This window comes from Peromyscus californicus, unplaced genomic scaffold (assembly GCF_007827085.1).
Source record: "Peromyscus californicus insignis strain IS unplaced genomic scaffold, ASM782708v3 Scaffold_18__1_contigs__length_77618521, whole genome shotgun sequence".
Classification (NCBI taxonomy): Eukaryota; Metazoa; Chordata; class Mammalia; order Rodentia; family Cricetidae; genus Peromyscus; species Peromyscus californicus.
Genome location: NW_026294480.1, coordinates 68,609,241 through 68,753,419, shown reverse-complemented (window position 1 = coordinate 68,753,419; position 144,179 = coordinate 68,609,241). Strand labels below are relative to the sequence as shown.

The window sequence follows — 144,179 nt, the reverse complement described above, 5'->3', positions numbered from 1 at the left end:
TTCAGGGGGGGAAAAAAACCTGAAGAAAAAGAAGTCCCATGACTTTAAAAGAATAGGTCCTCTTTGCAAAAAAAAAAAAATAAGCAATACATGAAAGCACAAAAGATACAAGAATCAACACACTCAGAGAGAGCTCCTGCAAAAATCCTGAAGCCCTGCAGTTTCCTGTTCCCTCCTCCACTCCTTTCAGGGAGTGATGATCCAGGTAAGCCCTAGAAGGGACCTCCTAGGAGCTGGCCTGGTTTAAGAAGTCCTCTGTATAAGAGTGAATAAAACAGAGTTCTGTTTTCACAGAGCTTTAGACATGGTAACAAAATATACAAAAAGCAAACAAATGTTATATGTCCGACAAGAGAAGTACAACAAATAAACTGACTAAAATACTGGAATACAGGAGATGGACTTGGGTGGGAGCAGCACTGGAGGTCTCTGTCCCCCTTCCCAGTGTGGCCACAGCAAATAAATCTCTCTTTTGTGCTTTTCACTATGAATTTGATTCTTTAAATTAGCATATTGAGGATGGACGGCCGAACCTGACTTGTTGGGGCCACAGACTGTGAAATCTTAAGTCCAGAAACAATCTTTTGACCATGAAGGGACAAAAGGCAGTTTGAGGTACTTGCCAACTATAGCAAAGTAGTCAGCATATGAGAGGAACTGGCAACTTTATTTCTATATTTCTTTATTAGGAAACCAATTTTGTGCTAAAATTTTGTGTCCTTATTGAAATTTGTGTGTGTGAATGTGTTTGTGATTTTTAAACTATTATGAGCAATTGGTTCTGAGCCTGTTTTTATTTAGCTAGCTAAAATACAAAGATTTAGATGCAATTTTAATTTGAAACAAAAAGGTACTGGGTTTACTGTACTTTATCTCAGGTAGACTTGTCTAAAATACCAAATGAGATGTTCATTTTAAGCTTACTTCTTAATGATTCAGGTCTGATGCTCTCAAATGTTAGTTTTACAAACTGAGGCTGAGGAAAAATTTGATCACAGACTTTAAGAGAGATAACTTGAATATAGTTTAAAATATTTTATTGAACACTGTTTTAGACACTATTCTATTGCGGTGAAGAGACACCATGACCACAGCTAAAAGATAAACCATTTAACTGGAGCATGCTTACAGTTTCAGAGATTTAGTCCATTTTTTCACAGCAGGGAGGGAGCATGGTGACACATAGCCAGATGTGGTGCTGGAGAAGGAGCTGAGAGTTCTACAGCTGGAACCATGGGCAACAGGCACCGTTAGACCTGGTGTGGGCTTTTGAAACCTCAAAGCTCATCCCCCCAGTGACACAGTTCCTCTAGTAAAGCCACACCCACTCCAACAAGACCACACCCCCTAATCCTTCTCAAGTAGTGCCACTCCGTGATGATTAAACATTCAAATATATGAGCCTATAGGGACTATTCTTATTATACAAACCACCACAAATGCTCAGAAATTTTTAGAATTGCTTTTGCTAAGCAAACCTGAAATTTTGTAAAATTAAAAGATTAATTTTAGGCAGGGCAGTGGTGGCACACACCTTTAATCTCAGTGATAGAAATTCCTACCATGCCCCCACAGTCGGGCATGGACACTTAGTCATCTTCGCCTAGTCATTTCCGGGTCATATGTCATGCATGACCCATGCCCCATGGTTATGCGGTCACGTAGCCATGCGGACGTGACTAAGTGATCTCTGCCCATGGGCTTGTGTGCGCAGGGGCGTCCTGGCCTTTATAAGGCGGCACCGTGTTCCCCTGTCCCTTTCTTGCACGTATCTTTCCACAGGCCTGATCACATCTACCCCTTTCTCTTTGTCTTGATAAAACTCTTGTTAGTGGATTCTGTCCTGTATCATGACTTCTCCTTTGGGTCAAGAGCGCCACAAAACAACCAACATCTGGTGCCGTGGCCCAACAAGCACTTCCGGGTGCTTTGCGCTTGTAAACCGGGGAGTCTGCTCTGTCCCAGATAGCCCACTGTCCATTTGCCTGGCCTCAGGATCCTGCACACACCACTGTCTGCTTCAGTTGGTGAGTCCCCCACTTTTCAGGGATCTGTGGGAATGATCTTGAGCGTCTGGCATCCCTCTAGTATTCTTGAAACTGGGGGAACCCCTGACCATGGTCTTTACTGGCTACGGTCGGCCTTATCGCAGGCTTGGATTTCTAGTCATCTCCCACATCTGCAGTTTGAGATATTCCTCCCAGTCAGACCCCGACCTTCAAGTGCGTCCTCAGGCTGTGTAAGGCCGACACATATTTCTGGCTTGACAAAGCAGAAAATGCTGTCTGGATTTCCGGGGTCTCCTTGCCTTCACAGGCCTTAGGCCCCTGCCCTATGGAATAAGAGTTTTATCAAGACAAAGAGAAAGGGATAGATGTGATCAGGCCTGTGGAAAGACATGTGCAAGAAAGAGAGCAGGAATTATAAGGTGCCGCCTTATAAAGGCCAGGACGCACCTGCGCACACAAGCCCATGCGCAGAGATCACTCGGTCACGTCCGCATGACTACGTGACCATGTAACCATGGGGCATGGGTCACACATGACGTATGACCCGGAAATGACTGGACGAAGATGACTAAGTGTCCCGCTGGGCATGCACGACCATGCCCAACCATGGGGGCATGGTGGGAATTTCTATCACTCAGCACTTGGGGGGCAGAAGCAGACAGATCTCTGTGAGTTGGAGGCCACCCTGGTCTGCAGAGTGAGCTCCAGCACAGCCAAGGCCACATACAGAAATCCTGTCTCAAAAAAAAAAAAAAAAAAAAAAAAAAGATGAATTTTAGGATTGACCTGTATGTTGGGACATTTTTGCCTTGGTCCATTTAAAATGTACAAACATTTTGTCAGTGTTGAGATGGTCTAATTTTTGCTTTGGAATAGTTGCTAAGAGATACATTGTTGTTGTTAACTTTATTATTTACAGTGGCTGCCCCTCAGGCACCAACTCTTTCAAAGCTACTAAGGGAACTTATCTATATCTCCTCAGGATTCAGCAGTTTAGGAATTCTGCTCACTCAGAGAGGCTGAGTAGCTAGTAGCTAATCTTCTCGCTTTGCTGGTGTCTTCCAAAACACCCAGCATCCTTCTCAGTCCCCACTTAAAAAACCCTTGCCACACATGGTTCCTCCTTACCACTTCCTGTCAGCTACTTGCTGACTCAGCCTCCTGCTCACAGGCTAATTTTATTTAATCAAACACATCTTTGAATTGTTAGCAAAAGCAGTAGAAAAAAATGCAACACACTTTAAAATAATAATCCCTAGCACATTGTCTTATAAATATATTATAAAATTATATATTCTAATATAGAAATATGTTGTGGGAAATCAGAGTTCCCTCTTACGGGTTCATAGTCTTGATAATATGGGAATTTGGAAACATGACTCAGAAGAAAGTTTGAGGACCTCTTAGTTTGAGAAAAGGGTAAAGTAGGTAAGCTTAGAAATGGAGGTTTGCATAAAGCTGCATGGAGGATGGGTCTTCAGGGACTGAGGAAAAACACCCAGCATCAGAGTTGGCATGTGTGGGATGTGCTAAGTATCATGCACCATGGGGAAAGGAACTTATGTGTGTAGGACATACATACATATAAATTAGCTAACCTGCCAGTGTCAATGTTCCACAACTCCCCTGTTCTTGGTAAACCTTTTGTTTATACAAAGGCCCTCCTCATTCCAGAACTTTACTCTTTCCTTCATTTCCTTTGCACTAATTCTTTTAAAATTAGCCAACTAAGGACTGCGAGGTCCAATGAGGAAAAGGAACACTCATCACTTGTGTTAGCTGTGAACTTCTGCCCAGGTGCTTGCTGGCCTAGTCTGGTTTCTCATGTGCCCTTTTGCAAACAGTAATTGCTTTCACTCGGCTAATTTCACTTTTTGTGTTCCTTTGTATAAACATCAAGAGTTTTCTTCCTTTATATTCTTTATTTCTAACAGATATTTTATGGCTTTATTGTTGTTTGTTTTTGAGTTAAGGGTCAGAAAAGGCAAGCAAGCTTAACAATAAAGATCTGTGGATAACTGCATTGAGAGAGGAGACAATGGTATGTAATGTTATAATCTTCGGGAAGATTTAATCTTCAGCCAGCACAAGAGACAGAACTCAGATTCTATTCTTTTGAGCAGGAAGTTGTCTCTGTTTCAGATCAACAAGATGGGGCTGCTTGTGCCAGTATTTCTAAAAGTTACTAAAAGCCAAGAAATTATTCAGAAATGTTTCCTATGTATGGGATGCTGAGTGCATTCCGACTTTGATTCCTACTTGTAGTCTGCTTATGATATTTGTCTAAGACCAGGCATATTTCACTTCCAGATTGAGGTATTCAGCAGAGTGAGGAAATGTCGCCAGCCTGCCTGGTGGAATGAATATTTTTTTGTTTTGTTTTGTTTTTCGAGACAGGGTTTCTCTGTGTAGTTTTTGGTGCCTGTCCTGGAGCTCGCTCTGTAGACCCAGCTGGCCTCGAACTCACAGAGATCCACCTAGCTCTGCCTCCCGAGTGCTGGGATTAAAGGCATGTGCCACCGCTGCCCGGCGGAATGAATATATTCCAAGGAGACACTTCTGCTCTTCTCTTTAGCTATAAGACTATGGAAAGAATGGTCCCAAGAAGTCAGAACCTCCTCCAGCATCTCCTGCTGGAAGAAGAAATGGCTGAAGTCCTGGGACAGCCAGAGAAGAAGCCTGGCCCTGGAGAAAGATCTAGCACTCACTAGACATCCTTGCAGGGGACTGAGCTAAGACACCAGTGGGCAGGGACCACACCTTGTTACCGTCGGGGGTTCTTAGGTTGGGTAGGTTTTCAGCACTAAAGAATTAAAAAGCAAGAAATGCTGCAGTCATAGTACTCAGCCGAGTTCTATGGAAAAGAAAAGTAAACACACAGCACACCCCCAGACTCCCCTGAGAGGAGGAGATCTGAAGCCGGTCCATTCCTCCCTGCAGGGTCCAGGTTTGGGAGGGGGTAAACCTGCTTTTTCTCCTTCCAGACTGGTTAGTTCCGACTGCCGTAGGGGACTGTGATGGAGAGTGGAAGAAGAGTCTGCTCGTGAATTCTTTGTTCTAAAGGAGAAAGAGCCCAGAAGTCTAACAGCTTTTTGTACGTTGGAGAAAAACAGATTTGTCTGCCCATGGTTCTATGGTGATTTGCCTATGAGGAAACTGGCTAACTCCTATGATCCCTTGGGAACGGCTTAGTTATGCATATCACTAACTTATTACTAAATCCCTGTCCCGATATCAAGAACTTGAAGATGGACTTGAGGGGAGGGTGCACTGGATCTCTTTTTGTCTATTCTCAATATGTCCACATTGAATAAATCTTGTTTTCCTGATTTTCACTAGGAGATTGGGGGTAGAGGGATGGGGGAGGGGGTAGCACTGCAGGAGATTGGGGGTGGAGGGATGGGGGAGGGGGTAGCACTGCAGTGTAAAGTTGGTTCCACGTACCCGTCAGAGAAACTTTCTGTGATGAGGTAACGTTTTAACAGACACCTGAAGGAAGCGTGTTATTGTGAAAACATTTCAGATACAGTGAACACAGAGTAAGGCCCCTGAGACTTGAGTGTGCTTGGCGGCAAGAGAACACTGAGGAACCAGTGGCTGAAGTCATATCAGCAGCCTGCCGTGGTGACAGCCCAGCAGAGGATGATGGGTCAGGTGCAGCAAGTACTTGGAGTTTTGTTCTAAATGTGATGAAATGGTACCAGGGTGTTTTGATATATTTGACTTACTTTTTGAAAAGGATTACTCCTGCTGTTAAGTGGCAAATAGAGAATATATACCCGGGAGGAAGGGCAGAGGCACAGGATGGAAGCAGGAAGTTGGAGACAGGCATATTCCAAAAGATGGCAGTGGATTCCTCCAGAGGAGTGGCCATGGAGGTTGGATAGGAAACAAAACAAAAAGAGGCAAACAAAAGACTGTAAATATGTCAAGATAATGAATAGTTACTTGAATTTGAAATAAATGATTTAAGAAATCAATGTTTATTTTAGTCGTGAAAATATTCTTCTGTTTTCTTCTAAAAGCCTCCTTGTTTAGTCTTCACATTTAGGACTTTGATACATTTTCAATTAATTTTGTTTATAATGAGAGGAAATAGGCATAAACCAAAACTCAACAACTGGAAGATAAAATTTTCAGCAGAAAATGATGCCAGGTAGCGGTGGAAAAGAGGCTCAGAGAAGATTGCGTTGGAAAGGACAGGCTAGGGTGCCACTAACTCTAGTCTTCGAAAGAGAACACGTACAAAATGGGCAATAAAACAAGCCTTTATGTGCAGAATAGAACAAGATGTATAATACCTAAGCTAATGCAGCAAGGAAGAAAGCTACCTGACTGATTCAATCAAGAGCAAAAAAAGAGAAATTAATGAATGATAGGGTAAGATATCAGGAAGAAATCACTTCACAATCCATATAAGTAAATTAAAACCTGCTGATAAAATAAGGCCTTTGTCTAGTTTGGGCTTTTAGAAAATCCTGCTAAACAAGGCCTGGTGGCTATAACCCAGCACTCAAGAATCGAAAGCTGGAGGACCACCCTAAGTTCCAGGCCCACATGGTTTACATAATCTGTTCTAGACCAACCTTCACTACAGTGTGAGACTATCTCAGAAACAAAATTGCACACACACCACTAGGCTAGCCATGGGGCCTATAATCTCAGCACTCTGGAGGCTCTGTGAGGCAGGAGGATTACTGAGAGTGTGAGGTCAGCCTAGGTTACACAGGAAGTTCCAGATTAGCCTACACTATACATGCAGACTATCTCAAACAAACAAAAATCCTGCCATATGCTTTTCAAAGGAGGGGAGGAAAATGGAGTTTTTAAATTATATTGGAACACGGTATCAGAACCATAAGAAACCGATCAGCAAAATTACTTTAAAGGGGTGTTTTGTTAAAAATCAAAGAATATAGGCTGTGGGATAAAGGTTTAGTATTAAGCTGAGCTACTTTGCGTACTGGGACACCACACCTGTGGCTGTACTGGGACACCACACCTGTGGTTGTTTCTGAGAGAAAGAAACAGAGGCTATAGCGTGGGGTGAGTGTAATTGACTTGTGCTCTTTATGACATGAGTTTATGCCCTTTGACCTCAGTTTATTAACTCATTTGTTTCTGGATTGTCCTATTGAATATGTCTTTTACTCAAGTAATTAGTGTGTTTAAAAAAGCATTTGGGGAGGTGATCACACTTAAATAATTAAGATTTGTAAACCAATATGCAATTCAGTGGAGAAAGGGTGACCTTTAGAACAAATGGTTCCATATTAGATATCAATATGGAAAAAATAAACAATGCCTCTTTCCTCTCATTATATACAAAATTAATTAAAATTGTGTCAAAGTGTTAAATGTGAAGGACAAACAAGGAAACTTCTAGAAGAAAACAGAGTATGTTCATGACTTAAAAGAAACAATGATTTCTTAATGCAAAGTATGATGAGTTCTCAGCCCACCTTCATTAGAGTGTGATATCTAGTCCAAAAAACAAGCAAAAAATGCACACACATAACTAGGCTGGGCATGAGGTTCACACCTGCAGTCTCAGCATCCTGGGGACTCTGAAAGAAAAGACAAAGAGCTGGATACAATACACTTCATTAAAACTAACTTTCGTTCATGGAAAGACACCATGAAGAGAGTAAGAAGGCAGTAACAGAGACGAAAAATATGAAACAGTTATTGATAAAGCAGTAACATTAAAACCATATAAAGCTCCAGGAGAGGCGCAAAGCTACACAGAGAAACCCTGTCTCGAAAAACCAAAAAAAAAAAAAAACCATATAAAGCATTTCTATCAAAGGACAGGAGAAAGACTGTTTTTAAAAATAAATAAAACTTGAGTAAAGCCTTCATAATGCAGCTCTAGAAATGGCCAACAAATATTAAAAATAAACATTAATCAGGGAAATGCAAATGAAAGCCATGCCTTAGCTTCTTTTCCTGTTACTGTGGTACAATATCCTGATTCAGTAGGCTAAGAGAGAAGGGGTTCTCTTTAGCTCGGTGTTCAGGGTGTCATCCACTACGGTGAGGAAGTCAAGACAGCAGGAGCTGGTATCTTCAGCTAAGTTGTAGAGAGCAATGAATGCATGCTGCTTAGCTTCCTTCTCCACTTAATCATCCAGGACTCCCTGCCCAGGGCATGGTCCTGCTCACAATTAAAATGAGCTATCCTATACTAACATAATCAAGGTAGTTCCTCACAATATCAGAGACTAGCATTAATCTAGACAATCCCTCATAGGTGTGCCCACAGGCTAGCCTGCTGTGTGCTTCTAAATTATGTGAAACTGACAATGAACACTGATGATTATATTACTATACACCAAGATTATCAAAACTGGACATTACTATACTCAAACTTGCTGTTAGAAGCTGGGTGTGGTGTGTAGCTCAAATTCTAATAGATCTTAATAATAAAAACCCAGAGTCAGATATCGGGATAAATGCTGAAAGATCAGAGAAGTAAAGAGACTAGAGAGACTTTATACCTCTATCCAATCCTCAGACCAAAATGGGGAGATCCTGTCTCCACCCGTCTTATATTCCTGTCTCTACCTCCCTAGTGCTGGGATTAAAGGCGTGAACCTCCCAAGTAGTGGGATCAAAGGCATGAGATCCCAAGTGCTGGGATTAAAAGTGTGTGCCACCACTGCCGGCCTTTGTAGTTAACCAGTGGCTAGCTCCACCCTCTGATCTTCAGGCAAGCTTTATTTGTTGGAACACCAACAAAATATCACCACAGTAGTGGTGTACACCTGTAGTTCCAGCACTGAGGGGGCTAGCACAAGGAGTCCAAGTCTCTCCTGGGCTACATAGAAAGTTCCAGACCAACATATCTACATAGTTAGATCTTGTCTCCAAAAGCCAAAATGAACAACAACAACAACAACAAAGTCGCTGGTAGGATATAAATTGACACAATCTGTGTTCCTACCATGTCCATCTCTCCTTCGTATACAAGCATATTCCAGGCCTGCACACAAACCTCTTCTCAGGAGATAGCTTTTATTTTTAATCATAATTTAAAAATTTTAAAGTACATTTATTTGTATGTGCATGTTTCTATGTATATGTATATCTATGTATGTATACCAGTTTGTGTGTATATGGTGGGGGGTAGTGTGCACTTGTATACATGCCACAGGGTGTATGTAGGTATGGGAATTTTTTTCAGAGTTAGCTCTCTCCTTCCATTTTATGGGGCCTGGAAATTGACTTCAGGGCATCAGTCTTAGTAGCAAGTACCTTTACCAGCTCTATATTTTTTTTCCTTTCTCGTGCAACTGTCAAATATCAAGTATATAGTGACAAGTTAAAGACTAAATCTACACCAACCTTCTTCTTTGTCTATTCATCTTGTCTTAACTTGGCTCTTTGTTGTAAGACGAAGTGTATTCTCAACTATTCATGGAAAGAGCCTCATCCACTGTGTTGGTGAGTGAGTTTCTAGAAGAGAGCATGTGTGGAGATTTAGTTAAAGGCAGGAAACAAAAAAATCCCCTACCCTCGGGGGCTTGGTATATCATTCCATAAAGATGTAATCAAATTAGTGTGATTATGGAAACAGATAGGAGGCACCTGACCATCCCTGGGTCATTTGGCAGGAGTTGGGCATAGTTAACAGAGTTCTTTGTAAGAACAGAACTTTCTTAAGACAGGCCACAGTTCCTCCATCTTGTCCTAGCTGTAGCGGAAGTCTGACTGAGAGATGACCCTGGCTGATGTGAGGGAGAGTCCCTTAGAAAATTACTAACCCTGTTCCAGGGACTTGAGGTCCAGATGCCCCAGCTAACTGCCCTTTTTGCTTCTATTAAATTGCCTGCTTGATCTATTTACCCCTACAACTGCCAACCAGGCTATGGTTTTTGCTTTTAAAAGCTCCCCGCCCAAAGCAGTTCAGCTGCCCTGTGAGAACTGTTTCTCTCCAACCTGTCACTGGCCACTTACTGAAGACTCTCAAATTCAGACTCCCATTTTTTCAAGGGGTCTTTGCCCCATGACAGTGTTAATATTAATTTCATAATAATTTTTAGTGTATATAATGTTTGATGTTTTTCCCTCTTCAAATTATTTGAATTATTGATACCAAGGCAGTCAATGGCTTGAGTACCTGTCAGATTCATTCTTATGTCCTGCTTGCTGCCTCAAAGGGAGAGTTACTAGCTAAACAGCCCCTTAGCAAACAATGGGTCTGCCTCCCAGATAGTCCAGCTGTTTCAAAAGGCAAAAGATGTATATGGTCTGAATAGAAACCCAGGTCTAGTCCCACTGTTTTAAATGCTTCACTAACACACCAAAGAACACTTTACTCCAGCTTCTAGGACAACTCCGGCTGAAGCTACAACTCCCAACCCAAAGGTCTTTCTTGCTCTTACCTCTTTAGACAATCTTCCTTGGCCTCAGAAGACAACACTCCAAGTCGAGCCTCAGTCAACTCTATAGGACCACTGCTTACTCTGCAGGTATTCTTGCTTAAGCACAAGGCGAGGCGCACTTCCCTTGGTGGCTCGGCAATTACAGTGTAAGGCTAATGAGTGGCTGCCTGGTAAGGCTTGTAATGAGTGGAACTGGGAGACCGACTATAATTGATGAAAATTACAAAGACTAAATCTACTTGTCACACATATGTGCCATGACATATCGTTCTGGTTTTGTAACTGGGTTTCCTAAGTTGGGTTTCTACTGCTGTGATGAAACACTATGACCAAGGCAACTTGGGGGGAACGGGTTTATGTGGCTTCAAGTCACTGTTCATCACTGAAGAAAGTCAGGACAGAAACTCAAACAGGGCAGGGACCTGGAGGCGGGAGCTGATTTGGGGGCCACGGAGGAGTACAGCTTGCTGGCTTGCTCCACATGGCTTGCTCAGACTGCTTTCTTATAGAGCTGAGGACCATCAGTCCAGGGATGGCACCACCCACAATGAGCTGGGCCCTCCCGCATTGATCACTAATTAAGAAATTAGTGCCCTACACCCTGATCTTATGGAGGCATTTTCTCAACTGGGGGGGTCCCTCCATTGAGATGACTCTAGCTTGTGTCAAGCTGCCATAAAACTACCCAGCACGTTAGACTCTTTGGCTCACTTTTCATGTCAGTTGGGACACTAGCCTGTCTAGTCTGGGGCTGTCCAGTAGTGTGGTAATATTAGAGCTTCTCTAAACAGTCTTCTCCAGGGGCGGCAGTGGCGCACGCCTTTTATCCCAGTCCTCGGGAGGCAGGGGCAGGCGGATCTCTGTGAGTTCGAGGCCAGCCTGGACTACAGAGTGAGTTCTAGGACAGGCACCAAGGCTGCACAGAGAAATCTAGTCTGGAAAAACAACAACAAACCAGTCTTCTCTTGTTACATTGTCACCTTAATCATGGGTAGAGTGGGCTGAGCGGTAAAGAGAAGCAGTGGAGGTAGCGCAGCATCCTGGTCACAAAGGGGCCGCAGCATCCTGGTCACAAAAGGGCCACAGCTGCAGTCCTGGCCGTGGCCGTAGCACTGGCAACAAGTGGCAGAGGTGGCAGAAGCAGCAACTGGGGCCTAGAGACCGTGGGATGCAGAGGAGGTAAAGTTGAAATAGGATGGAGGATGTACAGAAGTGAGGGAAGGCAGAGAGCTGCGGAGCAGACCATGGAAGGCTGTAGAGCCAAGGATGAGAGACCATGGACCCTGGCCACAGGAGTTCCAGGGACCTCGGAAGTCCTAAGGGCTGAGGATGCTGATACTAAAGCTAAAGAGAAGTGAGTAGCCACTAAAGAGCTGAAGTCCCACTAATTGGAGGTGTAGCACAGCTGAGATTAATTGCGCTGTGACACTAGCTGCTGTTACAAGGTCCTGGCATCCAACACCCAAGAGCTGTACCACTAGCTAGTAAGACCTCTGTTACTGCTAGCTGCTGTTAGCCCGGGATAAGCTCACTGCTGAGTGCCAGGCCGCTGACACCAAATGCCCACAGCAATAGGCAGCTAACTTGAGTGCCTACCGTCATAAGCCTCTGGTATTCCAGACGTAGGGATATACCCCTCTGAGTGTATCAGCCTAGTTCACAAGCCTTTGGCACTCAAAGTCACAAAACTGCCGGCATTTGAAAAGCTCCTCCTTGCCTATCAAGCCCTCTGCTTGATAACGACAGCAGGAATAAAATTCACCACTCAAATATTTAAGAAAGTGAAGTTGCTCCAACAGTCTTGGCTTGAAAAGAAATGATGGTGCAATTTTATCTGAGTTTCCCTGTTGGCTTATGCGCTGTCAAAGCAAGCACAATGCTTATTATTTCTTTTATTCTATGTTATTACATTCTTTTTTCTATTATAAATCTCAAGGAAGAAAATTTAAAATCCACTTTCTTTCCCTTTTTCGCCTCACAGTCATTACACAGAGGAAACATCTCTCCAGCCAGAGCTCTCCTCCAGCCTCTCATCAAATGGAGCCTGCTCCTCTGACCTTTCCTCACCACAGCTCATCTAGGCTCAGATCAGAACTTCAGAAGCTAAAGTCACCTCTTGGTCTCAGAGTTTCCAAAATTCACTTTCAAGAAGACCATTTGATAGAGAACTTACTGTTTAATCAGAATTATCTCCTAAAATCTTTGAAATTGTTTTTTATAATGAATTTCTAATAGAATTTTACAGTTGGACAAGCTGGTAGAATGGTCTTTGGATTTTCAGGTTAGTTTTCCCCCCTGTAACCTTTACTCTGCCCCCTATAGCTACAACACATGAATCTGTCTCAATAAAGATGATTCTGCTTTCAGTGACTACAAGTACAGCTGTCTGATCTGCCCTCAGTCCCAAGTAACTTTGATCTATTTTCTTTCAGAGACATCTCCTGCTAAAAAAGCCATGATCTAGCAAAAAGTTGAAAAAGCTTCCTTCTCTTTTACCCAAACTAAAAAGAGCTAAGTTTCGAGGGCTGGGTAGTCTCAGTTATCTCCAGAAAGTAAAGGTTGTTTTTCTTGATTGGGGGAGGGGGGCAGAGGGGCAGAAGAGACCACATCAGCAGCAGCTCAACTGGCAACCTACAGTCTATAGCCCCTTGTCATGGACATGTCTGTGTGTGGGAACAGAATATGATAAAATGCCAGCACTTACAACTCTGGAAGAGGCTACCTCCTTCTCAACGAATAGTTCCGCTGTCCAATAAGAAAGAAACAACAGCTTTAACATTGTAATGTCAGTATCTGAGTGTGGAAAGTCTATAGTCCAAAGAGACCAATAGCATTTTATATGATTTTAATAGGTTGTCATTATTGAGTCTTAAATCAAGATTAATGAAGGAGCCTCACAATTAAGTAACCAGTCTACAAAAACTATATAGAAAGTGGACTCAGCTATTTCTGGTGACTATTATAAAAAAAAAAAAAAGGAAAAGTATAGAAGTTTTTGAGACTTGCGTTAAATATAACCCCTGATCTCTTGATGCTTTATATAAATAGCAAAATACCAAGAAACACCAACAACATGGTGTTAACAGCAGTATCCTTATACCTAAGTCAACCAGAACAGCTCGGAAAAGATTTCCAGGCCACTACTGTGTCTATTTGTTTTTGGCACAGTTTCTTGTTTACATAGACACTTGAAATTCTGTATTTACAAAAAGACAACGAAGTTAGTTATTCAAGGAACAGGTGATTATGGCCTAAAGAATATGCAAGTCAAAATGACCAAGTATATTATTAATACTAATGATTGCAGTCACCATATACAGTAGCTACTTTGTTAGGCATTATTTTAAGATGTATATTAACTCATTTAAGAATTTTAAAACTTGCTGGGTGGTGGTGGTGGTGGTGGTTGTTGCTGCAGTGCATGCCTTAATCTCAACACTCAGAAGGCAAAGGCAGATGGATCTCTGTGAGTTTCGGGTCAGCCTAGTCTACAGAGCTAGTTTTAGGACAGTCAAGGCTACACAGAGAAACTGTGTCTTGAAAAAGAAAAGAAAAAAGAATTTTAAAACTCAGCAAGGTAATTATTTTCAATTCACAGAGAACAACTCTAATGGAACAATGCATTAAAACCATCCTTAATATTACAGAGTTAGGAAGTGACATAATTTGAACTGTGGTAGTCTAGTTCTGAAGAATTCATAGTCAAATGAGATCATTAAATTAGGCAATCAGTTATTCATTTTTTCATGAAATACTTACTATTCCCCAGTACTGTGGTAGGCTCTAGGTAATACATAAGTGAATAATAGCGGATATGGTGCCTGTTCTCATAGAAGGTTGGATCTATCTATAAGGGAACCTTAGTATTAATTAAATAATGTAAATAATATCACAAACAAAAGTAAACTTTCAATGTAACTGGTGTACAAAGGACAAAAAAATGATGCTATGGAAACCAAAAAGAAATATTAGCCAAATATTGGTAAGAATGTGAAAATTCCATTAACTATGAAGGGTGTAGAGCCTTCATAGTAGAGTAGAAAAAGAGGAAAAGAAAGGGATTTCAAGCACATACAATCATCATTGGTTGGCTGAGCATAGTGGCATGTGCCTGTGGTTCCAACTACTCCAGAGGCTAATATAGGAAGAGTATAGGAGCTTGAGATCAGCCTGTGAAACATGGAGAGACCACGTCTCAAAATGAAATAAAGCATCCGTGATGGTCAGAGAAAACAAGAATACTAATCATTGAAGGAAGGTTAGTGAGGGGTAGAATCACAGAGAGCAAGATGAAGAAGATTGGAAGACAAGAGTGGAAAGGCTGGGACCCAGCAGAGGTTATATAGGACATGTTTTGTCTTCATAACTTCTACTTAATGAACTCTTCCAAGCATTTAAAGATTTTTAAATGGTCGAAGAGCAGTGGTGGAATTATATATGTGTTTTTAAAGGATCATTATAACTTTAATGGTTATGATGAAATGGAAAAGAGCCAATAGATATAAATTAATTAGAAGTTTATTGTAATAGTCCAGGTGAGATATGATTATATTAGAGTGAGGATGGTAATAAAGACAAGTGCATAGAATCAAACTGTTACAAGCAGAAAAAATCAACTTGAAACTCAAAATGATAGAAGACAATTTGGTCAGATATAACTCTTTGCTTTTTCAGATAGATAAAAGTAGTATCGAGATAGGTGGAAGGGTAGCTATAAGGAAAACAAATTCTTCATAGAAAGACACTGGTGGTGAATATTTTTATATTTTGAGAATTCCAAAAATGAGTACAGTGTATTTTCATCATTTCTACCCTTCCCTCACCCTTTGTCAAATCCTCCCATGTCCCCTTTCAAATTCAAGACCTCTTCTTCTAATACATACATATATATTTGAATACACACACACACACACACACACACACACACACACACACACACACACACACACACACACATATATATATATATATATATATATATATATATATATATATATATATATATGCTTTATACATATTCTCCTTCACTTAGTCATTGACTGCTTAGAGTTCTTCGACTCCGGGTGGGCTTTGTGAACCTTCCCCTATCCATGGTGGTATGTCAGCTGCTGTGGCAGTCACAATACATTTGAGAGCTCATAGGTGAAACAGTCCTAAAGTATCCAGAAGATGGTATCTCGCAATTGTCCTCCTAGTCCTTGGCCTTTACACTCTTTCCACCTTCTCTTCCTCAATGTTCCCTGAGCCTTCGATGTGTTGTAGATGTCCCATTTGGGATGACCACTCACTTATTTGCTATAATAAGAAGATGCTTGACAAGGGGCACTTGTGTATGAATACAAGGGTGAATGTACAGCTGGCAGTTGGAAACTACAGGTTCTGTAACAGCTCTGTCCACAGGTTCTTGGCTAGGTTCACAGTACCAGGTATTAGTTTTCTCCTATTGAGCGGACCTTGAGTCCAATCAGATAGGTGTTGGTTACCTCCAAGATATTTGTGCAACGAGTCTAGTAATAGAGATATCTTGCTGGCCTGGTCATTATTGTAATACATGGGATTTGCAGCTGGGTGAGACTATTGATAACTTTTCTCCCTCAATAGCTTACATAGCACCTAATTACATGATGAAAGCTAGCTTTCAGGGAGAACACTTCCAGATCAGAAGTAGGTTAATTTCTCCAAATCCTGTGACCAAAGTGTGTGCTGTCTTTGGTATATTTTTGTTGTTATTTTTGACAAAGTTTTTCCATGTGGTCTGGAATGATCTTGAACTCTTGATCTTTGGGCCTCAGCTTCCTAAGTATTAGGGTTATAGACATACACTATCACACTGAGCTATGCAAAGACATTTTATACATAAATACTTATTAACAATGAGATATATACCACTTCATATAATCTCCTCTATAAGCTAATTTAAATTCCAGAACTCTGTCCTTTTATGTTGGTAATGTAATATTCATCTATTTCTCTGTAGCAAATTACCCTAAAACTTACTGATGTAAAGCAATATTAAGTATTTTTTACCCCAGTTTCTGTAGTTCAGGAATTTGAGAACAAGTTGGCTTCATAGATTTGTTTTAGGGATCTGTCTTGATTTAAGATGGTATTACCAGATGGCATGAGCTACCTCCACTTTGGCTCATTCCTATGATTAGTCAAGTTAGCCTAGAATAATGGTGGATGTCTTTAGCTCCTACCCATGTGGAACTGTTCACAACTTCAACAGCTTCACAAAATGGAACTCTTTCCTTCTAGAACAGATAATCTACATAATATGAAATCTGCTATGTCTTTTAAGACTTAGGCCCAGAAGTAACTATTATGCCAATATCTTATGGATTATATAGGTCTGCTTGATTTGCTCTGAGAGAGTACTGTGCAAAGGGACACACACTAAGGATTACCGGTGTTGGGTTGCAAAGAGTGTACCTCAAAAATCATGTGTGGAAATATGGGTCCTTTAGGAAGTAATTGGGTTATGAGGACTCTGCAAACCTTTTAATCCATTCAAGAATTAGTGGAGAAATCAATTAAATTATGAGAGTGGTTTTGATTTGAAAAAACCAACAGACAAACAAACCTGAGTTCTGTCGGTAAGGCTTCTGGCCATATGATGCTTTCTGCTGTGTCAAAATGCTGCAACAAGGCCCCCATCGAAAGCTGGCGTCAGGCTTTTGGACTTTCTAGCATACAGAACCATAAGTGAATTAAAGCTCTATTTTTTTTAATACCTTATCTGGTCCCCAGTATTCTGTTACAGCAACAGAAAGCAGTATAACAGAGTCAATGAAGGCCAATTTGAAGGCTGGCCTTCACACATATGCATAGTTGTTTTATTGCTGCAGATGCATAGTTTGAGGTAGGCCTTAGGGACCAGCGTATACTTAAATCGGTAGCTGGAAAGAAGGTGTTTTAGTGCTCAACTTTTGGGTTCCTTTTTTTCTTATCATTTATTAGGTTTTTATTGTTTGACAGTTTCAAACATTTATATAATGAATTTTAGTCCTTTTCACAGTCCACCCCCTCTGATTCTCCTCTCTCATGCAGGTGGAAAGAACATAAGAGCAAGAAGATAGGAAGATGTACAGGAAAAACGTATCTTTTGGACATGAAATAGCTGTTGTACTCCTGAACTCAGTGCAGCTGTAGCGATCTGTAATGAGACCTGCACATGCTTTGGTCCATCAACATTTCTTCAAAGATGAGGCCCCCCTTCCTTGGGGCCAATTGGGGAAAGGAAGTATCATTTTCCTAGGTCCAGTAAATAACTTCCCACCCATGCTAGGACCAAAAAATTAATAAAGCTCAGAGGGCCATGCACAAAAAAGAAAAACTGGAAGTAGGTTAGGACTTGCTGTTAAGAAAGGATCAATTCTTAAGGATACAGTAGGGTGCTTGCTAGATTTGTATGCTTTGCAAAGGTGAAACGTGGGAAATAAATTAGTTATTCACTATACTTTGAATAACATTAACTTTACCAATTAAACTTTTGCTAAATATGTTAAATAGAAAATTATGATTCCTATGACCATGCACTTGTCATAGCTTTCTCTGGAATATTTCTGTATTAGTTAATCACGTTTGCTGTGATGAAACACCATGATCAAAAGCAACTTGGGGAGAAAAGTGTTTGTTTTACTTACACTTTCACATCACTGTTCATCATCAAAGGAAGTCAGGACAGGAACTGAAACTCTCCAGGAATCCTGAGTCAAGAACTGATCCAGGAGCCATTTAGTGTTGCTGCTTACTAGCAGGATCCCCCTGGCTTGCTCAGCCTGCATTCTTGTAAGACTCAGGACCACCAGCCCAGGGATGGCACCACTCACAATGGGCTTGACCCTCCCCCATCAATCACTAATTAAGAAAATTACCTACTGGCTTGCCTGCAGCCTGATATTATGGAGGAAATTTCTCAGTTGTGGTTTCTGCCTCTCAGATGCATGTGTCAAGCTGACATAAAACTGGGCAGCAAGGTGTCCTTTTCACTAAATATCAGTTAACCATGCCCAAGAAAATGAATTTTAAATTTTGGAGAGCAATGGCACTTTGTGATGTAGTCTAATTAACATATACATATGTATCAATACATGTCTTCACATTGTATATCCTCAGTTATTAAGAGTAAATTGCAGACATCTTAGGTCATCTGTGATTTAGATAGTGCAACTATGAAAAAAAAGCTATTCTGGTCAAGGACTGCCACCAAATGGGGTTACTTATACTGGACAGAGTAATCTTTATTGATAATTACTCAATACCACATCCTTAGTCATCAGGGAAAGGCAAGTCAAAACAACTCTGAGATACCATCTTACACCTGTCAGAATGGCTAAGATCAAAAACACTGAAGACAGCTTATGTTGGAGAGGATGTGGAGCAAGGGGAACACTCCTACACTTTTGGTGGGAGTGCAAACTTATACAGCCACTTTGGAAATCAGTATGGCAGTTTCTCAGAAAATTGGGAATCAATCTTCCTCAAGACCAAGCTCTACCACTCTTGGGCATATACCCAAGGAATGCTCAATCATACCACAAGGACAGATGCTCAACTGTGTTCATAGCAGCATTATTCATAATAGCCAGAACACAACATCCCTCAACCGAAGAATGGATAAAGAAAATGTGGGTCATATATACAATGGAGTACTGCTCAGCCGTAAATAAACAATGACATTGTGAAATTCACAGGCAAATGGATGGAACTAGAAAATATCATCCTGAGTGAGGTAACCCAGACTCAGAAGGACAATCATGGTATGTACTCACTCATAAGTGGATACTAGATGTAAAGCAAAGTATAGCCAGACTACAACCCACAGCTCCAGAGAAGTTAGCAAACAAGGAGGATCCTAAGAGGGATGCATGGATCACCCTGGGAAGGGGAAATATATGAGATTTCCGTGACTAAACTGGGGGTGGGGGGCAATGGAGGGTTTGAGATGGAGGATGAAAACATAAGAGAATGGGATGGTTGAGCTGGAACAGGGGTGGAGTGGGAGAGTAATGAAAGAGATACCATGATAGAGGGAGAGATCATGGGGATAGAGAGAAACCTGGTGCTAGGGAAGTTCCCAGGAATCCACAAGGATGACCCCACCTTAGACTACTAGCAATAGTGGAGAAGGTGCCTGAACTGGCTTACCCCAGTAATCAAATCATTGAATACCCTGTCATCATAGAGCCTTTCTCCTGTAACTGATGGAAGCAGATGCAGAGATCCACAGCCAAACACTAGGCCAAGCTCCAGGAGTCCAGTCGAAGAGAGAGAAGAGGAATTCTATGAGCAAAGGGCATCAAGATCATTACAGGGAAACCTACAGAGACAACCAAACCAAACTAGTGGGAACTTATGAAATTTAGACCAATACCTGTGGAGCCTCCATGGGACTGGACTAGGTCCTCTGCATAGCAAAACAGTTGTGTAGCTTAATCTGCTTTAGGGGTCCCCTGGCAGTAGGATCAGAATCTATCCCTGGTGCATGAGCTAGCTTTTTGGAGTCCATTACCTGTGGTGGGACACCTCACACAGCCTTGAGGCAGGGGGAGGGGCTTGGACCTTCATCTACTGAATGTACCAGGCTTTGCTGACTCCCCATGCATGGGAGGCCTTACCTTCTTGTAACAGAGAATGGGGCATGGGTTGGGGGGAGGCCATAAGGGTAGGAGGAGAGAAGAGGGGGTTTTGTGATTGGTATATAAAATGAATAAAAAATTTTCTTAATTAAAAAAGAAGAAAATTACTGAGTACAGGTTTTTAAAAAAAAAAGCATTTCTAGTATTGGGGCATGTTTTGGGGGAAAAACCATTTATACTTAAAATTTTCAGATCAAGGCATATTTAGATTACATAGTATTATTTTGAAAATTGCATGAGCTAATAATTTGAAAGCACTCAAGACACAAAGTACATGGCAGAAAGCAATGTTATTAGTACATTTGGGGGATGGTGGTAGTGGTGGAGATCATCATCCAGACAGACACATGTCTCTTCATGATTATCAGTTGTATCTGAGACTGGGATATACTGCAATCCTTACTTAGGTCCAAAAGATAAATTTGCTTAACTGCTGGGAATGTTTTGACTCACAGTTCTCAAAATGTTAATTCCAAAGAGGCATTGCCCTCAGTTTCAGTCAAGGTTCTATCCACTTCCTCAGGGTAGCCTTTATTCAGTGTCTGGCCCTGATAGTTATGCCAAGTTCCAACACCCTGTCTCAAGTTGGGACACCTTTGAAAGGTTATGTTAGGTTCAGAGCCACCCATAAAGTTGGAGTGAGCTTTACTATAACTGCCTCAACTCTTCCTTCTGTTCACTGTGTTAACTCCAAGAACATGATCTCAGAAGTTTTTCTGTGTGTACCTTTCAACCTTAGATTCTATTTCCCAGGAAACAGGATAAGATGTCCATGTTATTAGGAAATTAGAAAACTGTTTAAACCAATGTCTCTATTTTTATTGATTAGCAATTACTATACCAAGGTATAAGTTATAAAAATGGTATAGATAATAAAAAGTTTTGCAGCATTCTTCATTTTGATTAGAAAATTTAATGCTAGAGGCTAATGACACAAATTGTTGATTGAGCTGTTTTGCATATTAAGTACTTTTTGGAAAAGGTGATGATTTACATATAACTAAAGCATGTTCATCTGAACTGTAGAAGCACAAAATGCCATGAAAGCTTTTAACTCACAAGACAATTAGATATGAGAACATATTTGAACAAGTAAATTAGGTAAATTTTCCCCAGAGATTTCCTTGAAAAGATTGTTGTAAACTTAAAACACTATAAGCTGAGCTTTGCTAGGATTCACTTCCATATTTTATTATTCACTCCTTTATGGAAAAAAAAGGGGGATAAAACTATCCTGCATCACAACCATTTCTCATACCCTTTGTCTTAGGGTTTCTATTGCTGCAATGAAACCCCATGACCAAAAAGCAAGTTGGGGAGGAAAGGGTTTATTTGGCTTATACTTCTAGATCATAGTCCTTCACTGGAGGAAGTCAGGAAGGAACTCAGGCAGGGCTGGAACCTGGAGGCAGGAGCTGATGCAGAAGCCACAGAAAGCTGCTGCTTACTGGCTTGCTCAACCTACTTTCTTATAGACCAACAGCCCAGGGACGAGACTGTCCACAATGGGCTGGGCCCTCCCCCACTGATTACTAATTGAGAAAATGCCTTACAGCTGGAGCTCTCAAAGGCATTTTTTTCAACTAAGGCTCCTTCTTCTCTGATGACTGTAGCTTGTGTCAAATTGATACAAACCAGCCAGTATACTCTTATTCTTATGTCTATCATGTTTTTCAAAAACTCTTTTATATTTATTTATTATATGTGTAGAGATTTGTGTGAACGTGTGTGTGTGTGTGTGTGTGTGTGTGTGTGTGTGTGATGGTATGCATGTGGAGGTCAGAGGACAACTGCTCTTGGAAGACATTTCTCTCTTTCTACCAAGTGGAACTGAGGATTGAACTCAGGTCACCAGGTTGGGCAGCATGTGCCTTTACCCACTGAGCCATCTCACAAGCCTTAACACACTAACACAGTCTTTCTGTGTAGCCTAAACTAATCTAGAATTCACTATATAGCCCAGGTAGGTCTCAAACTCACAATATCCCTGCCTCATTTCTAAATGCTGGGACTATAGATATGCACTTGTATCATACTCTTTAGTAAGAAAAATAGTATCAGTACAAAGTATTCTGTATTGTGGATACTTCATAGTGTGAAAAAGTTCAAACGTTAAATAAACATCTGCTATGGTTTGGTTTTTGGAATGTCCTCCAAGGCTCATGTGTTAGAGACTTGATGCTCTTGGGAATTGATGGATTTTTAGAAAATGGGATTTAGTGAAAGAACATTAAGTCATTGGTGACATGTCCTTGAAGGGGTATTGGGATCAGGTCCTTTTTTTTTTTTTCTATTTAATTTTTGAGACAAGGCTTCATTATGTATTCTCAACTGGCCTGGAAGTCTCTGCATCCTCCAAGTTGGCCTTGAGTTCACAGAGTTCCACCTCCCTCCCTCTCCAGAGTACAGTGATTAAGGTATTCACTATCATGCTCAGCTATATTTTCATGGTTTCCTTTACTTTTGATATAAGTATGTTATAAGCCTGTCATCTCCTCTTCCCATTTCCCCCTTCAAACTCTCCCATCTATTTCTCCTTGTTCTCTTTCAAATTCACGGCCCCCTTTTCCTCTCGTTCTTTCTTTTTAAATTGTTTTGTCTTCAACACATCCCAATCGCATTTTCTCCTCCTTCCACTCCTCCCATTCCCCCAACACTCCATCTCTCTTCTTCCCAGATCCACTCTTCCTTCATTCTCCTTCAGAAGAGAGTAGGCCTCCCAGGAATATCCACCCAACACAGTATAACAAGATACAGTAAGACTAGGCACAAACCCTCATATGAAGGCTGGGTGAGGCCACCCCGTAGGAGGAAAAGGGTCCTAAGAGCAGACAAAAAAGTCAAAGACACCCCCACTCCCACTGTTAGGGGTCCCACAAAAACACTAAACTATGAACTATATTATATGTGCAGAGGACCTAGCACAGACCCATGAAGGCTCTGTGATTGCTGCTTCAGAGTCTGTGAGCTGTTACGAGCCATACTTACTTTATGTTGATGGACTGTGTCTGTTCTCCTGATATCTTTGACCCATCTGGCTCCTACATTTCTTTCTCCCCCTCTTCCGGGGCCCCAAGCTCGAGTGGGAAAGACCTGATGGAGATCCCCAATTTGGGCTGTCTTTGTGACTAATGTTTAGCTGTGGGTGTCTACATGTGCTCCATTAGCTGTTGCTGGTAGCCTCTTTGATGACGATTGGGCTAGGCACAAATCTTTGTGTAGCTAGAGATTTCCTGCCTGGCCCACAGTCAGGATAAATCTCTGCCACCCGCCAGTCCCACAGCCACTCAAACCCGACCAGGTAAACACAGAGACTTATATTGCTTACAAACTGTATGGCCGTGGCAGGCTTCTTGCTAACTGTTCTTACAGCTTAAATTAATCCATTTCTATTAATCTATACCTTGCCACGTGGCTTGTGGCTTACCGGTACTTTACATCTTCCTTGTCCTGATGGCGGCTGGCAGTGTCTCCCTCACCCAGCTTCCTGTTCTCTCAATTCTCCTCTCTGTTAGTCCCGCCTATACTTCCTGCCTGGCCACTGCCAATCAGTGATTTATTCATTGACCAATCAGCAACACATTTGACATACAGACCATCCCACAGCATCTTTGAGTATATAAAGATATCATTAAGAATCATTTTATTGATTTTTTCTATCATAGGTCTCTGTAATATCCAGCCTAAGAATCTTGGTCATCCAGGCAGTGTTGGCTTGTATGATTTTCAGTAACCTTGTCTGTAAAATGGGTATATTTCCAAGGAACCTCTGGGCATTGTGAAAACGCAGAGACATTAGATGGCAAAGTATCACACACACTGTAGGTGCTCACTAAATATCTATTTTATGTCCTTCCTTGTTTTCTTTCCTCCTTTTTGTTCCCAAGATGCTGTATCTTACCTGCACATTCAAGTCTGTTACAAATAACCTCTTTGTTCTTTTTTTAAATTTTTTTATTTATTCTTTGTGTCTTTCACATCATGCATCTTGATCCCATTTATTTCCTGTCCTTATATATCCATGCTCTGTCCCTGCTACATCTTCCCACAACATAATAAAATAAAAGTTAAGAGGAAAAATCTTGTCATGGAAGCTGTAATATAACACAGTGAGTCACGCAGCATGTCCTTTTGTCCAAATATCTTTACTTGTGTTCATTGCTAAGAGTCATTGGTCTGATTGGAGGCCTCTGGTTTCTTCTACTCTATTGATACTGGTCCCTCACTGGGACTCCTCTTAAATATCCTGTTGTTGTCATGTGTCATGGAGATCCTGCAGCTTTGGGTCTGCAGGACCAGCCCCTTCATGTGGTACAGCAGATCACAGATGTGGTGGATGTTGGGGTGGGCCAACTCATAATCCTGGTTCTGGGCCTGGGTAGTTGCAGAGTTGGTCAGCCCACCATCCTCATCACCAGGATGAGCTCTCCAGCATTGTCCAGGCAGCAATGAGCAAGGGGCAGGGCCGGTTCTCCTGCTTTCATGCTCTCAGGGTCAGCTTTCCTACACTTATGCCATCAGGGCCAGCTCTACTGTGTTGTCCAAAAGAGGTGCAGGGGTCACTTTCCCAAGTGTTGCAGCTTGTGAGAGGCAAGGACAGCTCTCCAGCTCTTATGACCTCAGGGCCAGCTCTCCCACCTGCCACAGGTGGTGAGGGGCACGGGTTGGGGAGGCACCTCTCCCCTGCCTACCCCACCATATGGCAGATGAGAGTCTGGGCCAGATCTGCCAAGCTCACATTCTCAGGACAGTTCATCACACCCCTGTCAATAGGGTCAGCTCTGCTGGGCTGCCCAGGCTAGGTGCAGGGCCCCTCTCCCTAGTGCCACAGCTGGTGAGGGCGGGGGGGGGGGGGGGGGGTCAGCTCTCTCACCCCCGACAGGTGACAGGATTAAGGAAGGAGGGCATCTTTCCCTCACCCTCACCATATTATGCCTTTTAATGGGTGTATAGTGACAACTCACTAAGGTATTTCTTTGTATTCTCTCCATAGCCAACTATATGAAAGGAGAATGACATTTTACATTTACATTATGTGTTGTACTTTTACAAATAATATTTTGAACATTCATGTTCATTCTTGCAAGTATAGTAGAAATGTACTTCAAGTGATAAAGAGCTGGTATCATATATTGGACTTGTAAAAGGCAGTCAGACATGTCTAATGGCACCCATAGAGGCTCAAAACAATGTAAACTGGATGGGAAAGGTGAAGTAAATTTTCAAGGCCACATGTTTCACAACTATGCAATTGTCCCTTTGTTCCAGAAAGCGGGATGATTTTTCACATTCCAGAAATCTTAATAAACATTCATGGTGTTTGAATATCCTGTAGGATTTCCTATCTAGTGGGTGACAATTTGAGTTTGAATCTTTAAATTGGCTGGGAATCTAACTCATTTTTTACTCTGTACTTTTAGAGTACAAAGCACTTTCTTGATATTGAATGAAATTGCCTATAAACAAGTGTAGCTAGAGTTTTCCTGCCTGGCCCACAGTCAGGACAAATCTCTCTTACCTGCCAGTCCCACAGACGCTCAAACCCGACCAAGTAAACACAGAGACTTATATTGCTTACAAACTGTATGGCCGTGGCAGGCTTCTTGCTAACTGTTCTTATAGCTTAAATTAATCTATTTCTATAAATCTATACCTTGCCACGTGGCTCATGGCTTACCGGCATCTTCACATGCTGTTTGTCATCATGGTGGCTGGCAGTGTCTCTCTGACTCAGCCTTCCACTTCCCAGCTTTATTCTCCTCCTTGTCCTGCCTATACTTCCTGCCTGGCCACTGGTCAATCAGTGATTTATTTATTGACCAATCAGCAACATATTTGACATACAGAACATCCCACAGCACTTCCCCTTTTCTTTTTTTTTTTTCAAAAAGAAAAGGTTTTAACCTTAACAAAGTAAAATTACATATAATTTGGGAATTTGGGTGTAACTTCTCTTACTACTTCCTGCTGGAGGGGGGCACTGTATCTTATGGGGACACAAAGAAAATTTTAGGATTATGGAATAGTCCATGAGGCTGTATTGTCTGAGCCAGTTGCCTTCAAATCATTCTGGATGTTGGATCATCTGGGCCATGGTGTCATCGGAGACCTTTCAAGGGGTCTTGGCTGGTCAAACCTGATATATCTTAATCTGGAACAAATCCATAGCCTTTGGCTTTCTGTGGGAACAAAAGTAGAGTCTCCTTTCCAAAGCAACATATACTTATATCCAAATTTTGAAGTCAAGGTATCTTTAAAATATACATATTGGTTTAACTCAACATCTTTTACGATCAAATGTTTTTCTGCAGTTAAAAATCCCAAAGACAACACAATCCAGATTCTCTGTATAATATTCATCTTCACGTGGCTTATTTTTATATTAATTTTACTGTCTCTTTAAAGACTTTATTTTTTAAAACTATGTATTTGTTTCTATAACTGTATATATCACCTTTTTTGTCTCTTTCAAGCTTACGTATATTTTACACACATTGTAAACTATTACATCTGAATCTGTCTTATTGTGAATCTATTGCTTTAAACTGCAGCAGCTGTGGCTGCTGGCTCCGCCCACCTCAGCTTCCCAACATGGCGGTGGTATGGTTACCGCCAGCTCTGGGAGCTATCGTGGGTCTCTATGCTCTTATCCAAGCAGCGTGTAGCCCAGAAACCTCTTTTCTTGTTTTGTACTAGCAAAGGCTAAATCTACCATGCAGCTTAATGTGCCACTTGCAGAGGCCTCATTCCTCCCATACGGTGGGTCGAGCGTGCATGCTAGGAACCCACCAGTAGCTCAAACCAACAGCTGCTGCTCATTTGAGAGAGACAATTAGGAAACTGTTTTTAGCTCCATTTTAGAATCTTTTTTCTCAGTTTTTAGGTGGAAACTCTTGCCACCACGTTGGACGCCATTTGTAGCTAGAGTTTTCCTGCCTGGCCCACAGTCAGGACAAATCTCTCTCACCTGCTAGTCCCACAGATGCTCAGACCCAACCAAGTAAACACAGAGACTTATATTGCTTACAAACTGTATGGCCGTGGCAGGCTTCTTGCTAACTGTTCTTATAGCTTAAATTAATCCATTTCTCCCTGGTGATGTGAGTAGCAGTCCAGTCATCCTTGTTCCACATCTAGTATCCTGCTATGAGTGAGTACATACCATGTTTGTCTTTCTGAGTCTGGGTTACCTCACTCAGGATGATTTTTTCTAGATCCATCCATTTGTCTGTAAACCTCATGATGTCATTGTTTTTCTCTGCTGAGTAGTATTCCATTGTGTATATGTACCACATTTTGTTTATCCATTCTTCAGTTGAACGGCATCTAGGTTGTTTTCATGTTCTGGCTATTACAAACAATGCTGATATGAACATAGCTGAACAAGTGCTCTTGTGGTGTGGTTGAGCATTCCTTGGGTATATGCCCAAGAGTGGTATAGCTGGATCTTGGGGCAGATAGATTCCCGCTACTCACATCACCAGGGAGGCTACCTGGAAAACAGGACCCCAAGAAAGACACAGGGATTGCCCAATGACGGAGAAATGGAAGAGATCTACATGAACAGCCTGGACATGAGTGGGGGTAATGAAGGGCAAGGTTTGAGGGAAAGAGAGCTTGGGGGAGCGGGAGATCCCAGCTGGATCAACAACAGAGAGGGAGAACAAGGAATAGGAGACCATGGTAAATGAAGACCACATGAGAATAGGAAGAAGCAAAGTGCTAGAGAGGCCCACAGAAACCCACAAAGATACCCCCACAACAGACTGCTGGCAATGGTCGAGAGACAGCCTGAACTGACCTACTCTAGTGATGGGATGGCCAAACACCCTAATTGTCGTGCTAGAAATCCCATCCAACTACTGAGGGATGCAGAGATCCATGACTAGGCCCCGGGTGGATCTCTGGGAGTCCAATTAACGAGAATGAGGAGGGTTTGTATGAGCGAGAATTGTTGAGACCAAGGTTGGATAAAGCACAGGGACAAATAGTCAAACAAATGGAAACACATGAACTATGAACCAATGGCTGAGGGGTCCCCAACTGGATCAGGCCCTCTGAATGGGTGAGACAGTTGATTGGCTTGATCTGTTTGGGAGGCATCCAGGCAGTGGGACCAGGTCCTGTGCTCATTGCATGAGTTGGCTGTTTGAAACCTGGGGCATATGCAGGATCGCTTGGCTCAGCCTGGGAGGAGGGGACTGGACCTGCCTGGACTGAATCTGCCAGGTTGATCTCAGTTCGAGGGGAAGGCTTTGCCCTGGAGGAGGTGGGAATGAGGGGTGAGCTGGGGGGAAGGTGAGGAGGGCCGGAGTGGGGAGAACAAGGGAATCCGTGGCTGATATGTGGAACTGAATTGTATTGCAAAATAAAAATAAAAATTAAAAAAAATTTAAAAAAAATTAATCCATTTCTATAAATCTATACCTTGCCATGTGGCTTGTGGCTTACCGGCATCTTCACATGCTGTTTGTCATCATGACGGCTGGCAGTGTCTCTCTGCCTCAGCCTTCCACTTCCCAGCTTTATTCTCCTCCTTGTCCAGCCTATACTTCCTGCCTGGCCACTGGTCAATCAGTGATTTATTTATTGACCAATCAGCAACACATTTGACATACAGACCATCCCACAGCAAACAAGTGAACAGTTAAGCATTTTGATATCGAGCTAAAATAGTTTGCTATATAGATCCTGCCAAGGATCTAGTTCAATCCTTTGGGACCATTCAGAGGAAATATGATTTCTTTCCACATGGCAGGTACTTGGATATTTGAAAACAGTTATCTTGACCTCTCAAATATATTTCAAGATAAACACGCACATTTTTGCTTCAAACATTCCTAAAGTAAACTTCTTCACCATGATGTTTATTCTCAAGTGAGTCAATCCTAGATTTATTATTGGGCAAAATACTAAACAAAGCATTTATAGTAATACAGTCTATACACATCTATAACAAAATACAATGAAATGCATTTTTTTTTTTTTTTTTTTTTTTTTTTGGTTTTTCGAGACAGGGTTTCTCTGTGTAGCTTTGCACCTTTCCTGAATCTCGCTCTGTAGACCAGGTTGGCCTCAAACTCACAGAGATCCGCCTGCCTCTGCCTCTGCCTCTGCCTCGCTGGGATTAAAGGCGTGTGCCACCACCACCCGGCGAAATGCATTTTTCATTGATAATATATTTCATGTCACTGAGACATTTGGAAAAATATTCTGAAATCCTTTCCTTTTCTTTCTTTTCTTCTCTCTCTCTCTGTCTTTCTTTTTTGGGTTTTTTTTTTTTTTTTTTTTTTTTTGGTTTTTCGAGACAGGGTTTCTCTGTGTAGCTTTGTGCCTTTCCTGGAACTCGCTTTGGAGACCAGGCTGGCCTCAAACTCACAGAGATCCGCCTGGCTCTGCCTCCCGAGTGCTGGGATTAAAGGCGTGCGCCACCACCGCCCGGCTTCTTTTTTGGTTTTTAAATATAGGTTTTCTCAGTGTCATCTTGGCTGTCCTGAAACTTATGTATAGACAAGGCTGGCCTCGAACTCATTCCTTCAGTAATGGACTATGATGTGGAAGTATAAGCCAAATAAATTATTTCCTCCCCAACTTGCTTTTGATCATGTTGTTTCATCATAGCAGTAGCAACCCTAGCTAGGACAATTATACGCATTAAGATTCTTGCCAAGGATCAACATGGTCCTATCTTGGCATCACAGGTTATCAGGAAATCTTAGCTGGATGAATAAATTCCCAGTCAAATAAAATTGAAGGGACAGTTTCTAAGTTATATGATTTCTATTTTATATCACTTTAAATACTTTTTCTGTAACTGTTGCATGAATCCTAAATGGTCTTATAATAAAAACCCCAGAGCTAGATATCAGGGTGAAAGCTGAAAGATCAGAGAAACAGAACAAACCACAGCCAACCTCACCTTACCAACTCCTCAGCCTTACAGAGTCTCTGCAAGAGAGTGAATTCCTGTCTCCTGCCTTATATTGCTTTCTCCACCCAGCCATATCACTTCCTCTCTCAGCCTTCCTAGTGCTGGGATTAAAGGTGTGTGATCTCAAGTGCTGGAATTAAAGGTGTGTGTCACCACTGCCTGGCTGTTTCTCTTTTAGACTAGATTAATCTCATGTAGCCCAGTATGGCCTTGAATTCACAGAAATCCAGAAGGATCTCTGCCTCTGCCTCTGGGGTGCTAGGATTAAAGGTGTGTGCCACCACTGCCTGACCTCTATAACTAACTCTGTGGCTGGCTCTGTCCTCTGATCTTCAGGTAAGCTTTATTTCTTAGATTACAAATATATCACCACGTATAACTGTGTATTTGAGGCTTGAAAAACATTTTTAAAAGTATTTTATCCTATAAATATATGATTGATTTAAATATATGCACAGCCACAGATTTACTTCCTCTACAGATCAAAGAAATAGGCAGAAACATTTGTTAATCAAACAAGCTTTCTCTGATTACCTGGCTCTGGGGAGCACGGGGTTTTGCTTTGCTGAAACATGTCTTCTGCTGCTGGCAATATTAATCCTGAGGAATCCTTTGATTCTTGATAATCTGTATCACCACAGAGATTGTGTGATCTGCAATTTAATAACCACATTTTGATTCAAATAATCACCCTGAAACCTATCTCAGACCTTCTTCACCCCTTGCATCCATTTCACTATCTGTTATTCCCTCTAATGCACCTCAGACCTTCTTCACCCCTTGCGTCCATTTCACTATCTGTTATTCCCTCTAATGCACCTCAGACCTTCTTCACCCCTTGCGTCCATTTCACTATCGGTTATTCCCTCTAATGCACCCCAGACCTTCTTCACCCTCTGTCACTCATTTCATCATTATTCTTTCCTCTAAACCCGATTGTGATGACTAATTTTATGCTACCCAGATTGGGTCAAAGGATATACAGACAGCTGGTAAAAAACTTGAAGGTTTATATTTCTGTAAGAGATGTTAGTCTTTGCATCGTTGATTTGCCCTTACCAGTGCCAGCAGGCATCACCTAGCTGATCATGGACATGCCCAGGCAGATATTTTAATAATGCTTTCTTTTGGAGTTGGAGCATCAAAGTCCTTTAGTCTGTTAGATACCGGAGCTGGTTCTGAACATCTGGGCTTATGCCAGCACTCCCAGCCCTCACTCTTGTGCCTTGGAGTGGGACTGACATACATCATTGACCCTACAGGTTTGAGGCTTTCAACCTTCAGCTGAATCATATCACTTGCTTTACTGTAAGGAGAAACACATTGTAAAGCAAAGCAAATAATTAGTTATTTTACTTGTTTTCAAATCAAGCAAGATTATTTTATGAATCCTAGCTGTTTTTTTTTTATTTTTTGTCTTTTGCTCAGAGAGTCTTCAAGCAATGTTTCCATTTTAATTCTTTTTCTCTTCACTCCTTTCTTCCTTTCCTTCCTCTTTATTTTCTTTCCTTCACCTTTCCATTTGTTTTTCCTTCCCTCCACCTCTCTCCACTTAAAACTAGAAAGATTGCCTCTCCTGGAGTTCTAAGCCAAGACTCCAAAATCATGACCTTAGCTGTAAGCATTACAGCTCAGCTGGAAAGGTATCCTGGCACTTGGGAGTCAAGGAATACCACAAAGTCACACCACATAACAAACCTCACACAAGAGATTTATTGGGAGTGAAAAACCAGGAGGGTGGCTGCCTCTGCTCAGGTGAGAAACAGCAGCAAACTCAACAGGACAGAGGGCTTATATAGAGTTCCTTTGGGAGGGGGTAGATCTTTTCAGGGTGGAGCTTTCCAGGGTGGAGATTGGTGGGATTTCTTGTTCAGAAATTGGGCTTTTTACTCTGTAGGGCAGGGTCAGGGGCCAGCAGTTAGGGCAGTTAGAGTGTTCTGTGGGTGGAACTTGGCAGTTAGAGGTCCTTGGGGGAGGGGCATAGCCACTCCTGTGGCTCAAGGGGCTTCCATTAGCAGGCTTGGACTTCCTTTTGAGAGTCTAGGGAAGAGCATGTTCTTAGTTTTCTCCAATTTCTGGCAAGCATCAGTGTTCTTTGATTGTGGCCATATTAACCCACTCCCTGTTTCTATGGTTACACTGCCTCTTTTCTTCTGTTTGTCATATAAAAATATGTTATTGGATTTACAGCTCACCAAATAATCCAGGATAACCTCATCCCAAGATTAATAATAATATCTCTTCCCAATAAAATAATGTTCACAGGTCATAAGATTAGGATATGGATTCATTTTATGAGGGTCATCATCAACTGCTTGCTGTATAAGGACACAAGCTTGCTTTCCTCTTAAAACTGCCTCTTAATTCTTTAATGAAATTTAAGAAACCTGTTCTCTCCACATCACCTTAGTTTCTAAGTCTTATATTTCCACTCAAGCATTTCTTCAGTTCTTTTGTTTCTATTTATTTGAAAATCTCTGTCCCTTAGGTAAATGAACATGATATCATCGGGGAGGGGATTCACTAGAAAAAGCAAATATAAACTTAAAGAAAATGGGAAGGCATTCTGAGAAAAGCATTGTGAAGTCCTTGTGCAAACATCCATCGTAGACTGTACTTACACAAAGATCAAAGATGCAAACCAGTCAGTCGACTCATCTTCTTGAAGGAATCAAGAGATGTGGTAAACAAATGGAAAGATACTTCTGGCTTAACACAGTACATTGTTTTACAGTAAGTTTTCTAAAATTATTCTAAGTTTATTTATGTTTGTATGTGGGGGTGTGGTGAATGGCACAGCATGTGTATGGTCAGAGCACAACTTGTGGGAGTTGGCACTTTCCTCCCATCCAGTGGGTCCCAGCGACTGAACTCAGGTTGCTAGACTCAGCAGCAAGCACCTTTGCCCACTGCACTAACTTTCTGACCCAGGAAATTCTTTAAATAAGTAGAACTGCACTCGAAAATGATAAAAACACACTGTAATGGTTGATGTTACCAACTTGACAGGCCCGAGGGTCACTTGCCTATGAGTCAAGCCTCTGGATATGTCTGTGAGAAATTTTCTAGTTTAGGTTAACTGAGGTGAAGATCCGCCATAGCTGTGGGCTACACCATTTCTATGTGTAGGGAGGGCCCTGGACCCAATAAAGAGGAGAAAGGAAACTGAACGTAAGTGTAGCTGGAGAATTTCTCTCCATTCATCATTCTTTGCCTCCTGACTATGGAGGTAGTGTGACCAGCTGCCTCTTGTTCCTGTCCCCATCCCTTCCCTTCCCTAGAAAACTTTCTGAAATTATATCTTCCTTCATTAAGTAGCTTCTGTCAGGTATTTTGTCCAAAGGATATAAGAAACTAAAACACATATAGTAAATAGATAAACCAGTTGTTATCAAGTGTGGAGTATACTTTTATACAACCAATAGTACAGTGCATTGTATAACACCCAAACTACCACAAACGTGTAGCCTGAGTTACAATTTTAGGATGGTTGACATCACACGTCTATAGGAATCTTTTCTCTATATAACAATCTGATGGGACCATGATCATATACGTGACATGTTGATGACCAAAATATCATTATGTGGCACATGATTATAATTCGGTGTTTAAGATTTCCATCTCTTGAGCTGGAAAGATGGCTCAGTGGTGAAGAGCATGTGTTGTTCTAACAGAGGACCTGAGTCTATGTCCCAGAGCCCACATCAGGTAGCTCATAACTGCCTAGAAGTCCAGCTCCAGAGGATCTACCACTCAGGTGCATGCACAAGCACACAGATAAATATTAATAAATATTTTTTAAAAGAGTTCCATTTCTTACTCTAAAGGTACACATTTGCTTAGGTTTAGTTTAGTTTGCTCTATTTGCTTCCTGCAATTCCTCAAATATGTATGTGACTGTTTTCAGACCTCATTAGTTTTCCCTCTAAAACCTGGAATGGAAACCTCTCATAGCAGATGATTGAATCTGAACTTGAATTGTTAGGAACTGTCAGAATGTCTCCCCCTACTTGGGAATAGTATTGTTTTCACAACTTTTTAAACTTCTTTTTTGAGAAGAATCACCAAGTTGGAGTTACTATTTTTTAGGTACTATTTGTGTGGTGGTTTGAGTAGGTATGGCCCCCATAGACTCATGTCTTTGAATGCTTGCCCCATAGGGAGTGGCACTATTAGGAGGTGTGGCTTTGTTGGAGTGGGTGTGACCTTGTTAGAGAAAGTGTGTCACTGTGAAGGCAGGCTTTGAGGTCTTACATGCTCAAGCTATGTTTAGTGACAGTCTCCTTCTACTGCCTGTGGATCAAGATGTAGAACTCTCAGCTCCTTCTCCAGCATCATGTCTACCTGCATACTGCCATACTTCCTGCCATGATGACAATGGACTAAATCTCTGAAACTGAAAGCCAGCCAAAATTGAATGTTTTCTTTCATAAAAGTTGCTCTGGTCATGGTGTCTCTTCACACCAATAAAACTTTAACTAAGACAATTTGTGAGCCTGATTCAGTGCTTGAAATGTGTCATTTCCACTATTCAGAAAATTCCTATGAGAACTATCACCTCCATCTTATAGATGGGAGGAACACCTATCCAGAACAACAAAATTAAGTGTTGCTAAATGTCAAAATCACAACACAAGTATCTTAAAAGACTAGACTGGCGTTTACAGATGTTTCTAAAATTGAGTAGTGTCTCGTTCTATAACATAAGTGATCCAGTGAGCTAGGATGAGGGGGTGGTCTCGATAAGCAGAAAAGACTAAAGGAAGTACACACAAGGACTGTGAAGCCAACTGGTCACTTCAAGGTCACTTTGCTAAGGGGGTTACAATGGAGCGTGTTCCTTACCATGTGGGCTAGAGTGGCTTGTTTGGGGACTTTGATGCTTTCAGTTCGGTCATGTCCACCTTTATCAGGAGGACTCTGTTTTTGTCTGGTTTGTTGGAGGGACTCAGTTCAGAACAATACATTTCGATAATGTGAACAGGAATTAAAGCCAGGTTCTTGACACCACAAATGCAGGTTCTCTCACCATGTCAGCATCATATGCTTCCTTTGTTACAAATGGAGCAGGACAGGGAGTTCTGCCTTCTGTTAGAGCTAAGCCAGCACGAGAAGCTGCACATGGCTACCCACGGTGGTCTCCTGATTCTGAGCAGAAGTTTAAAAGGTCCATTGTTTGTCCTCTCTTAGAGTTTTTTCTTCAAGTCTAACCTCATTTGGGAGCTTTAGGTTCTTAACACTATTCTTTAGTGCTCATGTTACTTTTTATAATTATCCTTGGTATGCTATTGCTTTCTCCCAAGGTTTCTGTCGCTTTCAATTAGCCAAGCAATTCCTCCTTGTTGGTCAGAGTCAGGTTCCCCAGGTGCTGTGCCAGTATGCTAAATTATAAGAAAAGCAAGTGAAAAATTTCTTTGTTTTTTAAAATTTTACCTCAAGGAAACTTTTAAGGTGTCCAGTGATTTGAATTTCCTTTTCTGAGTGTGGCATGGCTACAGGTATTGAAAAATTGCATATGCTGTATGGTACTGAATTAGCAATAAATTTTGCTATGAAGAATAGCATGTGGCAGTAAGTGTCTGAAACCAGATAGGCACAAACCCTTCTGTATCAGCCCCAAGCTTCCTCTTGTCTATAGGTACATTTTAGTTATTAATACTCCTTCTCAGCCCACAAGTTCACTAGAGGCAGTATTTTTTTCTAATAAGCTGAAGATATTTGCATATCACTTTTTGTTTATAATCTCAAGCCAGAAAGTAGGTGGTTTTGTGAGGATGGTCTTTTTGAAGTAAAATATATCCCTAGACATGCAGACCTGGGATGCCTAGGAAAAAACGCTGAATTTTTTTTTTCAGCCATTTGTTTCATCTTTTGAGAACTCTTAGTTCTATACCTCAGTTTTTAATTAACTGTTTTCTTGATGTTCAGTTAATCTATATTTCATTCTGCAGGCTGTCACTTTGAGGTTGTCCTTTGCCACACAGCAGCTTTTTAGTTTTATGAGGACTTCTTGTTGTTGTTTTGTGGGCGTTTTTTTGCTGTTGTTAGGGTTCAGTGGCTTTGTCCTTTTGTTTCTTGCTTTGCTTTCTTAGTTTTTTGTTTGTGTTGAAAGCAAGAGAGAAAGAACATGAAGATGGGTGGGTTAGCTGATGGGGAGGATCACAGAGGACGTGGGGGAGCGGGAAAGAAAAGGTTTCACGAATGGCATCCAGACCCCATTATGGGAAGATATCTCAGAGAGTAAAATGCTTGTTGTTCAAGTATGAAGGCAGAGTTTGAATCCTAGAACCTGTACTTAAATCAAAAACAAAAACCCAAAACAAAACAACAAAACCAAACCAACCAACCAAACAAACAAACAAACAAACCCAAACCCAAAAACATAAGGCAAAGTTGCTGTTGGTTGCTGGTCAGTCAGCCTAACCTACCTAGCAAGTTCCTGGTCAAAGAGAGAGAGGGAGACCACAACACAAAAACCATGGTGGGCAGCTCCCAAGGAAGGATGCTCAGGTTTGTCTTTGTCTCCCCTTACCCCAGATCCTATGAAAATATGCACTATACAACTTGTACAAAATTGGAATTAGCATTCCACTCCTTAAGTTCTAAAAACAACTTGATGAAGCAACATAGAAACAAAGGTTCACAGGAATGTTAGTGAATTACTGAAGGACTGCAGTACATTTTTATTTTTGAGACTGTTTCATGCAGCCCAGGTTCGCCGTAGACTCCTGATTTTCCTGTCTCTACTCTCCAACTGCTGGGATTATGGTCATATGTCTGGTTTAACTACTGGAGAACTTTTCTCTCAAATTAGGAAGGTAAGAGCAATATAGGTGTTTTTCAAAAAAGTTTTAATGATGAATATTTTTTCTTAAATATTTTTTTTCAAAAATTTCCTTACTATAGAAAGGTTTGCAAAATCAATGCCGAGTATTAATGAATATATTCTGAATTATCTTTTTTGGTGAGTGTAGGACCTTTTTTCAGGTCAAAGCAGTTACACTGAACACAATCTTTCTCTTTACTAACTATGTTTTATCCTGTGATTTATATTGTTTTACTATTTGCCTGTGGCCATGTGGAAAGTTTTCCATTCTTTACTTTGGATGCTGTAACAGAACTACCACAAACTGGATGATTTAAACCATAAAATCAGTTCTCATAGTTATCAAAGGGGAATTTGAAGAGGATCCTCTTCATGGTTGGTAGATGAGTTCTTGCTATGTTCTCACATGGTGCTGAATAAAAGGAGAAACAAGCTCTTTTGTCTGACAAGGGCATTAAACACATCATGTAGGTTCCACACTCACTGATCCTCTTCTAACTTAAAAGACAACCATTTTCCACTATTGAGACTAGGCTAGTGGCTTTTTAGAACAATTACATAATGTTCCATAACCATACTGGAACTCAGTTGTTCCTACTATTGCCTATAAAGAATTCTATGTACAATTTAACTACAGAAGCAAAACCCAACAAAAATAAGGACCTAACTTTCCATATAGCCACAGACAAATAGCAGAACAATATAAATCACAGAATAAAACATATTTAGTAAAGAGAAATCAATGGAACTTTTTAAAGAGGTGAAACAAATCACATTTTGTAAAAGACAGGGACTGGACTTTGAAAAAGTGGTAGATTTTAATAATTGGAAGAGTTTCAGATCACAGTAGGTGCTGACATAAGCAGTTTTCTGTTGATATTTATACATATTTGAGATCAATTCTCAAAGAGAACATTTTAAGTTATCATAAATCCCAAATGGTAAGAGCCAAGACTTTTCTGATTGTACTCATGACTCCATTGCCAAAAAGATCTTTAAAATGTTATCATCACATCTCCCCTCCCTCCCTTTCATGATTCTCTTTATTTGAATGTTTGTCAACAACCTCTATCCATTTAAGAATTGGAAAGAGGTAAATTCTTTTTTTAAAACAAAGACGGGTAATCGATAGAAAATATTGTTTATAGGATAAAAAGACTTCACACAATTGTAAGCATATACATAAACTAATCATTAAAAATACTACTTTTATAATGGAATTTGTAATGCTGTAACGGAGATAACCACGTGAAATTAAAAGATTTTATCCAAGGATTGTTAATCAATGTGCCATGCAGAAAATAGAGTACAGACTATGACAGTCTATTAAAAGTGATGATAGCAAAAACTGACTGATTTCTTTTCTTGTTTTTACTCTGGCAGGAATGGATTCTATCCTGCTAATAATTCCCACCTTTCTGTCATATAGGAGGAGATGTTTTGTGAACCTCAATGAGGCTGCCAGGTTTAGGACAGCCGGAAGACCCACCGCCGCGTCATAGATGAAAGAGTAAGACTTCACAGAACGTGATGTCACTGACAGGATGATAGCCACTCTCCTTCTGCACCTGTTCTTCCGCAAGGATAGCGACTGCTTCCCCCAGATACACCAGCAGACTACCACACTCAACCATCTGCCCTTGTCCTGGGGCTGGAGAGCAGAAACAGAACCCTCGGGAAGTTCTGGAGTGACCATCAGCAGAAATCTATTTCACAAACTATTCCTCAAGGCCACTGGACTTGCAGCAACTTCTGTAATTTCTTATCCTTTCTCTAACACCTGTCACCCTACTTACCCCCCCGCCCCCCATTAAGAACTAACAAGGTAAACTTTGTCTCCCGTACCCTTTCCAAATAGCCCCCTCTAACTTCTTCAGGTGGCTCAGAACTGATTCCCAGGGCCTTTGGGCCATTTAGAGGTTGAACACCATTAGTTCCAGGTACTGCCAGGACAAAACCACATTATGGTAAAAGATATCTCAAGGACAAGGGTTAGATAGGCAAAGTTTCGGTAAGGCTTCTCAAACTGATCAATTTCTGGATGTAAGATAGGCAAAGTTTCGGTAAGGCTTCTCAAACTGACCAATTTCTGGATTAAAGATGCTCTCTGTAGTTATTTCAAACTTGCCTCCAAGATTAATTCTCATCACAATAAAAGGGCAGAAAGAGTTCACCGGTATAGATTTTTGGGGGTTGGGGTTGGGGGGTGTATGTATATGAGAATTTCACTTCTTTCTGAGTTATAATGCCTTTTCTGTTCATACTGGAATTAAGCAGGTAGGACGTGTCCATTGAATTTTCTTCTTGGTTCCTGTCCTTGGTAGATATCCACTGGCTTCAGCTGGCATCCGTGGAGAGCGAAGAACTTCTAAAGGTCAAATTCCATTGACCTAAGAGAGGCTGGTGCTTTGGCAGGACCTGGGTTTTTACCAAGATTCCAAGGTACCGCGTGAGGAAAACCGAAACACAGAAAGGGCGCTGGCGGAGTTAGACAATTTCTGAGATCTCTCAGCAGGAACAGAGCCCAGGACGCTCTTCATCCGCTGCAAACCGACAGGGTACGAGGCCGATCCCCGCCCCCAAGGCCGTCGGGATCTCCACCTCCGGCCGCAGGCGCCCGGCCCACCTAGGCACCCCGCGGGCGCGGCACCCCGCCCCGCCCACCTACCTGTGCGCCTGCGCCCCCGCGCTCCCAAGGTCAGCCCCGCCCCCCGCCCTAGCCTCGCACCCACGGAAGTAGCTTCGGAGGACGCCTTGCGTCTCCTCGTCTCTGCCGGGCGTGGGGTCGCTGGCGGTCAGGAGAGGGAGGGACTTCCTGTCCCGCGCGGGCAGGACTTCCGGCAGGGCCGGAAGACCTTTTCCCTCGCGGTTTGGAGAGATCCGACCCGCAGAACCTGGAGGGGAGGTTCGGGACGCTGCCGGCGACTCTAGCGTGTCCGTCTCACGACCTGTTCGTGGCGTTATGGTGAGTCCTTCGGTGAGGGCCAGAGTGACACCCTTCAGCAGAGGGCGGGGAGGTCAGTCTGGGGAAGGAGCCGGTGGGTGCCCCTGCTCTGAATGGAGAACCCTGCAGGAACGGTGCGGTGAACTGCTGGCAGGACCCCCACCTGCCCAGAGGGCGCACGGCCACCGCAGGGATTCCGGGCCGCCCAGACACCCGTGGGGTCGCGGGAGGGGCGGGTCGGTCGGAGTGCACTAAGTAGCCTGCATGGCTTGTGGCCTGTGGCACACCAGGTGGCCCCCAGATGACCTTGCTCAGCTCATCCCCCCTGGCCTTGTCACCTTTTCCCGCCCGGGGCTTGTGGCCAAGAATTGAAGGGTATAGAAGTACCTTTTGAACATTGCCCATATCATTCTTAGAGACAAGCAACGCTAGGCACTTAAGATAAAATTGGTTTCTCTTAAAACTCAACTATTTCAGAACTGGAAATAATGTCACTTAAAAAGAAAGTGCCCAAGTTGAGTATCAACGGATTGAATCCGAAAGGAAAATTTGTAAAGATATTGTGTTGAGAAGAGAGCAGTTGCAGTAGGGAGAATAGCCTCAGTCATAATATTTGCAAGTGTCCCAAAGATTAGGTGAAAAGGATTTCATAGAGAGGAGTAAATATAGAAATATATTATTCTTCTATATAGTAAATATAGAAAGAGCCTGGTATGGGCGGGTAGGATGGAAAGGAGTGGGCAGTAAGCAGAGGGTGTTTTAATGTGAGGTCAGTCATCCTGAGAGTTCCGATGCTGTTTTAGGCTGAAAGTAGGATAAAGTTAAGGGACTTGTAGAAAGAAAATCTTAATCCACTTTATTTAAGAAACAGTGGATGGTGATTGGTCACACAGCTCAGAAGTTAACTTATGAAATAAACAATGGGATTTTGAAAGGTCTAGGTTTTGCTTTATAGGAAAACGAGAGGAGGGCAAGTAGTTGTGTAGGGGTTGGTGATTGCAGTAAACTGTTTTCTGGAACATAAAAGGATTTTAAAAACAGACTTGTTTCCAAGATTACATGGTTCTGGTAAAGTTGAACAGACAGTTTGCCATATGAAAGATTTCCAACCCTTATCTGCAGGCACTTCTCTCTTTGATTCTTGTTCCAATTGTCTATATCATCTTTTTATGTACACCAGGCTGTCCTCCAGTTCAGAGATCTGTCTGCCCACTGCTTCCCAGGTGTGGGGATCAAAGGCAAATGCCACCACTCCCAGTTTGGCCATGCCTGTTTTTCAGGGTCACATATTGCCAGTTTTAGCTGTTGTCTGATGATTTTAGAAGGACTTTTGAACTTTCAGACTCATCTGGTTCCAGTTGCACTCTCCCAGATGCCTTATGTTTCTTTTATTTATTTTTTTTTAAATGTTTTGGACCTCGGCATAATATGGCTTACATTCCTTAAGAGAGCCCTGTTTTCATTTGGAATAATTAACTTAGAGAGGGAGCACTAGAACTAGAAGGAATCAAAATCTATCAACCTTCCCACCCTTCAAATTTTACAGAAGGAAGAATGTGGAGTCTAGAAACAGGCAATGGTATACTTGAGATGACATCTAATGAACTTGGTCTCTAGAAAAGTGTTGATAGAATATCAATAACACTTTTCAATACACTATAGTCACAGAGAAGCTGGATTAGAATGTCTTCTCTTCATTCTGAGATCTGTAAAACCACTCTGGCAGTTCCAAAGAAGTAAATATATTTCCAGCTAATCTCATGGTGATTTTCACAATCACTGGGTAGTTAACTGTGTCCACTGTGACATTGATCTTGTTTTTGAGTTACTTGACTGTAGTTGTTCACAGCCTTGAAATTGATCATGTTTGGGTATGTAATTGCAGTCAATGCTTAGTCTAAGAATTGAATTTTGTGAGGATGGGCTGAATTTAGGATGCATCTTAGTTGAATTAGCAGTTTCTTTTAAATTGCAAACTATACATGAACTCTGAAGTCCAGATTCTGCCCACTAGTTACATGATTTTGGTAAGATTACTCAGCTCTGTAAGAAGTTCTAGATTCCTGACAAAAGTAGAATTGGTCTTTGAGTCATCTTCTGATTCTTACATTCAGTGACTTAGAGCTTTGTTTCAGGATATATACATATTTTTTTATTGCAAAAATGTTATTTTATTTCATTATTGTCTTTTACATTCAAACTTTTTTATCTTTTTCTTTATTAAGAATTTTTTTATTCATTTTACATTCTAACCACAGATCCCCCTCTCTTCCTTCCTCCCGCTCCCTCCCTACTCTAGCCTCCCCCCCAACACATCCCCCATTCCCTCTTCTGAAAAAGTGAAGCGTCCCATGGGGAGTCAGCAGAGCCCGGTACATTCATTTGAGGCAGGTCCAAGTCCCTCCTTCTGCATCAAGGCTGTGTGAGGTGTCCCACCATAGCTAATGGGCTATGCAGCCAGCTCATGCACTAGGGACGGATCCTGATCCCACTGCCAGGAGCCTCTTAAGTAGACCAAGCTACACAACTGTCTTCCTTATACAGAGGGCCTAGTCCAGTCCCATGCAGGCTGCACAGCTCTTGGTCTAAAGTTCATGAGTTCCCACTGGCGTGGTTTGCTAGTCTCTGTAGGTTTCCCCATCATGATCTTGATGCCCCTTGCTCATAGAATCCCTCTTCCCTCTCTTTGATTGGACTCCTGGAGCTCAGCCTGGTACTTGGCTGTGGATCTCTGCATCTACACATATTTCTGATTAAGATTTAATTTGATTTCCTTGGCCCGTTAGTTCCTTTAAAACAAAACAAAACAAAGCAAAAAAACAACTCTTTTTTGTATTTTTATACATCATGTGGGTAGTCTTAAAATCTTTGTCCTTATATTTAGCCAAATATTTCACTACTGTCTTATAAATGCTACCCCAGAATGGACATTTTGATTTTATAGTTATTTAATTGGTTATAAATTTATTCTACCCTCTCATTCTTTGATAGGTATGTAGCCCCAAACTTTAGGGGTGTGCTATGTGTATCAGGTTCTTGAATTGTAAGCAAATGACAATAAGCTTGTGATATAGACTGAAAATACCTAGCTCTTTAAATTATTTTGCTTTCAGTTTGTGAACATATTCCATAGAAAATTTACTAAAGCTATACTAATTCTGTTTTACTTTCTGTTGTGATGGAAGTCTTGCATTCATGCTGATTTGTGGGAGAACAGTAGATTAGAGCTAGCATTTTGAGTTGTATGTGTTTCCTGGCTTTTGTAGTCTATGTAGGAGTTTATAATTATTTGCCACTGTTAGCCGTGGGGAGACGGAAAGCTTTGCTATAGTCAGAGTTGGTGAGGGATAGTGCTGGGTAGAGATAATGTGGTACATGTTATGAGAGAAATAACACAGTATACTTGAAGTGTACAAATCTTGAGTCTAAATTGGGGGAGTCATAGAGTAGGTGACTTCTAATGAGCTTGCAAAGAGTGTTGGGATACTTGAGTTTACTTAAGAATGGCTGGGAATGGTGGTGCATGCCTTTAATATCAGCATGAGATCTATGAGTTCCAGACCATCCTAGTATACTGTGAATTCCATGTTGTTTAGGTCTACAGGTCTACATAGTGAGATTCAGCCTCAAAAACAAACCAACAAACAAACACCCCTATGATTCTTGGTAAAAATGTATATTTGGATCCCATTATTGAGCAGTGAAATTTCGGAATCTTTACTTGCTTGCTTGGCTGTTCTTTGAAACATGGTCTTACTCGGTAGTTCAAGCTAGCCTTGAACTCTGTATTATCCTGCTTCAGTCTCCCAAGTGCTGAGGTTATTGTATGGTCCATGATTCTCAACTCAGAATTTTATTTCTAATAAATTCTGTAAAGTCTAAATTAAGTTGTCTTCAGGCCATTCATAGAGGAAAATGGAAGGTGAAGATACTTGGATGTATTTATTAGAAGTTCTTATGTGTTTGAATGAAAACAAGACATGCAATTGGAAAAATAGGTTCGAAGGAGGTTTAAGCATTGAACATGTAGTAGCAGAGATTTGAGTTTCCTTTAAAGTTTTCTGACTTCCTTTTACTGAGATTCTTCTTTGCTGTTTTGTCCTTCAAGAGGCCTAGTGGATACTATATTGAGACTTCCCGTTTCTCCAGTTAGTATTAGTTAATTCAACTTGTCTCTGAGCACCTTTGTAGAAAAAAAAAACCCAAAAATGTAAGCTACCTTTCACTCTTTCTATACCACTTGTTTTATTATCTTTTCCATTGCTAGTAATATGGTACCACAGATTGTGAGAAATGGGTTTTGTGGTTCACAGTCTTGGTCCAAGGTTGATGAACCTCATCTAGTGATAACTTTGCTGGCAGTGGTTGAAGTGTTTCAGGTAATCATATGGCAATAGGTGGATGAGAGGTAGGGGTGTGTGTGTGTGTGTGTGTGTGTGTGTGTGTGTGTGTGTGTGTGTGTGTGTGTGTGAATGCATGCATTCTCTCATTTCTTTCTTTTCTTGATTTAATATAGGAACCCTACTGTGATGCCATATCTAATTGTAATCATCCCAATGGCAATATCCTGAAACATGAGTTAAGTTTCTACCCTCTTAATGCAGTGGAAGCTAAACCCTAGCATGAATTTTAGAGAGGACAAACCATACTTTACCATCTGCTCTGGAACTATGTTAACAAAAACAACAACAAAAACAAAAACAACAGTTTTCAAGTCCTTGTGAAATGAATGTGCTCCTTTGGTTTGCTTGAAATGACTGTCCTTCGTTATACCAGACAACTGTTAAAAAATCCTATAATTTTAAATGATAACTGTTTACTCACTGTTTTCAACGTTGATCGGGCAAGGATATAACTTTATAAAACAAACATCTCTGCCTTTTTGGAGCTTGCTTTCGTTAGGACAGGCTGATGCTGATCTTGTAGTGAAGCAACCAGTGTGCTGGCTTTGGCAAATGAAACAAAGAAAGCAGGAGATAGAAAATGGTGGTGGTGGTGACTGATGAAACATAATGAATGTGACTGGCACAAGTGAGTTTAGACAGTCAGTTCTAACACATCTAATGAACAGTCACAAACCTTAGATTGTTTTTAGCTGTAGAAGACTTCCAGTAAAATCATTACAGAGTTTTGGTGAACAGAATGATTACAGATACGTATTTTTAAGCATGTAGATAATGGTGTTTATTACCTAGATTGCAGTTGTATGTCACATACTGAAAAAAAAAAAGACTTTTATTGTTAAGGATTTATTTTTTATTTTGTGGGTGTGAGTGCTTACCTGTATATGTGTGTATGTATGTATGTACGTATGTACCATTTGTATATCTGGTGCAGAGGCCGGAAGAGGGTGTTGATCCCCTGGAGCTGGAGTAATAGACAGTGAGTCCGTATGTGAGTACTCTTCACTTCTGAGCCATCTCCAACCCCTTGAAGGTTTTTTTTTTTTAAACCCAATTAATTTTTAATTAACTAATTACTTTTTTTTCCTTTGGTTTTTTGAGACAGGGTTTCTCTGTGTAGTTTTGGAGCCTGTCCTGGATCTCGCTCTGTAGATGAGGCTGACCTGGAACTCACAGAGATCCGCCTGGCCCTTCCTCCAAGTGCTGGGATTAAAGGCGTGCACCACCACCGCCCGGCCTAATTACTTTCTTATGTATGTTGGTATTTTGCCTGCATGTATGTGTGTGCAGTGCCTGAAGAGGCCATAGGACGGGGGTCAGATCCTCTAGAACTGGAGGTACAGATTGTTGTTAGTAGTCACGTAGGTTCTGGGAATTGAATGAGGGTCCCCTGGAAAAATAGTCACTGCTCTTAACCGTGACTTTTTTTTTTTTTTTTTTTTTAAAGAGAAGCTTTAGATTTGTGTGCATAAGTTTCCGTTGTTCTATGTATCCTCTCCATTATCTCTTAACTTTCACCAGATAGGTACATCTCATCGTTTTAAAAATAATATATTTTACTCATTGAGGATTTCATACAATGGATTTGATCAAATTCATCCCTTCTCCTCAGCTCTTCTCCACCTCCACTTTCCTATCTGCTAATTTCATGTTCTTTGTCTTTTTAAACCTACAAGTAGAGTCTGATTTGTGTTGTCCAGCTACTCTCGGGTGTGAGTCCTGCTGTGGTGTGTCGCTGACCTACTAGAGGGTCTTCATCTTTTTTAAAAAATAAAAATTATTCGTTGTACTTTTGGGGATAGGTTCTGGCTACATAGCCCATGCTAGTCTTGAACTTCTGATCTTCCTGTCTCAGTCTTCACAGTGCTGTGATTGTAGGCATGCGTTACTATGCCCAGCTCAGAGTGGTACATTTTGTACAATTGATACATTATCACAGTCTATATTCTGTATTAGGATTTCTCTTAAAAAAAAAACAAACAACATTTGTTTGTTTGTTTATTTGTTGTGTTTGTGTGTGTGCACTTACACCCTAGCATGTATATGGAGATCAGGGGACAATTTATGGGAGTTGATTCTCTTCTTCCATCATACAGGTTCAGGGGATGGAACTCAGTTTATTAGGTTTGGTGGCAATGGCAAGCACCTTTATCTACTGAGCCATCTCACCAGCCCAGGATTCATTTTTAATATCCTTTTTTGTGGGTTTGGATGAATTCATGATTCTGTGTACCCATCATTATTGTGAATTATTTTAACTCCCCTGAAAGTCTCTGTTTTACTTATTCATACTTTGTCTTTCCTTTTCTCTGGCAATCTCTGATATTTAAATCTTTCACTTTGTTTTGGATACTGATAGAAAAGTGCTGTTGTTGTTTTGTTTGATGCTGAAGAATAAGCCCAAGACTTTTCATAGTAGGCAGGTGCTCTACCCCTGTGATGTATCTTCAGCTAAAATGATAGTTGTTAAAGGCAGGGTCTTGTTCTCTGCTGGTGGGAGGTCATTGATTTTTGTATGTTAGATTGTACTCTACAGCCTTGCTGTAATTGCTGTTGGTCCACAGTGTGCCATGTTAGTGCTTTGCCTCATTAGAGTTCTGAGAAAATATACCTCAGGCACTAATAATCCCAGTTGTACCTTCATAACACTGAAATAAAACAGAAAGAGTAATTCTATTAGTAAAGTAGATGGAATATCTTTTGTATTTTTTGGCATAAAGTGTAAGATTTGGGGAAAAGGGAGAGAAATTTCAGTTTTTCCTAAGAAAATTAATGTTAATTGAGGTAGGAAGGCCATCCTCTGTAGGTGAACTGTTCAATAGGAGGGAGATTCTCTACTCTCTGAGTTGAGGAAGCAGATCACTAGCATGAATGTGTTAGTTCACTGCTCGATGATCTTGAGTGTAGCTGTAATGTGACTGTCTGCTTCACTCCTGCCCCTTTCCTTCCTTGCAGAGCTAGACTGTAACCTAGAACTGTGAGCCAGGTAAACCCTGTCTCCCTGCAGAGCTAGACTGTAACCTAGAACTGTGAGCCAGGTAAGTCATGGCTCCCTGCAGAGATAGACTATAACCTAGAACTGTGAGCCAGGTAAGCCCTGGCTCCCTGCAGAGATAGACTATAACCTAGAACTGTGAGCCAGGTAAGCCCTGTCTCCCTGCAGAGATAGACTATAACCTAGAACTGTGAGCCAGGTAAGCCCTGTCTCCCTGCAGAGATAGACTATAACCTAGAACTGTGAGCCAGGTAAGCCATGGCTCCCTGCAGAGCTAGACTATAACCTAGAACTGTGAGCCAGGTAAGCCCTGTCTCCCTGCAGAGCTAGACTGTAGGTAAGCCCTGTCTCCCTGCAGAGCTAGACTGTAACCTAGAACTGTGAGCCAGGTAAGTCATGGCTCCCTGCAGAGATAGACTATAACCTAGAACTGTGAGCCAGGTAAGCCCTGTCTCCCTGCAGAGCTAGACTGTAACCTACAACTGTGAGCCAGGTAAGCCATGGCTCCCTGCAGAGATAGACTATAACCTAGAACTGTGAGCCAGGTAAGCCCTGTCTCCCTGCAGAGCTAGACTGTAACCTAGAACTGTGAGCCAGGTAAGCCATGGCTCCCTGCAGAGCTAGACTGTAACCTAGAACTGTGAGCCAGGTAAGTCATGGCTCCTGGAGTTGCTCTTGTCAGGGCTGTTACAGCAGGAATAAAAACTAAGAGAGTCCTTAAAACTTAAAGACTTTCAAAGCACTACAGTTGGCTAAAAATTGAATTTTACTTTTCATCAGTAACTAATCGCTAAATATATTTAGCATCTGGTATTTATCAGATATTCTAAAAGTGAACTTCATTTAAATCCTTATGAAGTATTTCAGCTCTGGGGTTTTGTTTTGTTTTAACTTTCATTTTACAGGTGGAGGCACAACAAAATTAGACTAACTGGTTCCAAGAAATATAGATAACACTGATAGAATTTGACTTCGAAGCTAGTTTTCCTGTTTCACTGTGCCACTTAGCCAGGCTGATTATTGTTTAATTTGATAGCTTTCAGCTTATAAAATAATTAGATTTCAAAAGTTTAATCCAACGTTAAAATTAAAAACCATTTGCTTATAGAGATAATATTATAATAATAAATAATTAGATTATTTTTTGTTAGTCCTGGTGGTTCAAGCTTCTAATCCTAGCTATTCTAGAGACTTGAGGCAAGAAAGAGGACCACAGGTTCAAGCTAGCCTGGGCTAGAGTTAAAGGCTAGCCTGGACAATATGCCCAGACTCTATTTGAAGTAAGCATAAAGAAGGCTGGAGAGACATAACTCAATGGTAGAGTACTTGCCTAGTGTAGCATGTATAAGACTCTAAATTCAGTCCCTAGAACCACTGGAAAAAAGGAAAAAATAAGTAATTTTTATAACTGCTATATACTTGTACTTCGGGAAAGTCTTATCAAGCCTAGTTACTACCTAACATATATTACTGTTAGGCCTAACATGGTTTCCTAAGGCAAGTGCTAAACTTCTCCCACTGTTACAGTGAGTTACAGTGTAGATTCCTTAGTACCTCTAGTGCCTTAAATGCATTCAGTTAAGAGACTCCTTCATACTGGAGGATTAATCATTTAGGTCTGGGCATTGACTTGAAGTAATGCTGATGAGTGAGAAGGAATTGGAGATGCAGAGCCTTGAACCGGAATTTCTTAATTACTGTAAACTTTCTTTATCATACTTGTTCCAAGCCTGTTTCACACCTATTTCTTTTCCTCAGGGCTCTAGCAGTTGCCTCTCTCCCCCTCCTTGTACTTGTGACTGTTGCTTACAGCTGAAACTTTGCTTCCATAGGAGTTATAAAAACTAGAACTCTTAGAGAAGCTTCCCTTCCCTTCCATATGGTCAGCCCACACAAAGACCATCTCTCCGTGTCATTTCTTCACGACCACTAACAGGTTAATTAGCACAGAGATCTTTTTTAGAGGAAAAATAGGACTTTTGATGAGATACTGTCATCTCAAGTTTATGCTCAACAATCACACATTTGAGTTACAAGAGAAATCACATTTTAAAACTATCATATTTTAAGTAAATTTACAACTGTTGGTTCACATTCATAGTTACTCTGCAGTACATGTCACAGGTTGGAAATACCTGCTGGATGACAGTGATAGTGTCTTTGTAGAAAAGTCTTGGATGCAGAGAGGTTTGGGTTGTGAAGAGTGTGGTTAGTATGAATGGGTACTGAAAAAGAAAAGGAAACCTTTATCTAGTGCAGCGGGCATGTCAAGAGGAACGCTTAGCATGTCGTTCTGTTCTGTGTGTACGTCATTGGAGGTTGCCAATGGTTGGTGCCTGCTGCCATGCATACTTAGCACTGTAAGGTTTTAGTTTTACTGTGTTTGCAGTGCTGAGGGAAGTGTTTGACTACTGAGTTACAACCCCGTGTTTACCTTTTAAAGCAAACTTCACATTTTTATCTCTGTGATAAATAGGAGTCTTTGAAAATAATAATCTCAGTTATTTGAATTATCTGCTTGTCTTCCACACCAGTTGTGCTCAACTGGTGTTTGTAATCTTTATTTGCTGATTGCTGCTGTCGACTCTAATGCCATGATCTACTTTGAAAAGCAATGTCACCTTCTGTTTTCTGAAGGAAAGTCATGCTGGAAGAATTTTTTCCATTAGCTTGTCATTTAAATATTTTATCATCCCGAAGACTTCAGCCATACTTATGATGATTATAAGTGATTAATTACAAATTGTTAATATTCTTCAGGCTTGTAGGGATGTCTGTGTAAGCATCCATTCCTTTCTGTTTAGCCTTGTTCAAAAGGGAAACCATGATTTCTTATCTCATAGGCATTTCCTTTTTGTTTTTGCCAGTTTCTTGCTAATTAGCTCAGGCTAGGATGGAACTCACTCTGTCCTTCATGCTGCTTAGAACATGATCCCCCCCTGCCATAGCCTTCCCAGAGCTGGGATTACAGGTGTATGCTGCCATGTCCAGCTAAGTTTTGCATTTATTGTGGTTAAAAATTGTCTTACGTTCTTTAAGACAAAAAAGTAGAAGACTTGGCGATTGGATTTTGGAAGTAATTGTTACCATATTTTTCTGATCATTAGAAACACAGGAAAATACTGTGAAACATTTCACTGTACTGTAGATTATGACCTTAGTTTTAAGACATTTATTTTTTTACGATTGAAACTATTTTCTAGTATAATTTCAACTAATGTTAATATGAGTGCTTGCATTTTATTTTTATAATTTGTCCATTAATCATTTTTACTAGAAGTGTTTGTGGTCATAGTTCTTATGTCCTCTTTGACTCTCCCTCCAATGTGGACTTCAGGCCATTCTGGAACTTAACTCTGTTGAACCCACTGTCCTGATAAAAATCTGTGCTGAGATTACAGATGTGTGCATTATACCCTCAAATAAGCAATTTTGTTTCATTTTTCCCCCAGTGCTATGTGATATTGCCAACTCCTTCTCCTAATACCCACTGATTAGAAAAAAATTATATCATTAGAACAAGCAAAAACCCAAGTCATTTAAAGAGATAATTGACTAAACTTCAAAAATAAAACAAAACTTTAGGCTTAGATAAGTCTCTGGAGATCAATGGAAGTTTTTAAAAATTGAGTACCTGTGTTTACTTATTTGTGTGTGTGGCAACAGGTGCATCTGCCATATGGGGTGTATATGGAGGGCTAAATATTGCTTATGGGAATCATTTTTCTACCGTGTGGGTCCAGGGAATCCAACTCAGCTCCTCAGACTTGGCAGTAAAGACCTTTACTCTCCAAGCATGTCGGTGACCCTGGAGATACTTTTTTTATTTATTTTTTAGGGCATTAATTGAGGTGAGACTGTTGAGTGGTGGGCTAAGTCTACCATGCTACATTAATTTGCAACTCTTGGTTTCCTTTCAAGCTTCTTATAAATTGTAGCTCATTTAATCCTTTTAGGGAAAAGATCATTATTTATTACCACTAGCTGAAAACTTCATGTTAAAGGCTTTGTATAGAAGTGTTAAATTTTAATATGCTAGATGTGTATTTAGTTAAATTCTTGTGGTCATAAACAGTAAGGTCTGCTTGGGATTTGAGAGATCATTTGCCATTTGTTTTAAAGAGAGGAAATGAGTCTGAGAGAGCTTGTCTAATTGTTGTGTAGCTAGTGACAAAAGTGCAGGTACTCAGTGTGTTTCTTTGTTGAATCCGTTAAAAGAGGCACAAGAGTTAACTTCAGGGATATATGTTTAAAGGTTCTGGGCTTTTGTATTTATAACTGAATTTCTTATTTTAAGTGTGCTTTGTAAACGATGAAGTGCACTTAGCATGGTTGTAGTAAGTTGTTTGTGTAATGAGTGGGTTCCTTCCTTTCACCATGTGAATTTCAGGGATGGAGCTCAGGTGATAATGTTTGGCTACAAGCGCCATTACCTACTAAGCCATTTTGCAAGCCCTCTTTAGAATAGTACTACAACATTCTTCTATTATTCTCATTTAATATAAAGGCCTTGTTTTGAAAAAGCAAACTTTTCAGTCCAGTTTACTCTGTTACTAATGGCTGACTCAAAGCAGGAGTAGCTCGTGTAATCAATTCTGGGGTACTGGAGATGGCCCATGAGAAAGACTTCTTGTCTGTTTATGGTTTTATGTTGCTTTTACCAGTGTTGGAGTATGTAGAGGATTTCTCTTTTGGATTAAGTCTAAACTGTTCTTAATGCCTTGACCTCTTAAAAGCCTCCGCTTAGGGCTGCCAGTCTTTCACCTGTGTGACTTTTATCAGATTTTTCCTTTCAGGTTTCTCACCCTCCTTTTAATGACATTGAGTTTTGATGATTATCCTAGTGTTTGTTTTTTCACCTTCAGAGATCCTGTTGTTGGTGTGACTGTTCTTCAAGGACATCTCAGATGCTGTCTGGTGCTTTATTTGGCTATTGATAAGCTATTTTATCTTGTGTTTTTTAATTCTCATAACATTTAAAGGTTCTAAATCCTGATCATTCTTTTTTCTGATAGTGTACCTAAGCTTGTAGTCACTTAGGCAGACTTACGGTCTCTTGGAAATCATCCATTCAATTCCTGTGGTTTTTGTTTTTGGCCCACATTCTCATAACTTGGAAATATTCCACCCTTTTATAGCTTATGTCCTCTGCCTGTTCTGATGGTTAGGAGCTAATTTGAAAACTTTGGAAAAATCAGAGTTTTCAAAAATAACTACATGGTACCAGCAAAGTATCTGGAATTTTGACCTCATTTATCTGATTTTCCCGATCAGGTTCTAAATTACCTGTGACGACCACAGTTTTCACATTTAATACAGTCCATACTTATTTATGCTTCCATTCAGTGGGAAAGGACACAGAGTATATATATCACATCAAATTTTCCTCATTAATTTTTCTCAATGAGTAGTTATGCCCATTTTATCTTTAAAAAAGCACCTGAGTTTTATCCTTTCCTTGAAAATATAGTTTCTATTTTAATGCCAAAAAGATCTTAGTTCTTATGTTGCTCTTGCTTTTGTGACATTGCTTAAACTAAGTTCTTTGCTCCTAGACCTAGAGTAATACCAAATACTACTGGTATAAAATTTTTTTTTAAAGTAACAATAAAATGATTCTCAATGATATTCTACTATACTCATAGATCACTGCCTAACAATAAAATGATTCTCAATGATATTCTACTATACTCATAGATCACTGCCTTATTCAACCATCATCAGTGAAGCTTCCTCCTGCAGCAGATGGGATCAAATACAGAGACTCACAGCCAGGCATTATGGGGAGAGAGGGGAAGTGGGGAGGAGAGGAGAGGAGGCGAGGGGAAGGAGGGGAGAAGGGAGAGGGGAGGGTAGGGGGGGAGAGAGAGAGAGAGAGAGAGAGAGAGAGAGAGAGAGGAGAGACTGTCTTCTCAGAATGTGCAGCTCTAAGTGGGAGGTCTCCATCAAATTCCTCCCCTAAGAGCTCAGGAAAAACCCTGCAGAAGAAGAGATGAAAAGAGTTTAAGAGCCAGAGCAGGTGGAGGACACCAGAAGAACAAGACCCTCTGAATCAACTAAGCAAAGCTCATATGAACTCAGAGACTAAAGCAGCAAGAACAGAGCCTGTGCCAGGTCTTCTCTGTATCTATTATAGCTTTAAGCTTAGTATCTTTATGGGACACCCCCTCACCCCCATCCCGGCCAACAACTCAATTGAATGAAACCCAGTCCCAGTACTGAAGACTTGTGTGGTGACAAGAGATGCCAGTAGGGACTCCTTCAACCCCACTATTAGAAAACCTCATTAGGACTCCCCCAATATATTTTAGGGAGTTCCCGCTGCACTAGGTTTCCGTACCAGTGTGTGTTTTCTGTATTGATTCTCTTTGCATTTTCAGGTCGTTGGCAGTTATATTAATTTCCGTACACTGTTTGCTTTCCTGGATTTCTTTAAGGGATTTATTAATTTCTCCTTCTAGACCTTTGTAATCTTTATACAGATGACTTTAAGGTTTATTTCTTCAGGCCTGTTGTGGTAGTTTATCTGGGCTCTAGTAAAGACATACTGACATGGCTGTTAATGATTGTGGTTTTACACTGGTGTTTGGGCATCTGGGATGAGTTGATTATAGGTCTAGGTGCTTATTTCTGCACTTCTCTTTGTTGGGTGGCTATTTTGTTCTTTGCTTTCTCCCCCCCCCCCCCCCCCCCCCCCCCCCGGATTTTTGGAGGGTGTGATGCCTGTGTGTTGCCTGGTTGGAAATTTTCTGTGGACATGGTAGTTGTGGCCACTGGCAGTTCCAAGTAAAATGTTGTTTCTGAGTATTAGGAGCTGATGCACAGCTAGAGAGAGTCCATAGGAAGGAGGAGAGTAGAGTGTTCAACAAGGATGCTCATTTTGTCTCCTTGGAATGGGGAGAGACAATGAAGCCTGGTCACCAAAGAGGGTCTGCTATAGCTCTGAGGATGAGACTGGGCCTTGGATCTAGAGGAATAGAAGGAAAGGGAAGATTTACAGACAGCCTCCCTGCTTTCTTGGCAGGAGTGGTCTGTTAGTTAGCAGTGAGTGCCTGCTGGATTTGTGGACTGGGATAAAGCAACAAGTGTGGAAAGGGAAGTTGGGAGAGGAAGGTCTATGGGATCCATAGGAGATGTGGGCAGAGGGGAAGGAAGGCTGCAGCAGGTCGTTTGTTACAGAACTGGGGATGAGGCTGGGGTAGGAACAGAGGGAGAAGAGAGAATCTGCAGGCTGACTACCTGGTTTTCTAGAACTTGTGGTCTGTGTCTGCTGGAGTTGGGGGCTGAGATACAGTTGGGGGAGGGAGGTTAGCAGGGGAAGATCCGTGGGATCCACAGGACATGGGAACAGAGGGCAAGGAGGGCTGCCACAGGTGTCTGCTACAGAGGTGGGGATGAGACTGGGGGATTGGATTTGGAGGGGAGAGGGGAGTGATAAAGATCTTCAGCTGGCTTACCTGTTTCCCTGGCCTGCTTGGCTCTTGTGTTCCTATTGAATGTCTGCTGGTGTTGGAGGCTGGCATACTGGGATGAGTTGGAGGAAGGAAGGTTTGAGGAGATCTTTGTGATCCATTGGGGATGGGGTCGAAGAGAAAGGCAGACCTCAACAAATGTTCTGCTACAGAAATGGGCATGAGATTGGGGGATTGGATCTGGGGAGAAAGATAGGCCAGTCTACTTGTTGCCCTGACTGGAGCAACCTTTGAGTGGGGTCCATTTTTAACCTTGTCAGACTAGGTCAAATATCATTCCTTGAACCAGCCTTTCCCTGGATTGCGAATTCTAATTGGTCTTAATGATAAAAACCTGGAGCCTTTCCCTGGATTGCGAATTCTAATTGGTCTTAATGATAAAAACCTGGAGTCAGATATTGGGGTAAATGCTGAAAGATCAGAGAAGTAAAGGAGCAGCCACAGTCGCTCTTACCTCCACGACTCATTCAGAGTGAAAAGGGGGCGAGCTCCTGTCTCTGCCAGCCTGCCATATCACTTCCTGTCTCCTGTCTATATAGACCTCCAGACCTCTATGGTTGACTAATGGCCAGCTCCACTTTGATCTTCAGGCAAGCTTTATTTGTTAGAGCAAAACCAAAATATCACCACATTTCCCTCTTTTTGTCTAAAATAAAAAAGTTATATATTATAGTTATGTTATAACTAATATAAGAAAAACCATATACAATAAGTACAATAACTATATAATAATATACAGGCAGTAAATACATCAACTAACATTTGACAAATTCAGAGAAAATATTCCATTATCTATCCTATCTTGGTGAGTCCAAAAGGTTGTACCTAATTCACTTTCTATTCTAACTTGTATTACTAAAACTATCTTTTAATGTCTCTCAACCTATACACTTTACACCTCTTTAGTGAATTTCTTTTCTGAATTTGTTACAAGGAAAACTATAACTATAAAGTCTTCAATTCCTTCAGAGACCCAAGAAGGAAATAATATTATCTGAGTAAGCAGGAAGTACAAGCAATCTACTTACAAAAAGTGTGAGAAATGACAGAAACAGCTGGCTGCCTGGACAGTCACCCAGTCAGACAGTTCCTCTGCAACATTGGGGCATCCATCTTTGGCTTACCAGCCTAGCATCTAACAGACTTCTCTGTGAAGCAGGATTTTCTGAAGGACTGTCCTGCCTTGTCTTGGTGGAGTTCAGCAGTTACTTTCCTTTGTGTCCTGCTTGTCCATTTTGGACAGCATACTGTCAGCAGTCGAGGCAAGGGCTAATTTCTTGCCTAGTGGCTAACTTTTGCTACACAGAAAGTAAACTCCACATGGAGTTTCTTCAGTGCCCATCTCTGAAGTATTTGAAGAAAACTTCTTATCTAAAACATATCTCTGTTTGACCTTGAAAACATACCTAACATGACTACAAGTTTGATTGTGATAGGAGACTAACTACTAACCTGCATTTCCTTATTATCCTAAATAGTTGGTAATAATAACTTTGAAGCAGTAAAAATTTGCATTATATTGTTAAGTGAGTTGTATAGGCACAATACCTTGAACAAGAGTAGAAATGTATGTACAGTATGTTCTAACAAAAATAATCTCAAATTTGTATCAAAATACAAAAACTCATATCAATGTAAAATATTTAAAACTAGTAGTTGCTTTTTTGGTTTAAAAGTAGATTCAATAATCTACCTTTTTAGCCTATCATTTCTATAACACATATACAGTATAACAAAAATAATCTCAAGTTTGGTACCAATATACAAAAATCCAAGCCAATATAAAATATTTAAAACTAGTAGTTGCTTTTTTGGTTTAAAAGTAGATTCAATAATCTACCTTTTTCTATCATATCTATATCCCCCCTTTTTTCTTTTCAGAACAAGATGCCTGGATCTAATCTCCTTTGTTCAGCTTTTTCCTGACCATTACTAATAACAACTTGTAACCAACCAACCTAAACAATGACAAATATCTGTAACCCATTGAAAGACCAAAAAACCACCCACACCACCTCTTGGGAATAGTGTTCTTAAAATTACTTCCTGCTGTCTGGGGGCAACAGTATCTTTAGGGGATCCTGAAAAGAAAAAATTGGGGTTAATTATCAAGTCCTGGGAGAGGTAGCTGTATCATTTGTTATCCAGTCTCTGCATAATGGGAAAGTGCAGGGCTTGTCTCAAGTCCTGGCTAGAGTAGTCTGTGAAGCTGGATCATATCAACTAGCCACCTTGAAATTATCCTGAGCAGTTTGTAGTCCAAAGCTGATCTTAGGTGGTGTTTTTCAGCTTAGTGGTGATATCATATTGATATTGTGAGACCCCATCCTCCTTTTAGAGACTTCAAAGGTCGCTGTTAGGCATGGTCATGGTTCATTGCAGAAAACTTGACTATTTTAAATGTCATATGCAGCAAATCTCAAAGAGGTTAAAGGATCAATATTTGTTATGTACATACAGAGTATAAAAACTTAATTCTGAGTTACCTGATAGAGAATCAAACCTAAAATTGTGTACAGGAAGCTAGATGAAGCCTTTTCCTAGAATTAGTACTCTATATGACCACTAATATCACAACAAAAAGTTTAAAATATATATATATATTATAAATTTTGAGATAATATTTATACCTTAAGAAAAGTGTTAAAGAGTCCACATAAAACCAAAGGATTATGAGATTAGTGGCAATAAAATAGTCCTTAAATTTTGGTTTTTCTTCTGTCCCATATCAGGTGGCTCTTCTGACATGAGACAGATTTTGGATTTTACTATAACAAGCATGGTTGGGTTTAGAGAGAAGGAAAGAACCACACTCTTTAAGGCCAGCTTTAATTTTCAATTGAACCGAGACTACAAAAAGACCATTTGCATTATATGTCTGTAGAGAGCAGCAGAAACAAACATTTGGGAATATTTATGAAATTTTTTCCTGTTGGAGATGTGATATACTAATAGGCCAATTTACTCTTTTTCTTGGGACATTTTTTTCTGGATGATTTGTCCTTTTTCTTCATATGTCTCATTTGTCCAGTGGTTTTCAGATTCCTTAGCTAGATGTCTTTATTTTCCAGAAAAGACAAAAACAAAATCCTGCCCCAACCCTAATTTTGGGGAAGGTCCCTTATGACAAGTTATATCTGTTCAAATAAAAAGTATGTGTTAGTCTTATAGGTTAGTTTAGATTAAATGGCCACGCTGTTTGATGAACTATCACCTCTTCTAATCAAGAGGTCTCTCTTGTTTTGGTTTCTCCTGGAATTTTTGTTTTATCTACTATAGCTATTCTATCATCCAGAGCAGTATGGTTTTTTACAATAGGCATTAATTAGATCCTTTAATTACTCTGGGAAGGAGTTTCCTCCACAATGACAGGAAATGACTGAACCAAGTTTAACTTGGGGACCTGCAAGAGACCCTTCAAGGCGTTTCCCCCGATAGCAAAGGGTTACCTTGACTATTTGTCCCTTGTTGATCTACATTCATTAGTCCAATGTCTGCCTTCACCACACCTTCTGCATACTCCAGATGGGAGGGGCATTCTATTTGGATTATTCTTAGAAAAAACATTGTTTCTAGAAACTCTCTGTTTATATCCCTTTTTAGGTGACCTTTTTTTTACTGCAATTGAAATGCTTGACATTTTGGTTTTCTTCAAACCTCTGGAAATCACCTCTCCTATCTAATTGGAGAAATCCACGGGAGTCTACTTAAGGAGTATTAGGGAAATTTATTAGGATAAATTGAGGAAATACACTCATGAATACAGAACCTAGTAGACAGCTGAAGTTGTCCTCTGATCTGACCGGGAGTGAATCCACCTGGCAGTGTGATCACACCAGGAAGCAGGAAGGAGGGAGGAGGGCCTTGTGACCCTTTCTTCTCCCTTTCCTTTTAAGAGGTCACTACAGTGACAAGAAGCACTGCCTCCTTTAGGCGGAGCAAATTCCAGGAAACCTATCCAAGCAGCATCATGGTTATGAGATTCAATATTGACTGTATCTCAGATCCATTCATCTAAGGATGCTGATCTTGCCTTTAACGGTTAATTTGCGTCCCAAAGTTGGACACCAGATGTAACTTGAATTCTCATTGGTCTTAATAATAAAACTAGGAGTCGGATATCAGGATAAATGATGAAAGATCAGAGAAGTAAAGGAGCAGCCATAGTCACCTTTTACCTCCACAATTCCTCAGACCGAAAAGGGGGTGAGCTGCTGTCTCTGCCCACCTTATATTCCTCTCGCTGCCCAGCCATATCACTTCCTGTCTCTTATCTGTACAGACCTCCAGACCTCTGTGGTTGACTAATGGCTAGTTCCACCTCTGATCTCCAAGCAAGCTTTATTTGTTAGAGCAAAAGCAAAATATTACATTTCCCAGACCACCTTTGTAGGCTTAATTATTCCCTAAACTTGTAGGCTCCTTAAATTTGATGCGTACTAGCTTACATTTTTCTGTAAATTGACTCATAGCACTTTTCCAAACCTGATTTCCACCAGTCTTGTCTCAAGCAAATTAATTTTCTTTACCACACCAGTAAGCGTGTATTTTCTGAAAAGCTGGGCTGTAGCCAAGTAGTGTCCTTGGGAAGCCTCTCTGAGGCTTGTCAGCTGCTTCTTGGTATCTTTCAGTCTACCTCTTCTTGTATTCTCCCAGCCAGCCACATGGAAACAGCTTGCCGTACCATTGAGACTTCCTCAGCTGTATTCTGTTGTTATCCTTTACACTCGATCATACTCAGTTTGATTTTTCATCTGGAGTGGTCTCTGTTCATTCCTCCTGGTTTTAACTGCCCTTTTGTCTTAGAATTTCTCTTTGATTAAGCAGTTTACTAATGTGTCTGATTTTGTACATGTAGTGTTCATTGCCCTGTTTCTGACTGCTTAGACTTCCAAAGTGATAGTTTCATCAAACAGGAAATGAAAGTTCAATATTTCTCATGTTAGATGCTTTGTTGCCATGACAGAATACCTGGCAAAAACATTGTAAGAAGGAAAGTTTTATTTTGGTTTACAGTGTTAGAAGTGTCAGTCCGTGTCAGCTGCTCCATTGTTTCTGATGCTGTGGTGAGAAGGAGAGCACATTTCATGGCAAAGGAAGGCAGAAAGGCAGATGGGAAGGGGCTGGAACAAGTTGTACCATTAAAGACACATTTCCTGTAATCAGTGCCCACCTACCACTAGGTTCCTACCACTTCCCAGTAATGCCATCAAAGTATGACTTTGATGTTTGTGCACTGAATTAGCTTTGAGCCTTCATTATCAATGATTAGATCAACCACCTGGAGATGAATCCTGCATTCAGCACATGAACCTTTGAGGGAACATTACATTTCATATTCGGGACAACACACACACACACACACACACACACACACACACACCCTCACTCATATTTATGTTTGTCATTTAGCCTGAAATTTCCTTTTATTTGTCTGAAATTTCAATTTCCATTTTAGGTTTTCCCATTCCTATGAAGCTTTCTTACCGTTTTGGGGCAATTGTTAAGGCAACTCCATGTAGTTAAAAAGGAGGTTTAGCCGGGCGGTGGTGGCGCACACCTTTAATCCCAGCACTCGGGAGGCAGAGCCAGGCGGATCTCTGTGAGTTCGAGGCCAGCCTGGACTACCAAGTGAGTTCCAGGAAAGGCGCAAAGCTACACAGAGAAACCCTGTCTCGAAAAACCAAAAAAAAAAAAAAAAAAAAAAGGAGGTTTATTGGGGCGGGGGTAACTTACAGCTAGTAAAGGGGTTGGTTATAGGATCCAGGAGAGGTGAGATACAGTCCAGTGGGGTTCTCTGGAGAACTCTGCTCAGTCTACCATCCAGCATCCAGGATCATCAGGAACCAGGAGAACTGGCATATCTGGACCTCAGGTGTTAAGGGCTCCTGTCGGCCCCGCGTTCGGGGTAGGCCATAGGTAGGTGTGACAGTTACCGGAAGCCTCACTGCGGGTAGTACTTCCAGGTCAAAGCTGGAACAGCTCCCCACTACATTAGCCAGTTTTAAAATTTCTATAGCACTTCTTTATAATGTGCAAGTTTGTGCTCAAATGTTATTGTTATTTATTATGCAGTACTCTTTACCATGCAAGAAAAACTATGAAGCACAACAAAACCCACTATAAGAGTTTATTAGGGAAGGGGGCAGAAGGGATGTGCTTAGGCCTATTGTAAGGTAGGGAGGAAGACGAGGGTGGGGGGTGGGGTGGGGTGCGGGATCTGCTCTTATGGATTCCCCCATGCCTGAGCGTATGGGCTTACGTAGCTACGTCATGCATGTGCATAGATTACGTGATTACTCTGCACACGGACATGAGGCCCCCAGAATGACTAAGCTTCTTGCCAGCACATGCTCAGTCATGGGGGAGTGGCTAGGAATTCTATCAGTTATCTTATGTGATGTTCCCTTATATGTTAATCTTGGATTATAAGTTTTGATAACATATTCTTTACAGTGGCTTCATTCATTCAGATATCACGTGCTATATTATGTACTCTAAATTGTTCTAAATGGTATTGTTCTGAGTGCTGGGGGGTTAACTGTCAGTAAAAACACGTATTTTTGTTCTAAGTTCCTGATCATAGCCAGCAGGATATCAGCTGTATGTTAGAGAGTTTTTTTTTTTTTTTTTTTGGCGGGGGGGGGGGGGGGGGGGGGGGGGGGGGGGGGGAGTGCAGTTGTTTGTTTTGAAACAGGTTTTCACTGTGTAGCCCAGGCCAACTTTCTGGCCAAACCTAGCTTCAAACTTGTAATCTTCCTGCTTCAGCTTCTTTGGGATTATAGGCTTATATCATAATAACGAGCAAAAAAATGTATTTTTGTTTTTTAGATTTATACTTATTTCTATGATGATATGATTGGACTTGTAGTGCTTTATTATTCGAAATTATTAAATTATCTCTGTGACACCACAGACACATACACATGTAGTTGTTGTCACTAAAGTAAGAGATAGGGCTTCCCTGCTTCCTACTTGATCTATAGGTCCTCTTCTCATATTCGGGCCATTTGTCTCAGTGCTGCTGGGCTCTCTTCTCTTCCTCGTTTGTTCTTGGTATCCAAAGGGATTTTCTTCTTACCTACTCATCATATCCTATCACTTTTCATGGTATTATAGCCTTAAGGTTAAATTTTAAATCCGATAGTCTTACCTTTCAATATCTGGCTTTGCCCTCTATCTTTCCTTAAAGCAGTTAGCAGTGTTTATTGACCAAACTACTGCCTCTTGGTTAGAGCTTGACCTTCCAAGTGACCTTTCATAAGTTTGTTCTCAATTTCTCTCTCCTTTTGTTCTGTTATCATAGACTTCCTATCTGCTTATCACTTTTGAATATAATATGTATCTCTCATCTGAGGTATGTGCTAACTGCTCATTAAAGGTCAAGAACATGCACATTTCCTTGCTTCTAGTATTCTAAAGTAGCATAAAGCTTGTTTCTTAATACATGTTAATTAAGTGAACTCAATAGACTTTAGTAGAAAAATCATTACATTTGAAATTAGATTCCTGGGTTCTAGTTAAGTCTGTAACCAGGTAGTTGTATGATTTTGGTCATTTAGATTCTGCTTCCCTTCGTTAATTGTCTAGAGAAGGTTTGTTTAAATGCTTAAAGTGTGAGTTCTTAAGATTTTTATTAATCTAGGTTGAAATAAGTTTCCTATTCTTTTGGAGTAAAATTGATTTTTTTACATGCCTCAGTATGTCTTGCTAAAAGTCACTAAAATGTTTTAAACGCTTGAGAAACAAACAAAAAATTGAGAAGGTCGATAGGTAATAGCCTTTCTCTTTTTTGTAAAGGAGATGATAATTGAAACCATTTGGGGTGATCTGCATCCCAAGTTTATATGCAAATATGTCCTCTAATAGTAAACAATGTGTGCTTCCTTTCAATTGGTTTGTCAGCAGGAGAGCTAGTTTAATGAAACATAACAAAATGTCAACTCCTCTGAGGTGTCATCACTTTCAAAGTTTGAAATTTAAAACTGCAGTGTGTTTGTCTTTTATTATTGAAGTTTGGTTTCCATTGGTGACAAACAGAAGAAACTACTGGTGTTTGGTATATATTTTATTTATTGGAGAATTACTTAATTTTCATTGATAAAATTTTTTTATGCTACCCAGAAACAGTTAATGACAAAAATTGAAATGATCATTCTTTTAGATACCAAAGATGTAACTTTTCCCTGCTTTCCATGACCTCAGGTAAAGATGTAACTTTTCCCTGCTTTCCATGACCTCAGGTAAAGATGTAACTTTTCCCTGCTTTCCATGACTTGGAAAGGTTCACACCAAGGTACTGTAGGCTTTACTCGAGTCTTGGGTCTCTAAACTATTTCATAAGTTAATTTTCCCAGTTCCAGTTATCAAGGGAATCTGAACCTAGAGACAGTGGATCCAGATAGAAACTGTTTGGCCAAACTATTGTTTTGAAGCATTAATAAAAGCATTAAGACTTCATGCGGCATGTTTGAGATTCAACTGTGATGGTCTTTGTAGCTTCAGTGCATCAGTCTAAAAGTTTTATGTTGTGAAATTTGTTTAACTCCAGAGTTAAATTTATTTCAATATTCCATTAAAGAAATAATGAAAAATATTCATACATTTAAGAGACTTTAAAATGTTCAAATCTGATAAGAATATTACAGTTGCTAATTTCTAAGTTAGTACTAGTAAAATAGTAAATTAATGAGACCATTCCCCCAAAATTACAACTTTGACAGTATACTCCAGGTAGTCTTCCTGTGTGTGTGTGAAAAGGAATAACTGTGGCCAAATAATTTTCATATGATTTCAAAATGATCTCTTTATGTAGATTCCTGTTTTAGTGTAAAAGTTACGTTCCCTTTTAGTATGACATTTTTAGTCATCTAACAGTGACACGTTCTAGGAAAGACTTAGTGATTTCTCTTAGAAAGCTGAAAGATTCCTGTTATGTAATAATGTGTTTAGCACAGCAGGTAGATGAGGTTTTGGAAAGCTATTTTCTGCTTCATTTCAGAAGAGGAAAGTAACATAGTAAATTGAACAGATTAGAGTTATGCTTTTGCATTGATCAGTTTTTAGTCGTACATGAACTAGAATACTGAGAATAGCTTTCTTATACTATAGCATTTGCCTTTTTCAAGGTGAGGAGTTCCTTAATTCTCTCTCGGCTCCATAGTTGATCAGTTTCTGAATTTTTCAACATCATCTCTAGACTGCTTTTCTCCTCTGGGTACCAAAGGTACAGCGTCATTATTTTCAAACTGCGATCATTAAATCTGTTTCTCTGATTTTTGTTGGATTATTTGTGCTTTACTTCCATGGTCTACATCTTTAACAGTTTGTGATTTGGAGGAAGAGGAGCAGTATCCTCTTCCAGTTATCACATTCTACCATATACATCTTCTAGATCAATCTTGCTGGAATAGCTTTTTATAGTAATGACTTTCATTAAATACAACTAAAATGTGGTTTTACTGTTGAGGACAGAAGTGACTGAACTGTTAAATTGTCTTTGTGTCTGTGAGAGGCTGCACCGTTGACCTTGGACTCTGGGCTACTGTCACTGTTTTCAAGGTTCACTTTGTCTACAACACTTTATTTACTAACTGAAAGTGCTTTGCCTTTTAAATCTGTAATTTCAAATAAACCAATCTTCTGGCATACTGTTGAAGAGTTTTCTGTGATTATATTCAGAGTATAGAGATTGCAGAACTTCTGTTACAACCTATAGGAAAAAGACTAGAGATGTAAAGTAAAAAAATGTAACGTTGGATGTGAAGTAAAATGAAAGATGCCCTATCTGTAATCCAGTTGCCAGAATTGAAGACATTAAAATATCTAGAAATAAAGTAGAGTTGAAATAGATTTGGTAGACATTTAAAAATAGTCCTGTTCAAGAACCACCTCTTAACTCCTTTACTTGAGAAATTCTGTCTTTTAATGGTGGTAATCACTACAACAAATAATAGTCGTGTGGACTTATTCTTGCTCTGTAACAGTTCAGTGAAGTAGATTGAATTATTATCTGTGTATGGACAAGGAAACGCAGGTACAGAGTGTTTGAATGGTGTGTCAAAGTCACGGCTGTTAGATTGAGGACTTGAAGAGAGAACAATCAAAGTTCTGCCATCACGCTTCATACAGCTAGTGCTCTTTAACCATTTGCTTTGATCAGTAGTCTTGAACTAAAGAGCTGTTTTGTTTTTGTGTTTTTTTGTTTCTCTCTCTCTCTCTCTCTCTCTCTCTCTCTCTCTGTCTCTCTCTCGTAAGATAGTCTACTTCGGCTTCTGACTCTCAATGTTCCTACCTCAGTTTTTTTTAGCGTTCACCACCATGCCTTGTAGTATGAATTCTAATTGGTCTTAATGATAAAAACCCGGAGCCAGATATTGGGGTAAATGGTGAAAGATCAGAGAGACAAAAGAGTAAGCCACAGCCATCTCTTACCTCGCCAACTCTTCAGCCTGAAAATGAAATAAAATACGAGAAAAGAAAAACTTACACATTGGAATAGGAGAAAACAAACAGAAGGAAAAGAGCCCAGGAAAAGTCATAAGAAACATAAGTAGATAGAGAGACTCACTTGTTACTTAGAAATCATGTTAAAAAAAAAAAATAAATAAACTAGAAGCCTTAAATACATACACAAAATACCTGTAGGGTAAAAGATAGAAAAGGTATATATAATTAAAAAAAATAAAGCCCTGACACAACATTATGAGACAAGGAACCTCCAAAGATGCCCTTGAGTTCATTTTATATTGGCCATCTACTGCTGGGCTTACAGCCTACCCTTAGGAATAGTTTGTCTGTGTCTCCCCGCTCTCCATGAGAATCTCTTAGAGAAACCTAAATTTTCATTTGCAAGTGGTTATCACTTGGACATTGCTTCTGGGTAAAGAATAGCACATGTGTCAACTTCTTTCAGGTCTAGGACCCCATCTGCTGCAGACCTGTGCAGGCACAGTACATTCTGCCTCCGTCTCTGTGAGTTCATCTGTGCTTCCGTCCTGCTGCTGGAGAGGGCCATGTTTCCTTGGTGTACTCCATCCCCTCTGGCTCTTGCACTCTTTATGTCTACCTCTTCTGCAAAGTTTCCTGAACCCTGAGAGGAGGGACTTGATAGAGATATCCTATTTAGACCTGAGTGTTCCAAGGTCTCTCACTCTGCTTAATGTCTGTTTGTGGATCTCTATTTCTTCTCCTTTGCTGTAGGAGGAAGCTTCTCTGATGATGATTGAACAAGGCACGGATATATATGTATAGCATAATGTCATTAGGAGTCAGTTTAATGGTGTATTCTTTTCCTAGAACAGTAGTATTTGATTTTTCCCTAGGTCCCTGAGCTATCTAGTCTCAGATTCTTAGTCACCCAAGCAGTGTTGGGTAAGGGTTCCATCTCATGGAGTGGACCTTAAGTCAAACTGGATATTGGTTGGTTACTCCTAAGAATCTTTGTGCTCTCTTTGTAGTAGCATATCTTGGGGTCAGGATACCTTTGTAGATCAAAGGGTTTGTAGCTGGCTTGGTGTTTTCATTTCCTCTTTGGTAGCATGCAGAGTACCTTCTTTTACCAAAGATGCTAGCATGTAGAAGGCTCTATGTAGGCAGCAGCTTGACTTCTCCATGTGCAGAGTTTTGTAGGTGGTGTTTTCAGTAATAGGGCCTTGCCATCAGTTTTGTGGAGGACAGCCTATAGTCCTGGCAACAGCCTGGGTTGTTTTCAATCACAATAGATGGAGAAAATAAGACATTCCATGATAAAACCAAATTTAAGCAGTTTCTATCTCAAGCCCAACAGAAGGTACTAGAAGGAGAATCCCAACCTGAAGAGGTGAACCACACCCAGCAAAACACAAGAAATAATAATCCCAGACCAGCAAATCAAGAGAGGGGAAGCGTGCGTGTGCATACACACACACACACACACACACACACACACACACACACACACACTATACACACAAATGAACAGGAATCAGTGAACACTGCTCATTGATATCTCTCAACATCAGTGGTCTCAATTACCAAGTAAAAAGACATAGATTAGCAGAATGAAAGCAAAAAATGGAATTCATCCTTTTACTGCATCCCAGAAACACACCTTAACATCAAGGATAGATATCACCTCAGGGTAACAGGATAGAAAAAGATATTCCAAGCAAATGGATCTAAGAAGCAAGCTGGTATATAGCCATTTTAATATTTGACAAAAAGACTTCAAACCAAAACCAATCAGCAGATATAGGACAGGACACTACATACTCATCAAGGAAAAATCCACCAAGATGACATTTAAATTCATGACATTTGTGCACTAAACACAAGGGCACCCAAGTTAATAAAAGGAATCCTACTACAGCTTAAGTCACTTGTTGATCCGTACACACTGATTGACTCCCACCAAGAGTGGGAGATTTTACTACCTCACTCTCACCAGTTAGGCAGACCATCCAAACTAACACTATACAGAGACATGCTGGCACTAACAGACGTTAAAAACCAAATGAACCCAACACATTTACAGAACATTTCATGCAAACACAAAAGATTATACCTTCTCAGCACCTCAGAATTTTTACCAAAATTGACCAGATACCCTAATTTATATAGAGTATCTATTGGGAATAAATGTTTAATGTTTAGTTTACTTGTACTCACATCCATGTGATGCTTTGGTAATTTGAAGAAGACTATGGAGTGACATCCCCTACTGTGCTTTAAGTTTAAAGGAAGTATGTGGTCTTAAATACCTAAAGGCCACAAGAATGAGATATTTTATTGTTAAAGTCAATTTTCTGTACATTTTCAAAATATATAGAGTTTTCCAGCAGGGTCCCCAAACATTAATTAATTTATTGTTAAATTTATTTGTTTTTTACACAGGGTGTGATAGGTATACAGCTGGTTGTTACCATGGTGATGGCCAGTGTCATGCAGAAGATTATACCTCACTATTCTCTTGCTCGTTGGCTACTCTGTAATGGCAGGTAAGTAAGGGATAGGCTGACTGTAATGGGCACTTTTTTGTTTTGAGATGAGGCTTTGTGTAACCCAGACTGGCCTAGAGTAAGATACCTTCAGTCCCTATCTTTCTCTTTCTGCCTCCCAAGTACTAGGATTGTAAGCATGTACCCCCTCCCCTGCATAATACCTGGCACCTGCTGTCTCCATTCAGCTTACAAGCCGAGTAACTTCCTCCAAGTACTAATTCAAATCTGTTTCTAAAATAACCACAAGGAATGTTGTGAGAAAATCTTGCTTTCTCTTTCTCTTAACATGCTAGTTTATCTGTGTTGTACAGAGGCAACAGGGCAAGCAGTAAGAACTCAGATTCTGTTTCCTTTTTCCTCTTCCATCTATTTTATGGACACTGAGACAAGGAAGTTTTTTTTTTTTTCTTCTAGTTATCTTTAAAAGCTGATCAGCAGCCAGGCAGTGGTGGTACACACCTTTAATCCTGGCACTAAAGAGGCAGAGGCAGATGGATCTCTGTGAGTTCAAAGCCAGCCTGGTCTACAGAGTGAGTTCCAGGATAGCCAGGACTACACAGAGAAACCCTGTCTCGAAAAACCGAAAAAAAAAAAAAAAAAAAAAAAAAAAAAAAAAGCTCGTCAGCAGGAGGGTGAAAAGTTAGAAATCCAAGTGCTTAATAAATGTTAGAAAGAAATTAGAAAAAAAAGTCCTGCTTTTAGTGGTTTAGTTAAAAAATTAGTATAAAAACTAGATGTTCTTTGTTTGACTGCAAATAATTTTAATCTCCTTAATTCAGTAAGGATGGAGTGGAATTATGTTGTATTATTTAAATTTATCTATTGTACTGTAAACTTAATATTGTTTATCCCCACTGCTTCCAAGAAAAGACCTAGGTTGCCCCTCTAGAATTTGTATAGTATAATGAAATCAGAAGAAAAGGAATTAGATGATATAGTTACAGAAAATCTATACACAGAAATATAAGCCATATGTATTTCCTGTGCAGTTAATGAAAGGTCAGTAATACATTTGGTACCATAACTGTTTCAATAGATGAATGACCAAATGTCAACTCTTTTCTTTTGTTTAGACCTTTTGAAATTTGAAGACGGTGGGAGGCTCTCTTACTGATACTTTCTTATTCAGCGAGACAGATAAACCTTTAATTTAATAGGCTATTCTCTTTACAAACTGAAGTTTCCTTCGTCTGATTTATTTCCCATTTTATCATGTTAGCTATGTTTCATACTTTTCTCTTTGTGATAGTCAAATGTAGAAAAATAATCAGATTTAAAGTTTTTAATACTGCACATTTGTATATGTACTGATAATGTGAAATAAGCTGTTTAAATGTATTTTAAATAAAGTGATGAAATTTTTTGATAAAATTGATAAGCTCATGTACAGATCCATCATCTGTGACTGAAATTTTGTTATGTCAGCTTAATATACCTTCCATAATTGTGTTTGCTTATTTTGCATTCCATAGACATGAAAAACAACAGCTGTGCAAATTATTATTAGTTCTAAGCAAATGATAAAGTTCTAAACATACAAAACCTTAAAATATATAAAAAAACTTGTTAATTTTGGAGTAATGTGTTATAAAGTTTTTCTTTTTTGTGGTGCTGGGAATTGAGCCCAGAGTCATAATATGTGCAGGGCTCTTACTGAGCTATATCCCATCACTCAAAGTTTGATCTTTTACAAGAATGTGTCTTTTTAACTTTTTCTCATTAACAGTATTTTGTATTGATAAAAGTTGCCTTTAATGCTAAATGAAGTGTATTAATAGACATATATTCTAGTAAGATTATGTCTCTGTTATTTCATATTCCTACTGTTTTGTCTCATGTTTTAATGTTATGTACATATGTAAAGTTTGACGCTGATATTTTGGAGTCACAGAAGCCAACTCTCAGCACTGTCAACTAATCTAGTAGAATAAGATCAGTATTTTATAACATTTAGAATAATTACTATTTTGCCAACCTTCGGTGATATGAAACCATACTGTGTTAACACTCAGATATCTTCTTAGTGGCTTATGTATTGTGGTCATAAATGATAGTTTTCATTGGAAGCCATTTGAGCAAATGAAAACTGTTACAGGATGACTTGGGAATTACTGTGTTTAATAGACCTGTTCAGTAAGATCATTTATGTGAATGAATACATGTATAGATACCACTAATCAATAGTATGCTAAAAATTTGGGTGTTTTTTTTTTTTTTAAACTTTTTGTGTATATCTTACTATTCGTTTATTTCATGATAATATAAATAAATCATACTTTTCTTAAAACTTAGGACTTAGGTTCGTGTTAACTTATGTCTTCTATTTTTTTGACCCTGTGTCTTTGAAGTGCAGAGATTACAGAGGCACTTGAGCCAAGTGATTGACATCATAGTTAAGACAGTTTTCCAAAGGAGTCAGTACCTTCAAGGAGTAAGCAACTGTACCTAACAAAATAAGCAGTTTTTAAAATTAACAAGACTTTTAATATAAAAAGTTTATTATTTTATAACACTACTGTAATTTTGAACAGTAGGGTTTTTTTTTTTAACAAAAAAGCCTTAAATCTGGTTTAATTCCATTGATATTACCTTTGTATTTATATAATGCATACTGACAAATTTTTAAAATCTAGTGTCTCATTTGGATATTCTGAGTAAAGTAGGAAAAGAGATGCACTGGGATATGTTTATAACCTCCAGAATCCCAGTGCATATGAATTAATGTAGGCTTCGCTTCTGCCAGACAGGAATGGGATCACATGGGGAATCAGTGTGATTGGGCAGCTCTTCCGGTGAACTCTTCACAAAATGGTGATTAAGGTATTTAGTTACCTTTTCAATGGTGAAGTGTAGGTATTCTAGTTGTCTTGCTTGTTGTGGCTTTAGTGTTCTTCCCATGACCTTAGAGTCTTCTGTCAACTGCTGTGCTGGTTGGCAAATGAAAAGAGGGTGGACTATGGATCAAGAGATTCTGAGGTATCAACCTTAGAAATAGACTGATTGATTTCATAAGCTGCGGCCTTTTGACTAGGGCCAGCTAAAGGTCAGGGGAAACGGAAATGTTGTTTTCATTGTACCTCAGAAATAAAAACAAGATTACTGAATCCCTATTTTTTTTTTTTTTTAAGAATAGATGGTATTCCATTTTTACATGTGGGAAAACAAGTTGTAAGTAATTTGTTCAGGTCCATATAATGAGAAATAAATAGCTCCAGACCTTCCTTTAGAAGCCCAAGTCATAGTCTAGTGTAAGAGTTTTCACCCAAACCTGTGATTTTACTTTCCACTGCAGTCCATCAGAATCTAAAAACACTGAATGGGAAAAACTTCAGGAAGAAACAGTTGATCTTTTAAGTGGCACACCATTGTGAGGAGCATAATGAAACTGCAGTCTGTTCATAACTGATCACACTGCATGCTACCTGCCTGTTATTCTCTTTAGACCCATGCCAGGGGATGGGGCTTACTTGTGTTGTATCAGAGGGCTGCATTTAAATCATATTTACATTAGATCAGGTTGCCCACATCATTTACCCCTCACTTCATCTGATCATCTAGGTGTTGTATTACCTCACTCCATCACAAGAAGGGTCAGGGTAGTACAGTGAGATTATGAGAGGCAATAGTAACAACTTTATTACAGTATCTTGCTGTAATTTGCTGCTTGTTATTCATTGTTACTGTATCTAATTTATAAATTAAACTTTACCAATAAGTATATGTAAGAAAAATCATAGCGTATATAGGGTTTGATAGTGTCTGTAGTTTCAAGAGTACCCACTAAGGTTTTTGGTACATACCACCAAGTATAAGGGGTGAAGTCCTGTATTTGCTTGATTGATGGCTTCTCTTGTGTTCCACATCTTGTCCTGGAGCTGTCACAGTGAACAGGTTTTTAAATGTGATGCGGTTATCTAACTACAAGTAGAACTGTGATTTCTCTTGGCAGTGGAATAATTTAGGATTATCTTCTTTGCTTCTTTCCCTGCAATGCTTTGTCTTTTGACTGTCATGTATATGTAGGGGATATACTTGCATACATATACATACACACAGGTAGTTACAGCTAGTGTATGATTTCTCTTCACTTACTGTGTTCTTAGGCATCTAGCCATTTATATTCTAAATCAAAAGGCACATCAACACTAATTTTAATTCCAGAAGCATACTATGAAGTAAAGTTTAAATACTATCTTATTTCTTAGTCTATATACCTCTTACCTTGTCATTTGAAATTAAATTTATTCCATGTGTTTTATGTTCATCCTTTCAGTCTTTAATAGGAGAATACATAGTGACCATTCAGAATCTAAAATTCCCAAATCTAAAATGATCTAAAGTCTGAAACTTTTTAAACATCTGTGTAATACTGTTGTACTCGTTTCGCGAAACCCCCAGAGACCACCAAGGAGCTGGTTTCCGATGCAAGCAGACAAGGGTCCTTTTATTCAGGTTCAACCTGGGCCGCCACATGGCAGATGGAAGGAAATGTGGCGATGGCCAGGAGCCCAGGTGTAGAGGGTTTTTATAGGGAAAAACCACAAGCCAGGAATTGGCAACTTGGGATTGGGTAGAAGGGGCAAGGTGATTTTTTGAAACGATTGGTCTAGACTTTTGGTGGGGAACCACAACCCCCTGGACAGGATTATCTGGACTGCTCCGCAGGATTATCTAGATATCTCCAAGGGCCATAAACCACAGACAGGATCCTGTTAAGCTTTCCTTTCCTGTATAAACAGCAGACAGGATGTCTGCAGGAGGATACTGCTCTGTATCCGTTCGAGTTATCATGACATATTCCTGAGCCTGTAAAGTTAAGTCTAGGCCTTCACAATACCACAAGTAGAGAGCTTGACACTTCATGTTTCAGGTAATAGTAAAAGTGTTCGTACATTGAAAACACTTTAAAATTGCCTTCAGGCTGTATATATATTAAAACAAATGAATTCCATAATTAGGTTTGTATTCTAACCCCAGGATACCATGTATATGCAAATACTACAAAATCTGAACCTTGAACCCATCTGGTTCACCTGCAGGTTTACTCGGCCGGCCACTATTTTATGAAATGTTAGTTGTACTTTTTTAAGATTACCAGACTTGCCAGGCGGTGGTGGCACACACCTTTACTTCCAGCACCCGTGAGGCAGAGGCAGGCGGATCTCTGTGAGTTTGAGGCCAGCCTGGTCTACAGAGTGAGTTCCAGGAAAGGCGCAAAACTACACAGAGAAACCTTGTCTTGAAAAACCAAAAAACAAAAAAGATTACCAGACTTGGTTTAAGGGATTTCTCTTTTAACAAGAAACTGAATGGTTTAGTGAGTAGCATCTCTTAGGCCTAACCCATGAAGTTTATTGCTGACCTTGAAAAACAGCTCTAAAGAGCCTGATGCTCTTAGACTTCCGGTCTCTCACCTTCAGAAGGAGGATCCTAAGAAATTGTGTTCTTTGTATTGTAGAGTGAGCAGCTTTCTCTAACCACTCCCTTGAGCCAAAGAACCCCTAACTTCCCATTGTAGTGAAAGTTACCTTTGTTTTGAAGTTTGCTTGCCCCTCTTTGCACAGAGGTAAGTGATAGGTTCCCGTCTTCAGACATTTGAATAGTGGGTACTGTTGACTCAGGATGGTTTGTGTGCCGCCTTGCTGTTCATTTTCCTGTTTGCTCAGCGTAAACCTCATGCATGCATTTCTCCTGACACTTTCATTTCTCTATCTCTCACTTTGCTTTGGTTTGCTACCTTTCACAAGTCTCTCAGCAGAAATACATTTTTTGGGGGGGGGGGTGTAAGATGGCTCCGTGGGTAAAAGTGCTTGCCACATAAACAGGGAGACCTGAGTCCAGTCACCAGAACTCATGCCGTGGCACGCATGCTCTTGTTCCGTCTTCTCTCTCTCTCTCTCTCTCTCACTCTCTCTCTCTCTCTCTCTCTCACCATCACACACATTTTAGTAATAGCTTAAAATTAAATTATAATTTGGTCAAATGTACTGTAATGTCTCCTTCCATATTGAGTAAGGAGGTGTTATAACACCTTAGTGTTCAATTGTTGGAATTCTTTTTGCCTGTTATTGGATGCATGTTTCCTGAGTCAACAATCTGGAAGTTCCTTTCTGTGAGAGGAACCTACTATTCACATGCACAGTGAGTGGGACCTAAGACCTAAAAGAAAGATTTAAATCTTCAGCTACTGCCATTAAGGAATGTTTGAGTCCTTGCTCTCTTTGCCTTAATAACTTCCAGGTCTGGACTGTTCATGATATTCTTTGAAATCTTTCAACAAATAGCAGAGGATTATTTCTTCCCACCTAATATAATTAAGAACATTTAGAATAAAAAGTAAAATTGTGATGAGTTACTACCTTCGTCAGTTTGGGCTGCTCCAACAAAGTACCATGAACTGAGTGGCTTGTATAGTCAGAAGCGTGTCTCTCACAGTTCTGGAGCCTGGAATTCATGAGATCAGGATGCTAATGTGACCTGCTTCTGCCGAGTCTTTACCAGTTTGCACACTGCTGCTTTTGTGTGTATTTTCAACACAGCAGAAAGAGGAAGACAACTTTCTGACCTGCTTTTAAAAGCGTATGAGTCCAGTTCATTAAGACTCCATGTTTATGACCAAAAAGCCCCATATCCAGATATTGTCGCATTGGTTTTTAGATTTTAGCAGAAGAGTTTGGAGAGACACAAACATTCTGTTTATTCAGTGACCTGTATTATATGCCCTGAAATAAAGTTTTACGTAATTATATGGTAAAATCTTCATAGCTTGCTCTGTTAATACTCCTTTTGTATACTTGTTCATGGTCAAATTTTCATTTAAAATTTCTATAAAGATTTGAAGTAAATAACCCTGCTACTTAAATTTTTATAGTAAAATCCAGACCAAATAATTCTATAGTTTCTGCTATTTGATTTTCAGTGTTGCTGAATTGTTATAGTAGTCAGATATTTTATGTTAATAACTGATGTGAGAATGACCATTATAAACCTGATTCAATAATTTAGTAAAGTACAACAGCAGCTTAACTTTATTATCTGAAATATTGCTACTAATATAAACTCAGTGTAAGTGAAAAAAAAAAAAAAAGGCACAGAGTAGCCAACCAAGTTAACTGCTAGCAAATGCACTGAAATTAATATACTTAAATGTGAGAGGTTCAGGTATTAGTGAGTGCCTTTTTAAATTTATTTATACCTTTTACTGCTTTCCACTTCAAAAGCAGCCTATACATACTGTGTGAGAAACAAAGATGGCAAATTGATAAAAATGTTTAAAAAAATAGGTAGTAGATTAAATGCCCATGACCTAAAGGTGATAATAAGTAAATTTTGTTGTATTTCCTTCTGATGTTTTTACTCAGTATCCCCCATTAGTTATACCCTAATACAGCTTTTTGCTTAACATAGCAAACGGTTTTCCTCTAACTATGTTCTTGTAGCCATGTTAGGAAGACACAGTGCAGCTGTTGCAGACAGGCAGTCATTTTCCTGAGACAAAATGTAGAAAGTGGGAACCGTGTGGTAGTGAATGAAACTGCAAAGTACAGACTGTTATTAAAGGAAATCAGGCAAGCATCCATCTGAGTTTCGCCTGGTGATTTGCTGTCTAGAATACATTTTCCTCCTATTGTTTCTGGCCTCCCACTGATGTACAGAGCAACAAAATAAATCTTAAAGCATAAATTGAACAACTCTGTCTCGAGTTTGAGAATATTATTTTAGCATAAAGTCTATACTCCATACTATCACCTAGAAGGCTTGGCATGATATGGTCCTTTCTTACCTCTTGCGTTTACCTTTTGCATTTTTTGTGACACTGTGCCTCGTTGGCTTTTTAGTTACTGCAACGTTGTGTATTTCTTTAAGCTTCTGTGCATTTGGACGTGCTCTTTCTTGCTTGAAATGCTCTTCTCCCCATTTCCTACCTATTAGGATGCTAGTTAAGTACTGGCTAAGAGAAGTTTTTTTTTTTTTTTTCTTATGTCTAATCATATATCTAATAAGTGAAATCTCATATTTTCACCATTCATTTGTTTTTTTTCATGTGGTTTCACAACTTGCAATTTATTTTTTATTAGAAAATGGTTAAATTCTACCCTGACTGGAATAGAAGCATCAAGAAGACAGGGATTTTGGCTTTATTGAAGTTGATTTTGAATCAAGTATATAACTGTGTCAAAGTATCTGGAACATGATGGGCTCTCCATAAATGGCTGATGAATGAATGAATGAGAGATAGATTAGAAATAGATGTTCCTAAAAGGACCCAGTATCACTGGAGTTTAGCTGTAAAAATAATCCTAATGAAGTTAATTTTAAATTGTCTAAGAAGAACTATAGTATGCATTCCATTTTAGAAAAATGGACTTATAAATATAAGTTAGGGGCTCGAGAGATGACTCAGTGACTGAAACATATGCTGTGCAGCCATGAGGACCTGAGTTTGCATCCTGAGCACCTACAGAGCAAACCAAGTGTGGTCCCATGATGTGCCTGTCACCCTGTTATGGCAGTGGGCAGAGACAGCAGGAGCACTGTGGCTTACTGCCTTCCTGACAGAATACAAACCCACTCAAGCTGTAAGCTTCCATCCAGGTTCTAGGGGAGACTGTGCCTCAAAGGATAGGGTAGAAGAGGGAGTGATAAAAGGGGACAGCCATGCATTGCCCCCTCTAGTTCATATGTGCATGTGAGCACACACACATGCGTACGCCATAGCCCACACAAGTAAGTAATTCCAGAAGAAACAGTTCTTTGATAATAGAGGTTTTTAAGATAGCTCATCAATTCTGTGATTTTTTTCACTCACTGTGTTTTATTTCTCAAAGCCAGACAACTAAATGGAGTTTCTTAAATGCATTGTTGCTTAGATGTTCTTCTGAATACCATGCATTCACCAACATTTCTAGATTGTACACTTGAGATTTTCCACAAACTAAAATATGTGTAACACCAGAGTCAGTCAGTATGTGGGTAAGGCCGTCCTAGTCAGATATGGACTTCTACAAGGTGGTAATAAGTTTGTGTGGACCTACACATATCTTCCCAGTTGGAGCCTGACAAGAACATTTCACCTGCTTTTCTTATTTCTCATAAGTCCTGTCAAAGCTACTCTTACTTCGCTTTGACTTTTTATTGATAGTTTTGCTGTTTTAAAAAGTTGACCTCCAGGCAGGTGCAGTGGTGCAAGCCTTTAATCCCAGGCAGGATTCAGGAAGCAATTGAGGCCAATCTGATCTACATAGTGAGTCCCTGGACAGTCAGGACTACATAGAGAAATCCTGTCACAAAAAAAATAAAATAAAATGACTTCCAAACATAAGACCGAGTTATTGCTAATATTCATAAGCACACAAAAGCTGTGATTATGCTCATGGAAATTGTTTGAATGATTTACAGAACATGGAAAAATGCTATATTTATGATTGTGGACATTAGAAAGGCTATATTCAGGCATGATTGTGCTGCTTGGTGAATTCAGTGTTAATGAATCAGCAGTCTTAAATGAAACATATATAACAGGTTATGTCTTGATCAGTTGATGAAAGCTGTTGTGACCAGAGGCTCGCAGGAACCTAACCCTGTATCTCCCCTAGGAGCAATGGTTCAGTGTTTCGCGGCGGCTTTATAGAACATAACTACCTCGAATAACGAGAATCAACTGTAAGTTCAAGTTCTGGACTTGAATAGAAATAGCAGGAAGTTCTTCCTCACCTCTTAAATGTAATTTAGAGACTTGATTGGTGTGTGTGTGTGTCCATTAAACCAGGAGGAACACGGAGTTCTTTTGGTCCAGTGGTTCTTTTTGAGCACTTACGTGTGTGTGTGTGTGTGTGTGTGTGTGTGTGTGTGTGTGTGTGTGTGTCCATTAAACTAGGAGGAACACAGAGTTGTTTTGGTCCAGTGGTCCTTTTTGAGCACTTGTGTGTGTGTGTGTGTGTGTGTGTGTGTGTGTGTGTGTGTGTCCATTAACCCAGGAGGAACACGGAGTTGTTTTGGTCCAGTGATCCCTTTGAACACTTACTATATGCCAGTAACTGTACTAGCTTTGTAGTATACAAAAACAAAAATAGTAAAGTAGGAAGTCAGCTTCAGGAAACTTAGAGCACTGTTCTGTTTTTAATCTGCACAACTGGCAGCTGTCTGTTCTGCAGTTCAGTAATTCATAGAGTGATTCATAGACTTCAAGAAACTTCTGTACTTATTCTGTAAAAGATGCACATATGATAAGATCTGGGGTGAAAGGCACATAGTTTGTTTCTGTGTCCTTTGCATGCAGAATCGGAACATTACCAGAAAATTTGGAGAGGACCACTAGAGTCGCCACAAGCAGGCCCTGCCCCCTCTGGGGTTCCTAGTCTCCTTAATAAAGGAGTTCAAGAGCAGACTCAGAAGAAATCTCCAGGGCAGGCAAGCTGTAAATCTCAGTAGTTGCCTGGAGAAGCAGGGTGGAGAGAAAGTGCCTCTTAATGTTAGGCATTGATTTAGAAGCAGGAAGCCACTGCCAAAAACAGGAGTTGGAAAACTTTAAAGAGTGAGGAAACCCAAAGCATCAGGTACAGCATGTTTTCAAAAGAGGTGAAGAAAATGGAAAATTACAGTTCTCTGAGCACTTCAGAGAAGAGGTCAGCTGCTCTGTGAGCAACTGTACAGAGGGTGGGAATTCTGGGAAGAAAAGGTCTGTTATCTCATTAAAGAAGTAACTATTCCTCTCCTCTTTTTTAAGATGGCATTAGGTGAGTCTGCTCTTCTGAGGGATAGCCCTTAGTCAGGCAGTTGACTTACTCAACAGGATTAACTCCTAAAGGAGGAAACAGTAGCTCGTCTCCACCCAGAGGTAGATTTCATTTCAGTGGCTGGAAGGTAATAGTTTTGTTACAGGACCTTTTTCTGTCACTCTGAGAGTTCTCTAAAGAGGTGACCCTATAATCAATTAGGAGATGGGTTAAAATCGGGGGAAACATGTAATACACTTCTATAATAAAAATGTAGACAGCCACTTCCAAAGCTGCTCACCAGAAGGCATTATTAATGTGGTTTTAGTCCCCCCCCCCCCCTTCCACCTTCGTGTAGAGCATCAAGGGGGTTTGTAGCAGGCAGGAAAGCAGAATTCCCTGGTTTCCTGACAGAGATCTAAGTTCCATGCCAGGAAAGAAGGCGGCTCATGGGAGGCTTGGAAGTTTAAGATGATGTCAAGAGTCCTAGGCAGATAAGACATAGGTTATTCACTCTAGGCAAAGGCCTCAAGGCACACACAAAGGCATGCCACAGGAGGGCATAGTCAACATGCAGACAGGCATATAGACAGACACACTTGGGCAAAGGCCTCTGCCTCAAGACCACCACATTTATACAAAACACATGTGAAAGTTGCATTTTTGCCAAAAATAGTCATCCAACGGATGACATCGCTGTTCACTTGAGGGTTCCCCTACCTGCAGTGTGCTTACTTCGTAGCCCCGTGGATGTCTGCCATTAGCTATGCTGGACGTCCACAATATCCATAGCAGTGCCATGTTATCTAAACATACATTATCCTTTGTGGCCAGTCCTCTGTTACCAACACAAGGACGTTTCAGGAACTGGTGCTTTGGGTTCCCTGTCCCACCTGACTGGTTTCTGATTTTCACCTTGAAGGTTTCTCCTTTTGGGCCCGTCTATGTGTTAACCAGCCAGAAGATTACAGCAAGCTTTGATATCCAGAGTTTTTTTTGGGAGTTTCACCCATAAATAGAATTTTATGTAGTAGATTTTATATCATTGTTTTAAATGATTGAATCCAAATATTAGTCCCTTTCCCATAACTGAAGGTTAAGTTACTGAAAGTTCCAACCCTTTAATCAAGTTTTTTGGTTTTTTTGTGACCAAATTCTATCCTGGAACTAATGTTACCTCATTACTACCTGTCACTTAGAGCTTTTGAAGCATTGTCCAGAATGAGCAAAGAACAGATGATACATTCTATATTATATCACTGAAAGATTTCCTTGTGAAACAGGAAATAAATTGGAATATAGGTGTTTTAGTTAGAGAGAAGAATATATGCAAAAGCACCAAAAGATGAAAGAATTTGTGAGAAATCAAATATTAGTTTAGTCAAGGTAGTGTGTTCTTTTGAAGTAGGGAATGATTGAAAAGAAATCTGCAGAAGTGAGCTCTGTGCTCATGATGCAGGGCTGTGGGAGCAGGAAGTCACAAGTTCTGTACCCCTTAAGGCCTTGAGAGGTGTCTTAGTAGGAAGTTTCAAACACAGAGTGACAGACTAATATTATCAATTCCTGTGTCCTCAGACAGGTTTCTTCTGCTCTTGGCTTCATCTACCCTTACCCCAACATATTTTGTTGCAAATTTTAAACATTGTATTATTTTAGCCATAAATATTTCAGTATCTTTGTAAATGTAAACTTAACATAATCTCACAGTCATCTCAAAATTTTTATCAAACACTTTTATATCAAATATTCAGTCGTTGCTCAAATTGTCATTTCTGTAGCATTTTTAAAAGAGCAAGTTAGTTGTTGGTATTTCTTTAAATTTAGATATGTCATTATAATCTAGAGTTTTGTAATTAAAAAAATAGTATAGCAGCATGAGGTGTGTATTTATCATCCTTTGTAACAGTATAGGGGCAAGGACCTTGATGAAAGTTCTGGCTTACTGATTCATTGCACTGCCTTGGGAAGGATTTAAATGTGCTAATGTACTTTGAGGAGGTATCCCTTGTGGAAAAAGAACCAAGCGAGCTCTGAGTGGTGGGTGAGAAGGATGTCGAAGGGAAGGCAGGATCAGAGAGAGAGTCTTGTGATAGTCATGCCGCAGAGGACTAAGTGGAGCCCAGGGTTGAAGTAAACTGTTTGCAGTGGAGTCGGGGGAGTTTAAAGCGTTAGACCAACCGATGGTAGCGTTTGGATACACTAAGGGTAAGATACATCAGTAAACTGAAGTGACTGGTAGGTAGTGAAACCACTCGGCAAGACACGAAAGTCAGGGACGTGCTTGGTGTGGGAGAGATTAAATGATGTGGATATTCTGTGTGGTAGAGAGGACAAAAAGAAAGATGACTTATAACTATGAGGGAGCATTCAGTCAGCTCTTTTAAATAAACTATCACTTCATTTAAATGAAGGATGGTGGAGAATTAATGTGCGCAGTCATCTGCAGAGTTCATGTCATTTCGTTTATGAAAGAGGAAGATGTTAGAAATCCATACAACATAGCAGGGCCTGGCATCTAGTAAGTGCATCTAGGTGTTGCCTGGGTGTGCCTCTGAGCTCTCTAAGGCCTAAGTGCATCTAGGTGTTGCCTGGGTGTGCCTCTGAGCTCTCTAAGTCCTATGCAGCATGTCTATTTGCATTGCCACCTGATTATTTCCCACAGTGTCTTCACAAATTGGAGACTCAGTAAATATTTGTAGAATAAATAAATAATCTGGTAAATTTAAGCAATTTCTTTAAAAGGGCATTTTTTTCTTCCCTTAGTTTGAGGTGGTATCAACATCCTTCAGAAGAAGAACTGAGAATCCTTGCAGGGAAGCAGCAGAAAGGAAAGAGTAAAAAAGACAGGTAAGTTCCCTTGATGAGCTTCCAATGTGAACTGTTTAACATCGTTTTTGCAGATACAGTTTGCACTTTGATTAAAGGAATGTGTATTAACTATGCTGTAAGTAGTTGATAAATTTCAGATCAGAACCCATGAAAATTCCAGTAAAATAGAAATTAGAATATAAGCACAAAATAATTGTTTTACTCAAAGAGTAACTTTATTCTTGAGTAGGTAATATATTTGACATTAGAACCCATGTAAATCTTAGTAAGTGAAAATAGTATGTAAATACAAGACAGTTGTTGTTTCACTCAAAAGTTGTTAATTTTATTCTTACTTAAATTATGAAAATACTATTTTACATCTGTTTGCTTAGGTTGATTAAGAGAAGAGCTGCAGTGTTGTCCACAGGTCTTTCAAAGGTGGCTTTTGGGAATCTCTGCTGCTCCTATTGCTAGACAGCATGCTACTGCCTTACATCGTGTTTCTGGGTAGATTGGCCTGTTGACTTAGAGTCCACATGTGCAAAAGAATAGAGCGAGACCTGGCTTTGTAGGTTCTGCTCATCACTGCACTGCTTCTCCTCAAGGTGCAACTAAGCCAGAACTCTACATGGAATGTTAGCCCTCAGCCCAGCTCTTTATATGTCGTCTGTTTAATGTTTTAACTGTCTGCTGACAAGCCTCATTGAATGAACCATAGTCACCTTGGTGAATTGGAGAGATTGAACATGGTCGTATTGAAGAACTTTTCTGCCTATAAAGTTGCATACCTGTATTTAATTCTGAGAAAGTCTGCCTTGATGTCCTCTCCACATTAGCTTTAGTTTCCTCAACTAGGGGTTGACTAAGGCTTTTTCCTTTTCACTTATAATATACATTGAAGTTCATTGGATTATTAATCATGAACCTTCCCCTTTTTAAATTTTAGTAGTTCTTTAATAAAATATTCTTAACCAATGTCATAGTTTCCAAAATATTTTATGCATTCGTGCAACTTAATATAGATAATTACCCTGGCTGGAGTGATGGCTCAGTGATTAAGAGCACTCACTGGCTGTTCTTGCAGAGGTCCCGGGTTCAATCCCTGACACCCACATGGCAGATCACAAACTGTCTGTAACCCAGTTTGATTGGATATGAGGCCCTCTTCTGGTCTCCAAGAGCACTGCATGCATGTAGTACACAGATTCTGGCAGAAATACAATAAAAAAAAATTTTCAAGTATCAAATAATTTCCCAAGTTTATATACTTAAGGACCAGAATTTTAAGGACCAGGTTAGTTTTTAGTTGCTTTTTTGTTTTCAACCACTAAAACTCTGATGACGGCCATTGTTACCATGTCAAACAATTGTGGGATTTAATTATGCAGTATATTATTCATTTGGTAAATATTTGGATTCTTTTTGCATGCCTTATAATCTGTTGTTTTCCTTTTTTAGGCTTAGTTTCGTTTAGCCCATGCTGGTAGCAGAGGAAGACCTTGAACTTGTGATCCTCCTGCCTCTAGTTCCCAATAACAGCCATATATCACCATTCCTGGTTTCAGGCTACATCTTAGGATCAAACCCAGGAGCGTGGCAGTCTTCAGCTGCACTATATGCCCAGCCCTTACAGGAATTTCTCAGTGTTGTAATTACAGAGAGATGCAGTGGTGATGCTCTCCTCTTACTAACAGCAGTAACCATGGTTTGATTTACTTACATGAAATTTATCACCGAGACCCCCCCCCCCCCCCGTTTTTATTTATTCAAGAGTAAATATAATGTTGAAAATAATCTTATTAAAGCTGGACATACTACTTTCTATATTTATTTGATTGTCCTTAAAATTTAGATTTAGGAGTGATACAAGTACGCTTAGAGATCTTTGCTGGCCTCCTCTGTCTGTAAGTCTGTGTAGGAACCTCCTGTGGTTACCTTTCATGTTTCTGAATTTCTTACGAACATTAATTTTAATACTCACTCATCTCTGTCCTACATATAATTACAGCTGTGTTTGTGTGTATATGTGTGTACATCATTTCAAAGAGAATTTTATTTTCTCTTCCATTCCTTTAATCTTGTGCCTACAAAAGAGATACTAGGTTGCTTTTGAATCTGCAAAAAAGAGTAGGAAAAATGGGTGTGAAATATTATACTAGCAAGCAAGGTTTTGTTTCTCTTGCTAGTTCAGGTAATTCTTCCTCTGGTCAATTACACAGTAACATAATTTACTTAAGCATTTTGTAGGCTCCTTTGGAAAACTGTTTTTGAGTATCTGACCTCTTCCAGGGTGACATTAGAATGAAACTTAAAATCTCTTTTGCATTTAGAAGGATATAAGCACTTGGATAACTAAGTAATTTGTTTTTTTGTGTCACTTGTCTCATTTTCGCAGAAAATATAATGGTCACATTGAAAATAAGCCACTAACCATTCCAAAAGACATTGACCTTCATCTAGAAACCAAGTCCGTTACAGAAGTAGATACTCTAGGTAAGGGAGTCCTGTACGTGTTCTCTGTACACCAGTCTAATGGCAATGAACATATTTTGTTTGTTTATGGGGTATAATTTGTGTATTTTCCTAATCATGAATTTATTGTCCAAAGCATGAAGTCTAACATGTGAGTTTCTCAAAATGAACTTAACAGCTCCAAATGACTTTACTCAAATGAAATTTTTCTTTTCTCTTTATATGGTATTATTTTCCCCAGTTCTGGAAAGCAGACACTTACTCAGCTTTGTTACAGCTTCTGGTTATTAGGCAGGAGTCACAGTCTTGCAATAGTAATTCCCAAAACTTATTTCCTATAATAATCTACTTTCATAATGCACTTTAAACTACATTTGCATATTGAATTATCTAAAGTGTAGTAATTCAACTATTCTAATAGTGTTGGGTATTAAGATGTTGAAAAAAATTATTCACAAATCACCTTTATCCATTGAGTATATCAAAATAAATAATTTACTTTTTCCTTTTCAGTTTTTATAATAATGACTATAATGATTTTTAAGTTTACAATGAATTTTATATGAAGCTAATTGAATCCTAGAGGGGGAAGACATCTGAAGTGATGTTGTTTGTAAGACTAGTTTTCAGACCTTATACATTCATATTACTTACAGAGATCTTTAGAAATAAAGATTCCTTATTCTCTTTAGTCAGACGGTTTCTCTGGTCCCACCAGGCACCCGCAGTCCCCTGGCCCACTTACAAATAATCATTCAGAAGCTTATATTAATTATAACTGCTCAGCCATTAGCTCAGGCTTATTACTGACTAGCTCTTACACTTGAATTAACCCATAATTCTTTTCTGTTTAGCCACATGGCTTGGTACCTTTTCTCAGTTCTGCCTTGTCATCTTGCTTCCTCTGTGTCTGGCTGGCGACTCCTGCCTCAGCCTTCCTGTTCCCAGCCTTCTTTTCATCTGCTTGCCTCACCTATACTTCCTGCCTGGCTACTGGCCAATCAGCGTTTTATTTATCAACCAATCAGAGCAACACATTCCCAACGTACAGAAAGACATTCCACAGCAGTTCTTTTTAAAAATTCATTGACTCTAGAATAGGTTGTGGGAATTTGACTTCAAAAGTGCAACAAGTGATTTTGATTTATAATCAGATGTGAGAACCACTGGGTTACGTGAAAAATAAGGAATTAACACATTAATCAGTACTTATTTAAAGAAATGTCATACTTTATATTCTAATCAGGGTTTCTCCTCCTCTAAGTCCTCTAGTTCCTCCCCATTTCTCTACCCTCTCAACTCCACACCCTTTCCCCTCTTTCTTTAGAAAATAAAACAAAACAACAAAAAACCCAAACAAACCAGAATTAAAAAGAGAAGTCATAACAAAAACACACACACACACACACACACACAACTACCAGAAACCATAAAAACACAAAATCAGAAACAAACAAAAGATAGTTAAGACAAAAATGCCCAAAACTCTCTGAGACAAAAAGTTTGCAAATACTGTTGAATTTGTTTTGTGTTAGCCACCTATCACTTGGCAGGAGGCCTATCCTTAAGTGTGGTTAATACACACAACGAGACTCTAGTTTTTCCTTTGCAAGCCAGTGTCAGTTGGAGATAGCTTCTTCATTAGGGATGGATTCCCATGTCCACTACCCTTTCTCAACATTGGAACCCCATCTGACTTAATCCTTTCCAGGTTCTGTGCATGTTGCCATAGTCTTTGTGAGTTCATATGTATATCAGTGTCAGTCTTGTTGTATCTGAAAGACACTATTCCCTTGGAGTCATCCATCACCTCTGGCTCTTACAGTCTTTCCTCCTCCTCTTCCACATGACTTCCTGAACCTTGTAGGGTAGGGAGATTTGATAGACATCCTATTTAGGACTGACTCTTCTAAAGTCTCTCACTCTGCACATTGATCAGTTGTGGGTCTCTGTTTTAATTTGTTCCCATCTACTACAAGAGGAAGCTTCTCTGATTGATGATGGCCGATCAAGACAATGATCTGTAGCAGAATGTTGTTAAGAATTATTTATTGTTATGTTTCTTTAGCAGAACAATAGTATTTAATTTTTCCTTAGGCCCATGACCTATCCAGTCTTAGATTCTTAGCCACCTGAGCAGTGTCAGGCATAGGTTCCATCTGCTGGAGTGTGACTTAATCCAATCAAAGAGTGATTGGTTACTCCTACAACATTTGTGCGATTATTGCATCAGCAAATCATGCAGGCAGGTCATCATTATAGACCACAGGGTTTGTAGTTGGGTTGATAGTTACCTTTCTCCTCTGGTAATGTGCAGGGTTCCTTCCAGTACCATGAACACTAGTCAATAGAGGAAAGCTCTAGTTAGGCACCAGCTTGACATTTCTGTGTTCAATGAGATATGCAAGTACTATCTTCAGCAATAAGGCCTTACTGTGAATTTGTAGAGAGCAATCAGCCTGAGATGTTTGGGGGTTTCCATGGGGCTCTTTGACCAGCAACGCATCTAAGTGTAACCCATTCCTGAAGTTTTCATTTGGTGGCAAAAGATGTCTAGGTGGTACCTTGATATTGGTGACACCAATTATATTTCGTTCATATATGTATACATGTTAGGAAGCTTCTATAGTTGTGGGCATCAATATGAACCCTCAACTGGTCCTTATGTTAGGTGTCTCTCCCCAAATCCCCCTTAACCCTTGAATCCATCCTCCTCCCCTTGTCTCTTCATAGCCATAGATTTCACTTCAGCTTCTTGGGGAGATCCTCCCTGCCCTGCTAGCTTCTTATTCTGTACGTAATCTCTGTGGTTATGGATTCTAGCATGCCAATTGAAGGCTTAAAAGCTAACATCCACATATAAGCAAATACCATATTTGTCTTTCTGGGTCAGGATTACCTCTGTCTAGATGGTTTTTCCTATTACCTGCAAATTTCATAAATTTAACAGCTGAGTACTATTTCATTGTGAAAGAAATATACCACATTTTCATTACCCATTCATCAGGCATCTAGGTTGTTTCCTGTTTTTGACTATTGTGAATAGAGTAGCACTGAACATGGTTGAGCAAGTGTCTTTGTAATAAGATGTAGAATTCTTTGGGTAGATGCCTAAGAGTGATATAACTGGATCTTGAGGTCAGTCTATTCTTAGATTCCTGAAGAATTGCCACACTTATTTCCATAGTATCTGTACAAGTTTCCACTTCCAGCAGCTATGGATGATGTTCCCTTACCCTATGTTCTTGACAGCATGAGTTGTTACTTGTTTTATTGATCTTGGGCATTCTTACTGGTATAAGATGAAATCTCCAAATAGTTTTGATTTGCGTTTCCCTGGTGATTAAGGATGTGGAACATTTCTTTGTGGTTCTTCTTTTATGAATTCTCTGTTTTAGATCTATACCACATTTTTAAATTGGATTGTTTCTTGATGTCTAGTGTTTTTTCTTATATAATTTGGATATTAGCCCTCTATCAGATGTGTAGTTAGTAAAAATCTTTTCCCATTCTCTAGTCTGCCACTTTGTCTGAATGGTGGTGTCCTTTGCCATACAGAAACTTTTCAGTGTCATGAAGTCCCATTTATTAATTGTTCTTTCTGAATGTGCTATCAGAGTTGTGTTCAGAAAGCCTTTTCCTTTGTCAAGGAGTTCAAAACTATTCCCCACTTTCTCTTCTACTGGATTCAGTGTGCCTGGCCTTATGCTATAGTTGTGTTTTGTGCAGGGTGATAAATAGAGATCTATTTCCATTCTTCTATAGGTGATAAATAGAGATCTATTTCCATTCTTCTATAGGTGATAACTAGAGATCTATTTCCATTCTTTTATAGGCAGCCATCCAGTTTGACCAGCCCTCATTTGTTGAAGATGCCGTCTTTTTTATCATTGTATCAAAAATCAGGTGTCCATAGGTGTGTGGACTTCTGTGTGGCCTTCAGTTGGATTCCATTGATCAATATGTCTATTTTTATAATGATACCATGATGCTTTTATTACTATAGCTCTGTAGTATACCTTGACATAGGGTATGCTGGTAGCAGTTCTTTAGTTTTCATATGAAACTAAATTTTTTTTCTTTTCAATTTCTGTGAAGAATTGCATTAGAATTTCGATGGGGATTGCATTGAATCTGTAGATTAATTTTGGTAGGATGGCCACTTTCACGCTGTTCCTACCAATCAGTTGAGTATGGGATACCTTTCCATCTTCTGATCTTCTTCAATTTCTTTTTTCAATATCTTAATTTATTATACAAGTGTTTCACTTATTGGTTAGAGTTATCCTAAGTGTGTGTGTTTTGTTTTGTTTTTTGAGGTGAAAGCTATTGTTTCCTTGATTTCTTTCTGAATCAGTTTGTCGTTTGTATACTAATTTCTGTTAGTTTCATATCTTGCTATTTTGCTTAAAGTGTTATCAGCTATAGAAGTTTCCTGGTGGAGTCTTTAGGGTCATTTATGTATATAATTGTATCATCTGCCAATAAAGATACTTTGACTTCTTCTTTTTCTATTTTTATACCATTGATGGTCTTTGGTTGTCTTAGTGCTCTAGGTAAGACTTTAAGTACTATCTATTGAATACGTATGAAGAGAGTAGACACCTTTGTCTTTTTCTTGGTTTTATTGGAAAGTCTGAGTTTCTCTCAGGTTAGGTAGATGATAGCTGTGGGCTTGCTGCAAATTGTCTTTATTATGTTGAGTTTTGACTTTTGGATCCCTAGTCTCTCCAGGACTTTTATAATGAAGGAGTGTTGGATTTTGTCAAAGGCCTTCTCTGCATTTAATGAGATGATCATATGGTTTTTGTACTTAAAGACGCTTATTTGGTGGATTACATTTATCTGTTTACATATGTTGAACCATTCCTGCATTTCTGGGATGAAGTCTACTTGATCATAGTGGATGCTCTTTTTGATGTGTTTTTTGATTCGGTTTGCAAGTATTTTATTGAGTATTTTTTCATCTATGTTCATTCAGTTTCTATATTGGAGAATAATTTGAGGAGTATTGATGTTAATTCTTTGAAGGTCTGATAGTATACTGTGCAGAATTAATCTAGCCCTGGGCTTTTGTTGGTTGGTAGACTTTTAATTACTGCTTCTATTTCACTGGGGGTTATGTGGGTATGTTTAAATTGTTTGTCTGATCTTGATTTAACTTTGTTAGATTGTATATATCAAGAAATGGATCTTTTTTTTTTTTAAGATTTTTCTGTTTGATAAAGTACAGATTTTTACAGCCTGTTCTTATGATTCTCTGGATTTCCCAGATGTCTGTTGTGTTGTCCCCCTTTCATCTCTGATTTTGGATAATTTGGATATTCTCTCTCTCTCTCTCTCTCTCTCTCTCTCTCTCTCTCTCTCTCTCTCTCTCTCACTCACTCTCTCTCCCCCTTAGTTAATTTCACTAAGGGATTAAACAGTCTTATTGATTTTTCTCAAACAGCCAACTCTTTGTTTCATTGGTTCCTTTTGGTTGGTTGTTTCTGTTTTATTGGTTTCAGCCCTGCCTTTGGTTGTTTCTTTCTGTCTACTCTTTTGGAGTGTCATTTCTCCTTTATGGTTTAGAACTCGCAGGTGTGCTCTCGAGTTGCTCGTGTGAGGTCTCTCCAACTTTTTATGTTAGCATCTGTGCTCCGTGAACTTTCTGCTTAGAACTGCCCTCGTGGTGTCTCCTCAGAGATTTGGGTGTGTTGTGTTTTTATTTTCATTCAGTTCTCAGATGTTTTAATTTCTTTAATTTCTATCTTGTAACACATTTTCATTCCATACTGAGTTGGTCATTTTCTCTGCGTGTGAGCTTTCTGCTGTTCCCATTGTTGATATCCAGCTTTAATCCTGATGGTCAGGTAGGATGTGGGGCATTATTTCAGTTTTCTTGTATCTGTTGAAACTTCTTTTGTGACCAGTATGTGGTCAGTTTTTGAGAAAGTTCCTTGAGGTGCTGAGAAGGTATAATCTTTTCTGTTTGGGTGAAATATTCTGCAAATATCTGTTAGGTTCAACTGATTTATAACATTAGTTAGTTCTAGCATTTCTCTGATTAATTTTCATCTAGGTGACCTGTCTGTTGGCGAGAGTGGGGTATTGAAGTTACCCACTATCACTGTTTGAGGGTCAGAATGTGATTTTAGTTGTGGTAGTGTTTCTTTTATGAACTTGGATTTGGGGCATAGATGTTAAGAATTTCATCGTCCTCTTGGTGGATTTTCCTTTGTTGAGTTTATAGTGTTTCCCTATCTCTTCTGATTAGTTTTGGTTGGAGATTTATTTTGTCATATTAAAATGGCTTCATTAGCTTAAATAATACTTCAGATAATACATAAAGTATTATTTTATAATTTGATTCTTCTTAGGACTAAGTCAACAAAACCATAGCAGATTTATCAAGCATCTTATATAAAATTATTTTATAATATAAAATAACATCAGAATCTTTATCAGTTGAGGATTGAGTATTAGTTGTATGAAATTTGTAAGTATCTATAGAGGAAACCTATAACCCACAAAGAACTTTGTAAATCAATCTCATGAACTCACTTAAACATTTAAGACTGATAACCATCCTTTTCCTTTTTGCTTTCTCATGTAACTTTCAAAACACCTTGTTTTTTGATCAGCAGTTGTCACATTTGTTTTTATGAGTTCTGTATGTGTGTTTACTTGTGTAAAAGTGCTCACTAATTTCTGTATATTGTTGCTGTTTCTGATATCAGCTAATATTTATTGAAAAGTTAGCAGCTACTTAGCCAAACATTGTGTCAATATTGTTATACTCAGAGGTCTTAGGGTAGGTATCTTTTTGTTTGTTTTCTAAACTCATTTCTATAACATTAAATAACTGGGTAATTATATTCTGTATGTTAGACAACTAACCAATGAGAACTTGCTATTTTAACTTAAACAGTGCACTTAGGTGATGTGGCTTTAGCATGTAGTTTCTTAACTGATGATTTCACTTAGATAGTTTTGAGAAGTACTTACAAATGGTATTAGTTTAACAACTGGCTATTTAATATCAAGAACATTCTTGTTAACCAGAGTAGCAGTGACATGTTCCGTGTGTGTGTGTGTGTGTGTGTGTGTGTGTGTGTGTGTGTGTGAGTGTGTGTGTGTGTGTGTGTGTGTGTGTATGTGTGTATACTTTTGTGAATGCATGCACATGTGTATGGATATGCACACAGGCTTGTCTGAACCTCTTCTTTTTTTTGGTATTCCTTATTGAACCAAGTGCCTCATACAAGCAAGCACTTTACAACTGAGCTCTCTGCCCTCTGTGGACTTCTTTTGACTCCCAGTTTTCTATTGAAGAGACATATATGGTTATATTATTAAATAGGAATAAAAGACATGATCATATTGGTTAATATATGGCTAAGAATATCACTTTTACTTTGGTTGCCTGTGTACATAATTGATAACTATCACACTCTGGAGGATATAAAACACACTATATATTTTGTAAAAAATTTAAATCAAATGAAATACATAGAGCATACATAGAGCATAGAGCATGTACTGTCAGGGAATTTTATTTTTAATATAAGCCCTGAATGATGGAATTACTTGTTGAAGGGCTGTGGTTTTATGTAAAATCAGTATTGTATCAGTTTTTCTTCTAAGAGAGAATGAGAAGAGTGTTTGTTCATTTACTATTGTGTGCAGTAGCTTACAAATTACTAGTCCTCCGTCAGTGGTTAAAAGCAAAGTTTAAGTCTGAAATGAATGTAAACCTTTTGTATTTTAAAGCAAGTTGTATTCATTGAAGTCAAAGTTAACATAGTTAGATATACCAAGAGAAAGTTAGTCACATAATTTTTGTAAAAATAAGCTGACTAGTTAAGAAAACACCAATATATTTGCATTCATGTTTTAACAGCAATTTAAATAATTTATAGTAATCAGTTCAGGGTTGTTTTCCTTACTTAATTTATGAACTATCAAAATTTAATGTTAAATGCTAGAATTTGACTCTCTCCTATACTTTTATATTTGCAAATTTTACAGTTCAAGAGTGCAAGTAGAATAAAATGTGGCATACTTAAAGTTATATGGATAGAGCCTCATGAGCTTCAATTAACTGAAACTTTTCTGGCCTTTTATTTTTCAGCATTGCATTACTTTCCAGAGTATCAGTGGCTGGTTGATTTCACAGTGGCTGCTACCGTTGTGTACCTAGTAACTGAGGTTTATTACAGTTTCATGAAGCCTACACAGGAAATGAACATCAGCTTAGTCTGGTGCCTCCTGGTTCTGTCTTTTGCAATGTATCCTTCCAACCATCATTGGTGTTGTAAACTTACTTGGTTTTGAACTTAGACCATTAGAACTTGTGTTTAATGTTAAGATATTTTTGTCGGTGGTTAGAGAATTTTCCTTTGTTGAATTCTTCACAGAATTTTTAGGATATGTTAAATTTATTTATTCTTTGACAATTTCTTATGTATACAGTGTACCTTGATCATATTCAATGGAAATTCTTTATGTAACTTCTTAAAATTTCAAAATGGTTGGGTAGTTTAAAAAGTTAAATGTAGAGAGATGTCACCTCATTCTATTTTTTATCCAAGTAGAATGTCAGAAAGGCCACAGACATTTTGACTTCTTTAAGGGGCCTTTTGTGCTGGTGGGAATACAGGGAGACTTTCCTCCCAGGTGCTTAATTACTCTTTGATATTGGGACAGTTCTCCCTAATAGAGATAACATTTTATTAAGATTCAGTCAGTTTTGAGGTGCTACCTATGAAAATAATGTTTGTAGCAAAACATATTTTATTACCTCACTTGAAAATGTATTTTTATATTATGGAAACTCAGCTTTCCCAGAGTGATGGTACATCAGTAGATCAGTACATCATTTCTGTTTTATTTCCTATAGAACTATCCTTCTGGAGCCCTTGGTTGTTTATAAGCTACACAGTTGTGTTAGTGTGTTACTTTATGTGTGCACATGTGTGGGGAGAGAGCAAAGGACCGCTGTCAGGAGACAGTTTTCTCTACCGTGTTGCTCTCAAACTGAACTCAGGTCCTCAGGCTGGGTGTCTAGCACCTTCTGCTTGGCCATCCCCAGTTCTGTCTTCATAAACTTTTTTTTTTTTTTTTGGTTTTTTCGAGACAGGGTTTCTCTGTGTAGCTTTGCGCCTTTCCTGGAACTCACTTGGTAGCCCAGGCTGGCCTCGAACTCACAGAGATCCGCCTGGCTCTGCCTCCCCTGTCTTCATAAACTTTTACATAGCTCTTGTCCTGGAACATTATTCATTGCTGTCTTCCTAAAAAAATCCATTTCTTTTTTTAGATACCTGATCTCTTCTTCCTTGGCTCACTTTCTTTTTTGCAAGCATGAACTCTTCTGTGGTATCTTTAGAAAAGGTGGTTTTTGAAGTTTTATGTGCCTTAAGCCGTCTTTATTGATTGATAATTTGACTTGGTAGAAAATTCAAAAATAGTTTTTCTTCAGAATTCCGAAGTGTTGAAGAACTGCATGCCCTGTTGGCACTCACATTGTGCCTCCTCCTCCCACCTAAATACAGCCCTCACTCCTGGAACTTGTTTTTTTTTTTTATTTTGGGGATTCTGAAATTTTGCTCTTAAATCTTATGTTTACCCCTTAGATTAACAAAACAAAAAGTAGATAAATGTACTTTAGGGAAGAGCTGATCTTATTTTTGTAAAACTGCCAGTTTGGGAAATATATGTTCATGAGTTCTCGGAAGCTTTTATGTAATTATTTGATGAGTTTCTCTCCATTTAGAACACTTCGGGGATGCTTATTGCTGAGGAAGTAGAGTCCCCTATGTTAACATCTAGAATTGTCATCTGTCGTTCATATGCATGGTCATTATAATTTTAGATTTCCTAGGAGATACTCTTAACTTTCCCAGCTATTTTATTATGGTTCTTGTTTACTCTTTCTACTACAGTTGAAAATGTTCATGAGCTCTTCATTTTTTACCTTTTCTGTGAAACTCTGCTTATTTTATGACTACATTATTTTGTGTGTTAAGATATTAATGATAAATATTCTTTATGGAATGCTTCTTTCTCTGCTTTAGTTACAGTTTATGCATATATGAGAATGTATATGCTTCTTATGCAGATTATTTTATGTGGTGTAGCCATTAGTATATTACTACTAGAAACAAACATGTACTTATAACTAGCTACTCAGATATTTTCTGTCATTTTTCATTTTATTTCCTGTTGCTTAGTTGATGGCAGCAATCACAGTCTTTAGCTGAACTAGCTCTACTCCATTTAAGTAGTGTTCTTATGAAAGGTACCAAACAATACCATCTTCCCACAGGAATGTTGGGGTGTTGTGTGTGCTCATAGTAGAGAATATAGAAAATGGTAGAGTTTACAATCCAGGTCACTTGTTTTTTTAGCTTTGACTCTCTGTGAAGAGGTTAGGGAGGAAGAAAGAAGTAGAATTGTATGTATGACTGTGTATGTGGGTTTTATTTAACATTGGGTGTGAAATAATAACCTACTGCAGTTAATGCACATTCAAGATACCAGAATTACATGCCAAACGTCTAGATTCACAACAAAGAAGAGAGTTCTGGCAGGCTGTGCTTGTTCTAGCTATAACAACTGTTTTCAGCCTTAACTCTATACACTAAGTCTACTAGAAGTGATTTCTGTCTGGGATTTCTTTATTTCATTGTTGTATGTCCTACTTAGGAATCAAAATCAGGTCTCCATTGACTTCATGGGGCAATAGTTCTGCTGAATTCCAAGCACATATATATTAATTGATTCAGAAAATCTCTGCAGTTGTTACTGGTTAAAGTATTCCTCAAATTAGATACATGTACTTAATTGGCTCAGTGGATAGTCATGAGCCAATTGCTTTATTTCCATGATCATTTTGTTTCCTTTCTTTCTTCACCATTTTGACATACTTGCATAGGACAGCAGAAATGGCTTCTGTAGTATCGTGAGAGTCCTGAAAGTCTGAGAATGACATTTGAGTGTGTGATACTAAAGCTTGAGTGGTGGAACTTGGTAGGTTGTCACCACCTCTTGTCATCGATTCTCTCTCTTTCTCCTTCCCTCCCTCCCTCTCTCCTTTTTTTGGTTTTTGTTTTGTTTTTCCGAGACAGGGTTTCTCTGTGTAGCCCTGTCTGTCCTAGACCTTGCTGTGTACACCAGGATGGTCTCAAACCCAGAGACCCACCTGCCTTTGCCTCCCGAGTGTTGTGATTAAAGGTGTGTACCACCACCTGTCAGTGCACTCTGAAACTCACACTGATTCTTAGCTCCCCTCCTCTCTGCATCTCTAAGCACCATCGGTGACCCAGTACTTGATCTTCAGTCCCCTCTTTTGCCACCTGTTAACAGTGTAAGGAAGACAGCTGTGAAGACTTGCAGCACAGGGAAGCAGCTGTAGTGACCGTCTTTACTTTGTGTGACATCTTAGAATTATGGGAAAATGTCTATTGATCTTATGATTATGAAGCATATTATCCTCATTTATGAATAAATGAAAAGTGAAAAGGTAAAATCATCAGAGAAAAGAGCCAGTGATCCTGTGATAGAAATAAAACGTTTAAATGTTAAAGTAGTTTACAACATACAGGTAGGTTTTTTTAGGACGCTTTCTTGAGATTAAACTGTAGCACTCTGTAATGTTGAGTCAATTACATGAGTATCAAGAAGAAAACTAGGCTGCAAAGAATTCTGACTTCTCAGTTACACCTGTTATGCTTGGCTAAAGAACTAAAGCATTAGTCACATTTCCACAGTATTTGTATTATACAGTGTCAAAGGTCTAAGCTACAAAAGGCATTATGCTTGTTTTTAATTTGCCATGATTGTGGACATGTAAATTTTTGTAAAATCAAAAGTTGTAAATAGTTTTAGTGAAAATAAGTTCTATGGTTTTCCAATTGAGTCAGTTTTCTTTCTAGACATGCAAAGCTATATAAATTAAATGCTACCTTATTTGCCATGGGAACTAGACAGCTATAACAAAGTAGTACAACTCAGTTGCCATTTCTAAATCCCTTAGAAGGTTGCAAATTACTATATTCTTCCTCTGTGCGAATGTTTCTGCCTTAAATTAATAGGGAAATTGGAACTCTGAAGTAGATTGTTTCATATATCAAGTGTAGTGAGAAAAGAGAATTTTAATCTTAGCCAAGGTATTTATGTGAACCTGAGAACTTATAACAGACATGTTTAAGCTTGTTTTGTATGTGTGTGCAAATGTGGTGTACACACACACATGTGAATGTCGGGACCACATGAGGGAGTCGTTTCTCCCCACCCCCACGTCGGTTCTTGGGGATGAAATTCAAGGTTGTCGGGCTTGGCGCCAAAGGCCTTTGAGGAGCGAGTCGGCTTGCTAGCTCCAGGCTTGTCTCTTTAACACTTGCAGGCCTTTTGTGACATTAGTCCTTTCAGGGTACCAAGATTTCTGGTCAGAACCTCAGAAGGAAAGAGGGCAGCTGAATCTGAGTAATAGGACCTTCTTTCTGTCTATTGATTTGTAGTTAGTATGACTTTCTCCTTTTAGCTGGGAAGTGATAATTTTCTTTCTGAAATTAAAAATTCAAGGGTGGCCTTTTTTGTTTTATTTTAACCAGAACTCTGGTTGTTTTTGTTTTGCAAATAAAGCTCGTATTTATTGCTTTCAGATTGAGCTTGGCTGACTATAAGCTTATTTTGTGACATAGTTTAAAACATGCATGATAATTTTTCTAACATCTGGGAGAATTTTATGTTTTTTTTAAAGTCATAATTAAGCCTGCACGTCTAAAATTGCAAATAAATTTTAAGGTAATGTTAGAAAGTTTTTGTACCATTGAATAGGAACAATTGTCTTTAAAAGATTTTTATTAGATAAGTAATAAGAATTAACATGCTTATTGTTAGCTTTAAATGAAAATCTGTAATAGAATTTTAATACTGTTTCTAGAGTTTGGTTTGCCTATTTGTTTTGTAGTGTAGAATGAAAAGTGTAATGTGTTTCAAGTATTTTAGTTGCCTTTCCACCAAGAAAAATAGTGGGAAGCTTAATCATCTGAATGGGTGGGGGGAGGACTAGCATTTTTTTTGTAAGTCACAAAAAATATATATATAATCTCTCTTTCCATAGTTGAACAAATTTCAATTTATATGAAAATCACTTAAGTAGAAACATAATCATATTTTTAAAAATAATCTCAAATTTGTGAAAAATGATGAAGAATATATTATGCTTATTAAAATATTAATCACATTTGCATTTTGAGTAATATTTCTTCTTAGAATATAGTCTCCTTTTTTGTTGTATTTGAATGAATTTAGCTGTCACTTTATTAGGTATTGCTATACAGGCCAGAATTAAGTATTTGATAATCACAATCACAGTATGCTTTATTTCTTCCATTCAAAAAAAAAAAATAGTGGTAACATTATTGACAAAAGCCATGTTTTCTTGATATGAGAATTGGTCCTTTTTAAAATGTGTATTTGTCTCTAGGTGAATGTATGCTGTGAAGGCGCAAGTTCAGAAGTAGGTAGCTGACCCCTTGGAGCTGGAGGTATAAGTGGTTTTGACCTGCTTGGTGTAAGTGAGTACTGGGAGCTGAACTGAGATCCTTTACAAGAGCAATAAGCACTCTGAACCACTGAGCAGTTTCTTCAGCCCAGAGAATCAGGTCTTTAAGACAATGAATCAATTGAGCTGACTCCAAATAGTGTCCCAGAGTGCTGAGATTAGAGATGATGTAATATTTCTATAGTTTGCACACATCTCCATGCAGATTTTAAATCTGTCCTCTTCTGTTTTCTATTTTATCTTCCATTTTTGCTGTTTCTTCTCACTTTTAAAAATCAACATATTTTAGAAGCCAGTGAGATGGCTTAGTGGGTAAAAGTACTTGCTGCTCAGGTCTGACATCCTGTGCTCACCCTTGGAAACCCATGTAAAGTGGAAGGAGAGAACCAGCTCCACACAGTTGTCCTCTGACCTTCACACACGCGGTGCCTTGCACATGGCTCCTTCTCCCGCACACACTTCCTACATGCAATCATAATCAAATCTCTGTATTTCTAAATGAGAGGTTACAGTCTAATAATTTATCTGTTACGGCATGTGAAGATCTTCTTTCTTCTCCTGACCAGTGAATGTGGTTTTGTGTTTTGGTTTGTTGTTTTAAGACAGGGTCTGTTTGTTAGTCACAAGCTATCTTAGAGCTCAAAATTCTTCTGCAACAACCTCAGGCATATGCTGCTATGGCCAGAGAGAATTTCTTTTTCTCACAATATACTATTCCCTCTACTTTTCCTTTTTAATATTACTAGTACACTTTGTATAAACTTTGGTGAAATCAGTAGTCACACATATTTTTTTAATACCTAAGTATTCATGTGTGAGCATTTTAAGGCACGGTGGTTTCATTTGTAATTTGTTCATAAATTACTACTCTTTGTAAAATTGTACTTATTCTTTGAGTTTCTTAGTAATTCCATTAGCTTTTCAGTAGTGGCCCACCAGGCCACTTGTATGACTTTCCTTTTGCTTTGGCTTTATTGGGATTATTTGCCTTTCAGACCAACTGAATAACTGTTGTGTTGGGGCTTAGTTTTGTGGGTTTCCTGAGAATTCCCTGTTCCCTTCTCCCAATCTTAACTTCCCATTTTCCGAATTCATTGTTTTTCTTTGTTTGTTCAAATGGTTTGATGGAACTTTCAACCATAGTGCGAACAGTAATTGGGTTTTGGACTTTGTGATTCTGAAGGTGCATTACTTTGTACTGCCATTCAATTGGGTGTAGAATTCTAGGTTTTCAATATTTCTTCAGTGTTTCAAATATAATTCCACTGTCCATAACTTTCAAAGATACCATTAAGAATAACATTCTTGTTGTGATATACATATGGCTTACGTTGCCCCCTCTCCTCCTTCCTTAGGAAACAATGATTACCTGCTTTGTCCCACTTCTGTAAGCTAGTTGACACATACTTTGATGGAGCTCTTACATCCTTGGGCTAGGCTTCTTGAAGACTCCTCAACTTTGTAAATTTCAGTTTGGAAACTTTGTTTTATTGTGTCTTTGACATCTTCAAGGCCCCACTCCTACCCCCACCCCACCCCCACACCGTATGTATAAGTGCATATAATTCCTTTTGTCTCTTGTTAGTGTACCTCATGCATTGATACTCTTTGTTTTGCTTGATGAAACTTTCTTTTGTCTATTTTTTGTTTATTATATGTTTAATTTTATTAGCTAATCATTTTTCATAACGTTTTGTTCTTTGAAAGATGCATTTATCTTTACATAGCTAATATGAAATATATATGTGTGTATGTATACAGAAACATGTATAACTTACATATTTGAAATGTTTTATGTTGCTGCCTGCATCTTTTTACCAAGTTAATTTTCCTCATTAATAATTGTATCTTTGATTTAATATAATATAGTACTATACAAGTAAACAGGGCCTACATTTATAGCTTGTTTTGTATAGCTCTAGGGCAAAGGATAGTTTATTAACTTTTTTTTAAGGATTTAGGGTCGGGAAAAGGATACAAAATTTATATACAGAATTAGACTGTATATGTTGCCTACAAAGCCCAAAGTATTTACTATTTGAAAATGTTTGATCTCTGCCTTAATATCTAAGGCTTCCTTTCATATTTAAAAGTGAGAGACTAAACTTGAAGAGGAAGAATGGAAGTTCTGTATGTAAGTAGGGTTTGGTAGTTTCACTGAAGAATAATTTAGTAATATTGAAGCTCCTCTTGTGAAAAGGCCATGATGTCATTGACTATCTTTTGGAGTGATTTGGTTTCTGTCGTCCTCAGTCTCCTGCCTGTGTGTGTACAAACTATTTCCAAGGGGAAGCAGGGAATCCCTCAAGTCTCGTTTTCCTTTTCGTTCCTTTAAGGTTGTGTGAACACAACACATCGTATGTAAACCACACTTGAAAGTCTGCTCTTTATTGAGTTAGTAATATGTGTTACAATATTCTAGGGAGCTGGTCGGTTAGAGCTACGAGTCACTGTGTGGTCACAATGCAGTGCAGTGTTTCTTAGCTGCAGTGCTCAGTAGATTAGGGGTTGTCCGTGCATTTTTTTAGTTTGAATATTCTCAGCTTATTGTGGGTTTATCAGTATGCACCTTTCACTAAACTTGAGCATCTTTGGTATCTTTGACTATCATTTAATCATTCTGTTTTTAGTATAGTGACCTAATCTAAAGTCTGTTTGCCTCAAGTTCATTTCTTCACAGGCAGTCTTTAGTTTTGGAGTCACAGTGGGGTTAGTTCCCTGCTTGCACAGGAAGGCAATAGGAATGGAGTTTTAACTGCTCTCCATCATAGAGAGAGGTCAGCTCACCTCTATTTTTAGCTCACAGCATGACATACTTTGTGGAATCTTTTACCTCTTGAAATTTCATGGGAAAGGTTAAAAAGTTGAATCATTATGTGATCTGTCAGTCCATGAATGCATTCCCTTTTCCTTCCTGTTATCAGTGCTCAGCTGTTAATTCAGGTGTCTAGAAAACATTGAAGTTGCTGAGACTAGAAAGAATCTCTGATTTTCAAACTAGACCTTTAAGGTCTTGAATATAGTGGCTGTACTTTACAGGTGAGGAAATAGAAACACAGAGAGGTTAATGTAGAAGGTCACATGGCAAGAGTAGAACCAAGACACTGTAGAGCAAAAGAATGCTCTTTACAGCTTTGTCACACAGCAGTCCTCAGCATGTGACTGCATAGTGCGTGCATTGTAGAAGTAAGTGCAGTCGTCCATTCAGAAGAGAGCGCTGAAGGATGTGGGGCCTTCACTTCAGTCTTTGATTAGGGAGATGGGAAGGAAGAGGACAGTCCAGATTATAGATTATGATCAAGACAGTGTATGGATTACATCCAGAAGATGGTAGATTTTAATTCAAGAGGAGGTTTGGGGATTATTATTATAAGAAAACTTGAAGATGTGAATTAATAACCCAGATCATAGCATTACATTGCAGAATATTTTATGTGTATTTTATAGCAAGTTATGAAGAGGGTTTATTCTAATCTGGTATAAATAAGTACTTGGTTTTATAATTTATCTAGTATGCAGTATGAATTGAGTCAGGGATTATTATGTTTTAGGCACCTGTGGTATGGACTTTCAGTGTTGATATATTTTGTAATGTATTCAGATCTATATAGCATTAGATGTCGTCTTTGGAAATGTCACTCTGGTCATTTGACATCATTTTGACCGAAGACTTTTTTTTTGTCAGTAGAGGAGTTGTTTGGAAATTCTAGTTTCTGTTTTCAATAAAATGAAACAGTGTTTTTCAAACCAGGGTTTAGGCCCCCGAGGCATTAAAAGATGACAAAACTGTATCTTGGAAGTCGTTCAGGTATGGTTTGGGAGATTTTATATTCTGTGATTTTTACCTTTATTCTCTTTTCCTGTATATTCCAATATAATGTCAAAGAGAAGGAGTTGTAGTGTTTGGATCTAGTAAAAGAAACCAGTGGGTTTGCTTCTCTAGTTTTATTTTAGAAAAGATAAATAAGGGAAACATGTGGCTTAGAGTGATGTGGAAGAAATAGGGAATAGTTTGAACATCTGTGTTCTAGAATCCTACCATTGCTCTCAAAAAATGCTTTTAGCTATATGGATTCTGGCTAATATGTTAATTAGGTGAAGAGTATTTAATGTGTTAATTAGATAAAGTTTTTTTTAAGACTTAAACATTTTTCCTAATTTGTCATTGTGGTTGCTTTCTCTTTAACTTGACACTCAAATTCTTAACTTTTAATGAGCAAATTAGGATTCGTATGGATACAGTTTCAATAGTCTTAAGTACTGAAGTTTTTTCTTGTCTGTTTGCTTCCAACTTTTCCATCATAAGTTGGCTTTCACTTCTATTACTAGGTGGTTAATAACACCTTAAAATGCATAGTTTAAAACTAGTTGTGTATGAGACTTTATATCTATAGATGGATGGATAGATAGATAGATAGATAGATAGATAGATAGATATAGCTATATATATTTACTAGTTTCCTGTGAGAAACAGGAAGTCTAAACAGAGAAAGCTTACTCTACAGTTCTCCTTTACTAACCTAGTAAAATAAATCCAAATTACAACATGTTTAGAATTTGTTAACTATGATATGACTCCAAGATCTTAGACCATGCAAAGTGGTTTAAAATTTAGATGAGTACATTTGACCTTTCTTTTCTCCTGATACACAGCTAGTTGACTCCAGTCTGCATCATGTTGTTTCATTACAAGCTATGTATTTTTTGGTGTGTATGTAGATTTTGCAGTGCTTGGAACTGAGCCCAGAGCCCCTTATGTGCTACCCAGACTCTACCGCTGAGCTCTAAGTCTGACTTTGCAGTAGTGTTAGGGTGAGCACTGCCTGTAGTGTCACGGGCTAGCCACACTCTGCTTCCCTTCCTTTTCTTTTTCTTTCCTTCTTTCCCTTCCTTCTAGAATTTCATACATGTATACAATGAAATATGATCATATCCTTCCCCCACCTTCCCCATGCAACTCCTCCTGACCCCTTTTCTAACATGTTTCCCCCCACACTTCATGTTCTCTCTCTTTTTAAAAACAACCTATAAGACCAATAAATGCTGCCCATGTGTGTCTAGGCATAGGACCATCCATTAGAGCCTGGATCCCAGAGGCTACTTCCTCAGGGTAGAATGATTCTTCCTTCTCCAGTATCTGTGAACTACCAAGAGAGCCTTTTAGTAGGAGTGGAGCTTTAAAAGACCCTCCCTTGTGTATGCTAGAATTTTGGCTGGCTTGAGATGGTACACTTGGTGTACAGATCTGGGAGTTCTGAGATTGTGATAGCCAGGCCATATCCAGAAGACAGCAGTTCACAGCGTTCCTCCCCATCCTTCAGTTCTTTCCTTCCACCTCCTGTTCACAGCCTTTGGAGGTGTGGGGGAAGGTCTATTGGTGTCCCAGTTGGGGCTGAACAGTCAGTCATTTATTCTTAGCTCTTGATCAGTTGGGAGTTTCTGCTTCCTGCTCTAAAAAGAAGCCTCTCTCATCAAGGTTGAAAGTAACATGAATCTATAGGTATAAACATGCTTAGGAGGCTGTTTGACAATAGGACCATTTCATAAAATAATACCAGGGTCCACCTTAGGGTCTGTTACCTCTGCAGCTATGAGATTACAATACCAGGAAGTTTTCCCAGGGAGCAGGCCTCAACTCCAGTCAAAATGCAGGTAGTTAGACTATTGCACCAGTGGGCACATAGAACTTGGCAGATTGATGCAGCATGCAAGGTCCAGCTCTGAGTAAGAACATTGATATCCTTTCTCCTGTAGTATAGCCTACCTAGCACTTTCCAGCACTGTGAAGGCTGGTTTTCTGGGAGGAAGTTTCCTGTTTGGTCTGAGATTGATTTCTTTATGGCCTGTAGCCCAAGTATGTAGTGTCTTCCACAGTAGGACTTTCCCATGTATCTGTGATAGGTAATCCAGTACAGTGGCAAGAGCCTCTGTTGGTTTTTGAGACCTCTTGGGCTTCCCTAACTAGTAACTCAGATGGAGGCATCCTATGCCTTGCATTATGATTTTCATTTAATAGCCTGTGTCTTCTAGGAATGGCGTTGTCCATCTGTGCAGGGTCCTTCTGCTCAAACTACTGTTTGGAAATGAGCTTGCTAAATGAGTAGGCTTCTGTAATGCTTTATTGTACAACATAGTGTTAGTTAACCCACCGGCTGTGTTCTTTCCTCCTGCCCATTCTCCTACCCACACCCCCACTTCTTTAGCTTTCCAAACTCCTTTCTTTCATTTCACATGTATTTTAATATTTAATAGGGTTCCATTTATTTTATCATACACCCTTCCTTGAATGCCCATTCCCACAGCTCTTTTTACCTATAATCTGCTCTCCCCTCTCCTTTAATGCATCCCTCCATGGCACCTTTTTAATTACTGGCTTCATGTTAAATACACAAAAGTTTGCAACTAAGATACAGATAAGAGGGAATTTGAGGCATTTATGCTTTGAGGCCCGAGATACCAGTTTTCCAGTTCTGTTCTTTTACCTGCAAATTTATTTTGTTGTTCTTTGTACCTGAACAGCATTCTACTGTGTATATGTACCACATTTTCCTTATCTATTCATCAGTTGGTATTTTCTGTCACTTTCTTGCTATTGTCAGTAGAGGAGCAGTGTGTAACAGGCTTTCTTTTGGGTCACCAGCCAGCTCCCAGATCATGACACGGAGACTTGTAAATGCTCAGTCTTAGCATAGGCTCATTTCTTGCCAGCTCTTATGACTTAATTTAACCTGTTTCTCTTCATCTGTGTTTTACCTCAGGGCTTTTCATTCTGTATGTTCTACTCCATGTTCTGGCTGGCAGCTGTCTGGCAGGCTGACCCTGCGCTTCTCCCTGTCTTTCTCTCTTGTTCTCTTCTTTTCCTTCTATTCAAGCCTCAAGCCGAGATTCCTCCTCCTACTTACTCTCTCTGCCCACCAGCCCTGCCTATCCTTACTGCCTAGCTATTGGCCATCGGCTTTTTATTAGACCAATCAGGTGCTGTAGGCAGGCAGAGCAACATGTCTTTACTATTAAACAAATACAGCATAAACAAATGTAACACATCTTTTCCTAGTTAAAATAACATTCCACAACAGCAGTGAACATGGATGTGCAGGTGTCTCTCTGAGGTAAAATATTAAGTCCTTTTAATGTGTGCCCAGGAGTGAGTGGTATATATGTGTCATCTGGCAGTTTTATATAGAACTTCCTGAGATACCTCCAGACTGATTTCCACTAGTTCCACCAGCAGTATGTAAAAATTCCCCACTTGCCACATCCATGCAAGCATTTGTTGTCATTTGTATTACTGGAGATGGCTGTTTGGATTGGGTGAGATGGAATCTTAAAATAGTTTTAATCTGCATTTCCCTGATGGCTAATGTCTTAGTTAAGGTTTCTGTTGCTGTGAAGAGACACCATGACCATGGCAACTCTTATAAAGGAAAAACTTTTAATTGAGGTGGCTTACGTTTTCAGAGGTTTAGCTCATTGTCATCATGGTGCAACATGGTGGCGTACAGGCAGAAGTGGTGCTAGAGAAGTAGCTGAGAGTCCTACCTCTTCACTGGAAGGCAACAGGAAGTGATCTGACTCACTGAGTGTGGCTTGAGCATACATGAGACCTCAAAGCACACCTCCTCAGTGACAACGCTTTCTCCTACAAGACCACACCTACTCCAACAAGACCACACCTCCTAATAGTGCCACTCCCATTGGGGGCCATTTTCTTTCAAACTACCTCAGCTAATGATGCTGAGCACTTTTTAAAGTGTTTCCTAGATGTTTGTATTTTTTCTTTAGAGAATTTTCTGTTCAGTTCATAACCCATATTTCAGTTGGGTTCTTTATTTTCTTAATGTTTAGTTTTTTAAGTTCTTTGTATATTTTGTACATTAATTTTTGGTGGATGGATGGATGGCAAATATGGTCTTGTTTCCTTGTGTCAGTTTCCTTTGCTGTACAGAAACTTTTGAGTTTTGTGAGATCCTATTTGTCAGTTGTTTTTATGTCCTCTGGTACTGGAGTCTTACTCCCCAAGTTCTTACCTGTCCCTGTAAGTTGAAGCATGCACTCTACTTTTTCCTCTGCTGGTTTCATAATATCAGGACTATGTTAAAGTGGTCCTTGATCCATTTGTGGTTGAGTTTTGTGGAGGATGAGAGGTAAGTATCTACTTTCGTTTTTCTGCATATTGATATCCACGTTTCTCAGCATCATTTGATGAAGATACAGTTTTTCTTCAATGTATAATTTTGGCATCTTTGCCAAAAGTTGAGTAGCTAATTCCATTGATCTCTGTTTTTGTTCCAGTGCCATGCTGTTTTTATTATTGAGGCTATGTAGTTTAATTGAAATCAAGTATGGTGGTGTTGAGTAATATTCTTTTAAGGTGTGTTACTTACTTTTTATGTTACATTTGTTTAACTCTGTGAAGCTGTGTTACTGTGCCTGTTAAAACACTTGATGGTCTAACTAATAAAGAGCTGAATGGCCAATAATGAGGCAGGAGAGATAAATAGGCAGGGCTGGCAGGCAGAGAGGATAAATAGCAGGAGAAATCTGGGGGAGAGGATGAAGGAGCAGTAGCCAGAAAAGGAGGAAGACATCAGGGGCCAGCTACACAGCTACACAGCAAGCCATGGAGTAAGAGTAAGATTTATAGAAGAGATGAGGAAAAGCCCAAAGACCAGACAAGTTAAGGAAAACTGGCAAGAAAAAGCCAAGCTACAGCTGGGCATTTATAAGTAAGAAAAAGCCTCTGTGTGGGAGCTGAGTGGCAGACCCCCCAAAAGAGCTAAAACAAACAACAGCGTGGTGGTACCTCCTTAGCCATCTTTTTTTGCTCAGGACTGCCTTAGCTGTCCTGGTTCCGTTTTGTCCTATCTGTGAGGGGGCCATGGAATTCTGATTGGAATTGCATTGAATCTGTAGGTTGCTTTTGGTAGGATGGCCACTTTCACAAGACTAGTTGTTCCAATCCATGAGCATGGAAGCTTGTCTTTTAGTGTCTTCCTTAATTTCTTTCTTCTCTGTCATAAAGTTTTCATTATAGAGTTCTTTGATTTTCTTGGTTTGGTTTATTTCGAGCCATTTTGATTTGATTTTATTATGGCTATTGTAAATGGGATTTTCTTTTCTCAGTGTGTTTGTCGTTGGTATATAGGAGGGCTACTGGTTTTATGTGTTTTGTATCCTCCCGTTTTGCTGAAAGTATCATTTCTAAAAGTTTTTTTTGGCTGAGTTTTTAGGGTCTCATATCTGCAAAAAGGGATGCTTTGTCCTTTTTTTCCAATTTGTATCCCTTTTATTTCCTTTTTTTTTTTTGTTTTAATTTGTCTAAGACTTCAAGCTATATTGTTTAAAAGTGGAAAGAGGGGATATCCTTATCTTATTCTAGATCTTAATATGAGTTTTTCTTAGGGTTTGAGATTTTCCACATTTAGTATGATGGTAGCTATAGGTTTGTTTTATATAACTTTTATTATGTTGATGTATGCTCCCTCCATCACTAGCCATTTCATGACTTTTATCATGAAAGGGTGCTGGATTTTGTCAAAGATTTTCTATTGAGGTGATTATGTTATTTCTGTGTTTTGATCTTAACTACGTGATGAATTCCATTTATCTATGTGAGTCTTACTATCCCTGCATTGTTAAAATTGGAGACTCTTTAGTCTTATCAGGGTCATAGTCTCTCAATGTATATAGTATTTTTTAAATAAACTTTCAATTAATATAATTACATCACTTCTCTCTTTTCTTTCCTTCAACCCTTCCATGTTCTATCTCACTCTCAAATTGATGGCCTTTTTTGCTTTGATTATTATTGGTGTGTGTGGGGGGAAGGGGGGGAGAGAGGAGAGAGGCAGAGATACATAAATGCAACCTTCTGAGTCTCTTTTTGTTCTTTGTATGTATAGGATTTCAGGGCTGACCACTTTGTATTAGATAATCAGTTAGAGGACTCATCCTTTGGAGAGGCTAATTCTCATTTTCTCAGCAGTCATTAATTGTAGTTTTTTGTCTAGGATTTGGATCCCATGAGATTTGTTTTCTTCTGCATTAATTAGCATGACTACTGATACTGTCATTGTTCAGGTGTTATATGGGCAGCCATTTCTAGGGATATAGCAGACTTTCTGGGCCTCTGGTTCTTGCATCCTTCTACCACATAGTCTACAGTGTTCTCTGAGCCTTCGGTAGCAGGTCTTGTATTGTAGATGTATCAGTTAGGGTTGAGTTCCTCATAGTCTCTTGACTTCTGCATTGTGTCCTGTTGTGGCTTTTCTGTGGTGATATTTTGTTTGTGCTCTAACAAATAAAGCTTACCCAGAGATCAGAGTGCAGAGCAACCTCTAGAGTCCTGTTGGTCAGGACTGTCCAAGTGGTTCACAAAACAATATAGGTTACTGCTATTGCTCTTTTTTGTGTCTCAGAGGTCAAAGGTCAGATACACACACTTAAGATAAAGGGCTTGGATGATTGAGCATAATACCATGGCCTCCTCCTTTCAGTCAGGCTTCCATAGGAAGTAATACCAGAAAGTACTGTGCAAACTGACAAGGGAGGGAAGTGGGGGTACATACCTTTAATCTCAGAACTTGTGTAGCTAGAGTTTTTCTCTCTGGGTCCCGCCAAGTCCCAACAGTCCTTTAGCCCACTTATAAAATAAATACACAGACGCTTATATTATTTAAACTGCTTGGCCATTAGCTCAGGCCTACCATTGTCTAGCTCTTACTCTTATACTCAGCCCATTTCAGTTAATCTATATGTTGCCATGTGTTCCGTGGCTTTACCTGCTGCCTCTACGTGATGCTCCCTGGATGGCAGGCTGGTGTCTCCTCCTCTCCGCCTTCCTGTTCTCTCAATTCTCCTCTCTGCTAGTCCCACCTATACTTCCTGCCTGGCTACTGGCCAATCAGTGTTTTATTTATTAACCAATCAGAGCAACACAGTTAACATACAGAACATCCCACAGCAGACTTGGGAGGAGGAAACAGGAAGTGATATGGCTGGGCGGAGAGAGGAAGTGATAAGGGGATGGAGACAGGAGCTCAGCCCTGATGATTCCAAGAGGTAAGAAGTCTTTCTAGTGGCTGGCTGCTCTGCTTCTCTAATCTTTCAGCTTTAACTCTGATATCTGACTCCGGGTTTTTATTATTAAGACCAATTAGAATTCATGCTCCAGTTTTCTGTGATGGTCTCTATTTGTTGTAAAGAGAAGCTTCTTTGATGAGGGATGAGAGCCATACAGACCTGTAGTTATAAGAATAAGTATTAGAATGTAGTCAGGAATTATGCCAGTCTAGTAAAGTAGAAGGGAGTAGGCTCTCTTCTAAGATCCATGACTTCCCCAGCCCCAAGTAGTTGGCTAGGTCTCTAGTACTAGGCATGGTTTTCCTGTTGTTGAGTAAACCTTAAGTCCAATTAGATAGCCGTTGGACTATCTAACTTTACTACCAAAATACGAATGTCACTATTGCACTGTCGGGATATCTTGCCATGTTGGCCATTGTTGTGATTCATCAGCATCACAGCTAGATGGAACTATTGATTGCTTTCCTCTCTTGTCAGTTTGCATAGTACTTTCTGGTATTACATCCTATGGAAGCCTGACTGAAAGAAGGAGGCCATGGTATTATGCTCAATCATCCTTTATCTTAAGTGTGTAGTATCTGACCTTTGACCTCTGAGACACAACCAAGAGCAATAGCAGTAACCTATATTGTTTTGTGAGCCACGTGGACAGTCCTGACCAACAGCTCAAAATAGGTTTCTCATCCTTGGTACTGAGGTTTTTGTTAGTCTATGGTTCTTGTGGGGAACATTATCAGTCCAAGAGGTAGAACTCTGCTTAAGATTATATACATTTGTATGTATGTGTATATACTTTAATTTTAAGGTAAATATAAAATATATGGTCCCTTGGCTTTATCAAAAAACTTGGTATTGAAGAGTCTTTTCTATAGCGATAGGTAAGAGCATAACTGGTAAAATCTTATGCATAAAAGTTGAGAAGGATAATATTGGGTTATATGCAATGGTTTTATGGAAGAGAAGCTTTAAAAAAATCATCGTTCTTAAAATAACATGGAAATCATGCTGCTGATAAACCTGTGAATCATTTTAATTGAAATATGATAATTTGGTTAAGCTTGATCGCACAGAACCATGCCAGAGTTAGGAGTGCCACAGTATACGCTTAGCTGCTGAGAAATGATTGAGTAGTCAGAGGAAGAACAGATTGACTCCTGTGCAGGTAAGATTTATATAGTAATCGTAGGGATTTAGGAGGAGTGAAACAGAAGCACCAAGTACTGACTGCCAGGCACACATGTCAGTATCGCTCTTTAAATTCTTCCGTACTTTGAAGAGAGTGTCGGCTTTCCAGATTCAGAAGACTTGAGGATTTATTCTGTGCTATAAAAATAATGTAGCAGAATGTGCATATGTCTTTGTGGCTGAGCAATTGCCTAGAAACCCTAAGACCCTCGGTTGGAACCCTTAACAGCATTTATCCTTTAATTGATGGGTTAATTAAAATAAAATGCAAAAAAAATTAGCTTCAACTTTAGCATGGAGCTTGCTACCTTTGAAAACTATAGCAAGAATGCTTAACAAGTTTGAAAAGATCCCATCTTTTATCTCTGAGCTGCTACACATAACTATTAGGTGCTTCGTGTAATTTATGGAGGCAGATAAGTGAGTGCTAAGTGCCCAGGCTCTGGATTATGACTGCCTAGGTTTAAATCTCAATCATCTCTTATCTGCATAACTTTCAGGTCTTTACTTAACCCCCAGCACAGGTTTCTTTAAATGTGTTTTGTTGTGTACATGACTCACACTAAGTGACAGCTCATTATTTTTAGTGCTTAACAGTCATATCAAAGTTGCTTGTGTCTAGGTTTGTTTACTGGCTGCATTATTTTGTGTTTGGCTTATCCTTTCAAGAAGCATGATTTGTATATATAAGGTCCAGGTTCTAGGTTTGGGTTATATTTGATTTGATCCTAATTAAATGAGTGAGTGTGTGTTATGTGGGGCTCAGGTAACATGTTCTTTTAGTTTGATTTTCAAGGTGAGCATGTTGAAACTTCGACTAGTGTGGAACTCATATTTGTTTAACCCTCATGAATGACGGTCCTAAATAGTTTTCATATAACAGGGTACCCGTAACTATTAGTAATTTTCAAATTTTGAATTGTTAAAGGTTACAAATTAGTTCTGTGGTGTTGTATTCTGTATTTAATTATAAATGTAACAATAAATATAAATGTCTGATAATTATGCCCAATCAGATTAACTGCTTAAATTCTCTACCCCTTCTTTTCATGCTACTATTGTCATGAACTTATTAGCATAAAATTGTGTAGTTACCCCATTAAATTTGAGTCATATACATAAGAAATACATTCTATAATTGCAACTCACTTTTAATGTACTTTTCCTTAGTTTAAAAAGATAAAGTCATACTAGCCTTTCTCTTTGTTTCTGTTCTACGTCCATCAAGGCTTTCATTAGGTTTTCACTTCCAAAGTACACCTGACAAACTGCCCGATAGAATCAGTGAATCGTGTTAACTCTTTTGGCATTTGCCTCATGTAGCGATGTTGTGCGTAGCTCCCACAAGTTATTTGTGGTTTTTCCTGAACTTTTCCTTCTGCAGCAAAGTTCTATTTTCATTAACTACCCACTATTTTAAAGTAGAAGACGGTGGTGAAAGGTCAGTCTGTGTCACCTTTGGGTTTTTTTTCTTCGTTAAAGCAATGGCAGTTTTGATCGTAACAGAGAATTACCTGGAGTTCGGGCTTGAAACAGGTAACAGTTTTACACAACCTTAAAAATCAATTTTATTTGTGTAGTGTAATTTTGATTTCAGTATTTATCTTAGTTTTAGGTCTAATAAATACTTAAAATTGAAGTTGGTTTATGTTCTAGTTAACCTTTATTAATCTTCATTGAGATCTTTATTGCTGTTTTAGCTAAGGTTTTTTATTAACTTTCCCCCCAAAATACTACAACCTCAGTTTCTTCTTAAAGTTAAATTAATTTATGTAATGCTAAAGAATTAATTCAAATTTTATGCACTTGTGGAATGTACAAGGATCAGAGGGATATTTTAGAGACAGTTCTTGATAATAACTGATTTTATTGCATTATAGCATACTAGTTACCACACACACACACTCACACAGCTGGTCACTAACCTACAGATGCTCTGTTGTAGGAGAGGCTGTATTCTACCCTCATGATAAGAGGAATCTCTTTTTTCCTACAGGGTTTACAAATTTTTCAGACAGTGCGATGCAGTTTCTTGAAAAGCAGGGTTTAGAATCTCAGTAAGTTTTTGAAAACTTGAAAATTATTTAAATTTAACGTTTTCTATTCTTAAATAAAGCACTTTTTACTATAGTAAAAAATAGGTGTATTATAATTATTTGATTTTAATCAGTAAAATAATTTCTTGTAGTACTCACTTCTGTCCCTCGTCATTATAGTGTTGGGATCAAGCACAGGAGCTAATGCATGTAGACCAGCAGGGGCTCACCCCACCTCCATCCCCAGCCCTCAGTCATCACACTTTTTACAGTTGTGAAGTTAGAACCTCCCATTGAATTCGTAGTTGTATTTGCTCCACTATCTCTTATATGCCCACTATCTCCAAGGATGAAACCAACTTATATTCCAGCTATATATCATTTGAATATGTAGCTTGGATTGTTGACTGTCATTTAAGAAATACCTGATTTAGTTTATCATTCACCAAGATCTATTGTGAATAAGATCAGTATTTTTGTAGATAAATTCTTTGATGTACTGATATTATTTTTGTGCTTTGTAAATTAGATGAATGGGAAAAAAATGGGTTCTTGGAAAATTTATCAGCTTTTTTTAAAACTTTATTTTTAGGGGTCCTGTTTCCAAACTTACTTTCAAATTTTTCCTGGCTATTTTCTGTTCACTCATTGGGGCTTTTTTGACATTTCCTGGATTACGGCTGGCTCAAATGCATCTGGATGCCCTGAATTTGGCAACAGAAAAAATTACACAGTAAGCGGAAAATGTACATAAGCACATGCAGATAAATATATGTTTTCCACCTTAATTAAGGTATATTATTGTGATAACATAAATTATTTTATTCAGAATTAATATTAATAAATATTTGATGTCACACCACTTCCTCTCAGCTATAGTTTCTTTTTTCAAGCCTATGTTAAAAATACAGTTGCTGTTAAATGTGTTTCTACTTGAAATACCAAGGTTTATGTTATTTCTTTTTAATTCAGACATTTATGATATTTCAGTCTCTACATTGGAACTGAAGATCTGTGGAAATTTCCTTGTTAAATTTTGTTTTAAAATACTTAAAGTTTATGTGTTTATTCAAGTATTTTATTATTTTTGTTTAAGATAATTAAATATTTGTAAAGCTAAGAGTTTCATTTGTAAGAAGTATTTTCCTTAAGTTGGTGATCTGTGTGTTAGACTTAAAGTAACTCACTCTTTATTTTGAGATTGCAAAGAGTGTTCAACGTCCCATAGCAAATGAGTTTTGATTCTGAAATGGAGAAAACATACTAAACTTCTGCCTATGGTTCAGAGCCCTTTACTGTTTTCTTTGTAGTTATTTCAGGGTTTGTTTGTTTTGTTTTGGGGGTGTTTGTTAGTGAATAGAGACATCGTAACAGAAGGGTGGGCTTGTGTATACTTTAGTTTAGATCCCGGTCTTATCTTACCTGCAGTGCAAGCCCTACTTGAGAACACTCCACTTTTATGTGCATGTGTATAGTCATTAAGCTTCTCTAGACAATCCTATTTTCTAAAATTACCATTCTTTTAAAATACTGTATGTAATGATGCTGATTCTGCTTTTCCGTTCTTATTTCTTACCTGTGTTATTTAATTTTCACTCTTCCTCCTTGACTTCGTTTTTCTACATGTTTAGTATGTGTTTACTTATCTTAGCCCCTCACCCCCCTCCTGTTACACACTACCTCATCTCCCTGTTTTGACTTACTATGTCCTGCCCTTTTCCCACCTCCCATCTCTCTAAAGGCTTCTTTTAAGACAAAACCTGGTTCCCCCTCCTCTAAACACAAATGCGGTCCACTAACCCCAGCGCTATGATTTAACTAAGCTGAAAGGGTGGGTGGAGGGAGCCCTGCACAGCTGCTGAACCACTGTGGACTGCTCCTTGGTACTGCAGTGTTCCCTAGCAACACCGCATACCTAATACTGCTCTTTCCTCCCTGCCCTCCTCGACGGTTTGCCACGGCTGTGTGGAATGAAAGGATCACTTTATAAAACATAAAGCGTTTAGTGGTGGTTGGAGCGAGGGGTGGCACATCTATCTTCAGTAAAATGTGGCTTCTTTTTAAGTGGTTTCCCTTTGGGGATTTGGGGTTTTGTTTTATTTCCAGTTTATTACAGCCTTATGCTGTAGTGCATCCCTCTGCTGTGTTGTAGCAGTTGGGGCAGGCTAGTTCTGCTGTGGGTAACTTGAGTGGCAAGGCACGGGGACTTGTGTACTAAGAGGGATTGTAACCATCTTTCCCTATCACCTTACTGTTCCTGATTCAGCCCTGTACCTCACACCCATCACTACCATTTGTGTGTGTGTTTGTGTGTATGTTAAAGCCTGGTGTTAAGCCCTGTCTGTGGCTTAACTATATTTCTTGATAATGAAATTAATTAATAATGAAATTAAACTCTTGATAATGAAAACAGTATATTGTAATAAAACAGTCTGTCAAGTTTGCTTTTTTTCCCTAAAACAGAATTTTTACCAGCCATGTGTATCTGTAGGATACAAATTTAGATACTAGTTAATAATGAGGTTGTAGCTCAGTCCTGCTGCATTAGGAGTGTAGCCTTGTCATGAGAAAAGCAAGGTGTGGTGGCTCATGTCTGTAATTCCAACCCTCATGAGGCTGAGAGCATCATGGAGTGGAGGCCAAGCTAGGCTGTGTAACAAGAGCTGTTCCACAAAATTAAAAATAGAAACAAAAAGTAAATTATCTTTATTTGAATATGATAAAGAAATTAATTTCAGCTGTGTTTGCAACAGTCCAAGAAGAAATACAAATTTTGAGTCATTTATAATTTTGATAATATAATTTAAACATTATAAATGATCATTACATATTGCAAGGTTCCTCAGTTATAAGTTGTGTTCCATTTGCCATATGCCTTCTGGTATTAGGACTTTGCTAATCACTGCCTTTATTTGTGAATACTGAGCAAGCACTTTGTTTGGCTGTGCTGAAAATTGTCAGATGACTCCTGAGTATCTGCCGTTGGAATTACTGACTATAGGAAATTAGTGAATCCTTAAGGCACCTGTTGGAATCATGGATTTAATAAGGGATTGCCAGATGCATCTTGAGTAGAAGTGAACAGATCTCCATTTAAGTCTTAGAGAGCCCTCTCCTCTGTTAAATGGCTCTGAGCAAACTATTGAACTCTCTCTGTGTACATGTTCTCATCTGAAAAACTAAGAAAATAACCTCATTTCTTAAGGACTCAGATTAACAATAAATAACTAAAAATGTAATAGGCAAGTTACACTTGACTATCACATTTTGTTTCTGGATCTTTATGTTTATTTCTTGTATTCTTTCAGAACATTACTTCATATCAACTTCTTGGCACCTTTATTTATGGTTCTGCTCTGGGTTAAACCAATCACCAAAGACTACATTATGAACCCACCATTGGGGAAAGAAAGTGTCCCTTTGTAAGTATAAGGACTTGAGCTCTGAGTTTTGTTTCGTTATAAATCAAAGCTACTTCCCTAAATGGCACTATATTTTGATAGGTTTGCTTGTTTGCTTTTTGAGACAGGGTTTCAGTGTATAGGACTGGCTGTCTTGGAACTCATTATGTGGACGTGTCTGGTCTTGAACTCACAGACATGTTCTTTCTTCTGTCTCTTGAGTACTAGAATTAAAAACGTGCCACTACCATGCCTGGCTTATATCTAAGTTTTTGTTTATTTGTCTGTTTCAGTTTTTTGGATAAATTGAGGTTATTTGTTTGTTTGTTTGTTTGTTTGTTTTTTGGCTTTTTGAGATAGGGTTTCTTTGTGTAGCCCTGGCTGTCCTGAAAATCGCTTTGTAGACCAGCTTGGCCCCGAACTCGGTCTCCCTCCTCTGCTTTCCAATTGCTGGGATTAAAGGCATATACCACCACTGCCCAGCATGAGGTACTTTATTTTTTTACTTATTTATGTGTTTATTTTTGGTTGTTTTTTGTTTTTTTGAGACAGGGTTTCTCTGTGTAGCTTTGGTGCTGTCCTGGATCTCGCTCGAGACCAACTGGCCTCGAATTCACAGAGATCTGCCTGCCTCTGCCTCCTGGGTGCTGGGATTAAAGGCGTGCGCCACCACCTCCTGGCTGGTACTTTATTTTTTAATATTAATGGAAATGCTGAAAAGTTTTTGAAGTTGAAGCTGCTGGCCATCATGTAACCCATTTTTTATCTTTTTTGAAGTGAATGCTGTTGAGTACTACTTTATACTAATATTATCCTATACATACCTTAAGATTTATCTCCTAATATCTAATTGCCATCTTACATTTTTCTTGTCATTTTGCCTATTTAGATCCTTGTATAGTGCTTTTATTATTGTTCTTTTGTGAAATTTATGGAGAGAAAGTACTGTCAATAGAAATATAAGTGATGTTCCTTTCCTTATCCATGGAAATTTTTAACATTTCTTTTTGCTTCATGTCTGTTTTTTGGATAAAATGTTTTTCAAATAAATTAGAGACGTATTTTTATACAATAAGCACTGCAATTTCCATCTCTAACAAATGAGAAGTTTTGTCTGTAACATACTTAGGAAAATTAAAAGTAATGTCTTAAAATTATGATTAATACTTGTTCAGATATCCCCAGTTGACAACCGTAGTTTAGCAGAATAAGATGTCAAGGAAATCTAGAAGCAGTTTATTGAAAGACATTAATAACTGCTTTGTGCGTTAGATACAGTGTTGTGGAACTATTCCACAGTTCTAGAAAGGTTTAGACAGCTGGTTCTAACTCTAGCTTTGCTTCTCACTAAAACTGTCACTTGAGGTAGATTATTTAACTATACTAAGCCTCTGTTTCCACATCTGGAAAATGAAATAGTATGAACCTCACAGGGATATTGCTGGAATTAGTGAAGTAACACATGTAATGCAGTCTTTGAAAATGAGCACTTAGTAATATTCTTTTCACTATGTCTCATCAGAATTAAAATAGAAAAGCCTGACTAGTCATTGACTCCACAGTGTGCGTTGTATAGGATACACTTCTTTTAAATTCTGTATATATTTGTTTGTCTTGGAGAGTAGAACCAGTGAGACCATGACTTTTTTTTTTTAACTTAATCTTCTTGAACTAGAGAAATATCCACTGAAGAAGTAATGTTTAAGTATGACTTTAATAATAGTTTTAACTTGACAGATAACAAATAAAATCAGGAAAGACAAGCAAACTAGCATTTGTCATAAAGCAGTTGTGCTGTGTGTCAGTGATCGCGACATCTTCACCTTGCTCTTCTGTATAGTCATCATTTGTAGTTACTGTTCTTATTGTCTGTGTAAGGTAGCAGACTCAGAATTAAATACAACGACTACTAGTTGTTGGCCATTTTGGGGGGAGCCAGACATGGCGCTGCATACCTAATAATCTCAGTTGTGGGTGCCTGAGGCAGGGAGATCAGGAGTTTAAGGCCAGGCTGGGATACAGAGTGAGATTCTTATCTTTTCCCACCCCCTCCCTCCCCGAGATGGTAGCAGTACCAAAATTTGTTTTCCATTTTGTTTATACACAACAGCCTGGGTTCTTCTGGCTGAAACTTTCTTCTTTGTCTCATCTTTGCTTCTGCCCAATTTTATAAATAATCAGTCACATTTATAACCTTAAGTATGCTCCATCTCACTCTTCTTTAGTTGTGAGTTAATAATTTAGTTTAAAATTTCTATTTAAATTCCAGTGTCCATGTGGTAGATGATGAAATAATGACTGTCTGTAGTCAGAAAGGAAATGATAGGTGTTTCTGTTGCATAAACAAGTTCGTATATGGAAAAGTGTTTGTAGTCAGAAGCAGAGATGTGGTGTTGTGCAATTTGGAAATGTGTGTTAATTCATCCATATATTCTGATACAGTACTGAAAAAGTAAAGTGTGGCTATGTGCAGCCTTGGTATGATTATAACCTGAGAAGAAAATCAGTAGTTATCGTAAAGCCCGTTATTACCTTGAAATCTAGGAAGAATCCATTCTTCCTATTCTCTCTGATTGATTGAGGCAGGGTCTTACGGCAGCCCCAGCTGTCTTGGAACTCACAGAGATCACCTCCTCTGCCTCTACACACCCCTACCTGGGCTTCTTTTTCTCCTTCGGTAGTTTCAGGCTGTGGTTCAGGCTTACCAGAAACTGCTGTGTAAGGTGTGAGCTACCACACTTGGCTTCTGCCTGTTCTTGACCTATTGTTTTACCCCAGCTCAGATTTCTTCTTGAGACACCCCATCTGATCACATTATCAGATACTTGTATTACCTTAGTGTGGGTTAGAAGAATAGTAGCTGTTATACCAAATCCTAAACTTACGAAATGAGTTAGTCGTTTCTATTTTATTCTAGTAACTTTTATGTTTGTTCTCCTTTGATGACTGTGAAATAGCCATCTTCATTGTGCTACCAGTCAGTTCTTGTTCCATACTGTAGGGAACAGATTTCTAGATGCCCCTTGGAAAGCTTCAAGGCTGCAGATGCCCTTACATCCTGTATACTGTTACTTCTATGTGACTGCTCATTTGTCTCTTATTGTAGTGAAAATGTATTGTTAAAATATTATGTATTTATGTTTTCTAGACAACAGTGCCTTTGCATTGGAGTTTTATATCCATGTGCATTCATAACCTTGAAAAAGGAAACAAAAGATTATGTATTAGAAAGTTTTTGTCTCGTTCCCATTTCTGACAGTTAAACAAAATCACACTTTGATGTCTTCTCTGCCTTTCCTTGTCCTTCCCTATTCAACAGCATGCTGTTCCATAGCACCTCTAGTACATTTCCAGGCACTTGCTGTTGGACAAAGGGATGATGTGGTAATGGAAGATATTGAGGGGAGAACTATTGTGAATTGCTATAGGTTATTATCATTTTCATCTTTTCAGGCTGGAGAGATGGCTCAGTTGGTAAAGTTGACAGCTGTGTAAGCACAAAGACCTGAGTTCAGGTCCTGGAACCCACATAAAAAGCCAGGCCTGAGAACCATACTCTTAGGATATCTTTCCAGAAATTAGACTGCTAGGAAAAGCTTAAAATATTTTGGTATTGAAGACAGACTTTCTGGTATCTATCCTTCAAGGTTTAAAGGTTTTGTTGTTTTGTAAGAACTGATTCCTGCTTGAAAGGGACTACCTTTTGAGTAATTTGATGTAGTAACTGGACCAAGCTTGCTACTACTCTGATCTGTAGCATGATCCCAAGGTACTTAGCATGACTATTGACGTGCATACACTGATTTCCCAAAGAGGAGCTATAACTAAGAAGATGCTTTCTGAAATAGATGATAGAATGGATAGAAACACACAAAAGGGAAAAAAATTGTATGTGGAGGTGAAGGTGTGTGCATGTATATATGCTGGGGGGCGGGGTACATGTGTGTGAGATAAGTGTGTATACATGCATATGGAGTGCCAGTGTCAATATCAGTGTCCTTCTTAGATCACAATATGCTAGTATTTTTCTGGGGCAGAGAATCATTGAAGCTGATTGATTTGGCTGGACTGTTTGGCCAGTGAGCTTCAGGGATGCACCTGTCTCTGCTCCCCACCCATCCACCCCCCAACTCCCTCTAATCTTGAGCTAAAAGATGTGTTAAAATTGTAAACTCAGTGTTAAGGCACTGCATAGAGCATAATTGGTTAATTAAGCGGCTTTTAGAGAAATCTGAGGTATCTAATATAATATGTAAGGATGCTTTTAGTTTTCAGTGGTCCTAATTAAAAATAGAATAGACTGAAATCCCCCCAATCAAGTAAGTATATAAACAGACAAAACTATAGCAAATTATAGATGAGTCTAATGCTGGGATTTAGCAAGGCCACTCCACGTAGTTTATCTGATAGTTAAAAGGAAGTTTATTTTGGGGTATCTTACAGCCAGTAAAGGGCTTGGTTACAGGATCCGGGAGAGGTGAGGTGCAGTCCAGCAGGGTTCTGTGGAGAACTCTGACTTGGTCTACAGTCCAGCATCCAGGATCATAAGGAAACAAGAGGCCCGCACGTCTGGATCTCGGGTCTTAAGGGCTCCTGTCTCAGCCACACACCAGGGGCAGGTCCTAGCTAGGTGTGGCAGTTACCAGCTGCCTCACTGGGGTGGTGCTTCAAGGTCAGAGTTGGAACAGCTACCACTACATAAGTCATTGACTTGATTAGTTTGGTGGTTACCTATGGTCCCCCTTAGGGACTCTTTCATCTCTAAGAGCATTGAGACTCACTGCCTGTGCTATAGCTTACATTTCTTCCATAGATATAGGTAGATAGAAAGAGGGCTCTGTTGTGACTTGTGCTTTCATTGTACATTTATCTGGTTAATTATTTTACACAAGTGGAGCCATTAAATAAGTTATTGGCAGAATGGAACTCTTGTTCGGGTCTACCAGTTGACTCTAAGGAAGTAGAGATTTCCTGTATTCTATGTGGTGAACAGTGGCATGACTACTATGCTAGTGTATTGTGGTCCCTGAGAGCACATATCAACTTTTTGATCTATAGAATGACAGAAGCCACATTTGATACCCTGCGACTCTGGTTAATAATCCTGTTATGTGCTTTGCGGTTGGCCATGATGCGAAGTCACCTGCAAGCATATTTAAACTTGGCCCAGAAATGCGTAGATCAAATGAAGAAAGAAGCAGGCCGAATAAGTACAGTTGAGCTACAGAAAATGGTAAGTTTTGTAACAGTCAAAATGAAAACAAAAATGGCACAAGCCATCTCATGTCCTTACAGTAAAGGGGGCGGGGAAGCCGTAAGCTGACATTTGTCAGAGATCTTACGGGATTTTGGTGCTGAATAGGGATCTGGCTTGTTTTCCTGCCTTTGGTGCTCTAAGTGTCAACACAGGTGGATGCTGCAAAGCTGTGGCAAGCCCGTTTGCTGACCGGGGACCTGTCTAATGATCAGAAAGGCTTTATGGTATGTTGTCCAGACATCATGAGTAGAAATTCAGTGCCTCGGATCATTCCTTTTAGCATTCTTCCATGAGCTTCCATGGGAATTTTAAATACTTGCAGAGATTTTAGAGAAGAAGAAAGAGGTAATCCAGTCCTCTTTCTTTTTATATTAACTATAATGTTGGGCCTCTATTTTTTGTCTTTATGTTTCATATGTTACGTATTATTCAAAACTTAACTTCAAATATGTTCACATGGAATGAAGATTTAGTGTTTTTATTTATAAGGACTTCATGTTATACATGCCTGTCTGTCATAGTTACTATGATGTTTAAGTAGCTCTCCATAGAGATTTTAGTATTTTGTTTTACCTTTGAAAAGTTTCTTTAAACAATTTTGCAATATTTTCAAATTCCAAAAGCTTATCTTTGGGTTGAGCCTTTCTAAAGTCAGGGTACATATATAACAAAATGTAAATGAATCATATCTAGCTTTCTTCTCATGAAAGGATTACTTATAGACGTTTCAGTTAGATGATTTTATGAAAGTTTAACTCACTCGTACCATGTCAGCTGTATTGGATACTTAAGCATGTTGTTGGTTGCAGGTGGCTCGAGTCTTTTATTACCTCTGTGTCATTGCCCTGCAGTATGTGGCACCGCTGGTAATGCTGCTTCACACAACTCTGCTTTTGAAAACACTAGGTAGGCATGCCATGGCACCTGGGAAACACCCCTTGCTTTCTACCTATAGTTAATTCCTTTGCTGTTACTAGCCCAGAAATGCACCTCATGACATTCCAGCTGTCGTCATTGTAGCTTTATGGAATCGGGGAAAGACTTATCCATAGGAGTTGATTGGTCTTGATTCTAGAAGCTCAGGTGTATATGGTTTTCTTATTTTCTGATTAGAAGGGTTTTATGTTAATGTTAATTCCCAGATTTCTCAAGTAATGTGGGTAAGCACTTGTTTAGATATTAGTGTAGAAACAAGTAAATTAAAGGTTTGTTAGTGCCTAACATTTAAATTACTACAAAGTCTTTATAAACTTGGCTAGACTGCAGGATTGTATAGTTTGACTCTAGGTAACTTATGTAAAAAGGGTGCAGGATTTTCTAGGAATAAGGGAGGTCTGGACTGTCAAGTCTGCTTGGGTGGTAGTGCCCAGGAACTGCCCATTGTTGCCCTGTTTCTCTCTCTCTCTCTCTCTCTCTCTCTCTCTCTCTTATTTTAGATTGGGCAGCCTGCCATTGTGCAGGCTTAGAAGTGCCAAGAAACTCTGAAGTATGATCCGAGTAGGCTAACTGATAGGGTGGAACTGATGATAAGTATACGTGTGCCTTAGAGCTGTGTTCCACACTGGGCAGGTAGTTCAGTTACAATGTGTGAGTCACATCCTGTGCGAGGTAGAAAAGCTTAGGATGACACCAGTTCTAACAGCCACTGGCAGTTGCTTCCATTGACGTCATACGTAGTTTCTCAGAAAGACATTTGTTGTGATGCTGTAGAGGCAGAAAGGATTTCTAGGAAGTTAATGAGTCTGTTCTGTTAGTAAAGGTGGTCGATTCATAGCTTATGGATTTCCAGATTCTACTGCAGTGAATTAAGAGCCTTGTCACACTTGGGTTTTTTAATATTTTTACTTGAAAAACACTCTGTAATATGGTTCCATTAATTATGATCTTTTAACAGATAGCAAAAGCAAAATTATTACTTTATTTTCAACTTAAAATGATTGAGTGTATCACTAAACTTTTGAGTTTCTAACATGGGTTGGGGTTTCAGGTTTTCTTCTGTTTGTTGTTTTGTGTCTTGACTATTCTAGGGAATCATTCCTGGGGGATTTATCCAGAAGCTGTGTCTCCCTCGCCAGTGGATAGCTTCCCTTCCAACTCCATCTACTCTGAACTGCCGTCAGCTGACGGGAAGATGAAGGTGACTGTTACACAGATCACAGTGGCACTGAGCAGCTTAAAGACCATCTTCACCCCTCTCCTTTTTCGAGGACTTCTGTCATTTTTGACATGGTGGATTGCTGCTTGCCTCTTTTCTACAAGCCTTTTCGGGCTTTTCTATCATCAATATCTGACAGTGGCATGAATTTCAGTCAAAAACTGATATCCAAGTCACACTTTCAATTCAGATATTTGTGCCCTTGAAGGGTTGACAAAAGAAGAATGCAAATACAAAAGAGAAAAGGAATTATTGGAGTGTCTTGTTGCGAATGCATCCTCTGTACTCTCAGGGTGAATTCATGTTGTACTAGTTAAAATCCCAGGATAGGTTGTTACACTGTTACACTGTGGCATTGGAATCTAATTCACTGTATTAACTAATGGGAGAGGGCTATCTGCAGGGGTGATCCTTCTGATTACCTTGGTTTACAGTGCAAACTTCCAGCAGTCGTTCCGACTTCTAGGACTCCAGTTCCTGGTGACTCTTCATGGTCTTGTGGTACTGTTATTACTCTAGTTGCTGCCTATAGAACAATCTTCAAACTGAGCCATGCTCTAGGGGAGGGAAGGAACTAAAGTCACTTCTGTTGGTAATATACGTCTTCAAACAAGCGAACAAAAATCCAACAGAAAGGAAGAGAAAGCTACTGTATATTACAGTACGAAAAGCTGCATAGTCATTTTAAATTGAATGAAGATATAAATGCCTGATGTCTACAAGTACTGCTCCTTGAGAGTAGCAGGAGTATTGTTTTAAAGTGTGTGCCACCTAGCGTGAAAGTTGTGTTCAAATGATTGGCCATTTGAACACACTGCAGTCTCACTGTTTTGAGCCTGCTGTATTTTATTTCTTTGATTCTACATAGTTACGTTTAATCTAAAAATATTTATCAATACTGATCAAATTTAAAAATTACTTTGTAATCCTGCTGACTATGTGTATGTATTGTGTTTATATTATATATTAAATATATAATATATTGATGTTATAAAAGATGAAAATATTGAATCCTTATAATTTAAGTTGCAGAATGTTCATTAAAAATGATTTGAATGAGATGTATTTGTATCTAGAAATTTTGTTTGGAATGAGATTAAAATACATTTTTTTAAAGCTTAACAGAGTATAATTTATTTGTTGAACATATATGACAGTAATTAAAATGTTATGGATGATTAAGTGATTTCTCCCAAATTAAATTTCTTTTTGTTTCTTTTTGTTTTCGCCTTTTATTAAACACAAATTCTTTTCTCATACAGCATAATTTGAGTACAGTTCCCCTCCCTCTGCTCCTCCCAGTTCCTCCCCACTTCCTCTCCCATCCAGATCCACTCCCTTTCTGTCTCTCATTAGAAAAGAACAGGCTTCTAAGAGACAGCAAGGAAACATAACAAAATAAAATACAATAAGATAAAAGCCATCACATTGAAGTTGGACAAGCCAAGCCAGCAGAAAAGTAAAAAGAGCCAAGAGCAGACAAAAGTCAGACACTCACTCTTCATACACTCAGGAGTCCGTCAAGTGTTGAACAGTGTTGAGCTGTAGTATATGCAGGGGACCTGATGCAGACCCGTGGAGGCCCTGGGCTTGCTGCTTCAGTCTGTGAGTTCGTATCAGCCTTGTTCAGGAAAGGCCTTGTTCTCCTGGTGTCCTCCATACCCTTTGTCTCCCCCAAACTCGCTGTCTCTTTTGCAGAGTTCCCTGAGCTCTAAGGAGAGGGATTTGCTGGAGACATCTTGTTTTAAGCTATGTGCAAAGCATATGCCTCCCTTTCTCTGTCTCCTTCTCTCTCTCTCTCTCTCTCTCTCTCTCTCCATATCGTGTGGCTGTGGGTCTCTGTATTTCCCATCTGCTGTAGGAGGAAGCCTGATAATGGCTGAATAAGGCACTGACACGTAACAGCTAATATCCAGATAAAAGGAAATGCATACCATATTTCTCTTTCTAGGTATGGATTACCTCTCTCAGGATGACTTTGTTTCTAATTCCATCCATTTGCCTGCAAATTGCATGATGTCATTTTTTTAAATAGTTTAGTAATATTCCATTGTATAAATGTGCCATGTTTTCTTTATCCATTCATCTGTTGATGGACATCTAGGCTGTTTCCAATTTCTGAATAGAGCAGCAATGAACATGGTTGAGCAAGAGTATCTTGGTAGGATGAAGCATCCTTTGTGTATATGACCAAGAATGATATAGCTGGATCTTGAGGTAGATCAATTCCCAACTTTTGAGGGAACCACCATACTGATTTCCACAGTGGCTGTATAAGTTTGCACTCCGCCAGTAATAGAAGAGTGCTCCCCCTTGCTACACATTCTTGCCAGCATGAGCTGTGATTTGTATTATTGATCTTAGCCATTCTGACAGGTGTAAGATGGAATCTCAAAGTAGTTTTGATTTTCATTAACTCTATGTCTAAGGATGTGTTTAAGTGTTTCTCAGCCATTTGAGTTTCCTATATTGAAAATTCTGTTTAGATCTATACCCCACTTTTTAATTGGATTATTTGGTTTTTGATAACTAGTTTCTTGAGTTCTATGTATTTTGGATATTAGTCCTCTATCAGATGTGGAGTTGGGGAAAATCTTTTCCCATTCTGTAGGCTGCTGCTTTGTCCTACTGACGGTGTCCTTTGTGTTACACAAGCTTGTCAATTTAATGAGTTCTCATTTACTAATTGCTGACTTTAGGGCCTATGCTATTGGCATTCTGTTCAGAAAGTTGTCTCCTGTGCCAATGCATTCAAGGCTCCTCCCCACTTTCTCTTCAATCAGGTTCAGTGTATCTGGATTTGATTCAGTTGATCACTGTGTTTATTTTTATGCCATTTCTGTGCTTTTTTTTTTTTAATTATAGCTTTGTAGTACAACTTGAGAACAGGAATGGTGACACATATGGTTGTTGTTGTTGTTAAGATTGTTTTAGCTATCTGGGGTTTTGTACTTCCATATGGAGCTGAGAATTTTTCTTTCAAGATTTGTGAAGAATTATGTTGAAATTTTGATGAGGATTGCATTGAATATGCAGATTGCTTTTGGTAGGATGGCCATTTTTACTATGTTAATTGTACCTATCCATGAGCATGGGAGATCTTTCCATCTTCTGATATCTTCTTCAATTTCTTTCTTCAAAGACTTGAAATGTTTATCATACAAGTCTTTCATTTGCTTGGTTACAGTTACCCCGTGATATTTTGTATTATTTGAGGCTATTGTTAAAGGTGTTTCCTGATTTCTTTTTCAGTCCATTTGTCATTTGTATATAGGAGGGCGACTAATTTTTGTGAGTCAATCCTGTATCCAGCCATATTGCACTGGTAGATTCAGTCCAAGTAGGTCCAGTCCCCTCCTCCCTTCACCCAGGCTGAGCAAAGTGTCCCTGCATAGGCCCCAGGTTCCAAACAGCCAGCTTATGCACTAAGGACAGGTCCAGGTCCCACTGCCTGGGTCCTCCCAAACAGTTCAAGCTAATCAACTGTCTCATTTATCCAGAGGGCCTGATCCAGTTGGGGGCTCCTCAGCTGTTGGTTCATAGTTCATGTGTTTCCACTAGTTTGACTATTTGTCCCTGTGCTTTTTCCAGTCATGGTCTCAATATCTCTCACTCACACAATCCGTCCTCTTTCTTGCCACCTGGGGCCTGGCCGTGGATCTCTGCATCCAGTTCCCTCAGTCATTGGATGAGATTTCTAGCATGACATTTAGGGTGTTTGGCCATCCGATCACCAGAGTAGGTCAGTTGGGGCTGTCTCTCGACCATTGCCAGTAGTCTTATTGTGGGGGTATCTTTGTGGATTTCTGGGGACCTCTCTAGCACTTTGCTTCTTCCTATTCCCATGGGGTCTTCATTTATCATAGTCTCTCTTTCCTTGTTCTCCCTCTCTATTCTTGATCCAGCTGGGATCTCCCACTCCCCTAAGCTCTCTTTCCCTCAACCCTTGCCCTTCATTACCTCCCCCCCCACCCCCACCCCCCCACCCCCCGTCCAGTTTGCTCATGTAGATCTCATCCATTTCTCTGTCATTGGACGATCCCTGTGTCTTTCTTAGGGTCCTCTTTATTAGGTAGCCTCCCTGGAGTTGTGATTAGCAGTCTAGTCATCCTGTGCTTTACATCTGGTATCTACCTATGAGTGAGTACATACCATGTTTGTCTTTCTGAGTCTGGGTTACCTCACTCAGGATGATTTTTTCTAGATCCATCCATTTGCCTGCAAACCTCATGATATCATTGTTTTTCTCTGCTGAGTAGTACTCCATTGTGTATATGTACCACATTTTATTTATCCATTCTTCAGTTGAAGGGCATCTAGGTTGTTTCCAAGTTCTGGCTATTACAAATAATGCTGCTATGAACATAGCTGAGCATGTGCCCTTGTGGTATGGTTGAGCATTCCTTGGGAATATGCCCAAGAGTGGTATAGCTGGGTCTTGGGGGAGATTGATTCCCAATTTTTTAAGAAAGCGTCATATTATTTTCCAAAGTGGCTGTACAAGCTTGCATTCCCACCAACAGTGGAGGAGTTGCTTGCTCCCTTGCTCCACATCCTTTCCAGCATAAGCTGTCTTCAGTGTTTTTTATCTTAGCCATTCTGACGGGTGTAAGGTGGTATCTCAGAGTCATTTTGATTTGCATTTCCCTGATGACTAAGGATGTTGAGCAATTCCTTAAATGTCTTTCAGCCATTTGAGCTTCCTCTGTTGAGAATTCTCTGTTTAGCTCTATAGCCCATTTCTTAATTGGACTGTTGGGCATTTTGATGTCTAATTTCTTGAGTTCTTTATATATTCTGGATATCAGCCCTCTGTCAGATGTTCGGTTAGTGAAGATCTTTTCCCATTCTGTAGGCTGTCGCTTTGTCTTGTTGACCGTATCCTTTGCTCTACAAAAGCTTCTCAGTTTCATTGGGAGTTAGAGGTACCTTAAATTGCTTATCTGATCTTGATTTAACTTTGGTAAGTGGTATCTATCCAGAAAATTATCCATTTCTTTAAGATTTTCCATTTTGGTAGAGTACAGTTTTAAAGTCTGTCCTTATGGTTCTCTGGATTTCCTTGGTGTCTGTTGTTATATCTCCCTTTTCATTTCTGATTTTGTTACTTTGGATGTTCTTTCTCGTTCTCTCAACCTTCCTAATGTTGTGACCCTTTAATACAGAGGATGCAGCACATCTTTCACGACCTTCTGTCTTTTAGAGTCTCCATTGAGAAGTCAGGTGTAATTCTAATAGATCTGCCTTTTATATGTTACTTGGTCTTTTTCCCTTGGAGCTTTTAATATTCTTTCTTGCTCTGTACAATTAATGTTTTGATTATTATTTGCCTTGGGGACTTTATTTTCTGGTCTAATCTTTTTGATGAAGTTCTGAAGTTAGGAAAATTTTCTTCTATGATTTTGTTGAAAATGTTTTCTGTGCTTATGAGCTAGATTTCTTCTCCTTCCTCTGTTCTTATTCTTAGATTTGGTCTTTTCATAGTGTCCCAAATTTCTAGATGTTTTCTGTCAGGAGATTTTAAAATTTAACATTTCCTTTGACCAGTGTGTCCATTTTTTTTCTGTCATATCTTCAATGCCTGAGATTCTTTCTTCCATTTCTTGTATTCTGTTGGTGAAGCTTGCCTCTGTAGTTTCAGTCCGAATTCCCAAAATTTTAATTTCCAGACTTCTTTCAGTTTGTGCTTACTTTATTGCTTCTCTTTCCATGTTTCGATCTTGAACAGTTTTATTCTATACATTTCCTTCAACTCTTTGTTTTTTCCTGTTTTCTTTAAGGGATGTAATCATTTTCTCTTTCATGGCCTCTGTCATCTTCATACAGGTTGTTTTGTGTTTTTTTTTTTTCTTGGACTTCAGCTGTGTTGCAGTATCCAGTGCCTGCTGTGGTCGGGTTGCTGGCCTGTAGAGGAGACATATTGTCCTGGCTGTTACTGATTATGTTTTTATACTGATGTCTAGGCATCTGGGATTGGGATAATTGTAGGTCTGGGTCATGATAGCTGGTTTTGTCTCTGTTGGGTAATTGTTTGGTTCCTTGGTTTCTGCTTCCTCCCTGTACTTAGGAGGTCGTGGTGACTGTGTGCTGCCTGGTAGAAAAATTTCTGTGGACTTGTTTCCCTGGCCCTGCTCAGCTCTTGTGTTCCCAATGAATGCCTGCTGGTGCTGGAGGCTGGGATAATGGGATAGGTTGTGGGAAGGAAGGTTGGGGGAGATGGTCTTTGTGATCCTTTGTGATGAGGTCAGAGAGGAAAGGGGGACCACAGCAGGTTCCCTGCTCCAGAGCTGGAGGAATTGCATCTGAAGGAGCAGAAGAAGATGTGGATCTACATTCAGCCTATTTGTTTCCCTGGCTGGAGGGACCCTTGGGTTAGCATGGGGTGGTTGCTGGGCTAGGCACTGGGACAAAGCAATGAGTGGGGGAGGGAGGTTAGAGAAGATCTGAGATCCACAGGAGATGGGGACAGTGAGTGGGATGGAGACAGGGAAGGTTGCCACAGGTGTTCTGCTGCAGAGCTGGGGATGAGAGCAGAGGGAAAGAGATCTGTAATCAGCCTTCCTGGTTTTCTGACAGGGGTGGCCTATAAGTTTCTTTTTCTTTCATTTTCAAAAGTTATACTCTTTCTGATCAAGTTTACATGTTTAAGCCTTGTTAAATAGTACTTCTTTCAAATTTCTAGTGTCTGAAATTTAAAATACTCATTTTATTTAATGGGCCAAATATGAGATAATCTGGATTTTTAAAATATGAAAAAAGTAAAACTCAAAATGAAAGGTTAAAGTTATAATGGGAATGACTATAAGAAATGAATAGGTTTGAGTTTTGTTTGGGTTTTTTTGTTGTTGTTTTCATACACCTGTCTTAGGAAACTGTATATTATGTTCTAGTACTGTTCCCACTATTCGAAGCAGGTTTGAAGCACTTTTTGGAGTTAATCTTCATAGCTTATGGTTCCCATTCATTTGACTAATCTCAGGGCAGCAAATTCTTGTCTTTAATATAGATCTAAATATCTTGGAAGCTATTGATATTTTAAGACTAATGGGTTCCTTTTAAAGTCTAAAGCTGATTGAAATGAATTTTGACTACAGTGTAATGAGACTTCATGTGTATTTCTAAAACATTTCAGATGTATCTTCAGCTATACAGCATCACTGGATATGTATCTTATAACAAGATTATACCAGAGTTTGATTTATGTTGGATGTGTAGGTTCTAAGATGCTAATCTTGGAGAGAATTGCACCTAGTGTTTATAATATTTCCTACTAAAGGTCAGCAACTGTGAAAGTTACTGTTTTATGTTTCACAGATTGCACAGTAGCATGTCAGATGACAGGCACATACTAGAGTACTGTATAGAATAATATGTACTTAGTGCTTTGTTGGTTCATTTATTTATAGAACTCTCCCTAAGTATACTGTGGACTTGGGCAAAAGGCGTGTTTTTTTAAGTAGGTTATTTATATTGGTTTTATTTGAACTGGTATATTTAACTACCTTACCTATGTGCCAAAAATTATGTTATTTAATTGAAATTTTTTGTACTTTATATAAACCAAATAATATTTTCTTATTTTAATTCTTATTTTTTCACACAGGGTTTTTCTGTGTAGTACTAGCTGTCCTGTAACTCACTGTGTAGACTATGGTGACCTTGTACTCAGAAATCTACCTGCATCTGTCTCCCAAGTGCTAAAATTAAAGGTGTGTGCCACTGTGACTGCCTACCAAATATTTTCACATCCCCCAATTAGACCGGTACAGTTCTTTGTGCTTTTTGTACTAGAATCTAATCAGGATATGTTTTAAAGGCCAAGTTTTTTTTTTTTTTTAATCTATGTTTGACACATTAAGTAGGAACCCTTATAACATTGCCTTGTCCAGTTTGTAGAATTGATTTGACAATTTTTGGCCCTAACGCACTATAAAATTCACAACTATATACTCCCTCCTATTCCTACATTTCTGGAATGAAAAGCATATGATTTTATCTTAATATTTATATGCATTTTAATTCCTACATTTCTGGAATGAAAAGCATATGATTTTATCTTAATATTTATATGCATTTTAATTATCTTTCCTTCAAATCCCAGTTGCTGTGCATGGAGTGACCAATGCATGCAAGCATAATGGGCCCATTGTCTTATTGTTTCTTAAATAACATTGGCAAAAATATCACCATTTCTTCCTAGAGTCATGATTCAGAAGAGACAATCTTCTATTGATGGAATTATTAGGTCCAGGAAGCAGTGAGTCGAATTCATTATAAAATATATAATTGGAATATCGCGAGATAGGTTTTCTTCTTTTCAATGGAAACTTTAAATTCTCAGTATTTGGAAGCATAAAATGGCAACATTCTCTGAATTTATACACATTTTCTGAGCCATCACATAATTGAAAATACTCTTGTGATATATGATTTTATTCAGCAAAATAAAGCTAAATGGTTTTGTTTTGTTTTGTTTTTTTAATGTGGTTCATTCTGTGTCTTCACAGAACTTCAAGTAGCCTGAAGAGTCAGGTTTAAAGACCTATAGCTCACACAGTCGCTGTCCTCCTCTACTCTCTCACTGTATCATGCTGCTTCAAGCAATAGAGGCGCTGACGAGTGCCTAGAAGGCTGATGCTAACCTTTCATCAGAGCAGGAAATGGTCACACTCATTTGTGTTTTCTTCCTGTAGAAGAAAGCAAGGCACAGCCTTTATGACTGCCTTCTGTTTCTCTATTTTTAATAGAGCAGATAGTTTTTGCATTTTGTATTTCTTTCACATAACTCCCATTTGGTGAAAGACAGTTTATGTTCTTGAATGAACTAACATGATTTTGCAGAAATACTAATCTAATAATAAAAATAGCTCATTCCATTTCTGTCTGTAATTAGCCTCCCCCCTTTCTTTGCATGCATGCATGCATGCACTGGGCCCTCAATTCCTACTAATTAAATACAGCTAAATTGTCTTGGAGGGAATGTAGTGAGGGGTGCAGAAAATAAGCAGATATATATGTCTCTTAGAGGGTGTGTTAAGTAGGAATGAGATCTGGTGAGTTCAGGGTAGGAAGATAAATTATGGAAGGGGAATGTGGAGTTGGAGATAACATTTAAATTTTAAGCGAGATGAGTACAGAAAGCATCACTGAGTCCTTGAAGATGAGTGCATACAGGAACATAGATTGTTAGTATCAATATTTCTGTGGCTCACTACAGGACAAACAACCTGATTTCTGGGACTTTGTTTGCTATGAGGCTAAGGAAATAAATACCTATATGTCTTACTTTAATTTGAACACAAAGTATATTAAGTACCATAAAAATGAGGTGATGGACAGCTCTGATTGGGAGCATGTACAAGTTGGACCTCCAACATTTTTTAAGAGAAGTTTTATTGTTTTTAATATTGTCTACCAAAATTAGCATTAGCATATATTTTTATTTGTAATAGATTTTTTATTCTGTAATTGTACAATGAAGTAATTCATACTTTTGAATAAAAAATTTCAAAATTAAAAAATAGGAAACCACAAATTAGATACAGGAATTATTACTATTTCGTGAATGTGTTTATGCTTACTCTTTCCTTTCTAGTTTGTTTGTTTGTTTGTTTGTTTTTTTCCCTGGAGCTGAGGACGGAACCCAGGGCCTTGCGCTTGCTAGGGAAGCACTCTACCACTGAGCTAAATCCCCAACCCTTCCCCCCCCCCCCCCCCCACAGTGTTTTTCTGTGTAGCTTTGCGCCTTTCCTGGAACTCGCTTTGTAGACCAGGCTGGCCTCGAACTCACAGAGATTCGCCTGCCTCTGCCTCCCGAGTGCTGGGATTAAAGGCGTGCGCCACCACCGCCCAGCTTCCTTTCTAGTTTTAATAGTTTCTTCAAGCATAAAATAAAGTATTTACCAAATGTTCAAAACTCTATCATTATGATAAGAAGTCCTTATACCTATTTTTGAATAAGTAGCTTATAGTTAAACTTAATATTCTGTTATGGCTAGACATCAGAGGTCTCAGTTACAAAAAAAAGAATAAAAATTATCTTAAAATTTTGATTATGAGTTTTAAAAGCTCACTCATAAAATTTTAAAAGTAATAGCATTGTGGAAGAAAAAGAAAAAAAATTTTTTGGTTTTTTCGAGATGGTTTCTCTGTGTAGCTTTGGTGCCTGTCCTAGATCTCTCTCTGTAGATCAGGCTGGCCTTGAACTCACAGAGATCCTCCTGGCTCTGCCTCCTGAGTGCTAGGATTAAAGGTGTGTGCTACCAACGCCCGGCTGAAAAAATAATTTGAATGGAAACTTTTCCTATATTTGTATTCTTGAATTACTTGAAATCTCAATGTGAAGATTCTGCCAGCTGCTAAATACATATACATACATACATGCATACATATCTCAACTATGTGTTCCGGAAGCGAGGGGTGAAACACTCAAATAGACTCAGGGACCCCATTGACAGATCTGAGTAAAATTCCATTGAAAATTCTCTACTAGCATGGTAGCACTTTTGTGAAGTCCCAGCACTTGGAAGGTGGAATCAGAAGTTCAAGGTCATCCTCAGCTACAAACTGAATTCAAGACCAGCCTGGGCTAAATGAAACACCGTCTCAGAAGAAATTGGGAGGGAGGGTGAGAGAGAATGTGAAGAAGCAAGCCAACCTCCACAGTGCTTACATAGACTGGCTGACACTTTGAGCCAATGAGTTAGTGTCTGCATCTCAGAGTTTCCTCAAGGAGACCTTGACTCTCCAGCTGAGAAACTGACAGAGGGACTGTGGCTCTGTGTCAAAGTAAGTAAGATGAGAGTTATGCTGTACAGGCTTTGTAATTTTACTCGGAACTTCAGAGTTCCTGAGGTAACATTTCACTTTTAAACTAATTCTCACAAGATAAGTGAATTTCTAAATAAGACTTGTGGCTTAAATTGAATCACATGATTAAAGGTCATTTTATTAGTACTTAAATGCTAGTGTGCTGAATGAGCTCACATGTACTAGAAATATGTGCTAGTGTATAACCCCTCTTAACAGTATCAATACTGCCCAGTGTAAAACTAGGTAATGTTCTTAAATGTTATCTTCTATGACTCTTTTTAAATTTATTAGTGCTTTGAGAATTTCATACAATGCATTTAATCATATTTACCTCCTCTCCCTTATTTCCAGACCCCCCTTCATACAACTTGTATCCCCTGTTTTGTTAAGTCCATCAAGTTCAATTGCGCTACCCATATGCTCTTGGATGTGTCTTGTACTAAAACATGGTGGAGCTTTTAGGGAGTCTATCCTTAGAAACAACGGACTCCTCGTTGTCCCAGCATCTATCAATTGCTGGAGTTCCCGGGCTATGGGTAGGACTCCATGCCCCTTCGTGCCCTCTCCATGCTGGAATGTTGTCCTGTTGAGAAGACCCTGTGCTTGCTGTCTCATAGCTATGAGTTCTTATGTGGAGCTGCTCTCCTGTGGCTGGGAAACTTTCCCAGGAGTCATCACCACCTGTGACTCCTACAACCTTCCTACCCGCTCCTCCTCAGTGATCCCTAGACCATGGGGAAAGAGTTTAGGTGTGTACTAGAAATCAGTAGCACATATTTGCAAAGCTACTAATTTTCACACTTACTTTCTTTTGTGGAACTTTAATATATAATTTTAATGTATAAAGCACACGAGGAAAGTTTTAGACTGAAGTTACATGGAGGGTATTTTCAAGTAAAAAGCCCTATGTTGTCTGTCACTCTGAAGGTGGCAGCTTTTGTGTCTGATAATCACCTGACAGAGTACGCGTTGGAGGCCTGCGGTGTTGGTGTCACTGAAGAGGTTTTCAGCAGTGTGCCCTCCAGGGGCACCACAGGCATATTCAGCTAGTGCATTCCTGGCAAATGGTGGTGCATTCCTCTTTCCACCTGCATTTTAAAGACCAAGTGAAAAGGTTTCACATGGTGTCTTTAGAATATAGACTTTTAAGTTGATTTATTTTTCAAGTCAAAATGTAACAAATTAAATTCCTTGGGATCAGTAATAAGAGATGGGGATTTCCAAGGTTTGAGAAGAGCTTATGATGTACCTGGTTAGTATAATAAGCACCTTGTTCCTGAGGTAACATTGCTCCTTGGTTTTTTAGCCATTACTCAATGAAATGCTATTTTGTGTATTTTTGCTATAAGATACTGTTAATAGAATGCATGCAGAAGTTATGCTATAGATTAGTTTTTATACTTTTCTTATAACTTCAGATAATTTTAAAATAAATATCTGGCCAGCCATAGGTAGAATGGATACAAATGTAACATGTTTTTCTCAGTCAAACATTTGATGTGCCAAAGCTACTCATTTCATGATATTAATCAAAATTAAATAAAATATTTAAAATGAAATTTTTGTTTTAATATAGAGATTTATCACAAGTCAGACTGGAAAGGTAAAGTTATGCCAGGTCTCTCCAGCCAGTCAGTGGGTAAAGCTAAAAGATTGTACTTCAGTGGTTCATCAGTGTGACTAAGACATTTGATGGTGCAAGGAGAATCTTGAGAGCTGCTATTGATGACTGTTAGTTCCAGTTATCTGTTGCCCCCAAACTATGACAATGAACTTGTAGCTTCCATCAGCTACTTTATTACCTGTCCTGATGGTGTGGGTTAGTTTCAAGCAATCCAGTGACCCTGCCTCCACAAGCCACAGATTGAGGTTGCTTTCAGCTGGCCTGAAGGTCTAAAGTGAACCAGTGTATGCTCCTGCTGCGCTGAGGTGAGGGATTGTGAGCAGGCGTTGGCCTCCCTTCCCAGTGCATTTCTCAGACAGTTCCTGTGGTCACTGTACCTGGTGTAATCACTTGGTTTCCCAAAGGCAGAAGAGAATCTTTTTAGAGGTAGGACTGGATTGAGCACTGGATTCTACTGCTTGGTGCAGTGAAGGACCATCCAAGAAAGAGTGGAAAACACCACTCACTAAAGAAAGTCAGATAACTGGAATGTCTCCGTAGCACTCACACTTCAACATTTCTTTACAAGAATATTAACAGCACCATTATTGTAATATAGAAATTAGATACTGAAACTACTGAACAACTTTGAGTATTTCTATCAAGAAAGTTCTTTTCCATGGTGTTCATTAATTCCTGCAAGTATTGTTCAGTGATCTTCACCCCCTAAATATATTAAACTAGAAGTCAGCTTAGAATATAACTGAGTACACCTGGACACTTAGATGTACAAAAAGAAGTTTCTCTATTATTGGTTTATATAAGCTGGAACAGCTGGACAAGCCTTGAATTTGTAGGAAGCTCACAGGCAGAACTATAAACTCCACCTGCAGTAGAGGACATACCTTAACCCATGTGCAATCTTTAGGACCCACGTTGTTCCTTACCAGAGTGTAATCCTCTCAGGTACCTCAGGAAAGGGTGGACTGTCCCTTAGCTGTGCTACAAGATGTAACTTCTGAAGCCATCCAGATCATATATATGGTGATTGTAAGGCATACAAGTGTGGCTCTCAAGTGCCTATTACTCTTTCTGGTGTCTGTTTCTACTAATGTGCTGAAATCTGTTAAAAATCTTGTAACACTAATAAGTTAATACAGGCTAATAATGATTTATCCTGAAATCCTTTTAGTGCGGCAGTCAAGAAACCAGCTTCACTTGAGAGGTCTCTGTAAAGAACTCAGGGTTGCTACAGGGGACAGCTTGGGGCAGTGTCTCCTTTCTCCCAGTACCCACTGACAGACTAATGGTATTTTAAAGATGTTTGGCTCACAGCCACCTGTAACTTCAGCTCTAGGTGATCTGATGCCCTCTTCTGAACTCTGCTGGCACTGCACACGTGTATACATACATCCATGCAGGCAAAGCACACACATAAAATAAAAATAAAGTCTTTGGAGCTGGAGAGACGGCTCAGGTTAAGAGCACTTGCAGAGAACCCATGTACCATTGCCAACCCCTACATGGCAGCTCACAGCCACTTGGAACTCCAGTTCTGTGGTACCCAATGCCTTTTCCGGCCTTCTCAGGCTCCTCCATGCACATGGCACATGCACACTTGAGCACACAAACATGCACATAAAATTATTTTTTTTTAATTCAACAGGCCCAGAGTGCATCGTGACAATGGGAAAGAAAAAAGAATGTTGCAGTTTGTGAAAGGAGTTAGTGTCTATTAATTATTCCTTTAAAAACGAATATACATTAGAATCCTAAAATAATCAGTTTAAAAATTTATAATAAATGGAAGGGTAAAGGAGAATAGTGTTCATTCACAGTATGAATAAAAATTAGTGCAAATCAGAGCAGTATGAAATCATGAGCACTGGAAATGCATACAGCTGTATCAGTAGTGGATTAGTGCATGTGAGCCACATGGCCGAAAATGAAGTGTATTAAGATTGCTTAATTCAAAAAAAAAAAAAAATACAAAACTGGTGTAAAGATAGAAGCTGAAGGGAAAAAAAAGTCCACAATAACTCCACCACAGTCCAGTTGCAGAAAGAACACACACACACACACACACACACACACACACACACACACACACACGTCTCAGATTCCGAGCCACCTCGTCCTGGATAGATCTCTACACCAAACAGTGGCATTATCTTGTAAGACTTCGCGGCACTTTGTCAGTAAGATCGGTACTTGGTGATGTTAAGTAATTGAGTCACGGACACACAAATTGTCACAGCACCAATGTTGTGATATATGCACGGGGTGCCCCCGTGCATACAGAGAAACATGCTGGCAAGCTGGGCAGATGCAGGGATGGGCTGGCAGGTGACCCACCCCATGTGTGCGTGGCGGCAGGGCGGCAGGTGGATATTCACAACCCAACCACTACATCCGGGCGGAAATGGTTTATTATAATAGATGAAGGGGAGAGAGGAAAGACAAGAAAGGGAGAGAGGGGGGTCGAGGGGTTCACACCTCGTGGGAGATGAGAGAGAGCGAGAAAGGGGTGGAGTATTTCCTTAAGAGGCTTCAGCGTCAGGATGCGGGACGGCCCCAGGGGGCGAGATTTCAAGGGGCGGATCAGAATATTAACACAAATACTCTACACTTCTCTCATTTATGGTTTCAAGATTTTATGACAGGAGAGTAGCAGCAAAAACTGCCCAGGGTAACAAAGAAATCTGAGGGGATAGTGAGAAGGGGAGGGGAGGGGGTCATGAAGGAAATATTCTCAGTGGGTAGTTTACACTCGCATGAAATACCCCTGTGTAACACACTGTCTATAAGGAATACAATGAAAAGTCAACAATTCAACTGAAAATATGAGGTAGTCTCCGCCACTCTAGAGCGCTGGCTCTGGCCTGAATGACTGTGCTGTGTGGACTCCAGTTCCCTTTTGCAGAACAATCCTCTTACCTCAGGAGACACTTGGGCTCTGCTGGTCTGTGGCTTGATATTACAGTTAGTAGTAGCACGAACAAGTGTTTATCTCATCATTTTCCTTTCCAGTACCTTGCCACTTATTTAATTCTTTAAATTTTTATTTAATATGTGTTTGTGGACTTCAGTTTTGTAAAGTAAAGGAGTCTATTTTTGGTTTCCAGTAATTTCCTGTTGGATGGAAGTGGAAGTGGAGGAATAACTAGCTCCTGGCTTTCATTTCAGGTTGGAGCATGTTTGTTTCCCATCTCTAGTCACAGACAAGCTTCCAGTTCACATGTTATTTTTCTTTTCTTTTTAAAGATGTATTTTATTTTATTTTCTGTGTAGAAGTGCTTTGCCTGCGCACATGTATGTGCACTATTTGAATGCATTGCCCAGAGTCCAGAAGAGTGTGCTGAATCCCCTGCAGCTGGAGTTACAGATAGTTGTAACCTGCCATATGGGTGCTGAGCCCCAAGCTCAGGTCTGGTGAAAGAGCAGCAAGTGCTCTCAATTGCTGAGCCATCTCTCCAGCAATGTGTATATATATAATTCACATACTATAATGGTACAAATATCCCATAGAAAAGTTGTCCCTTAAAGTACTGCATAAATCCAAGTCCTTTATAGACTATTTTATAGAAAATTTATGAAGTGTTCAGTTCCTTCTCAAAGTCAGGTACAGATCCTTAACAGTAAGATCAATGGCTCTTTGGGTTTCCAAAAATGTGCATATGTGTAGTCTATGGGAGAAAGAAGATGGTAAGAGATGTAAATTGTCTACATGTGCTTTATTAACATTAAGTAAATTCCTTAATATAATGATTAATTATAAATTGGTTGCATTAAGAAATGCATAGCAAATTAGTAAAGCACAGGACTGGGTATATCTAGGAAGGTAAATTTGTTACTTTCCTCATATTGATTCAATAAGTGTAGGATTCGCAGCTTACAGAACGCATTGAGGAGCCAGGATTACAAAAGAGCCTACTTACCAGAGGGCCTACTTTCTTCAAAGGAAGGAAGGACAGCTGGTCACCTGGAATGCTGGAGTGAAAATGGTCATACAAACTAGTTAGTTATCCTTTGCTATTCTATTAGGAGTCAGCCTTCACCTGAATTTCCCCAAAATCCTGAGAATCATTTAGGCCTTAATCCTGGGCTTTGTCTCTGTGAGAAGTTCTATGTGCTTTGCATCCTCTGACAATAGAATCCATCCTTATGCTTACTACAAATCCTTCCTCTCTCTGCCCTAACCCTGAACACTGTTTCCCAGTCAATAGAACTCATTCTTATGATAAATGATTCAGGTGTGTATTTTGCTATAGTAGTGTGTTTTGCAAAGGAATTTCAATGTAGCCATCCTGAAACTTTGTTATGAGAATCGTCACCTGGAGACCCCACTTCTAAAATTTTACTGTGCTTAAATGTCTAAGGAAATTGAAGCACAGGATCAGAATCTAGAAGTTTTGTTTTAGTCTGACTGACCAACACCGTCTCTACTGAGTTTTCATTTTCACCTCTTCTCTATTGGTTTCCCTGCTGACTGTGATACCTGCAGGGGCTCCCCCACCCCCAACAAACATGCCTGCAATGACTTGATGGATATAGAAATCACTTGGAAACAGATTTGTGCACATCTGTGAAGGACCTTCTAGATAATGTTAGTTTCAGTGAGAAATTGGACTGAAAATGTGAACAGTGTCATTCCATGGGCAGGTGACCTGGAATTCATCAAAAAAGAAAAGGCAAGCATTCGATTCCTTGCTTTCTGCTATGGGTGCAATAAAACCAGCAGCTTTCTGCTCCTGCTGTGATCTCCTCCTGACCACGATGGGAGGAATCCCCTCAAACTGTACTCCAAACTAACTTTTCTCCTTCTGGTTGCTCCTCACCAAATGTTTTATTATAGCTTGAGGAAAGTCACATGTTATTTTAAAAGATATGCCACTTGAAATCATTAGTCATCAGAGAAATGCCAATTAAAACTACCAGGAATAACCACGAAACTGATGAAAAGTAAGAAGCCTGTCATCCCCAAATGTTGAAAAGAATGCAAATCAGCCAAGACTTAGTGTTTTGGTAAAGTTGCTTGGGAAGTGGTATCCCTGCTCTAGAAAAGGTACCCGTCATTTTGGTTTTTATTGGTGTGTATTCATTATACATGGTGATCAGTATCATAGCTCAGGTATACCATGTACTTTGACTGTATCCACCCCTCTTCTTTCCTCCCCCACCTCCTGCTTCTCCAGCTTCTCTGTGTCAAATAGGTAGAAACGACCCTTGACAAAGTTTAGCATCTGTTCATGATAAAAGCCTCAAAGAAGCTCACAACAGAAACAGCAAACCTCAACATAATAAATAAACCGATAGCCAACATTTTTCCCGACTGCAGGAAAATTCAAGTGTTTCCTCAAAAATCAGAGGTAAGACAAAGGTGTTTATTATCTCTATTTTTATTCAGTATAGTGCTTGAAGTCTGTGCTAGAGCAGGAAGGCAGGAGAGAGAAAGGACGAAACAGCAAAGGAAGAAGTCAGGTCATCCGTGTTTGCACATAGGACCCTAAACTTAAGAAACCCTAAAACCTTCAACAGGAAACTCTAGAACTTGTAAACGCTTCCAACAAAATATGAATCAAATTTTTAAAAATGAGTAGCTTTCCTATAGAATAATGATAAACACACTGGAAAGAAATGAAAGATTTCTCTTAAAATGTCTACCTAGCCCACAGCCCAGCAATTTTACCTGCATGTGCTTACCTAAGAGAAAAAAATCTTTAAAAGTTTTGAATAATGTTCATAGAACTGTATTCATAGTAGCCTCATGAAGCAGTCCAGGAATCCAGTAGTAATACAATATGTAAAGACACTGATGTATATCTACAATAGAATATACTCAGCAATGGAAACACATAGTACTGATTCACACAAAGCCTGGATTAATCTTTGAAACAATGTGCTAAAGATAAAGCCTTATGTAGCATAGCACACACTGCATTTATGTAATTTGTAGAATAGTGTAACTTAATCTATAGTAAAAGCTATTAAAAGAATGGTTGCCTCTTAGGATGTTGGTGTTGGGGATTGCCTGGGGAGATGTGGGACCTTCTGGAAGGAAAAGAATGTTCCTTATTGTGGTAGTTTGAATGTGATTATACCCCATAATCTCATAAGAGGTGGCACTTTAGGAGATAGGGTTTTGTTGGAGTGGTTATGGCCTTGTTAGAGGAAATGTGTCACCGTAGGGGCAGGCTTTGAGGTTTCCTATGGTCAGGATACCACCAAGTGTCTCAGTCAACTTCCTGTTGCCTGCAAGCCAAAATGTAGCCAGAACCAAGTCTGACTGTATGCTGCCATGCTCCCTGCCATGATTATCATGGCCGGAACCTCTGGAATTGTAAGCAAGCCACCCCAATTAAATGTTTTCTTTATAAGACTTGCCATGGAGTAGATTGGGAGGTGGGTGTGGTGATATTTTATTTGTGCTTTGATAAATAAAGCTTGCCTGGAGATCAGAGGGAAAAGGGCAGCCATTTTTAAGTAAACAAAGTCAGGCAGCACACGCCCTTAATCCGATCACTTATGGCAGGGTTTCTATGTGTTCAAGGCCATACTAGGGAACAAAGCCAAGCTTGGTAACATACGCCTTTAACCAACCTAATACCAACCATAGAGACCTGGAGGTCTGTACAGACAGACAGTGACAAGTGAGGTAGCTGGGCTAAGAGCCAATGAGAGGGCAGAAAAGCAAGGCAATAAAGGCATGGGTAAGCAGGAAGTAGCTCGCATTTGGAAGCTGCAGAGTTGGTGAGGTAAGGTTGGCTGGTGGCTTTCCCTGTTTCCCTGATCTCTTTAAGGCTTTCACCCCTATATTTGGCTCCATGTTTTTTATTTAATAAGACCATTTAGAAATACATCTACAAGTGGGAACAGAAAGGGCTTGGGGGAGGGGAGGAGAGAAGGGAGGGGCACCTGCAGCCAGGGTGTAAAATAAATAAACAAATGTATTAAAATTTAAAAAATTACATCAGAGATGCAGCTAATAGGGAGAGAGCACTTGCCTAGAATGCTCACAAAACCCTGTGTTCAATCCCTACGAATACTGAAGAAAAAAGGATAAATTATTTAGAAACATTGGTGAGTCTAGCATAAAATATTGTGGTACGACATAGACACCTTACCATAGGAGATGATTGAAGAAAGCAGTACCTGATCACGACAATACTGTCTAAATGGACAAAATGTAAAGAGGTGCTGATTACATTATTTTAAATTTATTTATTTTTATTTTATTTGCATTGGTGCTTTTGCCTGCATGTATGTCTATGTGAGGGTGTCAGATCTTGGAGTTACAGACAGTTGTTAGCTGCCATGTGGGTGCTGGGAATTGAAACTGTGTCCTCTGGAAGAGCAGTTGGTGCTCCTAACTGCTGAGCCATCTCTCCAGCCCCTTTGATTACATTATTAAGAATAAAATTAGCAAATGAAAATGAGTGGTATTGTATCTTGTGACATAACACTTTAGTGACATTGGATTATATATTGATATCCATATGCAGAATATGATACATTGTTATAAAACTGAAAGAAAAGTCCATTCTATAACAAGTTCCATTTGCAATGACAGAGGACACATACAAGATGGGAAGTAAAATATCTTGTCTAAGTTATATAAATGTCTCATATACACCTAGGCCCAAAATTAAATAAGCCCAGTTTTTTCAGACAATGTAGTTCCAGATTTGAAATTTCTTAAGTATGTCTGCATTTCAGATATGTTAAGAAATAAATTAAGAAGTGATATAACTGTAGTTTACCTTTGATCTGGCTAGTGTCTGTTTTGAGTATAAAGCAACATCTTACTCTTCTTGTGTCACTAGGGTGGGGACACATACACAGCACACCCATCCAGCATCTCACCCGCAGGACATATGAAAAATAATTTCCTAAATATTCTGGCTTTTTATTATGACTGCTTTATGTATCTTACATTAGAAGTTTTCAAAAAAAATTAAATCTGTGTTTCAAGAGTTTAAAAAAAAGAAGAGTTGTCATGGTCATAGTGTCTCTTCACAGCAATAGAAACCCTAACTAAGACAAGAGGTTATCCTGGTTTATTCTATCCATCAACACTCAATGATCCTTCACGTGTTTGTGTATTTCATTGAGAATATTACTCAAAAGGAAAGCATTAAACAATAATGGGGAAAGAGCTCATATTTACTCCACTCTAGTTAGTATAGTTAGTGGCATGCATAGAATATAAAAGGGGAAATTTACCATAGGTGTTATCTACTTTGAAACACACCAAAAATTAGGATAGATGTCGAGAACTGTGAGTGATAGGTTGATAAATATGTACTAGTTATGAGATTCTGATGGTATAATCCAGTAGAAAAAAACACTTGTTTACTGTAAAATTCAACCTGTTGCAAGAATTTCTATTGCTTGAAATATCTACAATAAAATGTTGAAGAAAAAAAACCCAATATATTATGAATAGCCCTAACTCAGTAAATTTGACAATTTAGATAAAATGAATACACTAACTGAAAAAAAAGTAGCCTTCCAAGTCAACAGAAGAAGAAATAAAAGATCTGAATAACTACTGAAGAAAATAAGTTCATCACTTAAGAACTTTCCCAGAAGGAAAACTTCTGGCCTCCATTGCTTCCACAGTAAGCTTTGCCTCAGAGTTGCAGAAGAAATTACAGTTGCACCCAGTCTTTGAGAGCACAGAGGGCGACTACTTCCCTTTCTGTAAGGTAGGAGCGGTGCAGTTGCAAATGCACACAATGTTCCAACCTGTTCTGAGACTTTCCTTTTTCTAAGTTGTTAAATCCATCGGTTTAAAGTTTTCAAACACATAGCTTGCTCCTGAATATGATGTGGTTAATGACTTTCCTTTTAAGAGATGACACTAAATCATCCCGTAACTGTAGGAACAAAAATAATTACTTTAACCTTTTTAATTGGCTGGTTGCTTACATGGGCTCTTTTTAGCTTCTTTATGTCATAAACTTAAAGCAACATGAGGCAGTGTGTATCATGATTGAAATACTTGGAAGAGCAAAACTGCTCAACTCATGACCAGAAAGCAGAGGAGAAGGAGAAAGGACCAAGATTCCATATCCCTTTTGTAGGTTATGGGATATAACCTATCAACATGTGTGCTGCACTGTCTCCCAAAAGCACCACCCTGGAGACCAAGCCCCAAACACCTTAGCTTTAAGGACATTTAAGTTTCAACTATAACAAATTCCAAATTGTTTGTACGGATGTTCCAACCTCAAGGTGGGGGACCAAAAGGTGGGACATGCACCCTAACTTCTTACAAAATATACAGAATAAAGAAGTAACTGTGGTGGCAGTGCCTGAAAAATGTCACTTTGGTTGTAGCATGTACACTTGGTGTGGTGTGATGAGAGCAGAAATTTACCTCTGTGGTCTTCCTCCTAAACCCCTAACACCAACTTCATTTTGAAAAGGGGTTTGGGTTATTTTTAATCCCACTTAGTGGCTCAAGAGTTAGCAGTTAAGAGCATGTTGTACCCTTGCAGAGGGCCT

General features: G+C 39.2%; 1 protein-coding gene across 5 annotated transcripts; it reads left to right on the top strand.

The window, feature by feature from the left end:
• Nucleotides 1–39,598: 39,598 nt before the first annotated feature.
• Nucleotides 39,599–123,376, top strand: Tmem161b (transmembrane protein 161B). Of its 5 annotated transcripts, none has more exons than XM_052743651.1 (12): nucleotides 39,599–39,762; nucleotides 67,485–67,588; nucleotides 81,070–81,153; nucleotides 83,513–83,610; nucleotides 91,703–91,859; nucleotides 110,790–110,941; nucleotides 111,402–111,462; nucleotides 112,034–112,174; nucleotides 114,750–114,863; nucleotides 119,901–120,075; nucleotides 120,909–121,005; nucleotides 122,127–123,376. In XM_052743651.1, the coding sequence occupies exons 1-12, from the start codon at nucleotides 39,760–39,762 to the stop codon at nucleotides 122,399–122,401; spliced, it is 1,461 nt and encodes a 486-aa protein (XP_052599611.1). In that variant the 5' UTR covers nucleotides 39,599–39,759; the 3' UTR covers nucleotides 122,402–123,376. The 5 variants fall into 5 exon arrangements, with proteins under 5 accessions (XP_052599611.1, XP_052599613.1, XP_052599612.1 ...); XM_052743652.1 differs by lacking the exon at nucleotides 39,599–39,762 and adding an exon at nucleotides 77,188–77,254; XM_052743653.1 differs by lacking the exon at nucleotides 67,485–67,588.
• Nucleotides 123,377–144,179: the final 20,803 nt, after the last annotated feature.

Excerpts from the sequence above, each read along its gene's own strand:
- Tmem161b (XM_052743651.1), top strand. Across the intron at positions 81,154-83,512 it reads GGAAAGAGTAAAAAAGACAG|AAAATATAATGGTCACATTG; the intron begins GTAAGTTCCCTT and ends TCATTTTCGCAG. Across the intron at positions 120,076-120,908 it reads CAGTTGAGCTACAGAAAATG|GTGGCTCGAGTCTTTTATTA; the intron begins GTAAGTTTTGTA and ends TGTTGGTTGCAG.